Source organism: Salmo salar, chromosome ssa18 (genome assembly GCF_905237065.1).
Source record: "Salmo salar chromosome ssa18, Ssal_v3.1, whole genome shotgun sequence".
Classification (NCBI taxonomy): domain Eukaryota; kingdom Metazoa; phylum Chordata; class Actinopteri; order Salmoniformes; family Salmonidae; genus Salmo; species Salmo salar.
The window spans coordinates 64,681,364-64,825,542 of record NC_059459.1 but is presented as its reverse complement, the minus strand read 5'-3'; the positions used below and the strand labels follow the sequence as shown (position 1 = coordinate 64,825,542).

General features: G+C 41.9%; 3 protein-coding genes and 3 pseudogenes across 4 annotated transcripts in view; 5 read left to right on the top strand and 1 right to left on the bottom strand.

Moving 5' to 3' along the window:
* Positions 1-49,926: 49,926 nt before the first annotated feature.
* LOC106577712 (uncharacterized) lies at positions 49,927-71,510 on the bottom strand. The gene is given in 8 exon segments (XM_045700584.1): positions 49,927-50,090; positions 51,739-52,057; positions 57,563-57,570; positions 60,793-60,816; positions 70,800-70,956; positions 70,958-71,108; positions 71,110-71,152; positions 71,477-71,510. Coding segments are annotated over 8 exon segments (900 nt in total).
* An 11,609-nt stretch (positions 71,511-83,119) lies between these two features.
* On the top strand, positions 83,120-97,947 carry LOC106577711 (uncharacterized; annotated as a pseudogene).
* A 2,113-nt stretch (positions 97,948-100,060) lies between these two features.
* LOC106577673 (uncharacterized) lies at positions 100,061-102,191 on the top strand. The gene is made up of 6 exons (XM_014155992.2): positions 100,061-100,103; positions 100,253-100,618; positions 100,796-101,146; positions 101,261-101,392; positions 101,624-101,670; positions 101,809-102,191. The coding sequence occupies exons 1-6, from the start codon at positions 100,061-100,063 to the stop codon at positions 101,944-101,946; spliced, it is 1,077 nt and encodes a 358-aa protein (XP_014011467.1). The 3' UTR covers positions 101,947-102,191.
* Positions 102,192-109,144: 6,953 nt separating this feature from the next.
* On the top strand, positions 109,145-129,603 carry LOC123728663 (uncharacterized; annotated as a pseudogene).
* Positions 129,604-135,262: 5,659 nt separating this feature from the next.
* On the top strand, positions 135,263-142,632 carry LOC106577709 (uncharacterized; annotated as a pseudogene).
* Positions 142,633-143,635: 1,003 nt separating this feature from the next.
* Positions 143,636-144,179, top strand: part of LOC106577677 (uncharacterized) — a 7,929-nt gene continuing 7,385 nt past the window's right edge. For both annotated transcript variants that reach the window (XM_014155993.2, XM_014155994.2), the window contains exons 1-2: positions 143,636-143,833; positions 143,968-144,179. The exon at positions 143,968-144,179 is cut by the window's right edge and continues 154 nt beyond it. In XM_014155993.2, the coding sequence (XP_014011468.2) occupies positions 143,791-143,833; positions 143,968-144,179 (255 nt within the window). In that variant the 5' untranslated portion in view covers positions 143,636-143,790. The remainder of the gene's footprint in view (positions 143,834-143,967) is intronic.

Sequence of the window (144,179 nt, the reverse complement as noted above, 5' to 3'; positions counted from 1 at the left end):
TAACTTTATGACAAATAAATATGCACAATCGTTTGTCTCTATGTTAACCTCTCTAGGGTAGGGGGCAGTATTTTCACATCCGGATAAAAAACGTACCCGATTTCATCTGGTTATTACTACAGCCCAGAAACTAGAATATGCATATAATTGTTTGATTTGGATAGAAAACACCCTAAAGTTTCTGAAACTGTTTGAATGGTGTCTGTGAGTATAACAGAACTCATATGGCAGGCAAAAACCTGAGAAGATTCTGTACAGGAAGTGCCCTCTCTGACCATTTCTTGGCCTTCTACACTCTCTTTATTGAAAACTGAGGATCTCTGCTGTAACGTGACACTTCCTACGGCTCCCATAGGCTCTCAGAAGGCGGCAGAACGTTGAATGATGACTTTGCAGCCCATGGCTGAAAAACAGTAGCGCATTTGGTAAGTGGTCGATCTGAGAACAATGAGACGGGCGCGTGCACGTGAAGAGGCCATTTTCAACTTTGAGTCGGAATATTATCGCTTTTTTATGAGAAAAATCGCATAAAATTTTTATTTTAAACAGCGTTTGACATGCTTCGAAGTACGGTAATGGAATATTTAGAATTTGTTTGTCACGATACGCGTCCGTGCGTCACCCTTCGGATAGTGTCTTGAACGCAAGAACAAAACAGAGGATATTTGAACATAACTATGGATTATTTTGAACCAAAACAACGTTTGTGGATGAAGTAGAAGTCCTGGGAGTGCATTCTGACGAAGAACAGCAAAGGTAATCCAATTTTTCTTATAGTAAATCTGAGTTTGGTGAGTGCCAAACTTGGTGGGTGTCAAAATAGCTAGCCCGTGATGGCGAGCTATGTACTCAGAATATTGCAAAATGTGCTTTTGCTGAAAAGCTATTTTAAAATCGGACACCGCGATTGCATAAAGGAGTTCTGTATCTATAATTCTTAAAATAATTGTGATGTTTTTTGTGAATGTTTATCGTTTGCGGTGGGTATGCTAGTTCTGAACGTCACATGCTAATGTAAAAAGCTGGTTTTTGATATAAATATGAACTTGATTGAACAAAACATGCATGTATTGTATAACATAATGTCCTAGGAGTGTCATCTGATGAAGATCATCAAAGGTTAGTGCTGCATTTAGCTGTGGTTTGGGTTTTTGTGACATTATATGCTAGCTTGAAAAATGGGTGTCTGATTATTTCTGGCTGGGTACTCTGCTGACATAATCTAATGTTTTGCTTTCATTGTAAAGCCTTTTTGAAATCGGACAGTGTGGTTAGATTAACGAGAGTCTTGTCTTTAAAATGGTGTAAAATAGTCATATGTTTGAGAAATTGAAGTAATAGCATTTCTAAGGTATTTGAATATCGCGCCACGGGATTCCACTGGCTGTTGAGTAGGTGGGACGATTTCGTCCCACATACCCTAGAGAGGTTAACTAACATATTACTCTCAATTTTACATTTTTAGCTTGACTCGTTATGACGTTATATTTACTTACATTTGCTTCTCCTGTAATGTTTTGTCAGCCACCTTTGCTAAAGAAAGTCACCAGAAGCGGAGGCTCGCGTCAAATTCGTCATTGGAACCACTTGATATGATTGGTCATGCATAATGAGTGCTCTAACTCCCCCTTGTGGTGGTCTGGAGCAATGAAGCCGTGACACTGGGTACCTCTGTGTAAGCTCACAACTTTTAATGGAGGAACAACTGTATGTGCATCCATTCAAGCACACCCTTCTCCTTATCCTGTGGTGAGTTATTCACAATTTTTGATGAACAAATAAGGTTTTATATGTAAGATGGCTAAATAAAGAGACAAGATTATTATAGTATTTATTATTTGTGCCCTGATCCTATAAGAGCTCGTTGTCACTTCCCACGAGCCGGGTTGTGATAAAAACCCACACTCATTCTTCTTTTTATTAATACATGTATCGTACAGTGTCTGTGTGTCAGGCTTACAATGATGGCAAAAAACAACATTTGAGAGTGCGCTGACCCTGGTGCTAGAGGGGGTACGCAGCTAGAGGTTGAATGTTTGAAGGAGCACGGGACTATTATAAGTTTGGGAACCACTGCCCTAGAGGATGACAGTGTTATAACATGTGGCCAACCAGGTCTACTTAATGATTCCCATGGACCACAATGGAAGAAAAACATAAAGTAAAGGGATCCACTGACTCTTGCTGTTGTGTCTCTTACTTTGGATGGACAAGCCCTCTGTTAGCTAGCTGCAGTACATAGTATTGTAGACAGTGTGAGCTGCAGTTAGGCCTAATAAAGGATAAGTCCACAGTAATCACATTGTTTAAACAAATCAAACTTGCTGTGTGATAAAGTTGTGCAAAGCAGAATAAAGCTGTACAAGTGTAACGGAGACGCTGGGAGTCGAGAAGCAGCTGTAGGGGGTGAGTTTAATAATACAAGAAATATGGAACGATACAAAACAAGAGTAGCATCTGGACATGAAGCACATGACTATTATTGCCTGGGGAGTGAACCTAAAGGAGTGACAGATACAGTATAGGGGAGGTAATCAGTGAAGTGATGGAGACCAGGTGAGACTCATAATGAGGCGCAGGTGTGCATAACGATGGTGTCAGGTGTTGTAATGATCAAAATAAAATCAAACTTTATTTGTCACATGTGCCAAATACAACAGGTGTAGACCTTACCGTAAAATGCTTACTTATAAGCCCCCAACAGTGCAGTATAAGAAAGAGTTAAGAAAATATTGACCAAATAAACTAAAGTGAAAAATAATAAAAAGTAACACAATAAAATAACAATAACGAGGCTATTTACAGGGGGTACCGGTAGCGAGTGAATGTGCAGGGGTACAGATTAGTTGAGGTAATTTGTACATGCAGGTAGGGGTGAAGTGACTATGCATAGATAATAAGCAGCGAGTTGCAGCAGTGTAAAAAGCAAATGGAGGGAGGGGGTGTCAATGTAAATAATCCGGTGGCCATTTGGTTAATTGTTTATCAGTCTTATGGCTTGGGGGTAGAAGCTGTTAAGGAGCCTTTTGGTCCTAGACTTTGCACTCTGGTACCGCTTGCCGTGCGGTAGCAGAAAAAACAGTGTAGGACTTGGGTGACTGGTGTCTTTTTTTGGTCTTTCATCTGACACCGTCTAGTATATAGGTCCTGGATGGCAGGAAGAGACTAAGCACACACCCTTGAAGGGCCCCAGTGTTGAGGATCAGAGTAGCAGACGTGTTGCTGCCTACCCTTACCACCTGGGGGCGGCCCGTCAGGAATTTCAGGATCCAGTTTCAGTGGGAGGTGTTTAGTCCAAGGGTCCTTAACTTAGTGATGAGCTATGTGGGCACTATGTTGTTGAACGCTGCACTGTAGTTAAAGAACAGCATTCTCACATAGGTGTTCCTTTTGTCCAGGTGAGAAAGGGCAGTGTGGAGTGCGATTGAGATTGCGTCATCTTAGGATATGTTGGGGCGTTATGAGAATTGGAGTGGGTCTAGGTTATCCGGAAGAATGCTGTTGATGTGAGCCATGACCAGCCTTTCAAAGCACTTTATAGCTATCGATGTGATTGCTACGGGGCGATAATTATTTAGGCAGGTTATCTTCGCTTCCCTGGGCACAGCGACTATGGTGTTCTGCTTGAAACATGTAGGTATTACAAACTCGGTCAGGGAGAGGTTGAAAATGTCAATGAAGACACTTGCCAGTTGGTCCGCACATGCTAGGAGTACACATCCTTGTAATCTGTCTTGCCCCACGGCTTTGTGAATGTTGACATATTTTAATGTCTTGCTCACATTGGCTACCGAGAGTGTTATCACACAGTTGTCCAGAACAGCTGGTGCTCTCCTGCATGCTTCAGTGATGCTTGCCTCGAAGCGAGCATAAAAGGCATTTAGCTCGACTGGTAGGCTCACGTCACTGGGAAGCTCGCAGCTGGGTTTCCCTTTGTAATCTGTAATAGTTTTCAAGTCCTGCCACATCTGACGAGCATCAGAGCCAGTGTAGTAGTATTCAATCTTAATCCTGTATTGACACTTTGCTTGTTTGATGGTTTGTCTGAGGGCATGTTGGGATTTCTTATAAGCGTCCAGATTAGTGTCCCGGTCCTTGAAAGCGGCAGCTTTGGCCTTTAGCTTGATGCTGGCATTGTCTGTAATCTATGGCTTCTGGTGGGGATATGTACGTATGGTCGATGTTGTTGATGCACTTATTGATGAAGCCGATGACTGAGGTGGTTTACTCCTCAGTGCCATTGGATGAATCCCGGAACATAATCCAGTCTGTGCTACCAAAACAGTCCTGTAGCATAGCATCCGCGTCATATGACCACTTCCATATTGAGTGAATCACTGGTACTTCCTGCTTTAGGTTTTGCTTGTAAGCAGGAATCAGGAGGATAGAAATGCGGTCATATTTACCAAATGGAGTTCAAGGTGGTGTAGAGTTTTTTCCCTCTGGTGGCACATGTGAAATGCTGGTAGAAATGAGGTAAAACGGATTTAGGTTTGCCTGCATTAAAGTCCCCAGCTACTAGGAGCACTGCTTCTGGATGAGCATATTCTTGTTTGCTTATGGCCTAATACAGCTTGTTGAGTGGGGTCTTAGTGCCAGCGTCGGTTTGTGGTGGTAAATAGACGGTTACGAAAAATATAGATAGTGTGGTCTACAGCTTATCAAGAGGTACTCTATCTAAGGCTAGTAATACCTCGAGACTACCTTAATATTAGACATCGCGCACCAGCTGTTATTGACAAATAGACACAACCCCCCACCCATTGTCTTTCCGGATGTAGCTGTTCTGTCCTGCCGATGCACGGAAAACCCAACCAACTGTACATTATCTGTGTCGGGTTCAGCCACGACTCAGTGAAACATAAGATATTACAGTTTTTAATGTCCCGTTGGTAGGATAGTCTAAAATCAAATCAAATTGTATTTGTCACATGCATCGAATACAACCTTACTGTGAAATGCTTACTTAAAAGCCCTTAACCAACAAAGCAGTTCAAGAAATAGAGTTAAGAAAATATTTATTACAACACTAAAGTAAAAAAATGTAATAAAAAAAAGAACACAAGAAAATTACATAACAGTAAGGAGGATATATCCATGGGGTACAGGTACTGAGTCAATGTGCGGTCTTACAGGTTAGTCGAGGTCATTTGTAAAGTCACTATGCTCATTGAGTTAATTCTCCAGTGATTGCACGTTGGCCAATAGAATGGATGGTAGAGGCGGGTTACCCACTCGCTGACGAATTCTCACAAGGCACCCTGATCTGCGCCCCCTGTATTTCCTTATTTTCTTCATGTGAATAATGGGGATTTGGGCCTTGTCCGGGAGCAACATTATATCCTACGTGTCAGACTCATTAAATAAAAAATCTTTGTCCAGTTCGAGGTGAGTAATCGCTGTTCTGATATCCAGAAGCTCTTTTCGGTCATAAGAGACGGTGGCAGCAACATTTTGTACAAAATAAGTTACAAACAATTTAAAATAGCACAATTAGTTAGGAGCCCGTAAAACAGCAGCCATCCCCTCTGGCGCCATTCACTTGATTTGATTTGAAGCAGTCACAAGGACCTTCATACACACTGCTGCTCCCTATTGAAAGATACATGAATTGCAATCCTGCAAGGTGCACTTATACGTTCACGTTTTGTCAATAGTTTGTGGAAACTGCTGTCACAATGTGTACATTGTCATATCTGAAGTCAGTCTCAACAATATAAATTCTGTTCAAAGTATATTCACCTAAGATGTTTATTTTTACTTCAAGGCTATTCTCATGAAAAGAGTGAGTTGTGCTCTTAGTGACATGGTTGATTGTGGTTTAGATGCAATGAGGTGTGTGTAGAGAGCACGTGGTGAGGACTGACAGTCATTGCTGGGGGTTAGAGATGAGTTTAGCTGAGTGTTAAATCTATTTAGGGTATTCAGAACACCACAGAGACGTTTTCAGGATACAGTTAAAAAATAGTTTGAGACAAACTAAAACACCAGTCAATAGATGCATATTCACAGTGCATTATGCAACCAAAAATTGCTTTGTTACATTGAGCATCAGCCTAATATAGTTGTTGCACACTGAATTTGTGGATGAAATTTAAGGACAGAGGAAAAATATCAAATCAAACAATATCTCTATATGAAAGCATTTGAATGCTTTATTTGAATTAAAATACACAACAGTATCAATGTTAAAAGGAGATTAACAGAAAGTAATTGTAACACACAATGAAAAAGCCATAGTTATACATATAGTGTAGAAAACAAAATCAAGGCAAGTTATTAAAGAGCAAAGGTCTACATTTCTGTCCATATTTTGTCATCTCATCCGAGTAAACAATCTCTCTCCATGGCAACCCTCTGTCTCCCGGAGTTTACTTTCTTGTGGATGTTGTTCAGAGCGGCGTCATGGAGTTTCCAGCATCTTGATCCTGAGAGGAATAGCAAAAATAAGTGTTCATTAGACTCAAATATTTATAGTGAAACAACACCTATAGGTAAATGCTTATTTTCGTATTTGAATGAAAAAAACATGTTGAATCAGCAACAGCTGGACAAGTGTTATGTCATCATCATCATCATCATAAAATGAATTAACCCATTTTCATGACTAAAACATTTAATGTATACTGCACCAACAGTTTAAGCATATCAAATATCAAATCAAATCAAATGATATCTGTCACATGCCCTGAATAATAACAAGGAATCTAACCAACAATGCAGTTTAAAAAATAACATAAAAAAATACCAATAAGAATAACAAATATCAGTAACAAATTAATAAAGAGCAGGAGTAAAATAATAATAACGAGGCTATATACTGGGGGTACTGGTACAGAGTCAATGTGCGGCGGCACCGGTTAGTCGAGGTAATGGAAGTACCGTAATTTCCGGACTATTAAGCGCACCTGAATATAAGCCGCACCCACTGAATTTAAAAAATATATATTATTTTGAACATAAATAAGCCGCACATGTCTATAAGCCGCAGGTGCCTACCGGTACATTGAAACAAATTAACTTTATACAGGCTTAAACAAAACACGGCTTGTAACAAAAATAAATAGACTTTAACGAAACACGGCTTGTAACAAAAAATAAAACATTTGCAGTAAGCTTTAGCTGTCTTTTTGCACTGAGTCAATTCCTCACGCTGCTGTTTCCAACGTCTTATCATCAACTCATTAAGACCAAGCTCCCGTGCAGCAGCTCTATTTCCTTTTCCAACAGCCAGATCAATCGCCTTCAACTTGAAAGCTGCATCATATGCATTTCTCCGTGTCTTTGCCATGATGAGGGTGACAAAATGACTACCGTAATCAGAATGATGTGACCGGCAGTGTTCGGTGGGAATGCTAGTCACATGCTAGTCACATGCTAATGTAAAAAGCTGGTTTTTGATATAAATATGAACTTGATTGAACAAAACATGCATGTATTGTATAACATAATGTCCTAGGGTTGTCATCTGATGAAGATCATCAAAGGTTAGTGCTACATTTAGCTGTGGTTTGGGTTTATGTGACATTATATGCTAGCTTGAAAAATGGGTGTCTGATTATTTCTGGCTGGGTACTCTGCTGACATAATCTAATGTTTTGCTTTCGTTGTAAAGCCTTTTTGAAATCAGACAGTGTGGTTAGATTAACGAGAGTCTTGTCTTTAAAATGGTGTAAAATAGTCATATGTTTGAAAAATTGAAGTTTTTGCATTTTTGAGGAATTTGAATAACGCGCTATGGGATTACACTGGCTGTTGAGTAGGTGGGACAAGCGTCCCACCTAGCCCATAGAGGTTAAAGTGACTATGTATTGATAATAACAGAGAGTATCATTGTCTGGGTAGTGTAACACCTGAGAGTTTAGTAGGAGTCAGGGTTTGTACCTGGGTGGGTAGGGCTCTTGGCTGTAACCTGGATACACCTTCTACTGTACACTCTGTAAACTAATGATTACAGTTCAAGAATTTATAAAATGTAAACATCCTTCTGGAACCACATAGTGAGTGAAAGGCCAACCAGGCCTGTCCAAAGCAAAGACACAGCCTTGTCTTGAGCTCAAAACAGACCATAGTGTTCAGGTACCTGCGAACAGCTCAATGAGTGCATGATGTGTGGGTGGGTTTACCATGGTAACAGTAGGTTGTCTCTGCAGAAGCCCTCTGGACAAACATTCATACAGGCACACTTTATGTACAACACCCAAGAGATGGAAAAAGTATTTTTTTTATCCATATCAGTTAAATAGATGTTTATTAATGCAAAAAGAAGATGCGTTCTGTACACAGGGATTTCAGGAGAGCAATTCAATCAATTAACACATATGGCATAAGCAAGGATGCTTGCTGTTTCCTGTGTGCATCAAGAATGGTCCACCACCCAAAGGACATTCAGCCAACTTGACACAACTGTGTGAAAAATTGGAGTCAACATGGGCCAGCATCCCTGTGGATGCTTTCGACACCTTGTAGAGTCCATGCACAGATGAATTGAGGCTGTTCTGATGGGCAAAAGATGTGGGGGGTGCAACTCAATATTAGGAAGGTGTTCCCAATATTTGGTATACTCAGTGTATACCGTATCACTCCACTATATTGCTACAGGCATTAGTTGATACCGTAAGTCAATAATTGACCAGTAGTATGTGGACACCTGCTTGTCGAACATCTCATTCCAAAATCATGAGCATTAATATGGAGTTGGTCACCCCTTTGCTGCTATAACAGCCTCCACTCTTCTGTGAAGGCTTTCCACTAGATTGGAAAGTTGGTACGGGGACTTGCTTCCATTCAGCCACAATAGTATTAGTGAGGTTGGGAACTGATGTTGGGCGATTAGGTGTTCGGTGTGGTTGAGGTCAGGGCTCTGTGCAGGCCAGTCAAGTTCTTCCACACTGATCTCGACAAACAATTTTTCTATGGACCTCGCTTTGTGCACATGGGCATTGTCATGCTGAAAAAGGATAGGGCCTTCCACAAACTGTTGCCACAAAGTTGGAAGCACATAATCCTCTAGAATGTCATTGTATTATGTAGCTTTAAGATTTCCCTTCACTGGAACTAAGGGGTCTAGCCCGAACCATGAAAAACAGCCCCAGACCATTATTCCTCCCCCACCAAACATTACAGTTGGCACTATGATTTGGGGCAGGTAGCATTTTTCTGACATTCGCCAAACCCAGATTTGTCTGATGGACTGCTAGATAGTGAAGCGTGATTAATCACTCCAGAGAACGCGTTTCCACTGCTCTAGAGTCCAATGGCATTGAGCTTTACACCACTCCAGCTGACATTTGGCATTGCACATGGTGATCTTAGGCATGTGTGCTACTGGTCGGCCATGGAAACCCATTTCATGATGGTCTTGACGAACAGTTCTTGTGCTGACGCCGGGTGCTGACATTGCTTCCAGAGCCATTTTGGAACTCGGTAGGGAGTGTTGCAACCAAGGACAAGCTATTTTTATGGGCTATGATCTTCAACACTCAGTGGTCTCGTTCTGTGAGCTTGTGGGGCCTACCACTTCCCGGCTGAGTCATTGTTGCTCCTAGATGTTCCAACCTCACAATAACATCACGTACAGTTTACCTAGGCAGCTCTGCCAATGTTTGTCTATGGAGATTGCATGGCTGTGTGCTAGATTTGATAAACCTGTCAGCAACGTGTATGGCTGAAACAGCTAAATCCACTAATTTGAAGGGGTGTTCACATACTTTTGTATATATAGTATATGTACAAGTTTGGACATGAGTGGGGTAAACACCTAAACAATGAAACAAGTACATTTTTTATCAGTCTTACATTTCTAGTATATCATTCACAGAAATATTCACTAAGTGTAACACCTGATAGTGCATGCCTGATTGGATACCCCAGACAACCAGCTAATATGACACACTTTATCTAGTCTGTTTTAGTCTGTGGTTAGTGTGGTTCTAAAAGGAAGCAATCTATCAGAAGGAGGATCCTCCTCTATTGGTCTCATTCTGACAGAGAAACCTGTAGTAGTTTTTGTGCTTCAAAAGACATGTCTGTTTGAGAATGTAATGAACATTCTCACATGCCATTAGCACCAAATGGCCCCTCCCCCTGGACCACAAGTTAGAATAGATGGTGCTGTATAACACATGAGATGCTTAACTCAGAGGGTTCACATAGGGTTCATTAGCAGTTATTTGTGGTTTGTAACTGATTTCAGATAACTACAAATATATTACAGTCAATTTGATAAATAACTGTTTTGTTGTGGTTGTAAGCTGTCAGGGGCAACATGAACAACAAGTAAAGATAGTGAGAACAACAGTGACATCACATAGACATCCTGCTGAAAACCACATAGAGACACAGAGACACAGAGAGCAGGTAGGAGGGTCCTGTGTGCACAAAACCAGCAGGCCCACCTGACCAAAGAGTAGATACAGCCTCGTCTTGGGCTTACAGCAGACTGCAGAGTACCTGTGAAACTGTTCACTGTGTGGGGGTGGGTGTGAGTGACATGCTATCAACACAACTAAAAGAGGACAACATATTGCAGAGAGTGGACTTGAATAAAAAGGTTTTCTCCCATACTTATTCAACTACTCCCTAGAATTTAATACAAAACTACACACAAACACATGAGTCATTGTCTTCATCATATAGAGATCATTCTGCGACCCATTTTATTTTGAGTGATTCTGTGGCTCCTCCTGGTATCTAAGCTACACTTTATAGTAACTTAGTTGATGTTAGTAGTAATGATCCAGTGATGATGACTACCTAGCCTGTTTGATGCATGTGACTCTATGATTCTGAAATGGATTTATAACATGATACAGATATCTAATATGTATGTAATAAATGTATATATTACCTTGTTATAGATTCTTAACAGCCACACAGTGTCTTTGTTGGGTCTTTATTGACAGGTATTATGACTACACGCATTTTCACAACTTTTAAAAGTTGCTGCGACTCTAGTGGTGAAGCAGTCACATAATCAAATCAAGTTGTATTTATCACATGCACTGAATACAACAGCTGTAGACCTTACTGTGAAATGCTTACGTACAAGCCCTTAACCAACAATGCAGTTTTAACATCTTTGGGGTATGTGGGATGCTAGCCTCCTGGAATCTGCACCTTTTACACAATAAAACCAAGGTTCTACTAAATGTTTGTTATATTACAATATAACCACTAGGAGATCCTGATAGTCACATGTTAATAAATATACAGTGAGTGTACAAAACATTAAGAACACCTGCTTTTTCCATGACATAGACTGACCAGGTAAATCCAGGTGAAAGCTATGATCCCTTATTGATTTCACCTGTTAAATCCACTTCAATTGAATCCTACAGACGAAGAACCATATATGTGACAATTTTTCCATTTTAAGATAATCAGTTATTTTTATATTATTAATTGTGTGTACCACATTAGGTGTTTTATGGTTGACAAATAATTCACCATACTCATATCTTCCAACAACAATTGATATTTTTTTGTTATTTCAAAAAATACTTTTTTTATTGCCGTTTTAATTTTTAGAATGTGGAAGAACAGTATATCTCCAGTGATGATTTCAGTTTGTGGAAGAACAGTATATGTGACATTTTGCATGACACTTGTAAGATGTCCTTTTTTAACACCTGATATGATGTTTTAAGTACTTTCAAGTGCAGATGCCCTTCATGTAAATAACTTAAATGCAATATGTAGTTCATTCATTTGTATGGAGGTTCATTTAAAGGTGGTCTATCAACTTTAGCACTGATGACTTTTCATAAAAGTTGAGTCATGAAATCTTAGTCTCATTTAAAATGAAGCCCTCAATGTGAACATACCATAGAATAACTACAAAAATAGAATTCAATCAAAAGAAGCACAACTTCTACATATCAAATATGGATCAATGTCATGTGCCAATATGCAGGTCCCTAAGGTCAATATTACAAAACGTTCAGAAACCCATTCTCTTTGCGTTTAACACTATGATCAGCAATTAAGTTTTGAATTGCGTTAAACCCATGCTAAAGGCAAGAAATGTCCTGTACTGAGGTGACAGCAGTAAATAAGTATTAACTGCTTAGAGTTGATGCTAAATGTGGTGACAGAGAGACGTACTGTGTATTGTAATGAATAACAAAAGGGAATCAAGATCAAATGAATACTCACATACTGTATGTGATGACTTGTTTGTTTTTAATTAATTCAGATTTAAAAAAGGTTCAAATGATCACACACAAAATCATTCTCAACAGAACACATTGTACATAACATTTTCTACACTAGGAACAACATCTTAAAATTAAATTAATTCAATATATTGTGCTGGTTGAAATCATACACAAATTGATTCACATAGAAAATTCCTACAATAGGGGTGACATGTTTTCTGAAATGTATTCAGATTCAACATACTATACAGGTTCAGGGGATCATAAACTCACAGAAAAAACGGTTAATTATGTAGCTTGGTTTAACATCAAATTATTCACTCTGCAGTGATTTATAAAAAGAGCGTGCAGCAGCTGGCAAGTAGTTGAGCATGGTCATCAGATCTTGGTACTTGTTTTTTTTGATGGGCAGAGGACTCTCATATGCTCTAGGGTAGTGGCTTGCAAAATAGGGAGGTTGAGGTGTAGCTCCTTGTTTTGGTTTGGAGATCAGCCACGATTTCCATCCCTCAAATAGACTGTGGCTCTGTCTGGCGTACAGATTCCAAGGATCCTCAACTGAAATTTAAGTTCCTGACATCAATAAACAACTTTCACAGTCAAGCACTAGGATATTTTATTGTTAGAACAACATGTTGCATGTTGATGATGAATGTTAGTAAACTATTCTCTGTGCAATACCTGTGATATACTGTCATCGGATCTTAGAATGAGCCAATGTTTGTGATCGATTCCTTTCCCAATACCTGTGACTTTTAACCACCTCACTGAGGTGATCTGTAGTCCAGCTGGTCGCTTGAGGACAGAATCTGGAAGGTGCCTGAAGTCTTCACATTGCATCCTCATCACCTTGAATGGTTTTGCTGGTTGTGCTTCAAGTATCATCTTTGAAACATCATCAGGTGTATGAAGGACTGACACCTTGCGCCTCTTCTCAATGGTGGCAAAAGATCGATCACAAGGAAGAAAAGAATGACCAGAGACCATGAACTTCTGCTCAACTTGGGTAAAGTTACCCATAGAGACGAGCATCGACATCAGATTGAGCATCCGCCAGTTGTTATTCTGCCCACAGCATCTGTCACTGAAGATGATCAACTTGCACACCTCTGGTTTGGGGAGTGGCGTGAATTTTGTCTTCACCCACTTCAATATGCAGCTTGCTACCTCAATGGAACCTCGGTGTGCAATCCCCTCATGCCAAACACACATGTATGCAGGATCTTCTTTTCCAAGTTCCTGGATGCAAAGGTTAAAATTTGACAGCTGCCGCTGGTAGTAGACATTGGAGTGGGTCAGATTAGGGGTGTACATCACCCCCTGTAGATCCACAGAAATGACATGGCAGTCAGCATTGGCTTTAGCCCACTCAGTGTCACTTTGAAGCTGTGTGTAGGCCTTTTCGGCTTTTCGATGGTGCAACTCACTTTCAACTGCAATCTTCCTCTTCTCCTCTTCAGATGTTGCTGCTGACATCTTAGTGAAGAATGCGTCACATTTGCCACAGGTGTCACTCCTGGGTTGGCCGAAATTGAGACTCTGCTGTTTGAAAATGTCCCTATAAACCCAGAATTTTGCAGATGATGTGGTATTCTTCTCTTTGTAGAGTCGGTACATTCGCAACAAATTCAGATCAGGGCTGAGGTATTCTCTGTGTACATCCCCCTTCATCCGAGAGTAGTGGTTCTGGGTTCTTGGGAAAGATAAAATGTGCTCCTTGATGCCCTCTTTCACTGTAGCATGTATCCGATGTGGCCTGTAAGGAGACAACAAGATGTTGTTGAACTTGTATTCTCTCAATGGTCTAGGGACCTGCCTTAGAGTGCAACTGTGTCGCTATAACCGGGGTACAAATCCCGGTCACGCCATTGCCGTTTGTGGCCGGGGGGGTCCTGTAGGGCGGCGAGAATTAGGCCAGTGCCGTCCGGTGGGAGGGGGAAGGTAATCGGCACTCAGTCCTCAATGCTCAGGTTGTAGTTGGACAGCTAGATTACCATCATTTTGTTTAAAAGTAATAAACATTTTTATATTTTTGTTTCAGAATTCGCTATTCATCCATTCGATACTCTATGTTAATGTTTAGAAGATTGTTTAGAGCACTGCTATAGTGAAATAATCCAGGCTGGAATCCATAGCGCATTACCTATTGCTATGCTTCCCTCTTCCATCTTCTAAAGGAGACCTAGCCTCAGTAGCCTGATCTGGAGACCCTGCAACCTCACCTGCCTCAGCTTCAACTCCTAACTTTTCCTGAACAACCTGACCAAAACAATTACATTTCAATTAGCAGGTTCTAAAAAAACTAGTACAAAGAATACAATATGTTTGTAATTGATATTCATATAGACATTAATTCATATTTTCACTTGCCTGAAGACGGCTGTTGGTTAGCTGGAACACAGACATGAAAGTGACCTTGCACACATTCAATCTCTGGCCTGCTTGCTGTACATGGTATTTGAAGGTTTGTTTCCGTCGTTTGTTCTCCTTTGTATCCTCAGGTTTACGTCTCCGTTTCACCTCATGCTGCAATAAAAATTGACAATGATAAATTCAGAATTTAATATACGGTAGCACATTCAGGGTATTGCTTGATCAGGACCTCCATCTTTCACACACTCCCAACCTATACACAGAATGAGTTTGTGTTGCACCATTGTGTAACACTGCACTTTTAGAGTTAACGTTAATGTACGTATCATTACTGTCAAAGTTAAACTATGCAAGTGTTCAATATAGCTATTATAATAATAGGAGTTTTGTCCTATTTCTAACCTGTTCTAAGCCGGAGAGAATCAACGCTTGTTGTTTCTCGTATGGGACAGTGTAGAAAGTGTTGAACAGATGCAGCTTGCGCTCATCAGTCAACTTTCCACAATCCTTTCTGCACGTAGTGGAACACGCTCTTCCCTGCAGGATACAGTGTAACGTTACATATAACTAGCTAGCTACTGTAGCCATGTCGAATCATCCGGTGGATGGAGAAAAAGTAGCTAGCTATGTTTCTTCTATAATCTAGCAATAACATTTGTAACGATAATGTATAAGTTAGTAGCCAACGAACTTTAGCTAATATGTTTTCTCTATAGTTACAAATTAGACAACCCAGAACATACATGTTAGTTACTGTACTCAATAGCTAGCTAGCTAGATTGTTTGATATACGGTTCTTCCACATACCTCTTTTGGACAGCTTTTTCCAGTTTTTTCTTGACCCTTACGATTTGTATAGGGTTTTCCCGCATCCCGTAAGATCTTCCTTTGCCTGTCTTTCCATTCTTTTAGTTTAGTTTTACGTTTCTTTCCCACATTTCGGCGATTTTCATCAGCAACAGAAAAGTTGTGCGCTTGTCCGTCCATTCTGAGTGGTGCACATAAACGGTTATTCCACGAGAGCCTATCTTTAAATTTAAAAATATTGTTAATTAGCGCGTGGAAAGCTTGTGAAACCGGTTCACTATAGAAAAAGGGTGTCCAATAACGATTTTTCATGTATATCTCTTTTTTTTGAAAAATGTCACATATATGGTTCTTCGTCTGTAGGATTCAGTTGGTGTAGATGAAGGGGAGGAGACAGGTTAAAGAATGATTTTTAAGCCTTGAGACATGGATTGTGTATGTGTGCCATTCAGAGGGTGAATGGACAAGACAAAAGATGCAAGTGCCTTTGAATGGGGAATTCTAGTAGGTGCCAGGAACATCTGTTTGAGTGTGTCAAGAATGACAATGTTGCATGGGTTTTTCATGCTCATCAGTTTCCCGTGTGTATCAAGAACGGTCCGACACCCAAAGAACATCCAGCCAACTTGACACAACTGTGGGAAGCATTGGAGTCAACATGGGCCAGCATCCCTGTGGAATGCTTTCGACACATTGTAGTCCATGCCCTACGAATTATAACACATGTTTTATTTTTATTTAACCTTTATTTAACCTCTTGGGGCTATGTGGGACGCTAGCGTGCCACCCGTGGTGCACCCTATCAACAGCAGGTGCATTTCAAGAGCGGCAAATTTGAAACCAAATAAATGTCAAAATTCAAATTTTTCAAACATACAACTATCTTACACCCTTTGAAAGATAAACATCTCCTTAATCTAACCACGTTGTCCGATTTCAAAAAGGTTTTACGGCGAAAGCATAAAGTTAGATTATGTTAGGAGAGTACATTGACAATAGCTGTGTGTAATGTTTTGTCAATTCAAAGACAGGCGTCACCAAAACCATAAAACCAGCGAAAATGATGCACAAACCTTTGACAATCTCCATCAGATGACACTCCTAGGACATTATGTTAGACAATGCATGCATTTTTAGTTCTATCAAGTTCATATTTATATCCAAAAACAGCGTTTTACTATGGTGTTGATGTTCAGGAAATCGTTTCCCTTCAATAACTGGCAGTCAAGTCAGCACCACAAATTAAATAATTAAAATTAGAAAACATTGGTAAAATATTATATTGTCATTTAAAGAATTATAGATTTACATCTCTTGAACGCAATCGACTTGCCAGATTTAAAAATAACCTTACTGGGAAATCACACTTTGCAATAATCTGAGCACTGCGCCCAGAAAAATACGCTTTGCGATACAGACAAACGGCCATGTTGGAGAGATCTAAAATCGAAAATACTATGTAAATAATCCATTACCTATGATTCTCTTCATCAGATGTCACTTCCAGGAATCCCAGGTCCATAACGAATGTAGTTTTGTTCAAAAAAGCTCATCATTTATGTCCAAAAAGCTCCGTGTTGTTAGCACATGATCTAAGCCCGCCGGACTTCACTTCATGAACGAGGGGAAAACATATATTTACGTTCGTTCAAACATGTCAAACGTTGTATAGCATAAATCATTAGTGCCTTTTTTAACCAGAACATGAATAATATTCAAGGTGGACGAATGCATTCTCTTTTAAAACGTATTGGAACGAGGGTACCCAACATGACCTCGCGCGCCAGAGTCTAATCGGCCATCACCGTTCCAAGGCTCTTGTTCAGTCAGATCTCACAGTAGAAGACTCAAAACACTTTGTAAAGGCTGGTGACATCTAGTGGAAGCAATAGGAAGTGCCAAAAGATTAATAAGCCCCTGTGTGTTTCAATGGCATAGGCTTAAAGGTAATTCAACACATCAGGTATCCACTTCCTGTCAGAATCTGTCTCAGGGTTTTGCCTGCCAAATGAGTTCTGTTATACACAGACACCATTCAAACAGTTTTAGAAACTTTAGGGTGTTTTCTATCCATATATAATAAGTATATGCATATTCTAGTTACTGGGTAGGATTAGTAACCAGATTAAATCGGGTACGTTTTTTTATCCAGCCGTGAAAATACTGCCCCCTAGCCCCAACAGGTTAACTAGGCAAATCAGTTAAGAACAAATTCTTATTTACAATGACGGCCTACACCGTCTATCCCGACGTCCTACACCGTCTATCCCGCTGGGCCAATTGTGCACCGCCCTATGGGACACCCAATCACAGCCAGTTGTGATACAGCCTGAAATCGAACCAGGGTGTTTGTAGTGACACCTCAAGCACTGAGATGCAGTGCCTTAGACCGCTGCACCACTCTTCTGAAGGCAATATCAGGAAGATGTCATCACTTATTAGGAAGATGTTCCTAATGTTTTGTACACTCAGTGTATATATTTTACTTACCCTCATGCATCAGAAACACACCCTTCTCGAAGATCATGGCATCATAATCGCATGCAGCACAGTTATACATCCCCATATCTGATGGTCTAGCATCTGAATATGCCAGCACAAAACTGGTTCCACTCTTCGTTGTTGTAAACTGGGTGTTGTTAACCTCTCTAGGGTCGGTGGGACGAAATCGTCCCACCTACGTAACAGCCAGTGGAATCCTGTGGCGCGTTATTCAAATACCTTAGAAATGCTATTACTTCAATTTCTCAAACATATGACTATTTTACACCATTTTAAAGACAAGACTCTCGTTAACCTGTTAGGGCTAGGGGGCAGTATTGACACGGCCGGATAAAAAACGTACCCGATTGAATCTGGTTACTACTCCTGCCCAGTAACTAGAATATGCATATAATTATTGGCTTTGGATAGAAAACACCCTAAAGTTTCTAAAACTGTTTGAATGGTGTCTGTGAGTATAACAGAACTCATATGGCAGGCCAAAACCTGAGAAGATTCCATGCAGGAAGTGGCCTGTCTGACAAGTTGTTGTTCATCTTGGCTCTTTTTATTGAAGACTGAGGATCTTTGCTATAACGTGACACTTCCTACGGCTCCAATAGGCTCTCAGAGCCCGGGAAAAAGCTGAATCATATCGAGGCAGCCTCTGGCTGAAACACATTATCGCGTTTGGCAAGTGGCCGATCAGAGTACTATGGGCTTAGGCGCGAGTCGACCCCGTGCTTTATTTTCTTTCCTCTTTTTACCTAAACGCAGATTCCCGGTCGGAATATTATCGCTTTTTTACGAGAAAAATGGCATAAAAATGGATTTTAAACAGCGGTTGACATGCTTCGAAGTACGGTAATGGAATATTTAGAAATTTCTTGTCACGAAATGCGCCATGCTCGTCACCCTTATTTACCCTTTCGGATAGTGTCTGAATTGTTGTCCTCGTGTTTCCACCTGCCATATCAGTTCTGTTATACTCACAGACATTATTTTAACAGTTTTAGAAACGTTAGAGTGTTTTCTATCCAAATATACCAATTATATACATATCCTAGCTTCTGGGCCTGAGTAACAGGCAGTTTACTTTGGGCACGCTTGTCATCCAAATGTCAAAATACTGCCCCCTAGCCCAAAGAGGTTAAATATGCATGATTTAGTCCAAATAGTATGACACCTTACCTGCTCAAATTAATAGAGTTTCATCATTGTCCTCTTCCTTATGTGTTTACTAATTGTCTTTTCTGTCAGATGAGAGTGAGTGGGTTGGCTGTCTTACATGGCTGGAGTGATGGTCCACAGGTCTGATTGGCTGTACCAACTGTTCTGCTTATATGAAAGTTATAAGTAATCACATTTTTCTCTGTTTCATATTTTTACACTGTACCCGTACATGAATGAAAGGGGGATACCTAGTCAGTTGTACAACTGAATGCCTTCAACTGAAATGGGTCTTCCGCATTAAACCCAACCCCTATGAATCAGAGAGGTGCAGGGGGCTGCCTTAATCGACGTCCACGGCGGCCGAGGAAAAGTGGGTTAAAAGTGCCTTGTTCAGGGTCAGAACAACAGATTTTTACCTTGTCAGCTCGGGGATTTGAGCCAGCAACCTTTTGGTTACTGGTCCAACGGCTCTAACCACTAGGCTACCTACCATTTATTCAAGTTATTAAATGAAATAGAATTTTAATATTTACTTTTCCATTTCTCCATGACGTCCATGAAGTTCATTATGAATAGACCTATGTGTGATCTTCAACTGTAATATGTTGTCGTATTAGAGTTTGACTGAAACTCATGTGAATAAAAGGTCCTATGGTTTGTTCTTCATGGTCTAACTGACATTAGAAAGATGACAAGAGCATCAACCACAGTGTGAGGTGACAGGAACAAAAAGTCTGGAGCCAGAGATGACCTGATATTATTGGTTAGTAGCTCTGACACCCAGACAGAACTGCAGGCTTTGATGATGAGCTATAAGACCTGTCTCTGAAAATACCTGTCTACCTTTGTAGCTGTAGCTACAGCCGGGATATGGTTAGCTTTAGGGTTAGGACTAGGGCTATAGGGTTAGCTTTAGGGTTAGGACTAGGGCTATAGGGTTAGCTTTAGGGTTAGGACTAGGGCAATAGGGTTAGGTTTAGGGTTAGGACTAGGGCTATAGGGTTAGCTTTAGGGTTAGGACTAGGGCTATAGGACTAGGGTTAAGGCTAGAGCTAGACTTAGGCTAGGGGTATGGCTAGGGTTATGGATAGTGCTGGGGTTAGCGCATAATTAGTTGAACATCTATAAACCATCTCTCCAAATAAAGCATTACCAGCAGCAGTAACCCCGAGAATGGCCTTGTGGTCACCTATGAACTCAACCGAACACAAACACTTCCCCAAACATGTCAAACGCTATGGGCTGTTTTACTGTAACTCACCAATATCCATTTTGATATACACATTCCACATAAAACCTCTGTAAGAGTGTATATTCTGCTTTCTGTAAATTGACATTGTGGTCCAAAACCAACAACAGCTCCCTCTGCCAATGAAATGCCCTTTGACCCAGTCTGATCTCAGAGTGAATTAAGAGATATTCTCTGATTCATAGCCAGATGAGGCAGGACAGATCTAAACACATAATGTTGAGAACCTATATTCCAGCTCTACTGGTCTATGTATTGAGTAAGTAGGCTACTGTTAAACCTAACATAGAAAATAAGATTGACTGCATCATCCATCCTAGAATCTAATATGAGGACAGAGTATATGCCAACAGAATGGTAAGCACAGTATCTTAGCTCATTTGCTAAATATACATTTCATTTATTCCGGAACTCCAATTTGAGCAGCAGCAGCTGAAAAATGAGCTCCTACAAATATTGAAATTTACATGGTTTTTAGAGTGAAGTACATCGGAAAAAAGCTAAAGAAAACTGCAAGACTGAATAGGAGAAAAAACAAGCAACAAACAAAGAAGATAGGCTTTTGAAAAATAACTATTTTTCATAAAATTGTAGTTATCTTAGCTAGCTGAATTGTTTACCAGTTGCTAAGCAGTTGCTAGGGACTCTTTTGGAAGAAGCTAGCTAGCTAATGAAGAACAACAAAGAATATCTAGTTAACAGAAGAAAAGAAAGAGAAAATCAGGACAGAAGAAAAAGGATATCAAAGTGAAACAGTTCTCTAAAGACATAAGATACAATAATACAAGAAACAACACTTCTGTAGCTTGTCAACTATGTGTCTGTCTATCCCTGTTCTCTCCCCTCTGCACAGGCCATACAAACGCTTCACACCGCGTGGCCGCTGCCACTCTAACCTGGTGGTCCCAGCGCGCACGACCCACGTGGAGTTCCAGGTCTCCGGCAGCCTCTGGAACTGCCGGTCTGCGGCCAACAAGGCTGAGTTCATCTCAGCCTATGCTACCCTCCATTCCCTAGACTTCCTGGCGCTGACGGAAACATGGATTACCACAGATAACACTGCTACTCCTACTGCTCTCTCCTCGTCTGCCCACGTGTTCTCGCATACCCCTAGAGCATCGAGCCAGCGGGGTGGTGGCACTGGAATCCTCATCTCTCCTAAGTGGACATTCTTTCTCCCCTGACCCATCTGTCTATCTCCTCCTTTGAATTCCATGCTGTCACAGTTACCAGCCCTTTCAAGCTTAACATCCTTATCATTTATCGCCCTCCAGGTTCCCTTGGAGAGTTCATCAATGAGCTTGACGCCTTGATAAGTTCCTTTCCTGAGGATGGCTCACCTCTCACAGTTCTGGGTGACTTTAACCTCCCCACGTCTACCTTTGACTCATTCCTCTCTGCCTCCTTCTTTCCACTCCTCTCCTCTTTTGACCTCACCCTCTCACCTTCCCCCCCTACTCACAAGGCAGGCAATACGCTTGACCTCATCTTTACTAGATGCTGTTCTTCCACTAATCTCATTGCAACTCCCCTCCAAATCTCCGACCACTACCTTGTATCCTTTTCCCTCTCGGATGGTATTGCGCCGTCCCAACCTTCGCTCTCTCTCTCCCGCTACTTTCTCCTCTTCCATCCTATCATCTCTTCTGCTCAAACCTTCTCCAACCTATCTCCTGATTTTGCCTCCTCAACCCTCCTCTCCTCCCTTTCTGCATCCTTTGATTTTCTCTGTCCCCTATCCTCCAGGCCGGCTCGGTCCTCCCCTCCTGCTCCGTGGCTCGACGACTCACTACGAGCTCACAGAACAGTGCTCCGGGCAGCCGAGCGGAAATGGAGGAAAACTCGCCTCCCTGTGGACCTGGCATCCTTTCACTCCCTCCTCTCTACATTCTCCTCTTCTGTCTCTGCTGCTAAAGCCACTTTCTACCACTCTAAATTCCAAGCATCTGCCTCTAACCCTAGGAAGCTCTTTGATACCTTCTCCTCCCTCCTGAATCCTCCTCCCCCTCCCCCCCCCCCTCCTCCCTCTCTGCGGATGACTTCGTCAACCATTTTGAAAAGAAGGTTGACGATATCCGATCCTCGTTTGCTAAGTCAAACGACACCGCTGGTCCTGCTCACACTGCCCTACCCTGTGCTTTGACCTCTTTCTCCCCTCTCTCTCCAGATGAAATCTCGCGTCTTGTGACGGCCGGCCGCCCAACAACCTCCCCACTTGACCCTATCCCCTCCTCTCTTCTCCAGACCATTTCCGGAGACCTTCTCCCCTACCTCACCTCGCTCATCAACTCATCCTTGACCGCTGGCTACGTCCCTTCCGTCTTCAAGAGAGCGAGAGTTGCACCCCTTCTGAAAAACCTACACTCGATCCCTCCGATGTCAACAACTACAGACCAGTATCCCTTCTTTCTTTTCTCTCCTTGGCCAGCTCTCCTGCTATCTCTCTCAGAATGACCTTCTTGATCCTAATCAGTCAGGTTTCAAGACTGGGCATTCAACTGAGACTGCTCTTCTCTGTGTCACGGAGGCTCTCCGCACTGCTAAAGCTAACTCTCTCTCCTCTGCTCTCATCCTTCTAGACCTATCTGCTGCCTTTGATACTGTGAACCATCAGATCCTCCTCTCCACCCTCTCCGAGTTGGGCATCTCCGGCGCGGCCCACGCTTGGATTGCGTCCTACCTGACAGGTCGCTCCTACCAGGTGGCGTGGCGAGAATCTGTCTCCGCACCACGCGCTCTCACCACTGGTGTCCCCCAGGGCTCTGTTCTAGGCCCTCTCCTATTCTCGCTATACACCAAGTCACTTGGCTCTGTCATACCCTCACATGGTCTCTCCTATCATTGCTATGCAGACGACACACAATTAATCTTCTCCTTTCCCCCTTCTGATAACCAGGCGGCGAATCGCATCTCTGCATGTCTGTCAGACATATCAGTGTGGATGACGGATCACCACCTCAAGCTGAACCTCGGCAAGACGGAGCTGCTCTTCCTCCCGGGGAAGGACTGCCCGTTCCATGATCTCGCCATCACGGTTGACAACTCCCTTGTGTCCTCCTCCCAGAGTGCTAAGAACCTTGGCGTGATCCTGGACAACACCCTGTCGTTCTCCACTAACATCAAGGCGGTGACCCGATCCTGTAGGTTCATGCTCTACAACATTCGCAGAGTACGACCCTGCCTCACACAGGAAGCGGCGCAGGTCCTAATCCAGGCACTTGTCATCTCCCGTCTGGATTACTGCAACTCGCTGTTGGCTGGGCTCCCTGCCTGTGCCATTAAACCCCTACAACTCATCCAGAACGCCGCAGCCCATCTGGTGTTCAACCTTCCCAAGTTCTCTCACGTCACCCCGCTCCTCCGCTCTCTCCACTGGCTTCCAGTTGAAGCTCGCATCCGCTACAAGACCATGGTGCTTGCCTACGGAGCTGTGAAGGGAACGGCACCTCCATACCTTCAGGCTCTGATCAGGCCCTACACACAAACAAGGGCACTGCGTTCATCCACCTCTGGCCTGCTGGCCCCCCTACCTCTGAGGAAGCACAGTTCCCGCTCAGCCCAGTCAAAACTGTTCACTGCTCTGGCACCCCAATGGTGGAACAAGCTCCCTCACGACGCCAGGACAGCGGAGTCAATCACCACCTTCCGGAGACACCTGAAACCCCACCTCTTTAAGGAATACCTGGGATAGGATAAAGTAATCCTTCTAACCCCCCCCTTAAAAGATTTAGATGCACTATTGTAAAGTGGTTGTTCCACTGGATATCATAAGGTGAATGCACCAATTTGTAAGTCGCTCTGGATAAGAGCGTCTGCTAAATGACTTAAATGTAAATGTAAATTTAGCAAATTTATTAGCAGTAGAAACAAGAACAACAGAAAAAGCTGAGGGATAGGGCTGGATAATTGTAACCACTCTCAAATTCATAGACATAACTATGGCTGCAAAGACTGACGATCCATGATATCAAACTTATAGTTTTAACCATGTTTTGAGCCTGTAAAGTGTTTGTTTACACTTTCTTTGTTTCCAAATGTTCGAGTAAAACAAGCTTATATTTTGGGTGGAGTACGACAGTTGAACTAAACTCATGAGGCAGTTATAAGTTATATTCTTGAAGATCAATGGGTACATATCATGAATTTATAAGTCCGAAAATGGATGTAGCAACTGCTGATTCCCCCTTTAATGTATATTATCTGTGTTTCAGGTTTGGTCTCTCTCTCTCTCTCTCTCTCTTCACACCTCTCTCTCTCTCTCTCGCTCTCTCTTTCTCTCTCTCATCTCTTCACACCACTCTCTCTCCGTCTCAATTCAATTAAATTAAATTCAAGGGCTTTACTGGCATGGGAAACATATGTTAACATTGCCAAAGCAAGTGAAGTAGATAATAATCAAAAGTGAAATAAACAATAAAAATGAACAGTAAATATTACACTCACAGAAGTTCTCTCTCTCTCTCTCTCTCTCTCTCTCTCTCTCTCTCTCAGTAGATAAGACAAACACTTATCTACTGTTGTTATCATAATACAATTGAATTTAATTGAATGCATCACGTACAATGATACTGTATGTTGGACACCTGAGGTTTGGGACACCTGCACACCGCCATCTGCTTTTTAGTACAATAACCATACTTTAGTGTCCTATGTTCAAAAAGACCATAAATGTGTTGTATGCAACATCTTGAACACTTTGAGCACTTGTAGGCCTACTTCAGTCATAGTGCATCCATGATGTATTTGCATGCACAGTGAATTCATCCATAAACAAAAAAACTACTGCTCTATTGTTGAGCGTACAGAGGCAGGTGTCAATGCTCTCTGCAGACTCTCATCTGATGCATTCACTGCAGACGCAACATCCTCGATCTGTAGTCAGTGTCACCTCGCTGGCGTGAACACGGATGGAAAAAACACACCTCATACAAAGATCTCTGTGGTCCAACGTTTCCACTCAACAACTAAACAAACTGACATCATGTCTTCATGTCTGTTACTGTGACATGAAGGGTTTGTTATGGTTTGCTACCAATGCAGTTTGATTTGCATGCATATACTTTGTCTCACTGTGTTTCTAAGGCCTGTGATAAGCCTTATCACTATTTATGCTGGACAGAGGGATTCTGAGGAGGTTGATAACCAACCCTCAGGTCCAACACTTTCAGACCATAGTTTTCACACTTTTCAGGTAGGTAGGGCCATGCACTCTGTTTACTTATAGATAACAAAACCGTTACCAACCAAATGACAAGTGTGCTTCTGAAATGGCACCCTATGGTCCCTGGTCAAAAGAAGTGCCTCTGGTCAAAGGTAGTGCACTATATTGGGAACAAGGTGCCATTTTGGATGCAACCAAGGTCTCCGTCCTCACCCTCTGCACCAAACCCTGTCTGAATCATACACACATTACATTTATATGCAGACCACAACCTGTTGTTGTCATGATATTCATCTGACAATGTTAACAAAATACTTTAACCTCCTCAATGTAATTTAAAATATAATTTAAAATGTAATCTATGTAATCCCCAAAAGTAATAATTTATCATGAGACGGCCATAAAGAATAAGTAGTAATGCTGCATTCTCCAAGTTTCAAATCTCACCTTTCTGGTAAAAATAGTTATAAATTGCTTAGGACTGAGGACAAAAGAACAAGTACACAGTACAATGTTTTTTTTTAAATATGTAATATTGCATGACATATTTTCTATTCAACAAAACTGTATGAATAAGGCTTGAAAACACTTTCTAAATATAGTATAATTAAATTATAAAACACCTAACTATAGATTTAAACTTCCTTATAACTGTAAAATGCATATCTGTATGTTTAGTGAACTCTTTAGGAACTCGTCTTTCATCTCATACTAATCTTGTCCATCTATGACAAACAGAAAGTGTTTTTTGTTTAAAATCTATTAATTATTTTAGATGAATGGCTATAAATCGATCTCTTAATGTGCTATAGCGATGAAACCACTCTCTCCTGCTGCGCTGTTATGTAGGGTTCAGCCACGAATTGATTGACAGTCGGAAGAGCGAATTAAATGGTGGGAGGGACATCCCAGCTTTAAGTGGTTTCAGTTTTCACATCCTACATCACACAAAAATATACTACTGTGTCCGTGGGAACCAGGGCTATTGCTCAATGGAAGAAATGTTGATCTACGGTGTCCACCGATAGATTTTTAAGCAAAAATGTTGGTCGGAACCAGGAACAGACCAAGCAGGGCCCCTAAACAGGGACTTTAATCACGTGATGTCTGACAAATATCAGAATGCTTTCAATAACTTGAGAAAGTATTGACAGGATACAAAAATGAAGGAGATGTCTATATACAGTGCCTTCGGAAAGTATTCAGACCCCTTGAATGTTTCCACATTTCGTTGCTTTACAGCTTTATTCTAAAATGGATATACATATTTTCCCTTATCAATCTACACACAATACCCCATAATGACAAAGCAAAAGCAGGTAATTTGTTGTTGTTGTTGTGAAATATCACAATTACATAAGTATTCGGACCCTTTACTCAGTACTTTGTTGAAGCACCTTTGGCAGCGATTACAGCAACGAGTCTTCTTGGGTGTGACACTACAAGCTTGACACACCAGTATTTTTGGAGTTTCTCCCATTCTTCTTTGCAGATCCTCTCAAGCTCTATCAGGTTGGATGGGGAGTGTTGCTGCAAGGCTATTTTCAGGTCTCTCGAGAGATGTTAGATCGGGTTCAAATCCGGGCTCAGGCTGGGCCACTCAAGGAGATTCAGAGACTTGTCCCGAAGCCACTCCTGCATTTTCTTGGCCGTGTACTTAGGGTCGTTTGTCCTGTTAGAAGGTGAACCTTCACCCAAGTTTGACGTCCTGAGCACTCTGGAGCAGGTTTTCATCAAGGATCTCTGCTTTCATCAGACCACAGAATCTTGTTTCTTATGGTCTGAGAGTCTTTAAGTGCCTTTTGGCAAACTCCAAGCGGGCTGTCATGTGCCTTTTACTGAGGAGTGGCTTCCGTCAGGCCACTCTACCATAAAGGCCTGATTGGTGGAGTGCTGCAGAGATGGTTGTACTTCTGGAAGGTTCTCCAAAAGGTCAACCAGGTTCTCCAGAAGGTCAACTCTAGCACTATGTCAGAGTGACCATCGGGTTCTTGGTGAACTCCCTGACCAAGGCCCTTCTCCCCCCGATTGCTCAGTTTGGCCGGGCGGCTAGCTCTAGGAAGTGTCTTGATGGTTCCAAACTTCTTCCATTTAAGAATGATGGTGACCACTGTACTTGGGGAACTTCAATGCTGCAGAAATAGTTTGGTACCCTTCCCCAGATCTGTGCCTCAACACAATCCTGTCTCGAAGCTCTACGGACAATTCCTTTGACCTCATGGCTTAGTTTTTGCTCTGATATTCACTGCCAACTGTTGAATCTGATATAGACAGGTGTGTGACTTTCCAAATCATGTTCAATCAATTGAATTTACCACAGGTGGACTCCAATCAAGTTGTAGAAACCTCTCAATGATGATCAATGAAACAGGATGCACCTGAGCTCAATTTCGAGTCTCATAGCAAAGGGTCTGAATACTTATGTAAATAAGATATTTCTGTTTTTTATTTTGAATACATTTGCAAAAATAAAAATAAAATATTTTTTGCTTTGTCCTTATTGGGTATTGTGTGTAAAATGCTAGTTTAAAAAAAATCAATTTTAGAATAAAGATAACACAATGTGGAAAAAGTCAAGGGGTCTGAACACTTTCCGAAGGCACTGTAGATGCAAGCTCTTTCTGAGACCCTTCCAGATAGTTAGTGAAAGTAGGTTTGAGAACGTATAGAGCAAGCCTCCCCCTGTTGAAGAGGGCCTTCAATGGTCATCTTGAATTCATCAGAACAAGATGACAATATGTATGTTCTATATGAGAACAAGGTGACGATATGTATATGTGCTATATGTGCGCCGACAGAAAAGGCCCCCTCGCTTCGCGTTCTAAGGAAACTATGCAATATTTTATGTATTATTTCTTACACCGTTACCCCTGGAAATCTTAAGTCTTATTACATACAGCCGGGAGGAACTATTGGATAAAAGAGCAACGCCAACTTACCAACATTATGACCAGGAATACCACTTTCTCGAAGCGTATCCGCTGTTTGGTCCACCACCCAGGACAATGGCTCGGATCCCAGCAGGCAACCCAAAACAACGGCGCCGCAGAAGGGGCAGACAGAGCGCTCTTCTGGTCAGGCTCCGTAGACAGGCAAATCGCCCACCACTCCCGAGTATACTACTCGCCAATGTCCAGTCTCTTGACAACAAGGTAGACAAAATCGAGCAAGGGTTGCCTTCCAGAGAGACATCAGAGATTGTAACATTCTCTGTTTCACAGAAACATGGCTCACTCGGGATACGTTATTAGAGTCGGTACAGCCACCTGGTTTCTTCACGCATCGCAACGACAGAAACAAACATCTCTCTGGTAAGAAGAAGGACGGGGGTGTATGCCTTATGATTAATGAGTCGTGGTGTGATCATTACAACATACAGGAACTCAAGTCCTTTTGTTCACCTGACCTAGAATTCCTTACAAACAAATGCCGACCGTGTTATCTACCAAGAGAATTCTCTTCGATTATAATCACAGTCATGTATATCCCCACCAAGCAGACACCTCGATGGCCCTGAAAGAACTTCATTGGACTCTATGTAAACTGGAAACCACTTATCCTAAGGCTGCATTTATTGTAGCTGGCGATTTTAACAAGGCTAATCTGAAAACAAGACTCCCTAAATTTTATCTGCATATCGAATGCGCGGCCCGGGCTGGCAAAATTCTGGATGATTATGCCTCTAACTTTCATGACGGCCGTGCAAATACTGCCCCCTATCCATAACAAGTTAACCTGTTGGGGTGTAGGGGGCAGTATTTGCACGGCCGGATGAAAAACGTACCCAATTTAAACAGGTTCCTACTCTGGCCCAGAGTGGCCTTATTACATCTCAGGAGGGATTTTGTCCCACTCCTCTTTGCAGATCTTCTCGAAGTCATTAAGGTTTCGAGGCTGACGTTTGGCAACTCGAACCTTCAGCTCCCTCCACAGATTTTCTATGGGATTAAGGTCTGAAGACTGGCTAGGCCACTCCAGGACCTTAAAAGCACTTACATCTAGCAGCTAGCAGCACCCCGATCTGCCAGCGGGACCCCTAGCCAACAGCCAATGGGATCGCATGGCGCGAAATACAAAAGCAACTAAAATACCACAATTCAATTTTCTCAAACAATCAACTATTTTACACCATTTTAAAGATATCCATCAAGTTCATATTTATATATAAAAAAAAAATTTACATTGGCGTGTGACGTTCAGAAAATGTATACACCCCAAAATGTCCGGTGAATTTACAAAAATACTCATCATAAACGTTGACAAAACACACAACAATTATTTTAAGAATTATAGATACAGTACTCTTTTATGCACCCGCTGTGTCAGATTTCAAATAACTTTACGTAGAATGCACATTGTTCAATATTCTGAGTACTGAGCACCATGCTATTCAGTTAGCCGTCCAGCCACGGCATCCACAAAACGCTGAAATATGTTAAAAATATTATCTTACCTTTGCTGATCTTCAGCTGAATGCACTCGGAAGGTCTCCCACTTCCACAAGAAATGTTCATTTGTTCGATAAAGTCCATAATTTATGTCGAAATAAATCAGTTTTGATGGCGCGTCCAGATCCCCATTCCAAAATGTATCTATCCACCGTCGACGAAAAGTTATAAAGTTCCCTCAGCGTTTGTAGAAACATGTCAAACCATGTTCACAATCAATCTTTAGGGTGTTATAATCCAACCGGACAATAGCAGATTCATTACAGAATAAAAATAAAAATGGCTAATCCTTTGTGAGTGCGCGCGAGGTAAGCCAGTGACCCCAGTGAGAACACTTACTGTTCCGGGTGTTATTCTATCAAATTGCATTCTAGAAGCCTCAAACAAGGTTCTAATGACTGTTGACATCTAGTGGAAGCCTTAGGAAGTGCAATATGACATCACAGACACTGTATTTTAGATAGAACTTCATTTGAAATGACCACAACCCTCTGAGGTCCAACTTCCTGGTTGGATTTTTCTCAGGTTTTTGCCTGCCATATGAGTTCAGAATGTTTTCTATCCAAATCTACTAATAATATGCATATCCTACCTTCTGAGTCTGAGTAGGAAGCAGTTTAATTTGAGTATGTTTTTCATCCGGCCATGAAAATACTGCCCCCTATAGTGAAGAGGTTGTGCTTCTTCTTGAGCCACTCCTTTGTTGCCTTGGCCGTATGTTTTGGGTCATTGTCATGCTGGAATATCCATCCACAACCCATTTTCAATGCCCTGGCTGAGGGAAGGAGGTTCTCACCCAAGATTTGACGGTACATGGCCCCGTCCATCGTCCCTTTGATGCGGTGAAGTTGTCCTGTCCCCTTAGCAGAAAAACACCCCCAAAGCATAATGTTTCCACCTCCATGTTTGACGGTGGGGATGGTGTTCTTGGGGTCATAGGCAGCATTCCTCCTCCTCAAAACACGGCGAGTTGAGTTGATGCCAAAGAGCTCCATTTTGGTCTCATCTGACCACAACACTTTCACCCAGTTGTCCTCTGAATAATTCAGATGTTCATTGGCAAACTTCAGACTGGCATGTATATGTGCTTTCTTGAGTAGGGGGACCTTGCGGGTGCTGCAGGATTTCAGTCCTTCATGGCGTAGTGTGTTACCAATTGTTTTCTTGGTTACTATGGTCCCAGCTGCCTTGAGATCATTGACAAGATCCTCCCGTGTAGTTCTGGGAGGATTCCTCAACGTTCTCATGATCATTGCAACACCACGAGGTGAGATCTTGCATGGAGCCCCAGGCCGAGGGAGATAGACAGTTCTTTTGTGTTTCTTCCATTTGCGAATAATCGCACCAACTGTTGTCACCTTCTCACCAAGCTGCTTGGCGATGGTCTTGTAGCCCATTCCAGCCTTGTGTAGGTCTACAACCTTGTCCATGACATCCTTGGAGAGCTCTTTGGTCTTGGCCATGGTGGAGAGTTTGGAATCTGATTGACTTATTGCTTCTGTGGACAGCTGTCTTTTATACAGGTAACAAACTGAGATTAGGAGCACTCCCTTTAAGAGTGTGCTCCTAATCTCAGCTTGTTACCTGTATAAAAGACACCTGGGAGCCAGAAATCTTTCTGGTTGAGAAACGCAAATCAATTTCTAACATTTTTGACATGCGTTTTTCTGGATTTTTGTTGTTGTTATTCTGTCTCTCACAGTTCAAATAAACTTACCATTAACGTTATAGACTGATAATTTCTTTGTCAGTGGGCAAACGTACAAAATCTGCAGTGGATCAAATACTTTTTTCGATCACTGTAGCAGGTAAAGTCCTTCATAGAAGTTGCTCTTCTTTCACATCACCAGATGTATCTGTAATGGAAGAAAGAGTTGTATCTTTAGATTTTCTGTCTTTCTTTTCAGGACCCGTCTCTCAGAAAAGAGGTCGAGCAATCTCTTATTCAGATACAGGGGTAAGTAAAAATCATTCTATTTTCTCTTACTAATCAAATCAAATCAAATGTATTTATATAGCCCTTCTTACATCAGCTGATATCTCAAAGTGCTGTACAGAAACCCAGCCTAAAACCCCAAACAGCAAGCAATGCAGGTGTAGAAGCACGGTGGCTAGGAAAAACTCCCTAGAAAGGCCAAAACCTAGGAAGAAACCTAGAGAGGAACCAGGCTATGAGGGGTGGCCAGTCCTCTTCTGGCTGTGCCGGGTGTAGGTTATAACAGAACATGGCCAAGATGTTCAAATGTTCATAAATGACCAGCATGGTCAAATAATAATAATGATAGTAGTTGTCGAGGGTGCAACAAGTCAGCAACTCAAGAGTAAGTGTCAGTTGGCTTTTTCATAGCCGATCATTGAGAGTATCTCCACCGCTCCTGCTGTCTCTAGAGAGTTGACAACAGCAGGTCTGGGACAGGTAACACGTCCGGTGAACAGGTCAGGGTTCTATAGCAGCAGGCAGAACAGTTGAAACTGGAGCAGCAGCACGGCCAGGTGACCTGGGGACAGCAAGGGGTCATCATGCCAGGTAGTCCTGAGGCATGGTCCTGACCCTAGCCAGTCTGACCCTAGCCCCCGACACATAAACTACTGCAGCATAAATACTGGAGACTGAGACAGGAGGGGTCAGGAGACACTGTGGCCCCATCCGATGATACCCCCGGACAGGGCCAAACAGGCAGGATATAACCCCACCCACTTTGCCAAACCACAGCCCCCACACCACTACTATGTAAAAATATATATATTTAAAAATAACGTGTAGTCATATTCTCCCTCCATTTTATTATTGTTCTTCACAGGCCCAAGATGCAGACAGCCTCCATTATGTAGCTCTGAATCTGAGCAACAAGAAGAACAGGTCTAGAAGACAGAGAAGCAACATGGAGGAAGAGACGGTGTACTCTGGGATCAGACAGTAGAATTTGATGAATGAAACAGTTGTCCTTTCATATCAGATAGCTCTTTAACTAGCTCTAACTTTATTAGCTTTATATGAATGCTTCAGTAAAATGTGATGACATTTGTGGTCATAGTATTTTCAAGTGTATAACAAAGTACAAATAGAAAAATAAAGCATTTCCAACTGTTAAACCAAATTAATTTGAATAAGTTGAATAAGTTGCATTCTGTTCACACACCTCTGTGGTCATAGTGGAGGGTGTTACAGTGACTTTCCACCATTGGAAACTAACCTTTCATAGTCATTTAACACAGGAAGACAGACCTGCTGCAACACACTGTACTTTACTTTTCCTCTCAGGGCCAGGCCAGTTCATACCCCTTAGTGCAACAATGTTCTCTAAACACAGTGCTTACAATGTAAAGGTCAACGTCTTCTCATTTATGTGAAGTCAGGTATTCCCTTGCATCATGTTACAGTATATAACGTAGGCCTCTTTCAACATAATTACTCACAGTGAAAGTGGCACAACAGCCACCACCACAGGAGGACAGGCCAGTTGTAGTTGTTTTCTATTTAAGACATATGCCTACTGATTGCATGCCACACACCCCCTCACATACACAGCAACATATTTACATGTACTCTGTGGTCTGCTATGAACAAAACACGAGGCTGTACCTATCTACACTTTGGTAAGGCCTGTTGGCCTTCTGCACATGACACTCTCTGTCTCTGTCTCTTTCTGTCTCTTTCTGTCTCTCTTCATGTGGTTTCAGCAGGATCTCAGTGGTGTCAGTCAGTTGTATGACATACTCTTTCACTCTTCATGTTGCCCTTTTTATCAACAATAGAACACTATTTTTATGAGGCATCGAGTTAACTATACATAGTCGACTGAAATCTGTGTAAAAACACAATTAACTATTTATTAGGTAATTTGACCTAGACATCAGAAGTCCGTAGCTAAACACAAAGCATGGTTTGAAGTGTGATGTAAAGTATCATCATCATCTGGGCCAAGAAGAAGAAGAGCCTCCTTCTAACTATATAATGGGAGGGCTTTTATCCATCAATACATTAAATAATTGTCACACCCTGATCTGTTTCACCTGTCCTTGTGATTGTCTCCAACCCCTCCAGGTGTAGCTTATTTTCCCTGGTGTATTTATCCCTGTGTTTCCTGTCTCTCAGTGCCAGTTTGTCTTGTATGTTCAAGTCAACCAGCATGTTTTTCCCCGTGATCCTACTTTTCTATGCTCTTCTACTAGTCCTCCCGGTTTCGACCTTTGCCTGTTTTCTACACTCCATTCACGCCTGCCTGACCATTCTGCCTGCCCTGACCTCGAGCCCTCCTGCCATTCTTTACCTCTGGATCTCTGAACTGGTTTTGACCTTTTGCCTGTCCATGACCATTCTCTTGCCTACCCCTTTTGGATTGTTAATAAACATCTTGGACTCTAACCATCTGCCTCCTGTGTCTGCATATGGGTCTCGCCTTGTGCCCTTATAAGAATAAATAGTATATGAGATACTGCTGGTTAAGTAAAGACTATTATGTTTTCTGTGTCTCTATTATAAAGTGACTGTATGGAACTCATAGAGGCCCTAGAGGATGTCAGTGTTATAACATGTGGACAACCAGGTCTACTGTATGACTCCCATGGACCACAATGGAAGAAAAACATTAAGTAAAGGATCAATTGCCTCTTGCTGTTGTGTCTCTTACTTTGGGTGGACAAGCCCTCTGTTGGCTAGCTGCAGTACATAGTATTGTAGACAGTATGATAATAACTAATAACTAATAACTAATACATTATAAATCCACAGTAGTCACATTTTAAAAAATTAACAAAACTGAACATCGACATATTCAAACTTGCCATGTTATAAAGTTGTACAACACAGACGCAAGTTTCCATTCTTTTCTGAAGAGAGACTGCATTTTACACAGGTCAGTCTTGTCCAGTGAAGGAGCCACCAAGATGAATATACTACTCACATTTCTTTTGATTTGGAAAGCATGACAGTAACATCTAGCTCAATTGACTAATTTTATACATGTTCTCTATACATTTAAAGTGCTTACTATAGGCGTTTGTTAAATGTAATAAATGCAATAAATGCAGTAAATATAGTGTTTTTTACAGGTGCATCTCAAACACCAGTTCTTGTTCAGCCCACTTCTTCCCAGAAAGCAAAGCTGGGAGGTAATGTGACTATTGAACGCCACATGACAAGTGAGAACATAAACTACATGGTATGGTACAACATCAGTGCTTCAGTACATCACTAAATCTTTGAAGTACCTGAGTGATGTCCTATTCAACAATTAATTTGATGGCTGATTGACTGTGATTGCAAGAAAAAACACATTTCACCCTACCATTTCTGCCACAAAGGGACCTTGGGACCTACCATTGTGGGAAGATTTTCTTGAATCACATGCTCTTTGATGATGGAACCATGTTAATGCTGACAAGTGAAAATATTACAAATATTCTACTTTTTAATATTATTTATATTTTATTAGTCATGTTCTGTAACCATGCTTTTTTGTGCTCTACCATCCTTAGGCACAACATCAAAACGGAATACACTATGAGACCTGTGCAGGAGAGCACAGTGTCTGTTGGTTCAGACATGGCTCAGAAGAATCCCATCCCATCTAGGAATCATTTACACCCATGGAGACAGGAGTGATAAATGTGAGAAGAGCCCTGAGGCTGGGTCTCCAACACAGAGCTGTGTCTACAACCTCCCCAAGAGGAACCTCAGCCTCTCTGATGCTGGGACTTACTACTGTGCTGTGGCCTCGTGGGGAGATACAGTTCTGGAACGCGACTAGGCTGGACATTAAGGGTACGTGATACATTTTACAGTTTTGTTCATAACTATTGCGTAATCCAACTGTATACAGTACTAGTTATTTAGATCACATAAGAAAACGTGCAATCCTCTATATAGTTAGTATACTTCAATCATCATTTATTTTCACAGACAATAGCGCAGACTCTTCTCTTGGTGTACTGCCTGAGCTCAGCATTGGTTCTCTCGTTTATCCTGATAATTTTCCTTGGCTACATCATGTACAAGATGAAAGTGTCTGCAGTGTTGAGGTAAGTGAAGTCCATAACAAATAAATTAATATTGTATCTAGCAAGTAAATTCCTTTTTAGAACTTGCTCTTCTTTCATATCACCAGATGTATCTGTAATGGAAGAAACAGTTGTATCTTCATATTTTCTGTCTTTTTTTTCAGGACCCGTCTCTCAGACAAGAGGTCCAGCAGTCTCTTCTTCAGATGCAGTGGTAAGCAGAATTCCTGAGATGCAGTTTTCATTATGTAGCTCTGAATCTGAGAAACCAGAAGAACAGGTCTAGAAGACAGAGAAGCAACATGGATGAAGAGACGGTGTACTCTGGGAACAGACAGTAGAAATGGATGAATGATACAGGCTTAATTGTTAACTTTATTGGCTTTAACTGTAATGAATTAAGTGCATTGCTTCTCTGCCAAACTCATTTGACAATGACTTTCTTGTAAGAAGATAAATGAAGCATTTAACAATAATCAAGACAAAGGTCTATGTACATGCTGGGAGTCTGAAAGCTAGTGCAGTTTGTGAGTTTAATAAGAAACGGAACATTGAACAATATAACAAACACAGGTAGCAAACAGACATGAAACACACAGTCAATATTGCCTGGGGAATGGAACTAAGGAGGTGACAGATATAAGGGATGTAACCAGTGAAATGATGGACTCCAGGTTAGCCTAACGATGAATTGCAGGTGCACATGATGATGAATGCCAGGTGAGAGCAATGATGAATGCCATGACCGGTGGTTGGTAAACCGGCAATGTCGAACGCTGGAGGGGAGGTGCGGGAGTACCCCTCCCCCCCCCCGAAGCATGGCTCCAACCGCAGGACGATGCCAGCCAGAGAGACGGCCCTGAGGACGAGGAGGGGGCCAGTCGGCAAAGTTGGAAGTCACGGACGATGTTGGGGTCCAGAATGTCCTCCAACAGAACCCAACACCACTGCTCTGTGCCATACCGCTCCCAGTCCACCAGATACTTGAGCCAATCCCCACGACGTCGGGATTCCAGTAGGGACCTGACGGTATAGATGGGACCTCCCTGGACGGCCTGAGAAGGAAGACATGAAACGAAGGTTAGATACGGTAGTCACTGGGAAGCTATAACCTATACATCACCTCATTGACCTTCCGGGGAACCTTGAACGGCCCCACAAACCAGGGGCTCAACTTCTAGCAGGGCATACGGAGTGGGATTGTCCTGGTGGAGAGCCAGACGCGATCAACAGGATGGAACATGGGCACCTCACTGTGGTGGCGATCCGCCTGCTCCTACTGGCAATGGACGGCATGCTTGAGCCTCACATGAGCATCACTCCACACATCCTCTGCTCGTCGGAACCATTCATCCACCGCAGGGGCCTCGGTCTGGCTCAGAGTCCACGCAGCCAGGGCCGGCTGATAACCCAGGACACACGGGAAGGGACAAAGCTGGTGGAGGAGTGACGTAATGAATTCTTGTCGTATTCTGCCCAGGGAAGGAATCGGGCCCACTCCCCCTGTCAGTCCTGGCAGTGACTCCTCAGGAACCTCCCCAGCTCCTGGTTCATCCTCTCCACCTGCCCGTTGGACTGAGGCCGGGTACCCGGAAGTGAGGCTGACCGTGACTCCTAGCTTCTTAATTTGAGCAGAATAACACGATAAACGTTCACAAAAAGCATAACAATTATTTGAAGAATTATAGATACAGAACTCCTCTATGCACTCGATATGTCCAATTTTAGAATAGCTTTTCGGTGAAAGCACATTTTGCAATATTCTCAGTAGATAGCCCGGCATCCCAGGGCTAGCTATTTAGACACCCAGCAAGTTTAGCACTCACCAAAGTCAGATTTACTATAAGAAAAATGTTATTACCTTTGCTGTCTTCGTCAGAATGCACTCCCAGGGCTTCTACTTCAATAACAAATGTTGGTTTGGTCCCAAATAATCCATTGTTATATCCAAATAGTGGTGTTTTGTTAGTGCGTTCAAGACACTACCCGAAAGGGTAAATAAGGGTGACGAGCATGGCGCAATTCGTGACAAAAAAATTATAAATATTCCATTACCGTACTTCGAAGCATGTCAACCGCTGTTTAAAATCAATTTTTATGCCATAAAAAAGCGATAATATTCCGACCGGGAATCTGCGTTTAGGTAAACAGACGAAAGAAAATAAAGCATGGGGTCGACTCGGGCACGCGCCTAAGCTCATAGTACTCTGATCGGCCACTTGCCAAAAGCGATAATGTGTTTCAGCCAGAGGCTGCCTCGATATCGTTCAGCTTTTTCCCAGGCTCTGAGAGCCTATGGGATCCGTAGAAAGTGTCACGTTATAGCAAAGTTCCTCAGTCTTCAATAAAAAGAGCCAAGATGAAACACAACTTGTCAGACAGGCCACTTCCTGCATGGAATCTTCTCAGGTTTTGGCCTGCCATATGAGTTCTGTTATACTCACAGACACCATTCAAACAGTTTTAGAAACTTTAGGGTGTTTTCTATCCAAAGCCAATAATTATATGCATATTCTAGTTACTGGGCAGGAGTAGTAACCAGATTCAATCGGGTACGTTTTTATCCGGCCGTGTCAATAATGCCCCCTAGCCCTAACAGGTTAACCGTAAGATGGTGGGGGTGTGGTGTTGGAGCCATGGGAGGCTGAGGATGATCTTGTGATCTGGTGCACTCGTGATGAGGAAGGGAATATTCTCCTGATGAATGGTCTCTACAGTGAGGGTGAGTGGTGTGGTGATGTGTTCCGGATCCAAGTGGTCAATTACCAAGGGCTTGGACCGGAAACGGAGAGGAGAATGGGTATGAGGTGATATTAAGAGAGGAGGCAAGGGTCTGGTCAATAAAGTTCCACCAGAATCCACTAGCGCTGTAGAAACAGCACCTGAGGGACAGGCAGCTAGTGTGATAGACACTAAAAAGTGTCTGGCAGAAAATGATGAGGATGAGGTACTCACACCTGCCCCAGGGGGTGGAAGGTCACATGACTGTCCCTCTGCTCTAGTGGATCCCGAGTGAGGACGTACCAGACACTGCTGAAGCTGGAGCCCTCCTTGACCACAATAGGGACAGAGCCCCAGCTGTTTCCGTCTACATTGTTCAGCTACGGGGAGGCATGTGACCCCTACCTCCATGGGCTCAGGCTCTGATACAGAGTGGTCACAGAGGGAGGGAGAGAAGCGATGAGCATACCGACGCTCCCGAAGTAGGTTATCCAGAAGAATGGCCATCGCGATGAGTGTGTCCGAGGAGAGGTTGTCATCTCGACATGCCAGTTCCGTCTGGACCTCCTCGCGCATTCCTCTTCTGAATAGCGTACGAACTGCCGGCTCATTCCATCAGCTGGATGTTGCTAATGTCCGGAAGGTGAGCGTGTACTCAGCAGCAGTCTGGTCATCCTGCCCCAGATGGAATAGGCGCTCACCCCACTCTCTGCACTCCCTCCTGTGGATGATCGAAGAATGGGTAGTCTGATTATTTCTGGCTGGGTACTCTGCTGACATAATCTAATGTTTTTCTTTCGCTGTAAAGCCTTTTTGAAATCGGACAGTGTGGTTAGATTAACGAGAGTCTTGTCTTTAAAATGCTGTAAAATAGTCATATGTTTGAAAAATGGAAGTTTTCGGATTTTAGAGGAATTTGTATTTCGCGCCACGCCCATGATTGGATATTGGAGCAGGTGTTCCGCTAGCGGAACATCTAGATGTAAGAGGTTAACTTGGGTTTACTGCTGATTGGACTGGTGTGCTGGCTCGCTGGTTGCTGGCTCACTCTCTTCAACCTTCTGGGAGATGTGTTGATTACCTGCTGCTTCCATTTCTTTAGGCAGTATTCTGTAATGTAGACGCTGGGAGTCGGAAAAGAAGTGCAGCTGGTGAGTTTAATAATAAGTGGAACATAGAACAATATAACAAACACAAGTAGCGTATAGACATGAAACACATAGTCAACACTTATTTTATTTAACCTTTACTTAATGAAATCATCCCACCTAGTCAACAGCCAGTGGAATCGAGTGGCGCGAAATACAAATACCTTAAAAATGCTATAACTTCAATTTCTCAAACATATGACTATTTTACACCATTTTAAAGACAAGACTCTCCTTTATCTAACCACATTGTCCAATTTCAAAAAGGCTTTACAGCGAAATCAAAACATTAGATTATGTTAGGAGAGTACCCAGCCAGAAATAATCACACAGCCATTTTTCAAGCTAGCATATAATGTCACAAAAACCAAAACCACAGCTAAATGCAGCACTAACTTTTGATGATCTTCATCAGATGACACTCCTAGGACATTATGTTATACAATACATGCATGTTTTGTTCAATCAAGTTCATATTTATATCAAAAAACAGCTTTTTACATTAGCATGTTTTGTTCAGAACTAGCATACACACCGAAAACTTCCGGTGAATTTACTAAATTACTCTTGATAAACGTTCACAAAATACATAACAATTATTTAAAGAATTATAGATACAGAACTCCTTTATGTAATCGCGGTGTCAGATTTTAAAATAGCTTTTCGGCAAAAGCACATTTTGCAATATTCTGAGTAGATAGCTCGGCCATCAAGGCTAGCTAAACAGACACTCGCCAACATCGAGGCTCAGTAAACTCAGAATAACTAGTAGAAAAATTGGATTACCTTTGCTGTTCTTCGTCAGAATGCACTCCCAGGACTTCTAATTCAACCACAAATGTTGTTTTGGTTCAAAATAATCCATAGTTATGTTCAAATATCCTCCGTTTTGTTCGTGCGTTCAGGTCCCTATCCGAAGGGTGACGCGTGGACGCATGTCGTGACAAAACATTTCAAAATATTCAATTACCGTACTTAGAAGCATGTCAAACGCTGTTTAAAATAAATGTTTATGCTATTTTTCTCGTAAAATAGCGATAATATTCCAACCGGGCGACGTTGTTTTCGTTCAAAGGCTGAAAGAAAAACATGGCCACTTCTCGGGGCCGCGCATCTCCTGTCTCTGAGCCACCAGCCTGACCACTCACAAACAGCGCTCCTGTACCTAGCCCAGAGACTGCAGAGATCTCATTCCACTTTCTGGCGCCTTCAGAGAGCCTATGGGAGCCTTAGAAATTGTCACGTTACATTTTCGACAGAGATGCCACAGAAGCACAAGAAATGGTCATAGAGGGCACTTCCTGTATGGAATCTTCTCAGGTTTTGGCCTGCCATATGAGTTCTGTTATACTCACAGACACCATTCAAACAGTTTTATAAACTTTAGAGTGTTTTCTATCCAAATCTATCAATTATATGCATATTCTCGTTTCTGGAAAAGAGTTGTAACCAGTTTAAATCGGGTACGTTTTTTATCCGGCCGTGAAAATACTGCCCCCTACCCTAGAGAGGTTAACTAGGCAAGTCAGTAAAGAACTGCCTGTGGAATGGAACTAAAGGAGTGTCAGACATAGAGGAGGTAATCAGTGAAGTGGAGTCCAGGTGTGCCTAATGATAAATTCCAGGTGCGCGTAATGATGAAGGCCAGGACCAATGGTTCCTAAACCGGCGAGAGTAGACATGACAAAAGGAAGGTATTTATTTAGGCCATACTCAGGCATCTTTATGTTGCAGTGATGAACCGTTTTTTTCTCTTCTCATGCCACTAACATCTGCTCACACACACAGCAACCTGTTTACATGTACTCTGGTGTCATTTCTTAATTAAGAAGAACATTAGACATGGTAGTATGCCTTTAATTAGTAAACAAGAAGAGGTTTCAAATGTTTTGACATTTCTCTTTTAGCAGGGACCCCTTCTCAGCAAAGCCAGAATATGATGCCTCTCGCCAACACGTCACACCAACAGGTTAGAAGGATGAGACAGGGAAAGAGTATTAAAACAAAAGTTTACAGCATTAGATTTGTCCCATACTCTGAATTTACTGAGTCCTTGCTTTATCCCTACAGATAAATGATTATGATGCCCTGAACTATACTGCCCTGAAGTTCACCGACAAGAAGGGTACCAAGCCCAGGAGACAGAGGAGAGAACAGAGAGAAGAAGAAACTATCTACTCTGGTATGAGTCATCAAGACAAGATGTGACATATGAGGGTCCTTCAATTAGCATCATTCTAAATTAAGCCCCACCCCTCCTCTGAACTCCACTTTGATCCTGACAGAGGCAGTGTGAACTGACTATTATATACATTTCTCATTTATTGTAGGATGCTATTGCAGGGGCTTAGTTTCGCCTAATATAAATGTAAAAACATTCGGGTGCACAGCATAATTGTCCAGCAAGTGTGAAAGCTGATACTAGGATGGTTTCAGATTTCTCCAATCCTTAGCAATATCGGCTGAGGTTGACTGACTGGATACATTTGTTTTTGTAGAAGTGTACAACAAAATATATATAATTATTTTGCAAATGTCTGAATTCTTCCATTTGATGATAATAGTTGATGGAACTCTGTAACCTGTCTTCATGTCTGTGTGAAGTTTTGATAAACATGTTTTTATTTCCTAATTGAATGACTTTCCCAATTCTTACCACTTATTTGCACCAGGTATCAAAGGATCACATCTTTATTTTCTCAAAAAAGTGCCAACCTCACCAGAGTTCACTTCCTCCTGAAAGCTTAAACTGCCATCTACAGACATGTAGTGAGAAAAACAATGTAAACCCACTGTGTATGTCAAAGAGGACATATGTACCAGTAGTCTCAGCCACTAACCGAAATGATGAAAAATACAGACCAGTAACTCTGACCTTACATCATTTGAACGGCTGTTCTAACTATGGTATGCTACAGGACACATGTTAGATTGTAGTTTTAATCAGATGTTTTATGCCTGTTCAGACAGCCAATTAAATCACTTAGTTCAGTGTTTCCGCCTACTTCATAATGATTACCAAATGAGTGTCATCATATAAAAAGTGCCCTGTTGTCAGACCCACACACTGTACAGTTCAGAAAGGAAATTATGATTATATATTGGACAATCGTTTTGTTTTACGCCAATTTGGGTAAGTAAGACTTATTAATACGGTTCCTTTTGCTTTTTTATGTCAGTCTTTTTTCATCCATTTGAATGACTATGTAGTCTGAATAATTTATAATTCTGTACTATACCTTTGTCTGATTTATTTATTTAGTTTGTTTGCTTCACAGGTTGTGCACTTAACAAGGATGTAATCCAACCAGACCCTGTGATAGTTACACAACTGGGAAGAAGTGTATCAGTAAATTGCTTTTGTCGATCTCATTTGATCAGTGTCTCTTGGTACAAGCAAACTGTTGGACAGAAGCCTCTTCTCATGGCATCATCATATTATGGGACTGAAAATAGTTTTTATTTCAACAACTTTACCGAGGACTTTACTGAGACTAAACGTTTGAATGTGAAGAGAGGATTTGACAGCTTTAACCTGACCATCTCCAAGACAGAGTCAGGGGACTCAGCTACATACTACTGTGTTAGTATGTTAGCGAGGCAAGCCACATTTGGAGAAGGAACTGTTTTAATTGTCAAAGGTATCTTACGTTTTTAGAAATGTTGGTACTGAAGTGCGTTCAAATAATGTTAAATGTATTAATATATCAGGAAAGAATGTACACACCATGATCTTATTCACTCTCTTCAGATTCAGGGAACAACTGCATGTCTGTGCACCAGCAACCTGTGTCCGAATCAGCCAAGGCAGGAGACTCTGTAACTCTGAACTGTACAATACACACTGAGACCCGTGCAGGAGAACACAGTGTCTATTGGTTCAGACATGGCTCAGGAGAATCCCATCCAGGAATCATTTACACCCATGGAGACAGGAGTGATCAGTGTGAGAAGAGCCCTAAGGCTGAGTCTCCTACACAGAGTTGTGTCTACAACCTCCCCAAGAGGAACCTCAGCCTCTCTGATGCTGGGACTTACTACTGTGCTGTGGCCTCATGTGGGGAAATACTATTTGGGAACGGGACCAAGCTGGATGTTGAAGGTAAGTTGTGCATAACCAAAATACAGCACTACTTTTCTCTCAAATGGTTTGAAATATAGTATATTTCAAATGATATAACTTTAATAGCTAACTTTTTTGTAAAATGCATTGAGGAATAAATAATAATAGAAAATAATTAAGCCTTGTTTTTTTAGTTTCAGACCTGTTGGGTGATCAGTGTAATATAATTTTCCTTGCCATTATATCTTGCCTGACAACTACTGTGATTCTGAGTGTGATTGTCAACATTATCCTCTGTGTGAGAATGAAGAGGTCACGATGTGAACACTGTGCAGGTACAGTAAAAGTCTTCATACTAATAGTAATAGTAATAATCGTTATAGATCATAATGTAGGGTGAAGGCTCGCCCTCCTTTTACCACTTCCCTCTCTGGCCTACTACATTTTGAAGCAGAAAATATGACATTAACAGTAGTATGTCTTTTAATTAGTAAACAAGAAAAGGTTTAGAATATATTGAATGTTTTGACATTTGTCTTTTAGCAGGGACCCCTTTTCAGCAAAGCCACTATGGGAATCCTCATGCCAACACCTCAGACCAACAGGTTAGCTGGATCAGTTCCACTGTATCAAGAGTGGGTCTGGATAAGCAAAAGAGTACAGCATTAGATATGACCAAGAGTCTGAACTGAGTGAGTTTGTGTTTCATCCCCACAGCTCCACGGTGATTATGATGCTCTGAACTATACTGCCCTGAAGTTCAGTGACAAGAAGAGTATCAAGCCCAGGAGACAGAGGAGAGAACAGAGAGAGGAAGAAACCATATACTCTGGTGTGAGTCATCAAGACAGGATGTGATAGTCCTCCAATCATCATCATTATTTAAGTTGAGCCCCACTGACCTCCTTTTTGAGCTTTATTGTGTCCGTGTGACTTGGCTGTTTTGTACATGTAACAGTCGAGTGTAGCTGTAGAGACAGTCACTGCATTGGCATACTCTCCTAATAATGACATAGAATCACTCAGATGCAGAACATAAGTGTCCAGCAAGTGTGAAAGCTGATACTAGGATGGTTTCAGAAGTCTCAAATACTCAGCAATAGTGGCTGAGGTTGACTGACTGGATACATTTGTTTTTGTAGAAGTGTACAACAAAATATATATAATGATTTTGCAAATGTCAGAACTCTTCCCTTTGATGATAATAGTTGTAACATGGAACTCTGTAACCTGCCTATATGCGTGTAATAATTCAATAAACATGATTTTATTTCATATGTTTAATGACTTGCCCAATTCTTACCATTAATCTTATGTTTGAATTTCTTCCAATTTGACATGAGTGTTTTGTGTACATCGTTGACAAAAAAATGACAATTAAATCCATTTGAATCCCACTTTGTGTCACAATAAAATGTGAAGAAATCCAATGTTGGTGTAAACTTTCTATAGGCACTGTATGTGCTACTAGTCTCAGAAACCAACTCAAATTATGAAAAAATACAAGCAGTAACTCTGACTTTATACCATTTGAAGATACACCTTCTTGATAGTGTAAGCATTTTTAGAGAGACGCATCAGTGATTCATCAATGAGTACACACTGTATCTGTCTGTAAGGTGGGACATTTTCTCAACCTCACTTCCTCTTCAAACAACCAATGGAGCCAACCTAAATGTTGTGCCTCCTGTGGTGCATGTAGATTCACATTTCTGCTGATGCTGTCACTTCACTTTGTCTCTTGACCCTCATCTCAGTTGTTCTGTTACAGACCAGAGAGAAGAAGTTGAAGGATGTTCATGTAGGGGGCAGATTCACAGAGGAAACGCTAAAGTTTCTAAAACTGTTTGAATGGTGTCTGTGAGTATAACAGAACTCATATGGCAGCCAAAAACCTGAGAAGATTACAAGCAGGAAGTGGCCTGTTTGACAATTTGTGTTCCTTCTGGGTTATCTCTATCGAAATTACAGTATCTTTGCTGTTACGTGACATGTTCTAAGGCTTCCATTGGCTCTCAGAAGGCGCCAGAAAGTGGATTGGGGCGTCTGCTGTCTCTGGGCAAGGTTCAGGAGCTCTGTTTGTGAGTGGTCAGCCTGGTGGCTCAGAGCCTGGAGATGCGAGGTCACGAGAGACCACCATGTTTTTCTTTCTCTATTTGAATGAATACAAAGTTGTCCGGTTGGAATATTATCGCTATTTTACGAGAAAAATTGCATACAAATTGATTTTAAACAGCGTTTGACATGCTTCTAAGTACGGTAAAGGAATATTTTGACATTTTTTGTCACAAAATGCGCCCGCGTGTCGCCCTTTGGATAGTGACCTGAACGCACGAACAAAACGGAGCTATTTGAATATAACTATGGATTATTTGGAACCAAAATACATTTTTTGTTGAAGTAGAAGTCCTGGGAGTGCATTCTGATGAAGAACAGCAAAGGTAATCCAATTTTCTAATAGTAATTCTGAGTTTACTGAGCCTCGACGTTGCCGAGTGTCTGAATAGCTAGCTGTGATGGCCGAGCTATGTACTCAGAATATTGCAAAATGTGCTTTTGCCGAAAAGCTATTTTAAAATCTGACACCGCGATTGCATAGAGGAGTTCTGTATCTATAATTCTTAAAATAATTGTTATGTATTTTGTGAACGTTTATGCTGAGTAATTTAGTAAATTCACCAGAAGTTTTCGGTGTGTATGCTAGTTCTGAACATCACATGCTAATGTAAAAGCTGGTTTTTGATATAAATATGAACTTGATTGAACAAAACATGCATGTATTGTATAACATAATGTCCTAGGAGTGTCATCTGATGAAGATCATCAAAGGTTAGTGCTGCATTTAGCTGTGGTTTTGTTTTTTGTGACATATATGCTTGCTTTGAAAATGGCTGTGTGATTATTTCTGGCTGGGTACTCTCCTAACATAATCTAATGTTTTGCTTTCGCTGTAAAGCCTTTTTGAAATCGGATAATGTGGTTGGATTAACGAGAGTCTTATCTTTCAAATGGTGTAAAATAGTCAGATGTTTGGGAAATTGAAGTTAAAGCATATTTAAGGTTTTGTATTTCGCGCCACAGTCTTCCACTGGCTGTTGCATAGAGTGGGACGCTCACGTCCCACGTTTCCCATAGAAGTTTAAAGTAATTTCCTCACCATCTTAAATAAGCATGCCCCTTTCAAAAAATGTAGAACTAAGAACAGATATAGCCCTTGGTTCACTCCAGACCTGACTGCCCTCAACCAGCACAAGCACATCCTGTGACTGACTGCACCTGCATCTGATAGTCCCCGTGTTATGAACATTTTTAGGGAAGTCAGGAACCAATACACGCAGTCAGTTAGGAAAGCAAAGGCTTGCTTTTTCAACCAGAAATTTGCATCCTGTAGCTCTAAATCCCTAAATGTTTTGGGACACTGTAAAGTCCATGGAGAAGAAGAGCACTTCCTCCCAGCTGCCCACTGCACTGAGGCTAGGAAACAAGGTCACCATGGATAAATCCACGATAATCGAGAATTTCAAGAAGCATTTCCCTACGGCTGGCCATGCTTTCCTCCTGGCTACCCCAACCCCAGCCAATAGCTCCGCACCCCTCGCAGATGCTTCCCCAAGCCTCCCCAGCTTCTCTTTCACCCAAATCCAGATAGCAGATGTTCTGAAAGAGCTGCAAAACCTGGACCCGTACAAATCAGCTGGGCTAGACGATCTGGACCCTCTCCTTCTAAAATTATCCGCCGCCATTGTTGCAACCCCATTACCAGTCTGTTCAACCTCTCTTTCGTATTGTCCGAGATCCCTAAAGATTGGAAAGCTGCCGCGGTCATCCCCCTCTTCAAAGGGGGTGACACTCTAGACCCAAACTGTTACAGACCTATATCCATCCTGCTCCTCGAAAGCCAAGTTATCAAACAGATCACCAACCATTTCGAATCTCACCTAACCTTCTCCGCTGTGCCACGCTCAAGGTACTAAACGATATCGTAACCGCCCGATATCGTAACCGCCATCGATAAAAGACAGTATTGTGCAGCCGTCATCATCGACCTGGCCAAGGCTTTCGACTCTGTCAATCACAGTATTCTTATCGGCAGACTCAACAGCCTTGGTTTCTCAAATGACTGCCTCGCCTGGTTCACCAACTACTTCTCAGATAGAGTTCAGTGTGTCAAATCGGAGGGCCTGGTACCACAGGGTTCAATTCTCGGGCCGACTCTTTTCTCTGTATATATCAACGATATCGCTCTTGTTGCGGGTGATTCCCTGATCCACCTCTGTGCAGACAACACCATTCTGTACACATCTGGCCCTTCTCTGGACACAGTGTTAACAAACGTCCAAACAAGCTTCAATGCCATACAACACTTCTTCCGTGGCCTCCAACTGCTCTTACACGCAAGTAAAACTAAATGCATGCTTTTCAACCGATCGTTGCCTGCACCCGCCCGCTCGACTAGCATCACTACTCTGGACGGTTCTGACTTAGAATATGTGGACAACTACAAATACCTAGGTGTCTGGCTAGACTGTAAACTCTCCTTCCAGACTCATATTAAACATCTCAAATTCAAATTTAAATCTAGAATCAGCTTCCTATTTCGCAACAAAGCCTCCTTCATTCATGCCGCCAAACATAGCCTCCAACACTCTACTCAGCAAACTTGTTGTAGTCTATCACAGTGCCATCCATTTTGTCACCAAAGCCCCATATACTACCAACCACTGCGACCTGTATGCTCTCGTCAGCTGGCCCTCGCTACATATTCGTCGCCAGACCCACTGGCTCCAGGTCATCTATAAGTCTTTGCTAGGTTAACCTCCCTGCGCAAGGTGGGACACTTGCATGTTTTGTTCAATCAAGTTCATATTTATATCAAAAACCAGCTTTTTACATTAGCATGTGATGTTCAGAACTACCATACCCACCGCAAACTTCCTGTGAATTTACTTAATTACTCACGATTAACGTTTACAAAATACATAACAATTCTTTTAAGAATTATAGATACAGAACTCCTTAATGCAATCGCGGTGTCAGATTTTAAAATAGCTTTTCGGTGAAAGCACATTTTGCAATATTCTGAGTAGATAGCCCGGCCATCATTGACACCCACCAAGTTTGGCCCTCACCAAACTCAGATTTTCTATAAGAAAAATTGGATTACCTTTGCTGTATTTTCGATAGAGATGCAACAGAAGGAGAACAAATTGTCAGACAGGGCACTTCCTGTATGGAATCTTCTCAGGTTTTGGCCTGCCATATGAGTTCTGTTATACTCACAGACACCATTCAAACAGTTTTAGAAGCTTTAGAGTGTTTTCTATCCAGATCTACTAATTATATGCATATTCTAGTTTCTGGGCAGGAGTAATAACCAGATTTAATCGGGTACGTTTTTTATCCGGCCGTGAAAATACTGCCCCCTATCCCAAACAGGTTATACTCACAGACATCATTTAAATAGTTTTAGGAACTTCAGAGTGTTTTCTATCCAAATCTACTAATACTATGCATATCCTACCTTCTTAGCCTGAGTAGCAGGCAGTTTACTACGGGCACGCCTTTCATCTGGGCGTCAAAATACTGCCCCCTACCCAAGAGAGGTTAAAATAAAAAGCTTCTACCAGTTCGTGGTGAGTAATCGCTGTTCTAATGTCCAGAAGTTATTTTCGGTCAGAAAAGACGGTAACAGCAACATTATGAACAAAATAAGTAAAAAAATAAGTTATAAACAATAGAAAAAGAAAAAAATAACACAGTTGGTTAGGAGTACGTAAAACGTCAGCCATCCTCTCCGGCACCATTCTACATATATTGTAGGCAATGACAACGCATACCTCTGCACAGCAGAGATGTTTTCTTGGTCATCTATTAAATAACACAACCAAGGACAATGATGAAGATGACACAAAGAGCCAACGCTACACCCAGACAGTACACCAAGAGAACCTGGTCCTCCTTACAACCATCTGTGGAAATACAGATGGTTGTAAGGAGGACCAGGTTCTCTTGGTGTACTGTCTGGGTGTAGCGTTGGCTCTTTGTGTCATCTTCATCATTAGATTAGAATCAGGAAATTTTGTTAAACCAGACATACAATTTGTTCACAGCAACGTGAAAGTATGTTAGACATTTTCAGAAATGTCAGAAATATCGCTTATGGTCAATGTCCAGCTTGGTCCCATGCCCAAATACTATATCCCCACATGAGGACACAGCACAGTAGTAAGGCCCAGCATCAGAGAGGCTGAGGTTCCTCTTGGGGAGGTTGTAGACACAGCTCTGTGTCTCCATAGGTGTAAATGATTCTTAGACAGGATTCCCAACTTACATACAGATACAGTCTGTATTCATTGATGAATCAATGGTGTGTTTCTTTTAAAATGCTTCCGCTATCAAAGAGTTCTGATATTCATCTTCAAATGGTGTAAAGTCAGAGTTACTGGTTTGTATTTTTTCATCATTTTGGTTGGTTGCTGAGACTGGTGGCACATACAGTGCCTATAGAAAGTCTACACCAACATTGGATGACATTTTTATTGCGTAACAAAGTGGTATTAAAATTGATTTAATTGTAATTTGTACACAATTGTCAACGATGTACACAAAACACTAATGTGAAAGTGGAAGAAATTCAAACATAATATTACCTCATTCAAATAAGTCAATAAACGTAGGAAATAAAAACATGTTTATTGAAATATCACACAAGCATAAAGGCAGGTTACAGAGTTCCATGTTACAACCATTATCGTGAATTCAGACATTTGCTAAATCATTAAACATACAGTATTTTGTGCTACACTTCTTTTTACAAAAGCAAATGTATCCAGTCAGTCAACCTCAACCACTATTGCTGAGGATTTGAGAGTTCTGAAACCATCTAGTATCAGCGTTCACACTTCCTGATCAATTATACTCTGCATCTGAGTGATTATACATTGATAGTGGGAGAGTATGCCAATGCAGTGACAGTCTCTTCAGCTAGACCCAAATATTACATTTTACAACAAATGAGGAAAGTACAAAATAGCCAAGTCGCACGGACACAGTCAAGCTCAAAAAGGAGGTCAGTAGGGCTCAACTTAATATGATGCTGATTGGAGGACTGTCACATCCTGACTTGATGACTCACACCAGAGTAGATGGTTTCTTCCTCTCTCTGTTCTCTCCTCTGTTTCCTGGGCTTCCTATCAGTGAACTTTAGGCCAGCGTAGTTCAGGCCATCATCGTCACCGTGGAGCTATTGGGATGAAACACAGATTTACTCATTTCAGACTCTGGGTCAAATCTAGTGCTGTAATCTCGTGCTTTAACAAACTTCTCCAGACTCACTCTTGATACAGTACAATTGATCCTGCTAACCTGTTGTTCTGAAGTGTTGGCATGAGGATTCCCATAGTGGCTTTGTTGAAAAGGGGTCCCTACTAAAAGGCAAATGTAAAAACATTCAATATATTGGAAACCTTTTCTTCTTTACAAATAAAAACACATACTGCTGTGAATGTCATATTTTCTGCTTCAAAATGAAGTAGGCCAGAGAGGGAAGTGGTAAAAGGAGGGCGAGCCTTCATTCCTCTTTTTGATCTGTAACTATTATTACTATTACTATTAGTATGAAGACTTTTACTGTACCTGCACAGTGTTCACATCGTGACCTCTTCATTCTCACACAGAGGATAACGTTGACAATCACACTCAGAATCACAGTAGTTGTCAGGCAAGATATACTGATGCGGAAAAGAAGATTACTCTGATCGCGCAACATGTCTGAAACTTAAAAAACAAGGCTTGATTATTTTCTATTATTCTTTATTCCTCAGTGATTTTGGCATAACAATTAGATATACAATTTATATTTAAAATCTAATACGAATTGAAAGTCATGGAATTAAATATTGATATTTTCCACCATTTGAGAGAAAATGTTTGGTATTTTGGTTATGCACAGCTTACCTTCGATGTCCAGCTTGGTCCCGTTCCCAAACAGTATCTCCCCACATGAGGCCACAATACAGTAGTAAGTCCCAGCATCAGAGAGGCTGAGGTTCCTCTTGGGGAGGTTGTAGACACAGCTCTGTGTATGAGACTCAGCCTCAGGGCTCTTCTCACACTGATCACTCCTGTCTCCATGGGTATAAATGATTCCTGGATGGGATTCTCCTGAGCCATGTCTGAACCAATAGACACTGTGTTCTCCTGCACAGGTCTCAGTGTTTATTGTACAATTCAGTGTCACAGAGTCTCCTGGTTGGACTGACTCAGACACAGGTTGCTGGAGCACAGACATGCAGTTGGAACCTGAATTTGAAGAAAGTGCGTAAGATCATTGTGTGTACATTCTATTTTCCTGCTGGATACGTTAATTTAGCATTATATGAAGACACATCATTACAAACTTTTTCAAAAGCAACTTATATTACCTTTGACAATTAAAACAGTTCCTTCTCCAAATTTGAATTCACTCACTACCATAGCAACACAATAGTATGTAGCTGAGTCCCCTGACTCTGTCTTGGAGATGGTCAGGTTAAAGCTGTCAACTCCTCTCTTCACACTCAAACGTTTAGTCTCAGTAAAGTCTTTGTTAAAGTTGTTGTAATAAAAAATATTTTTAGTGTGATAATATGATGATGCCATGAGAAAATGCTTCTCTCCAACAGTTTGCTTGAACCAAGCGATTCTGACCATCAAATTAGATTGACAAAAGCAAGTGAGAGATACACTTTGTCCCAGTTGTGTAACCATCACAGGGTCTGGTTGGATTACATCCTTGTTAAGTGCACAACCTGTGAAGCAAACAAACTAAATAAATCAGACAAAGTTATAGTACAGAAATATACATTATTATCATTATGTAAATGTAATGTAAAAAATTATTCAGACTACATAGTCATCAAAATTGATTCAAAAGACTATGATATACAAAATAAAAGGAACCATATTAATATTTCTTAGTTACCAAAATTGGCATAAAACAAAAAGATTGTCCAATATATAATCATGTCCTTTCTGAACAGTATAGAGTGTGGGGTCTGACAACGGGGCACCTTTTATATGATGACACTCATTGGTTAATCATTATGAAGTAGGCGGAAACTCTGAACTGAGTGATATTATTGGCTGTCTGAACAGGCATAAAACATGTGATAAAAACTACAATCTAACATGTGCCCTGTAGCATACCATAGTTACAGCAGCCCTTCAAACGGTGTACTGTCAGAGTTACTGGTTTGTATTTTTTCATCATAGGAAGTGAACTCCGATGAGTTCGGTAACTTTTAAAAATAAAATAAAGATGCGATACTTTGATACCTCGTGCAAGTAAGTGGTAAGAATTAGGCAAGTCATTAAACTTAGGAAATAAAAATATGTTCATTGAAATATCACACAGGCATAAAGGCAGGTTCCAGAGGTCCATTTTACAACTATTATCATCAAAAGTAAAAGTTCAGATAAATGCCAAATTATTATATACATTTTGTGGTACACTTCTACAAAAACAAATGTATCCAGTCAGTCAACCTCAGCCACTATTGGTGAGGATTTGAGACTCATGAAACCATCCTAGCATCAGCTTTCACACTTGCTGAAAAATTATGCTCTGCATCTGAGTGTTTTTACAATTAAATGAGGCGAAGCTTGGCCCCTGCAATGGCATCCTACAGCAAGTTAGAAATGTATATAATCGCCAGGTCACACTGGAACTGTAACAGTCGTCGTAGGAAGTGGACCAAAATGCAGCGGGTACGTGACTGCTCATATTTATTTTATTACGAACACCACACAAAAACAAAAGACAGCTAACAGTTCTGCAGGCTAAACATAGCAGTGCACGAATACAACTTCCCACAAACAGACAGGTGAAACAGGGCTACCTAAGTATGACTCTCAATCAGCAACAACGATGTACAGCTGTTCCTGATTAAGAGCCATACCAGGCCAACACAAAGAAATACACAACATAGAAAACCATAGAAATACAAAACAAGAACATACCCAAAAACCCAGGAACACATAAATCAAACACCCCTCTTACATAAATACATCTCCCATTAAACCCCGAACCACATAAAGCAAATACCCCCTGCCAAGTCCTGACCAAACTACAATAACCAATAACCCCTTACACTGGTCAGGATGTGACAGGAACAGTCAAGATCAATGTGGAGTTCAGAGGAGGGGTGGGTCTTAACTTAGAATGATGCCTATTGGATGACTCTCACATGTCACATCCTGTCTCTATGACAGACCAGAGTAGATTTCTTCCTCTCTCTGTTCTTTCCTCTGTCTCCTGGGTATGGTACTCTTCTTGTCAGTGAACTTCATGCCAATATAGTTCAGGGCACCATTGTTCCGTGGAGCTATGAGGATGAAACACACACTCAGTTCAGATTCTAGGTCAAAACTAATACTGTACTCTTTTGCTTTAATACTCTTATCCAGTCTCACTCTTGATACAGCAATTCTGCTAACCTGTTGATCTGACGTGTTGGCATGAGGATTCCCATACTGGCTTTGAGGAGAAGGGGTCCCCACTAAAAGACAAATTACATAACATGCAAAATACTTGAAACCTCTTCTCAAAAGGCGTACTACCATGTCTTATTTTCTTCTGAATTAAGAAATGACATCAGAGTACCTGTAAATAGGTTGCTGTGTGTGTGAGGTGGTGCTAGTGGCATGAGAAGAGAAACAACTGTTCATCACTGCAGCATAAAGATGCCTGAATATGGCCTACATAAATACATTCAACTTCCTTTGTCTTGATTATTGTTAAACGCTTAATTTATCTTATCACAAGTAAGTAATTGTTAAATGAGTGTGTCAAAGAAGCAATGAACCTAATTCATTACAGTTACAGCTAACAAAGTTAGCAATTAAGGCTGTATCATTCATCCAGTTCCACTGTCTGATCCCAGAGTACATCATCTCATCCTACATGTTGCTTCTCTGTCTTCTAGACCTGTTCTTCTTGTTTCTCAGATTCAGAGCTACATAATGGAGACTGTCTGCATCTTGGGCCTCTGAAGAACAATTATATAATGGAGGAGAATTTTACTATATGTTTTTATTGTAACCCCTTTCACACTTATTTATATGGTAATACAACATCAGGAATTCTATTTACCGCTGCATCTGAAGAAGAGACTGCTTGACCTCTTGTCTGAGAGACAGGTCCTGAAAAGAAAGACTGAAAATATAAAGATACAACTGCTTCTTCCATTACAGATACATCTGGTGATATCAAAGAAGAGCAACTTCTATGAAGGATTATACCTGTTACATACATCATTCATTTTTTTATATGGACTTCACTTACCTCTACACTGCAGACACTTTCTCTTGTTCATCTTGTACATGATGCTACCAAGGACAATGATCAGGATAAATGAGAGACCCAATGCTGCACTTAGGCAGTACACCAAGAGAATAGGTTCTGCGCCATTGTTTGGGAAAATGATTGCACAATTTCTTATGTGATCTAAATAACTAGTACTATGTACAGTTTTACACAGTAGATTATACAATAGATATAAACAAAAATGTAAGTTGTTTCACCTGCACTTGATCTTCAACTTGGTCCCATTTCCAACAGTATCTGCCCTCATAAGACCACAGCAAAGTAATAAGTCCCAGCATCAGAGAGGCTAAGGTTCCTCTTGGGGAGGTTGTAGACACAACTCTGTGTAGGAGACCCAGCCTCAGGGCTCTTCTCACACTGATCACTCCTGTCTCCATGGGTGTAAATGATTCCTGAGTGGGATTCTTCTGAGCCATGTCTGAACCAATAGACACTGTGTTCTCCTGCACAGGTCTCAGTGTATATTCTACAGTTCAGAGTCACAGATTCTCCTGGCTGGACTGACTCAGACATAGACTGCTATACAACAATTATGTTTCTGGATGCTGAACCTGATAAAAAGGTTTTCATGTCAGTAATGTTTGCTATTTTGTGTGCTAACTGAACATTTGTTGAAAACTTAAGCTGCAGCAATTTCTGATTTTGCAAATACCTCAAATTTTATTAAGACATTGTAAGTATATCCAAAACGTAAAGTGCAAAAATGATTATAGATTATAGTTGCAGAACATTAGTTTCAATTTGTTTGCTCTCTACATTCAGATTGTGTACCTTTAATAATGAGAATGTCTCCATCTCCAAATTCCACCTTGCTGGAATAAGAACTCCCTCATTAATATGTTGCTGAATCTGAGAGCTGCATGTCTGAGATCATTAGTTGTTTTATTCCTCTGCCAATTTGCACTGAGAAGCGAGGGTTGTCTTTAACCTCTATGGGCTAGGCGGGACGAATTCGTCCCACCTACGTAACAGCCAGTCTAATCCAGTGGCGCGATTTTTGAATCGTTTGAAATACTATTACTTCAATTTCTCAAACATATGACTATTTTACAGCTATTTAAAGACAAGACTCTCGTTTATCTAACCACACTGTCCGATTTCAAAAAGGCTTTACAACGAAAGCAAAACATTAGATTATGTCAGGAGAGTGCCCAGCCAGAAATAATCAGACACCCATTTTTCAAGCTAGCATATAATGTCACCAAAAACCCAAACCACAGCTAAATGCAGCACTAACCTTTTATGATCTTCATCAGATGACACACCTAGGACATTATGTTATACAATACATGCATGTCTGTTCAATCAAGTTCATATTTATATCAAAAAACAGCTTTTTACATTAGCATGTGACGTTCAGAAAAAGCATACCCCCCGCAAACTTCCGGGGAATTTACTAACAGTTTGCTAAATTACTCAAGATAAACGTTCACAAAAAGCATAACAATTATTTTAAGAATTATAGATACATTACTCCTCTATGCACTCGATATGTCCGATTTTAAAATAGCTTTTCGGATGAAGCACATTTTGCAATATTCTAAGTACATAGCCCAGCCATCACGGCTAGCTATTTAGACACCCGGCAAGATTAGCCTTCACCATAATAACATTTCCTATAAGAAAAATGTTCTTACCTTTCCTGTTCTTCGTCAGAATGCACTCCCAGGACTTCTACTTCAATAACAAATGTAGGTTTGGTCCCAAATAATCCATAGTTATATCCAAATAGCGTCGTTTTGTTCGTGCGTTCTAGACACTATACGAATGGTAATCCACGGTCGTGCGCATGGCGCATGGCGTGACAAAAAATGTCTAAATATTCCATTACCGTACTTCGAAGCATGTCAACCACTGTTTAAAACCAATTTTTATGCCATTTATCTCGTAGAAAAGCGATAATATTCCGACCGGGAATCTGCAATAAACTAAACAGCCGAATTAAAATACTCCACGGGGGCTAATCGCGCACGCGCCTCATTCCATTGTCACCTAATGGGACACTTGGATAAGGTGATAATCTGTTTCAGCCTGAGGCTGCCTCGTCAACCTTCATGATTTTCCCGGGTCCTGAGAGCCTATTGGAGCCCTGGGAATTGTCACGTTACAGCTAAGATCCTTACTCTTCAATAAACAGATGCAAGACGCACGACTCCTTGTCAAACAGGCCACTTCCTGCATGAAACCTTGTCAGGTTTTTGCCTGCCATAGGAGTTCTGTTATACTCACAGACACCATTCAAACAGTTTTAGAAACTTTAGGGTGTTTTCTATCAAAACCTTTTTTCCAAAATTCTCAATACTGCCCCCTAGCCCAAACAGGTTAAAATCATTGAGGACGCAAGGCGCATGACTGAGGATTGTACCGCAGCTGGAATACACACAAAGACAAGCATGAATTGTATCAATTAAGTACCTGGGTGTCTTATGTTGGGTTGTAATTTGAAATTCTTGCTACACCAGAAGGTAATGGTTATATGTAGGAGGCACCAGAAGGTAATGGTTATATGTAGGAGGCACCAGAAGGTAATGGTTATAGGTAGGAGGCACCAGAAGGTAATGGTTATATGTAGGAGGCACCAGAAGGTAATGGTTATATGTAGGAGGCACTAGAAGGTAATGGTTATATGTAGGAGGAATGTATATGGTGCGGTCAATTGAGGGTAGATAAGTGACATGGGCCTGAAAAGTTACTAAGTAAGGGAAAAGGCAATCAAATGGTTGCGGTCACTGATAAGGGTGGATAGCTGTGGATTAGTGAAGAATGTGGACCGAGGTCAGGTCAGGTCACATGAAGAGAGAAGTAACAGTTTATTACCAACATCACAACTTCCTGCCTAGCAACAAAGATGTGGTGTTTAGAGAAAAAGATGAGACTCCACCTAAAGGGGGGTATAAATACTTGTGCTGGTGGAAACATGTCTTTGTCTTTGCAGCTGTTTGACCCACTGGGTGAATAATCTTGGTCAGTGTTACTTTCACTATTATTCACAGAAACATGAAGTGTAACACCTGAGAGTTTAGTAGGAGTCAGGGTTTGTACCTGGGTGGGTAGGGCTCTTGGCTGTAGCCTGGATACACCTTCTACTCTACACTCTGTAAACTAATGATTACAGTTAAAAAAAGTATAAAACCTATGATCTTGTAAGTGATAAGATACTGTGTTAGTCTACATGGCATGCAGTATGTCAGTAGAGCTGTGTTTCTAATTGTGATGGGCGTGAACAACGACTAAAGAGAGTAACTGACTGACACCACATAGACATCCTTCTGGAACCACATAGTGAGTGAAAGGCCAACCAGGCCTATACAAAGCAAAGAGACGGCCTTGTCTTGAGCTCAGAACAGATCAAAGTGTTCAGGTACATGTGAACAGCTCAATGAGTGCATGATGTGAGGGTGTGTTTAGCATGGAAACGGTAGGTTGTCTCTGCAGAAACCCTCTTGACAAACATTCATACAGGCACACTTTATGCACAAAACCCAAGAGATGGAAGACGTTTTTTTCCATATCAGTTAACCTCTTACATCTAGACGTTCCGCTAGCGGAACACCTGCTCCAATATCCAATGATAGAGCGTGGCGCGAATTACAAATTCCTCAAAAATACAAAAACTTCAATTTTTCAAACATATGACTATTTCACAGCATTTTAAAGACAAGACTCTCCTTTATCTAACCACACTGTTCGATTTCAAAAAGGCTTTACAGCGAAAGCAAAACATTAGATTATGTCAGCAGAGTACCAAGCCAGAAATAATCAGACACCTATTTTTCAAGCTAGCATATAATGTCACAAAAAACAAAACCACAGCTAAATGCAGCACTAACCTTTGATGATCTTCATCAGATGACACACCTAGGACATTATTTTATACAATACATGCATGTTTTGTTCAATCAAGTTCATATTTATATCAAAAACCAGCTTTTTACATTAGCATGTGACGTTCAGAACTAGCATACCCCCCACAAACTTCCGGTGAATTTACTAAATTACTCACGATAAACGTTCAAAAAAACATAACAATTATTTTAAGAATTATAGATACAGAACTCCTTTGTGCAATCGAGGTGTCCGATTTTAAAATAACTTTTCGGTGAAAGCACATTTTGCAATATTCTGAGTAGATAGCCCAGCCATCACGGCTAGCTATTTAGACACCCACCAAGTTTAGCCCTGACCAAACTCCGATTTACTATTACAAAAGTTTGATTACCTTTGGTGTTCTTCGTCAGAATGCACTCCCAGGACTGCTACTTCAATAACAAATATTGGTTTGGTTCAAAATAATCCATAGTTATGTTCAAACAGCGGCGTTTTGTTCGTGCGTTCAAGACACTATCCGAAGTGTAAATAAGGGTCACGAGCATGGCGCATTTCGTGACAAAAGATTTCTAAATATTCCATTACCGTACTTCGAAGCATGTCAACCGCTGTTTAAAATCCATTTTTATGCCATTTTTCTCGTAAAAAAGCGATAATATTCCGACCGGGAATCTGCGTTTAGGTAAACAGACGAAAGAAAACAAAGCATGGGGTCGACGCTGGCACGAGCCTGAGTCTCACAGTACTGTGACCAGCCACTACCCAAACGCGCTACTTTTTTTCAGCCAGAGCCTGCAAAGCCACGATTCAGCTTTTTGCCGCCTTCTGAGAGCCCATGGGAGCCGTAGGAAGTGTCACGTAACAGCAGAGATCCTCTGTAATGGATAGAGATAATCAAGAAGGGCAAGAAATTGTCAGACAGGGCACTTCCTGCATGGAATCTTCTCAGGTTTTGGCCTGCCAAATGAGTTCTGTTATACTCACAGACACCATTCAAACAGTTGTAGAAACTTTGGAGTATTTTCTATCCAAAGCTAATAATTATATGCATATTCTAGTTTCTGGGCAGGAGTAATAATCAGATTAAATCGGGTACGTTTTTTATCCGGCTGTGAAAATACTGCCCCCTAGCCATAACAGGTTAAATAGATATTTATTAATGCAAAAAGAAGATGCGTTCTGTACACAGGAATTTCAGTTCAATCAATTAACACATACAGCGTAAGCAAGGATGCTGATGATCAATTTAATTAAAAGTCGCAGGCTAATATTTTTCAAATGCACCACGAGCAACAAAGCAATCTCAATAAATCATAATTTGTAATGCATAGCGATGATACAGTATTTCCTACTTTATTCTATTGACACTGGTCTCAGCTTTATTTATTTCCTGGTGATGTAGACGATGATTAAGATGATCAGATAGCAGAGAAGAATTCCAGTTCTTGTGATGGAGAAAAGACCAGGATTCTCATCTGAGGATCAACATCACATAGGCTGACCAGGTGAAAGCTGTGATCCCTTATTGATGTCACTTGCTAATAAATCCACTTCAATCAGGGTAGATGAAGGGGAGGAGACAGGTTAAATAAGGATTCTTAAACCTTGAGACAACTGAGACATGGATTGTGTGATTCAGAGGGTGAATGGGAAAAACAAAAGATGTATGTTCTTTGAATGGGGTATGGTAGTAGGTGTCAGGCGCATCGGTTTGTGTCAAGAACTGCAATGCTGCTGGGTTTTTCATGTCTAACAGTTTCCTGTGTGTATCAAGAATGGTCCACCACCCAAAGGACATCCAGCCAACTTGACACAACTGTGGTAAAAATTGGAGTCAACATCTGCCAGCATCCCTGTGGAGGCTTTCGACACCTTGTAGAGTCCATGCACAGATGAATTGATGCTGTTCTGAGGGCCAAAACGGTGTGGGGGGTGCAACTCAATATTAGGAAGGTGTTCCCAATATTTGGAATACTCAGTGTATATCGTATCACTCCACTATATTGCTGTGGGCATTAGTTGATACCGCAAATCAATATTTGACCAAAAGTATGTGGACACCTGCTTGTCGAACATCTCATTCCAAAATCATGGGCATTAATATGGAGTTGGTTTGCTGCTATAACAGCCTCCACTCTTCTGTGAAGGCTTTCCACTAGATGTTTGGAAATTGGTACGGGGACATGATTCCATTCAGCCACAAGAGCATTCGCGAGGTTGGGCACTGATGTTGGGCGATTAGGCCTGGCTCGCAGTCAACGTTAAAATTCATCCCAAAGGTGTTCGATGGGGTTGAGGTCAGGACTCTGGGCAGGGCAGTCAAGTTCTTCCACAATGATCTCGACAAAAATGTTCTGTATGGACCTCGCTTTGTGCACATTGGGGCGGCAGCGTAGCCTAGTGGTTAGAGCGTTGGACTAGTAACTGAAAGGTTGCAAGATTGAATCCCTGAGCTGACAAGGTACACATCTGTTGTTCTGCCCATGAACAAGGAAGTTAACCCACTGTTCCTAGGCCGTCATTGAAAATAAGAATTTGTTCATAACTGACTTGCCTAGTTAAATAAAGGTAAAATAAAATTGTCATGCTGAAAAAGAAAAGGGCCTTCCACAAACTGTTGCCACAAAGTTGGAAGCACAAAATCCTCTAGAATGTCATTGTATGATGTAGCTTTAAGATTTCCCTTCAATAGAACTAAGGGGCCTAGCCCGAACCATGAAAAACAGCCCCAGACCATTATTCCTCCCCCACAAAACATTACAGTTTGCACTATGATTTGGGGCAGGTAGCGTTTTTCTGACATTCGCCAAACACAGATTCGTCTGGTGGACTGCTGGATAGTGAAGCGTGATTAATCACTCCAGAGAACGGCATCGAGCTTTACACCACTCCAGCTGTCACTTGGCATTGGGCATGGTGATCTTAGGCTTGTGTGCTACTGGTCGGCCATGGAAACCCATTTCATGATGGTCCTGACGAACAGTTCTTGTGCTGACGTCGGGTGCTGACATTACTTCCTGAGCCATTTTGGAACTCGGTAGGGAGTGTTGCAACCGAAGACAAAATATTTGTATGCGCTATGATCTTCAGCACTCAGTGGTCCCGTTCTGTGAGCTTGTGGGGCCTATCATTTCTCGGCTGACTCATTGTTGCTCCTAGATGTTTCAACCTCACAATAACAGCACTTATAGTTGATCTGGGCAGCTCTGCCAATGTTTGTCTATGGAGATTGCATGGTGGTGTGCTAGATTTTATACACCTGTCAGCAACATGTACGGCTGAAACAGCCAAATCCACTAATTTGAAGGGGTGTTCACATACTTTTGTATATATAGAGTATGTACAAGGTTGAAAATGAGTGGGGTAAACACCTACACAATGAAACAAGTACATTTTATGTCAGTCTTACATTCCTAGTATATCATTCACAGAAACATTCACTAAGTATAACACCTGAGAGTGCGTGCCTGATTGGACACCCCAGAAAACCAACTAATGTGAAACACTTTATCTAGTCTGTTTTAGTCTCTTTTTTACCTTTATTTAACCAGGTAGGCTAGTTGAGAACAAGTTCTCATTTACAATTGCGACTTGGCCAAGATAAAGCACAGCAGTTCGACACACACAACAACACAGAGTTACACATGGAATAAACAAACATACAGTCAATAATGCAGTAGAAAAAATTAAAATCTATATACAGTGAGTGCAAATGAGGTAAGATAAGGTCGGTAAGGCAATAAATGGGCCATGGTGGAGAAGTAACAACAATATTGCAATTAGACACCAGAATGGTAGATGTGCAAAAGATGAACGTGCAAGTAAAGATACTGGGGTACAAAGGAGCAAGATAAATAAAAAAATACAGTATGGGATGAGGTAGTTGGATGGGCTGTTTACAGATGTGCTATGTACAGGTGCAGTGATCTGTGAGCTGCTATGAAAGCTGGTGCTTAAAGCTAGTGAGGGAGATATGGGTCTCCAGCTTCAGTGATTTTTGCAGTTCGTTCCAGTCATTGGCAGAAGAGAACTGGAAGGAAAGGCAGACAAAGAAGGAATTGGCTTTAGGGGTGACCAGTGAGATATACCTGCTGGAGTACGTGCTACGGGTGGGTGCTGCTATGGTGACCAGTGAGCTGAGATAAGGCGGGGCTTTACCTAGCAGAGACTTTTAGATGACCTGGAGCCAATGGGTTTGGCGACGAGTATGAAGCGATGGCCAGCTGAGCGTACAGGTCGCAGTGGTGGGTAATATATGGGGCTTTGGTGACAAAACGGATGGCACTGTGATAGACTGCATCCAATTTGTTGAGTAGTGTTGGAGGCTATTTTATAGATGACATCGCCGAAGTCGAGGATTGGTAGGATGGTCAGTTTTACGAGGGTATGTTTGGCAGCATGTGTGAAGGATTCTTTGTTGCGAAATAGGAAGATGCTTAATGTGAGTCTGGAAGGAGAGTTTACAGTCTAGCCAGACACCTAGGTATGTGTAGTTGTCCACATATTCTAAATCAGAACCATCCAGAGTAGTGATGCTGGACGGGTGGGCAGGTGTGGGCAGTGATCGGTTCAAGAAGTCTGTATTTGTCTGTGGTTAGTGTGGTTCTAAAATGAATCTATCAGAAGGAGGATCCTCCTCCTCCTCTATTGGTCTCATTCTGACAGAGGAAACTGCAGTAGTTTTTGTGCTTCACAAGACATGTCTGTTTGAGAATGTACTGAACGTTCTCACATGCCGTTAGCACCAAATGGCCCCTCCCCCCTGGACCACAAGTTAGAATAGATGGTGCTGTACCACACATGAGGTGCTTAACTCAGAGGGTTCAAATAGGGTTAATTGGCAGTTATTTGTGGTTTGTAACTGATTTCAGATAACTAAAAATATATTACAGTCAATTTGATGAAAAGCTGTTTTGTTGTGGCTGTAAGCTATCATGGGCAACATGAACAACAAGTAAAGACAGTGAGAACAACAGTGACACCACATAGACATCCTGCTGAAAACCACATAGAGACACAGAGACACATAGAGCAGGTAGGAAGGTCCTGTGTGCACAAAGCCAGCAGGCCTACCTGACCAAAGCGTAGATTCTCTTCTTCGGCTTACAGAAGAATGCAGAGTACCTGTGAATTTGTTCACTGTGTGGGGGTGGGTGTTAGTGACATGCTATCAACAGAACTAAAAGAGGACAACACATTGCAGAGAGAGGACATGAATGAATAGGTTGTCTCACATACCTATTCAACAACTCCTGGAACTCAATACAAAACTTCACACAAAGACGAGTCATTGTCTTCATCATATAGAGATCATTCTGCGACCCATTTTATTTTGATTGATTGCGTGGCTCCTCCTGGTATCTAATCTACACTTTATAGTATCTTACTTGATGTTAGTAGTAATGATCCAGTGATGATGATTACCTAGCCTGTTTGATGCATGTGACGCTATGATTCTGAAATTGATTTATAACATGATACAGATGTCTAATATGTAAGTAATAAATGTATCCCTGTATCCTTGTATCCTAAATTACCTTGTTGTAGAATCTTAACATCCACACATTGTCTTTGTTGGGCCTATATTGAGAGATATTATGACTACACACATCAACTATCACAGGAAAGTCCATTTTCTACGATTCTTTATCAAATTAGTGAACAATTTGAACATTTTCACAACTTTTAAAAGTTGCTGCGACTCTACTGGTGAAGCAGTCACATAATCAAATCAAGTTGTATTTATCACATGCACTGAATACAACAGCTGTAGACCTTACTGTGAAATGCTTACTTACAAGCCCTTAACCAACAATGCCGTATTAAAAAGAAAAATAACACACTATAAAATAACAATAATGAGTCTATATACAGGGTGTACCGGTACAGAGTCTTTGTGCGGGGTACAGGTTAGTCGAGGTAATTTGTAGATTTAGGTTTGGGTAAAGTGACCATGTATAAATAATAAACAGCGAGTATCAGCAGTGGGGGGGGGGTTGGGGGGATTTGATTAATTGTTCAGCAGTCTTATGGCTTGGGGTAGAAGAAGTTAAGAAGTATTTTGGACCTAGACTCTGTTACTTCTTGCCGTGCAGTAGCAGAGAGAACACTGACTTGGGTGACTGGAGTCTTTTTATATAGGTCGTGGATGGCAGGAAGCTTAGCCCCAGTGATGAACTGGGCCGTACGCACTACCCTCTGCAGCGCCATTATGATCGGATGTCGAGCAGTTGCCATACCAGGCGGTGATGCAACCGTTCAAGATGCTCTCGATGGTGCAACTGTAGAACGTTTTGAGGATTTGGGAACCCATGCCAAATCTTTTCAGTCTCCTGAGGGGGTGTTATCGTGCCATTATCACACATTTCTTGGTGTTCTTGGACCATGAAAGCTTCTTGGTGATGTGGACACCAAGGAACTTGAAACTCTCGACCGGCTCCACCACAGCCTTGTCGATGTGAATGGGGGCGTGTTCTGCCCTACTTTTCCTGTAGTCCATGATCATCTCCTTTGTCTTGCTGACGTTGAGGGAGAGGTTGTTGTCCTGGGACCACACTGCCAGGTTTCTGATCTCCTCCCTATAGGCTGTCTCATCGTTGTCGGTGATCAGGCCTACCACTGTTGTGTCGTCAGCAAACAATGATGGTATTGGAGTCATGGTTGGCCACGCAGTCATGGGTGAACAGGGAGTACAGGAGGGGACTAAGCACACACACCTGAGGGGCCCCTGTGTTGAGGATCTGCATAGCAGACATGTTGTTGCCTACCCTTACCACCTGGGGGCAGCACGTCAGGAAGTCCAGGATCCAGTTGCATAGGGAGGAGTTTAGTCCCAGGGTCCTTAGCTTAGTGATGAGCTTTGTGGGAACTATGGTGTTGAATGCTGAGCTGTAGTCAATGAACAGCATTCTCACATAGGTGTTCCTTTTATCCAGGTAGGGAAGCGGAGTGTGCTTGAGATTGCGTCATCTGTGGATCTGTTGGTCGGTACGCCAATTGGAGTGGATCTAGAATTTCCAAGATTATGATGTTGATGTGAGCCATGATCAGCCTTTCAAAGCACTTCATGGCTACTGATGTGAGTGCTACGGTGAGGTAGTCGTTTTGGCAGGTTACCTTAGCTTTCTTGGGCACAGGGTCTATGGTTGTCTGCTTGAAACATGTAGGTACTACAGACACGGTCAGGGAGAGGTTGAAAATGTCAGTGAAGACACTTGCCAGTTGGTCCGCACGTGCTCTGAGTACACATCTTGGTAATCCGTCTGGCACTGCAGCATATTGAATGTTGACCAATGGAGAGCGTGATCACACAGTCATCCGGAACAGCTGGTGCTCTCATACATGATTCAGTGTTGCTTGCCTCAAAGGGAGCATAAAAGGCATTTAGCCCGTTTGGTAGGTTTGCATCACTGGGCAGCTCGCTACAGAGCATCAGAGCCGGTGTAGTAGGATTTAATCTTCGTCCTTTATTGATGCTTTGCCTGTTTTATGGTTCGTCTGAGGGCATAACGGGATTTCTTATAAGCGACCGGATTAGTGTCCCGCTCCTAGAAAGTGGCAGCTCTTTAGCTTGTTGCGGATGTTTCCTGTAATCCATTGCTTCTGATTGGGATATGTACGTACGGTTACTGTGGGGACATCGTTGACGATGCACGTATTGATGAAGCCGGTAACTGAGGTGATATACTAATCACTGTCATTGGATGAATGCCTGAACATTTTTGGTCTGTGCTAGCAAAACAGTCCTGTAGCGTAGCATCCGCGTCATCTGACCAGTCACTGGCACTTCCTGCTTTAGTTTGTGCTTTTAAGCAGGAATCAGGAGGATAGAATTACGGTCAGATTTGCCAAATGGAGGGTGAGGGAGAGCTTTGTACGCTTTTCTGCGTGTGGAGTTAACCTCTATGGGCTAGGTGGGACGCTTGCGCCTACGTAACAGCCACTGGCAGCCTGTGGCGCGATTTTCAAAACGTTAAAAATCCTATTACTTCAATTTCTCAAACATATGACTATTTTACAGCTATTTAAAGACAAGACTCTCGTTAATCTAACCACACTGTCCGATTTCAAAAAGGCTTTACAACGAAAGCAAAACATTAGATTATGTCAGCAGAGTACCAAGCCAGAAATAATCAGACACCCATTTTTCAAGCCAGCATATAATGTCACCAAAACCCAGAAGACAGCTAAATGCAGCACTCACCTTTGATGATCTTCATCAGATGACAACCCTAGGACATTATGTTATACAATACATGCATGTTTTGTTCAATCAAGTTCATATTTATATCAAAAACCAGCTTTTTACATTAGCATGTGACGTTCAGAACTAGCATACCCCCGCAAACTTCCGGGAATTTGCTAACATTTTACTAAATTACTCACGATAAACGTTCACAAAAAGCATAACAATTATTTTAAGAATTATAGATACAGACCTCCTCTATGCACTCGATATGTCCGATTTTAAAATAGCTTTTTGGTGAAAGCACATTTTGCAATATTCTAAGTACATAGCCCAGGCATCACGGGCTCGCTATTTAGACACCCGGCAAGTTTAGCACTCACCATAATCATATTTACTGTTATAAAAGTTTGATTACCTTTTGTTGTCTTCGTCAGAATGCACTCCCAGGACGTCTACTTCAATAACAAATGTTGGTTTGGTCCAAAATAATCCATCGTTATATCCGAATAGCGGCGTTTTGTTCGTGCGTTCCAGACACTATCCGAAATGGTAAAGAAGTGTCGCGCGCATGGCGCAATTCGTGACAATAAAATTAGAAATATTCCATTACTGTACTTCGAAGCATGTCAACCGCTGTTTAAAATCAATTTTTACGCCATTTTTCTCGTAGAAAAGCGATAATATTCCGACAGGGAATCTCCTTTTCGGCAAACAGAGGAAAAAATCACAAAGGCAGGGGCGGTCGGGTCACGCGCATAAGCCCAGAGTCCCTTGATCGGCCACTTGAGAAAGGCGATAATGTGTTTCAGCCTGGGGCTGGAATGACGACATTCTGTTTTTTCCCGGGCTCTGAGCGCCTATGGACGACGTGGGAAGTGTCACGTTAGAGCAGAGATCCTTAGTAAAAGATAGAGATGGAAAAGAAGTTCAAGAAATGGTCAGACAGGCCACTTCCTGTAAAGGAATCTCTCAGGTTTTGACCTGTCATTTGAGTTCTGTTATACTCACAGACACCATTCAAACAGTTTTAGAAACGTTAGGGTGTTTTCTATCCATATGTAATAAGTATATGCATATTCTAGTTACTGGGTAGGAGTGGTAACCAGATTAAATCGGGTATGTTTTTTATCCAGCCGTGTCAATACTGCCCCCTAGCCCTAACAGGTTAAAGCTTTGAAGGCATGGCGACATTGGCTTGAGGGGGCTAAACACCCTTTTCTCATCTGGACTGACCACCGCAATCTGGAGTACATCCGGGCAGCGAGGAGACTGAATCCTCATCGGGCAAGGTGGGCCATGTTCTTTACCCATTTTGTGTTTACCCTGTCCTAGAGACCAGGTTCCCAGAATATGAAGGCAGACACACTGTCCCGGCTGTATGACACAGAGGAGCGGCCCATGGATCAGACTCCCGGCCTCCTGGGCCCACACGTCACCCTCCTCTGGTCATGCAGGGATCGGTCGGACGGTGCGCTGTCTGACTGGGAAGAACTGGTGGCCCACTTTGGCTAAGGACGTGAGGGTTTATGTTTCCTCCTACTCGGTGTGCGCCCAGTGTAAGGCTCCTAGGCACCTGCCCAGAGGTAAGTTACAACCCTTACTCGTTCCACAATGGCCGTTGTCGCACCTGTCGGTAGATTTCCTGACCGATCTTCCTCCCTCACGGGGTAACACCGCGATCCTGGTTGTTGTGCATCGTTTTTCTAAGTCTTGTCGTCTCCTCCCTTTGCCCGGTCTCCCTACGGCCCTACAGACTGCGGAGGCTTTGTTTACACACGTCTTCTGGCACTACAGGGTGCCTGAGGATATAGTGTCTGATCGGGGTCCCCAGTTCACATCGAGGGTCTGGAAGGCGTTCATGGAACATCTGGGGGTCTCGGTCAGCCTCACCTCAGGTTTTCACCCCGAGTGTAACAGGCAGGTGGCGAGGGGAACCAGGATGTGGGTAGGTCTCTGAGGCCCTATTGCCAGGACCGGCCGGGGGAGTGGGCAGCATTCTTTCCCTGGGCAGAGATGGCCCAGAACTCGCTCCGCCACTCCTCCACTATCCTCACCCCTTTCCAGTGTGTATTGGGGTATTAGCCGGTTCTGGCTCCTTGGCATCAGAGTCAGACCGAGGCTCCTGCGGTGGACGACTGGTTCCGGCACGCGGAGGAAACATGGGACGCCGCCCATGTCCACCTTTAGCGCGCCATGCTGCGGCAGAAAGTGGGTGCAGATCGTCACCACAGTGAGGCCCCGGTGTTCGCACCGGGGGACTGGGTCTGGCTCACGACCCGCAACCTGCCCCTCCGCCTGCCCTGCCGGAAGCTGGGCCCGCGGTTTGTGGGGCCATTCAAAGTCCTGAGGAGAGTGAACGAGGTGTGTTACAGGTTACAGCTTCCCCCCGATTACCGTATTAACCCCTAGTTCCATGTGTCTCTCCTCAGGCTGGTGGTGGTTGGTCCGCTCCAGGAATCTGAGGTACGGGAGGTTCCTCTATCCCCTCTGGACATCGAGGGGGCCCCAGCGTACTCCGTTCGTTCCATCCTGGATTCGATGCGTCGGTCGGGGGGCCTTCAGTACCTCGTGGAGTGGGAGGGGTACGGTCCAGAGGAGAGTTGCTGGGTGCCGGTGGCGGATGTGTTGGACCCTGAATTGCTGCGGGAGTTCCACTGTCGACGACCGGATTGCCCTGCGCCTCGCCCTCCGGGTCGTCCCCGAGGCCGGTGTCGGTGAGCCGCTGGAGACGCGCATCAAGGGGGGGGGGGGGTTACTGTCACGACTTCCACCAAAGTCGGCTCCTCTCCTTGTTTGGGCGGCGTGATGCGCCAGACTGGTTTTTCCCCCAGGTATCGTATTTTTTACCCATTGTATGTATTTGTCATAATTTGTATATTTGTGAGTGTTTTCGCGCTTATTGACTTTTACTTGTGGCTGGAGGATTTTGGACGCAGTTGTGTCTGTCTTTTGTGCTTTTGCCACTTCGTAACAGTAGCGCACAAACCTTGACACCCTTATTGATTTCACCTGTTAAATCCACTTCAATCGAAGTAGATGAAGCGGAGGAGACAGGTTAAAGAAGTATTTTTATGCCTTGAAACATGGATTGTGTGTGTGTGCCATTCAGAGGGTGAATGGACAAGACAAAAGATGTAAGGGCCTCTGAATGGGGTATGGTAGTAGGTGCCAGGCACATCTGTTTGAGTGTGTCAAGAACGGCAACGTTGCTGGGTTTTTCATGCTCAACAGTTTCCCGTGTGTATCAAGAACGGTCCACCACCCAAAGGACATCCAGCCAACTTGACACAACTGTGGGAATCATTGGAGTCAACATGGGCCAGCATCCCTGTGGAAAGCTTTCCACACATTTTTTTTTTTTATATAACCTTTATTTAGCTAGGCAAGTCAGGTACGAACAAATTCTTATTTACAATACGGCCTACACCTTCCATCCCGGACGACGCTTGGCCAATTGTGCACCGCCCTATGGGACTCCCAATCATACATGCTGGAATCAAACCAGGGTGTTTGTAGTGACACCTCAAACACTGAGATGCAGTGCGTTAGACCGCTGCGCCACTCTTCTGAAGGCAAAAGTGGGTGTAACTCAATATTAGAAAGATGTTCCTATTGTTTTGTATATATGTTACTTACCCCCATGCATCAGAAACACACCCTTCCTGAAGATCATGGCATCACAATCGCGTGCAGCACAGTAATACATCCTCATATCTGATGGTCTAGCATCTGAAATAGTCAGCACATAACTGGTTCCACTCTTCATTTTTGTTAACTGGGCGTTGTTGTTAATGAAACTCTCCAAAGAACGTTGCAGTGTTGGAGAGAGTGTAAAGAGACAGCATCAATACTGGGGCTTGTCCTATTATTATCTTGATCCAGTTGTAGTAGTTGCCATCTTGTTCTGACATGAGGCATTCCAAATTAACTCTGTGTCCAGGCAGGAGTCTTCAGGACATGAGACTGAATCACGGCACCAAGAGACAAAGCTGAAAAATATAAAAATGTATATTAAAATAATTCTCATATAATTCTTGCTCATGCATGTACTGTAAGAACTCTGTGAGGAACAAAATGTATCTCAATCTTAAATATGCACGATATAGTCCAAATAGTATAACACCTTACCTGCTCAAATTAATAGAGTTGGGGAACAGTGGGTTAACTGCCTTGTTCAGGGGCAGAAGGACAGATTTTTACCTTGTCAGCTCAGAGATTCGATCTAGCAACCTTTCAGTTACTGGCCCAATGCTCTAACCACTTGGCTACCTGCCATCGATTGAAGTTAAATGAAATAGAATAGTAATATTTACTTGTCCATTTCTCCATTACGTCCTTGAAGTCCATTATGAATAGACCTATGTGTGGTCTTCAACTGTAATATGTTGTCGTATTAGAGTTTGACTGAAACTCGTGTGAATAAAATGTCCTATGGTTTGTTCTTCATGGTCTAACTGACATTAGAAAGATGACAAGAGCATCAACCACAGTGTGATACGGTGACAGGAACTACAAGTCTGGAGCCAGAGATGACCTGATATTATTGGTTAGTAGCTCTGACACCCAGACGAAGCTGCAGGATTTGATCATGAGCTATAAGGCCTGTCTCTGAAAAGATCTGTCTACCTTTGTAGCTGTAGCTACAGCTGGGCTAGGGTTAGCTTTAGGGTTAGGACTAGGGCTATAGGGTTAGCTTTAGGGTTAGGACTAGGTCTATAGGGTTAGCTTTAGGGTTAGGACTAGGGCTATAGGGTTAGCTTTAGGGTTAGGACTAGGGCTATAGGGTTAGCTTTAGGGTTAGGACTAGGGCTATAGGGTTAGCCTTAGGGTAAGGACTTGGGTTAAGGCTAGGGCTAGATTTAGGCTAGGGGTAGGGCTAGGGTTATGGATAGTGCTGGGGTTAGCGCATAATTAGTTGAACATCTATAAACCACTTCTCCAAATAAAGCATTACCAGCAGCAGTAACCCCGAGAATGGCCTTGTGGTCACCTATGAAGTCAACCGAACACAAACACTTCCCCAAACATGTCAAACGCTATGGGCTGTTTTACTGTAAGTCACCAATATCAATTTTGACATACACATTCCACATAAAACCTCTGTAAGAGTGTATATTCTGCATTCTGCAAAATTGACATTGTGGTCCAAAACCAACAACTCCCCCTGCCAAAGAAATGCCCTTTGACCCAGTCTGATCTCAGAGTCAATTAAGAGATATTCTCTGATTCACAGCCAGACGAAGCAGAACCGATCTCGCTCTCACTCAGTCTCTCACTCAGTCTCACTCTCTCTCTCTCTGCATCTAACCACACAATCTCTTCTCACCAATCAGGCCCCACATCTCTTTCCATCCATACCGCCAGACTATAAATACCTGACCAAAACCAAAACCAAACTAGCCCAGGCTCTAGACTAGATTTGTGCACAACGTGGGAGGAGTACAAACAAAGACAAACACTTATCTACTGTTGTTATCATAATACAGTTGAATTTAATTGAATGCATGAAGTACAATGATACTGTATGTTGGACACCTGGGGTTTGGGACACCTCCACACCACCATCTGCTTTTTAGAACAATAACAAAAAGACCATAAATGTGTTCTATTGAACAGCTTTAACACTTTGAGCACTTGTTGGCCTACTTCAGTCATAGCGCATTCGTGATGTATTTGCATGCAAAGTGAATTCATCCATAACAAAAACCTACTGCTCTATTGTTGAGTGTACAGGCAGGTGTCAATGCTCTCTGCAGACTCTCATCTGATACATTCACTGCAGAAGCAACATCCTCGGCCTGTGGTCAGTGTCACCTCGCTGGCGTGAACACGGATGGAAAAAACACACCTCATACAAAGATCTCTGTGGTCCAACATTTCCACTCAACAACTAAAGAAACTGACATCATGCTTTCGACATTTGGCATTAACTTTTTTTTTCTTAGGTACTTTTGAGTTCTCGCCTCTGTTAATGTGACATTAAGGGTTTGTTATGGTTTGCTACCAGCGTAGTTTGATTTGCATGCAGATACTTTGACTCACTGTGTTTCTAAGGCCTGTCATAAAACTTTTTCAATTTCACTATTTCTGCTGGACAGAGGGATTCTGAGGAGGTTGATAACCAACCCTCAGGTCCAACACTTTCAGACCATAGTTTTCACACTTTTCAGGTAGGTAGGGCCATGCACTCTGTTTACTTATAGATAACAAAACCGTTGTCAACCAAATTACAAGTTTGCTTCTGAAATGGCACCCTATGGGCCCTGGTCAAAAGAAGTGCATCTGGTCAAAGGTAGTGCACTATATTGGGAACAAGGTGCCATTTTGGAAGCAACCAAGGTCTCCACCCTCACCCTCTGCACCAAAACCTCTATCTGAATCATACACACATTACATTTATATGCAGACCACAACCTGTTGTTGTCATGATATTCATCTGGCAATGTAACCGATGTGAAATAGCTAGCTAGCTTGCGCGCTAATAGCTTTTCAATAGGTGACGTCACTCGCTCTGAGCCCTTGAAGTAGTTGTTCCCCTTGCTCTGCAAGGGCCGTGGCTTTTGTGGCGCGATGGGTAACGATGCTTGGAGGGTGGCTGTTCACTCTGTGTGCAGAGGGTCCCTGGTCCGAGCCCAGGTAGGGGTGAGGAGAGAGACAGAAGCAATACTGTTTCACATATATGACTTATGCTGAATGTAGCACAGCTCTTTTTGGTTGCATAATGCACTGTAAATATGCATTTATTGACTGGTGTTTAAGTTTGTCTCAAACTCTTATTTAACTGTATCCTGTATCACATCTCTCTGTGGTGTTCTGAATACTCTAAATAGATTTAACACTCAGCTAAACTCATCTCTAACCCCCAGCAATGACTGTCAGTCCTCACCACGTACTCTCTACACACACATCAGTACAACTAAACCATAAACAACCATGTCACTCTCTTCATGAACTAAAAATACAAATCTTATCTGAATATAATTTGAAAGGTGTATTGTTGAGAGACTGATTTCAAATATGACAATGTACACATTGTGATTTAGAAGTTTTCAGAAACTATTGACAAAATGTAAACTTATAATTCCACCTTGCAGGACTACAATTCATTTATCTTTCAATAGGGAGCAGCAGTGTATATGGAAGTCCCTGCATCACCAATAGAGTCGCATCAACTTTTAGAAGTTGTGAAAATGTTCAAATTGTTCACTTTCCTGTGATAGTTGATGTGTGTACTCCTAATATGTCAGCAAAGGCCCCACAAGACACTGTGTGGCTGTTAAGAATCTATAACAAGGTAATATATACATTTATTACATACATATTATACATCTGTATCATGTTATAAATCCATTTCAGAATCATAGTCACTTGTATCAAACAGTCTAGGTAGTCATCATCACTGAATCATTACTACTAAGCTATTATAATGGGTAGCTTAGTTACCAGGAGGAGCCATATAATCACTCAAATTAAAACTGGTACTAGAGTGATCTCTATATAATGAAGACAATGACTTTATGTGTAGTTTTTTCAAATTGATTTCCAGGGAGCAGTTGAAAAAGTATGGGAGACAACCTATGTATTCAAGTCATCTCTCTGTAATGTGTTGTCCTCTTCTGGTTGTGTTGATAGCATGTCACTCACACCCAACCCCACCCAGTGAACAGTTTCAGAGGTGCTCTGCAGTCTGCTGTAAACACAAGACGAGGCCGAGTCTACATTTTGGTCAAGTAGGCCTGCTGGCTTTGTGCACACAGGACCCTCCTACCTGCTCTCTGTGTCTCTGTGTCTCTATGTGGTTTTCAGCAGGATGTCTATGTGATGTCACTGTTGTTCTCACTATCTTTACTTGTTGTTCATGTTGCTCCTGACAGTTTACAGCCACAGCAAAACAGTTATTTATTAAACTGACTGTAATATATATTTAGTTATCTGAAATCAGTTACAAATCACAAAGAACTGCGGATGAACCCTATTTGAACCCTCTGAGTTAAGCACCCCATGTGTGATACAGCACCATCTATTCTAACTTGTGGTCCATGGGGAGGGGCCATTTTGTGATGACATCATGGGAGAACTTTCAGTAAATTCTCAAACAGACATGTCTTATGAAGCACAAAGTCTACTGCAGGTTCCTCTATGAGAAGGAGACCAATAGAGGAGGATCCTCCTTCTGATAGATTGCTTCCTTTTAGAACCACATAGTAAATCAGACTAGATAAAGTGTGTCACTAGCTGGTTGGCTGGTGTGTCCAATCAGGTATGGCACTCACAGGTGTTACACTTAGTGAATGTTTCTGTGAATGATATACAAGGGATGGAAGATTGACATGAAATGTACTTGTTTCATTGTGTAGGTGTTGACCCCACATGTTCAACCTTGTACGTACAATATATATACAAAAGTATGTGGACACCCCTTCAAATTAGTGGATTTGGCTTTTCAGCTCACCTGTTGCTGACATGTGTATAAAATCGAGCACACAGCCATGCAATCTCCATAAACAAACATTGGCAGCGGAATGGCTTTACTGAAGAGCTCAGTGACTTTCAATGTGGCACTGTCAAAGGATGCCACCTTTCCAACAAGTCAGTTCATCAAATCTGTACTCCTAGAGCTGCCCTAGTCAACTGTAAGTGCTGTTATTGTGAAGTGGAAACGTCTAGAAGCAACAACGGCTCAGCCACGAATAGGTAGACCACACAAGCTCACAAAATGCGACCGCCGAGTGTTGAACTGCATAGCGCGTTAAAATTGTCTGTCCTTGGTTGCAACATTCACTACCGAGCCTACAAACGGCCTCTGGAAGCAACGTCAGCACAAGAAATGTTCGTTGGGATCTTCATGAAATGGCTTTCAATGGCCGAGCAGCCGCACACAAGCCTAAGATCACCATGCTCAATGCCATGCGTTGGTAATGGTGGTGTAAAGCTCGCCGCCATTGGAATCTGGAGCAATTGAAACGAGTTCTCTTTAGTTATTAATCACTCTTCCCTATCTGGCAGTCCGACGGACAAATCTGCGTTTGGCGGATGCCAGGAGAACGATACATGCCGTAATGCATAGTGCCAACTGTAATGTTTGATGGAGGAGGAATAATGGTCTGGGGCTGTTTTTCATGGTTCAGGCTAGGCCCCTTAGCATCAGTGAAGGAAAATCTTAACGCTACAACATACAATGACATTCTAGACGATTCTGTGCTTCCAATTTTTTGGAAACAGTTTGGGGAAAGCCCTTTCCTGTTTTAGCTTGACAATGCCCCTGTGCACAAAGCGAGGTCCATACAGAAATGGTTTGTCGAGATCGGTGTGGAAGAACTTTACTGGCCTGCACAGACCCCTGACCTCAACCCCATCGAACACCTTTGGGATTAATTGGAACGCAGACTGTGAGCCAGGCCTAATCACAAAACATCAGTGCACGACCTCACTAATATTCTGGAAGCAATTTTCCAGCATCTAGTGGAAAGCCTTCCCAGAAGAGTGGAAGCTGTTATTGCATCAAAGGGCGGACCAACTCCATATTAATGCCCCTGATTTTGGAATGAGATGTTCGACGAGCAGGTACACACAAACTTTTGGTCATGTAATGTAATTATTAATAGCAATATAGCAATATAGTGGAGTGATACTGTATACGATGAATATACCAAATATTAGGAACACCTTCCTGATATTGGCTGGATGTCCTTTGTGTGGTGGACCATTCTTTATACACACAGAAAACTGTTGAGCATGAAAAACCCAGCAGCATTGCAACTGTTGACTGAAACCGGTGTGCCTGGCACCTACTACCCCTTTCAAAGCTCCTTAACCTGTTATGGCTAGGGGGCAGTATTTTCACGGCTGGATAAAAAACGTACCCGATTTAATCTGGTTACTACTCCTGCCCAGTAACTAGAATATGCATATAATTATTGGCTTTGGATAGAAAACACTCCAAAGTTTCTAAAACTGTTTGAATGGTGTCTGTGAGTATAACAGAACTCAAATGGCAGGTCAAAACCTGAGAGATTCCTTTACAGGAAGTGACATGTCTGACCATTTCTTGAACTTCTTTGCCATCTCTATCTTTTACAAAGGATCTCTGCTCTAACGTGACACTTCCTACGTCTTCCATGGGCGCTCAGAGCCCGGGAAAAACCTGAATGTCGTCATCCCAGCCCCAGGCTGAAACACATTATCGCCTTTCTCAAGTGGCCGATCAAGGGACTGTGGGCTTAGGCGCGTGCCCTGGCCGCCATTCGGATATAACGATGGATTATTTTGGACCAAACCAACATTTGTTATTGAAGTAGCAGTCCTGGGAGTGCATTCTGACGAAGACAACAAAAGGTAATCAAACTTTTATAATAGTAAATCTGATTTTGGTGAAGGCTAAACTTGCCGGGTGTCTAAATAGCTAGCCCGTGATGGCTGGGCTATGTACTTAGAATATTGCAAAATGTGCTTTCACCAAAAAGCTAATTTAAAATCGGACATATCGAGTGCATAGAGGAGTTCTGTATCTATAATTCTTAAAATAATTGTTATGCTTTTTGTGAACGTTTATCATGAGTAATTTAGTAAATTGTTAGCAAATTCCCCGGAAGTTGCTAGTTCTGAACGTCACATGCTAATGTAAAAAGCTGTTTTTTTTATATAAATATGAACTTGATTGAACAAAACATGCATGTATTGTATAACATAATGTCCTAGGTGTGTCATCTGATGAAGATCATCAAAGGTTAGTGCTGCATTTAGCTGTCTTCTGGGTTTTTGTGACATTATATGCTAGCTTGAAAAATAGGTGTCTGATTATTTCTGGCTTGGTACTCTGCTGACATAATCTAATGTTTTGCTTTCGCTGTAAAGCCTTTTTGAAATCGGACAGTGTGGTTAGATAAAGGAGAGTCTTGTCTTTAAAATGCTGTGAAATAGTCATATGTTTGAAAAATTGAAGTTTTTGTATTTTTGAGGAATTTGTAATTCGCGCCACGCCTATCATTGGATATTGGAGCAGGTGTTCCGCTAGCGGAACGTCTAGATGTAAGAGGTTAAGTCTTTTGTCTTGCTCATTCACCCTCTGAATCATACAATCCATGTCTCAATTGTCTCAATGCTTAAAACCTGATTAGGAAAGGCGTGCTGCTAGCGGGACACCTCGACAACATCCGGTGAAATTGCAGAGCGCCATATTCAAATTATATTATTAGAAATATTTAACTTTCACAAGTGTAATACATCAAAATAAAGCTTAACTTCTTGTTAATCCAGCTGCTGTGTCAGATTTCAAAAAGGCTTTACGGCGAAAGCAAACCATGCAATTATCTGAGGACAGCGCCCAGAACACAAAACCATACAAACATTTTCCAGCCAAGTAGATTACGAAAGTCAGAAATAGCAATAAAATTAATCACTTACCTTTGATGATCTTCATATGGTTGCACTCACAAGACTCCATGTTACACAATAAATGTTCATTTTGTTCTATAAAGTCCCTCTTTATGTCCAAAAACCTTTTGTTTTGTTGGTGCGTTTTGTTCAGTAATCCATTTTCTCAAAGGCGGTCACAACAGGCAGACAAAAAAATCTAAATAGTACCAGTAAAATTCGTAGAAACATGTCAAACGATGTTTATAATCAATCCTCAGGTTGTTTTTTGCCTAAATAATCGATAATATTTCAACCGGACAATAGCGTCGTCAATAAAAAAGAAAAACAAGAAAGGCGTGCTCTCAGTCGCGCGCAGAAAACAGCTCTGGGGACTTTCCTATCCACTCATTGAAAGTGGTCATTCTCCCTAATTTTTCAGAATAAAAGCCAGAAACAATGTCTAAAAACTGTTCACAGCTAGTGGAAGCCATTAAGAACGCATTTTATAGCCTTTATATGGTGGATAGGCTTTCAATGGGGAAAAAACCATTTCAAAATAATAACACTACCTGGATGGATTTCAATTTTAACAGTTTTGGGAACTTTAGAGTGTTTTCTATCCAAATCTATCAATTATATGCATATCCTAGCTTCTGGGCCTGAGTAACAGGCGGTTTACTTTGGGCATCTAATTCATCCAAACTACTCAATTCTGCCCCCGGTCCCAGAAAGGGTAAGAATCCTTCTTTAACCTGTCTCCTTCCCTTCATCTACTCTGATTGAAGTGGATTTAACAAGTGACATCAATAAGAGATCATAGCTTTCACCTGGTCAGTCAATGTCATGGAAAGAGTTAATTTATTTATCAGATTGTGACGTTGATCCACAGATGAGAGTCCTGGTCCTTCTCTCCATCATAAGAACTAGGATTCTCCAATGCTGTCTGATCATCTAAATCATTGTCTATACCACCAGTAAATAGATAAAGCTAAGTCCAGTGTCAATAGACTGTAGATGGGTTTTGGAGTAAAGTAGGAGATACTGTATCATCGCTATTCATTGCAAATTCTTATTTATTGAGATGTCTCAGTTGCTCGTATTGCATTTGAAAAGTATTAGCCTGTGACTTCTAATTCAACTGATCATCATCATCCTTGCTTATGCTGTATGTGTAAATTGATTGAACTGCTCTTCTGAAATCCCTGTGTACAGAAAGTGCCTTATTTTTGCAGTAATAAATATATATTTAAACAACTTATAAGGACTAAAATAGACTTCTTCCATCTCTTACTTTCTGTACATAAAGTATGTATGTACAGTATGTTTCTTTGTGCAGATGGCTGCTGCAGACACAACCTGCTATTACCATGCTAAACACACCCACACATCATGCACTCAGTGAGCTGTTCACAGGTACCTGAACACTTTGGTCTGCTGTGAGCTCAAAACAAATCTGTCTCTTTGCTTTGGACAGGCCTGGTTGGCCTTTCACTCACTATGTAGTTTCAGCAGGATGTCTATGTGGTGTCAGTGTGTTTTCTCTCATGTTTACATTGTTGATCACCACCATGACAATTTGAAACACAGTCCACTGACATATTGCATGCTATATAGCCTCTATCTATCACATGGGCCAGTTTCCCAGACACAGATTATGCCTAATCCTGGACTAAAAAGCATGTTCATGTTCATTCTGTAACTACGATAATTGATTTAAAGTAGAAGTTGTATAAATGTATACTAGGCTACAGATAAGAGCCCTATCCACCCAGGTACACACCTGACCCCTGGCCCCTATTAAACTGTCAGGTGTTACACTTCAGATAGAGCATGATTCTGTGAATGATAGGTAATGAGACTGACATACAGTGAAACCTCAGGATTGGACATCTTTGTCTAGACAGTGCCTGCAAACTACACAATGTTTATTAAGAAAATTACATCATCATCAAGACACCAATAAGTGTGCTTCACCAAACCTGCACAAAATATTATATAAAGTAAGCATTGCCTCACTTTAAACATTGATCATATGATTCATTTTCAGTTATGCAGACCATGCTGGGCTGAATAAGGCATTTACAAAAATGACGCACACGTCCAGTCCGACCAATCACCAATAAGCCCATTGTAAAAGTGTTCTGTACATACTGCATGTCTGTATGAATCTTTGTCCAGAGGGCTTCTGCAGAGACAACCTAGTGTTACCACGCTGAATCCACCCACGCATCATGCACTCATTGAGCTGTACACAGGTACCTGAACACTATGGTCTGCTGAGAGCTCAAGATGAGGCTATATCAACGCTTTGGACAGGCCTGCTGAACTTCTACACACTCTATGGTTTTCAGCAGGATGTCTATGTGGTGTCAGTCAGTTACTCTCTTTAGTTGTTGTTCACGCCTATCACAACTAGAAGAACAGACCCACTGACATACTGCATGCCATGTAGACTAACACAGTATCTTATCACTTACAAGATCATAGGTTTTATTCATTTTTGAAGTGTAATCATTAGTTTACAGAGTGTAGAGTAGAAGGTGTATCCAGTCTACAGCCAAGAGCCCTACCCACCCAGGTACACGTCTAGACCCTATTGAACTCTAACGTGTTATACTTCATGTTTCTGTGAAATAGTGAACGTAAGACTGACATAAAATAGACTTGCTTCATCCTGTAAGTGTTTCCCCCTTATACACTCATGATGCTCCACCCCTATTCATCCTGTACATACAGTATCAAGTCACATTCTATGAATAACAGTCCTCCTATAGGTCATCAGGAGAACTGTAACTGCTGCATGTGGTGGAACCAAAGATATCTAAGGCACACAATTGACATGGATGCCAAGAGCATACAGGTACACATAATGTATGCTTAAAAAATACAAAAGTACAAACTACTATTTAAAAAACAACAACAACCTGTGATGGTAAATCAGGTGGTAAATAAATTTATGAAATGTATTTATAAAGCCCTTTTTACATCAACCGATGTCACAAAGTGCTGTACAGAAAATGATGATTGCCAAAACAGAAAAATGGTTGTTGGATGATATTTGAATTGTTCTTACACAGCCTATCTATCCAGATAAGAGTTTTAACAGAGTATTAAACAGCATTCATCCAGCCAGTTGTTGCAAATGACTAGAATTGGAACTCTTTTAGCATTGATTATACACAGTAAGTGATTCTCGGTTTACCTGTGAAGACCATGGTGGGTGGGCTTGATAAGGCATCAACAAAAATGATGCGTCCAGTTCAACCAATCACCAAATAGACCACTGTTGAAGTATTGTCTACATGGGTAGACTTCTTCCACTCAAGACACAGTTAGTAAAGAGGATGACAATTCAATGTCAATTAAATTTTCAATTCAAATTCAATTCAATTCAATTGAAAATGCTTTATTGGCAAAGCAAGTGCCAAAGCAAGTGCCAAAGCAAGTGCCAAAGCAAGTGAAATAGTTAACAAACAAAAGTGAAATAAACATAAAAAAGTCCCTTTTTTTGTGGCAACAGGTCACAAATATTGCTGCAGTGATGGCACACTGTGGTATTTCGCCCAAAATGTATGGGAGTTTATCAAAATTAGATTTTTTTCAAAATCTTTGTGGGTCTGTGTAATCTGATGGAAATATGTGTCTCTAATATGGTCATACATTTGGCAGGAGGTTAGGAAGTGCAGCTCAGTTTCCACCTCATTTTGTGGGCAGTGTGCACATAGTCTGTCTTCTCTTGAGGGCCAGGTCTGCCTTACTTTCTCAATAGCAAGGCTATGCTCACTGATTCTGTACATAGTCAAAGATTTACTTCATTTTGGGTCAGTCACGGTGTTCAGGTATTCTGCCACTGTGTACACTCTGTTTGGGCCCAAATAGCATTCTAGTTTGCTCTGTTTTATTGTAAATTCGTTCCCATGTGTCAAGTAATTATCTTTTTGTTTTCTCATGATTTGGTTGGGTCTAATTGTGTTGCTGTCCTTGGGCTCTGTGGGGTCTGTTTGTGTTTGTGAACAGAGCGCCAGGACCAGCTTGCTTAGAGTTCTCTTCTCTCTAGGTGATGGCTTTGTTATGGAAGGTTTGGGAATTGCTTCCTTTTTGGTGGTTGTAGAATTGAATGGCTCTTTTCTGGATTTTGATAATGCTCTGCATGCATTATTTGGTGTTTTACGTTGTACACAGAGGATATTTTAGAAGAATTCTGCATGCAGAGTCTCAATTTAGTATTGTCTCATTTTGTGTATTCTTGGTTCGTGAGCAGACCCCAGACCTCACAACCATAAAGGGAAATGGGTTCTATAAATGATTCATGTATTTTTAGCCAGATCCTAAATGGTATGTCAAATTTATGCTCCTTTTGATGGCATAGAAGGCCCTTCTTGCCTTGTGTCTCAATGTTCAAAGCTTTGTGGAAGTTACCTGTGGCGCTGATGTTTAGGACGAGGTATGTATCGTTTTTTGTGTGTTCTAGGGCAAAGGTGTCTAGATGGATCATCACACTCAGGCTGATATTTCCACTTCTCACTTCCACTTCCAATTTTTATACTACTGTGCTTATAGGGGGTACACCCTAAAATTGAAGACAACCAGGAACTTTATTGATGCAATTCATATTTGTCTTTGTGTGTATTCTATCTGCGGTGCAATCCTCAACCATGCGCCTTGTTTCAGCCAACATAGGAGACACAGTGACTTTGCACTGCTCACATGAAGGCAAGTTAGCACTGCACTTCTTGTGGGTCAAGAAAACCTTGGGTGATGGTCCTCAGCTTACAAGTATGACAATAATGCTCCATTCCACAATGAATTTAAAGGCAACCTTCACTTCTCAGTGCAATGTGGCAAAGGAATAAAACACCAAAGGATCTCAGACATGCAGCTCTCAGATTCAGCAACATATTAATGAGGGAGTTCTTATTCCAACCAGGTAGAATTTGGAGAAGGATCCATTCTTGATGTTAAAGGTACAAAATCTGAATTTAGAGAGTTAATAACTAGAAACTAATGTTTTGAAACTAATCTTCAGCATTTTTGCACTTTACGTTTTGGATATTCAATGTCTTAATTAAATGTGAGGTATTCGCACAATCAGACATTACTGTCGCTTAAGTTTTCAATAAATGTTGGATAATAAAATAGGAAACACATTTGCTGACGTAAAAACATTTTTGTTAGGTTCAGCATCCAGAATCACAACCGTTGTACAGCAGCCTGTGTCGGAGTTAGTCCAGCCAGGAGACTCTGTGACTCTGAATTGTACAATACACACTGAGACCTGTGAAGGAGAACACAGTGTCTACTGGTTCAGACATGGCTCAGGAGAATCCCATCCAGGAATCATTTACACCCATGGAGACAGGAGTGATTGGTGTGAGAAGAGTCCAGAGGCTTGTCCTCCTACAGAGAGTTGTGTCTACAACCTCCCCAAGAGGAACCCCAGCATCTCTGATGCTGGGACTTACTACTGTGCTGTGGCCTCATGTGGGGAGATACTGTTTGGGAACGGGACCAAGCTGGACATCAAGGGTAAGTTAAATATCTTACATTTCTGTTTATATCTATTGTTTAATCTACTCTGTCAAACTGTAAACAGTTGTAGTTATTTACACCACATTAGAAAACGTCCAACAACTTTCCGGGACAATGTCACAGACTCTCTTCTCTTAGTGTACTGCCTGAGCGCAGCATTGGGTCTCTCGTTTATCCTGATCACTGTCCTTGGTAGCATCATGTACAAGATGAACAAGAGAAAGTGTCTGCACTGTAGAGGTAAGTGAAGTCCATAACAAATAAATGAATGATGTATGTAACAGGTAAAGTCCTTCATAGAAGTTGCTTTTCTTTCATATCACCAGATGTATCTGTAATGGAAGAAGGAGTTGTATCATTATGTCTTCTATGTTTCTTTTCGGGACCCGTCTCTCAGACAAGAGGTCCAGCAGTCTCTTCTTCAGATGCAGCGTTAAATAGAATTCCTTATGTTGTATTACCCTATAAAGAAGTGTGAAAGGGGTTACAATAAAATTATATTTTTCTCCTTCATTTTATTATTGTTCTTCACAGGCCCAAGATGCAGACAGTCTCCATTATGTAGCTCTGAATCTGAGCAACAAGAAGAACAGGTCTAGAAGACAGAGAAGCAACATGGATGAAGAGACGGTGTACTCTGGGATCAGACAGTAGAAATGGATGAATGACACAGCCTTAATTGTTAACTTTGTTAGCTGTAACTGTAATGAATTAGGTGCATTGTTTCTCTGCCAAACTCATTTGACAATGACTACCTTGTGATAAGATAAATAAAGCGTTTAACAATAATCAAGACTAAGGAAGTTGAAGGTATTTATTTGGGCCATACTAAATAGAAATGTATGTTGCGGTATTGAAGAGCATTTTTTCTTCTCATGCCACTAGCACCCCTCACGCACACAGCATCCTATTTACAGATACTCTGATGTCATTTCTTAATTAAGAAGAAAATAAGACACGGTAGTACGCTTTTTAAATAGTAAATAAGAAGAAGTTTCCAGTGTTTCAAACGTTCTGTATTTTGACTTTTAGATTGGAATGCTTCTCAGCAAAGAAAGCCAGTATGGGAATCCTCATGCAAACACATCAGACCAACAAGTTAGCAGAAATGTTGTATCAAGAGTGAGCCTGGACAAGAGTATTAAAGCTAAATATGACAGCATTAAATTTGATCCAGAGTCTGAATTCATTGAGTCTGTGTTTCATCCCCATAGCTCCATGGTGACAATGATGCCCTGAACTATACTGCACTGATGTTCACTGACAAGAAGAATTCCAAGCCCAGGAGACAGAGGAGAGAACAGAGAGAACAGAGAGAGTAAGAAACCATCTACTCTGGTTGACTCATCAAGGCAGAATGTGACATATGAGGGTCATCCAATCAGCATCATTCTAAGTCAAGCCCCACCCTTCCTCTGAACTCAACCTTGATCTTGACTGTTCCAGTTTGAACTGGCTGTTATATACATTTCTCATTTGCTGTAGGATGCCATTGCAAGGGCCTAGCTATGCCTAATATAAATGTAAAATCATTCAGGTGCACAGCATACTTGTCCAGCAATTGTGAAAGCTGATACTAGGATGGTTTCAGAAGTCTCAAATCCTTAGCAATAGTGGCTGAGGTTGACTTAGTAGATACATTTGTTTTTGTGGAAGCGTACAACAAAATATATATAATGATTTAGCAAATGTCTGAAGTCTTCCTTATGATGATAATAGTTGTAACATGGAACTCTAACCTGCCCTTATGCTTGTGTGATATTTCAATTAACATGTTTTCTTTTCAAGTTTAATGACATATATGCACCAGGTATCAAAGGATCACATCTTTATTTTGTCAAAAATGTGCCAACCTCACCAGAGTTCACTTCCTCCTGAAAGCTTGAACTGCCTTCTACAGACATGAAGTGAGAAATACAATGTAAACCCACTGTGTATGTCAAAGAGGACATATGTACCAGTAGTCTCAGCCACCGACCCAAATGATGAAAAAATATAAACCAGTAACTCTGACTTTACATCATTTGAAGGGCTGCTCTAACTATGGTATGCCACAGGACACGTTAGATTGTAGTTTTTATCAGATGTTTTATACCTGTTCAGACAGCCAATAAAGTCACTTAGTTCAGAGTTTCCTCCTACTTCATAATGATTACCCGATGAGTGTGCAAAATCATACATTTTATGTCCTTTCTGAACTCTATAGTGTGTGGGTCTGACAACAGGGCAGCTTTTACATGATGACAGTATATTTTTGTTTCATGCCAATTTTGGTAAGTCATAAGTACTAATGTGGATCCTTTTACTTTTTTATATCATAGTTTTTTTTTATACATTTTAATGGCTATGTAGTCTGAATAATGATAATAATGTATAATTCTGTACTATACCTTTGTTTTTGTTTTATTTAGTATGTTTTCTTCACAGGTTGTTCACTTAACAAGGATGTAATCCAACAAGACGGCTGTGATGGTTACACACCTGCGACAAAGTATAGCTCTCACTTGATCACTGTCACTTGGTTCAAGCAAACTGTTGGACAGAAGACTCCTCTCATGGCATCATCATTTTATCACACTCAAAATATTTTTTATTCCAACAACCTTAACCTTAAGTAAGGACTTTACTGAGACTAAACGTTAGAGTGTGAAGAGTGGAGTTGACCATCTCCAAGACAGAGTAAGGAGACAGCTACATACAACTGTGGTGCTTTGGTGCTTTGTTTGAGAACAAACTTGACAGAAGGAACCATTTTCATTGAATTTAATTATTATTATTTAATTTTTATTTTTTGTAAGGATATGCGTTTGATAAATGCTAAATGAATGAATCTAGCAGGAAAATACAATGTACATGACCTGATCATTTGATAGAAGGATTTGTTTAAAGTTAATCAAAGTCATACTCAGAATAGTTCACTATAAGGTCTGAATACCTGGTTATGAGAACTGGGGACTGCCGGACCATTTGGCTGAGGATGCTTTCCTTTTAGACAAACATGAAGGAATCATCATCATCATCATCATGATCATCATCAGTATACAATGAATTAACCCCGTTTTTTTTACTAAAACATGTAATAATACTGCACCAACAGTTTAAGCATATATTGTGGACAATGATACCGCTTACCTCTGGACAGCAGAGAGGTTTTCTTGGTAATCTTATACATAACACAAGCAAGGACAATGATGATGATGACACGAAGAGCCAACGCTACACCGCAGCACACCAAGAGAACATGTTCCTTCTTACAACCATCTGTGGAAATACAGACAGTGAAGAGGATATTCAGGACATTTTGCTTCACCGGACATACAATATTAGAAACATTTTGAAATATCACTTACGGTCAATGTAAAGCTTGATCCCGTTCCCAAACAGTATCTCCCCACATGAGGCCACAGCACAGTAGTAAATTTGTTTTGGGGAGGCAGGTAGCCTAGTGGTTAGAGTGTTGGGCCTGTAACCGAAAGGTTGCTAGGTTGAATCCCCGAGCTGACAAGGTAAAAATTGATTGTTCTCCCCTGAACAAGGCAGTTAACCCCCTGTTCCTAGACTGTCATTGTAAACAAGAATTTGTTCTTAACGGATTTGCCTAGTTAAAAAAAAATCTATGCATATTCACTTTAATAACTCTACCTACGTGTACATATTACCTCGACTAAGCGGTGCCCCCTCACATTGACTCTGTACCAGTACCCCCTGTATACAGCCTCGCTACAGTTATTTTACTGCTGCTCTTTAATTATTTGTTACTTTTATTTCTTTTTTTTTAGATCATTTTCTTTAAACTGAGGGCTTGTAAGTAAGCACTTCACTGTAAGGTGAAGGTGTATTCGGTGCATGTGATCTTGAAGTTTGCAGGGACATTGCATCCTGATTACATGATGTACATAGTATCATGCATAGAGTACATTCTATTGACTATCACTTTAGTTGTCTTAAACTCTTTTTTAAACTGTTTCCTGCATCACATCTCTCCGGCCCTAATTAGATTTTCCACTCAGTTTAACTCCGTAACCCCCAGCAATGACCATCAGTCCTCACCACACACTGTCTTCACACACCTCAGTGAATCAAAACCACAAACATCCATGTCATTAAGATCACAACACACTCTCTTTATGAGAAAAGCCTGAACTAAAAATAGACTTCTTTCCTGAGTATATTTTGAAGAGAGCTGATATTGTTGAAAAGATAATCCAAATATCAAATCATATCAAATCAAATTGTATTGATCACATACACATATTTAGCATATGTTATTGCGGGTGTAGCGAAATGCTTGTGTTCCTAGCTCCAACAGTGCAGTCGTATCTAACAATTCACAACAATAAACAAATCTAAAAGTAAAAGAATGGAATTAAGACATATATTAATATTAGGATGAGCAATGTCAGAGTGGCATTGACTAAAATACAGAAGAATAGAATACAGTAAATACATATGAGATGAGTAAAGCAGTATGTAAACATTATTTAAGTGACTAGTGATTCCATGTCTATGTATATAGGGAAGCAGCCTCTAAGGTGCAGCGTTGAGTAACCGGGTGGTAGCTGGCTAGTGATGGCTATTTAAAAGTCTGATGGCCTTGGGGCGGTAAGCAAATTGCAGTGGGTCTAGGGTGTCAGGTAAGGTAGGGGTGATCTGATCCTTAACTAGCCTCTCAAAGCACTTAATGATGACAGAAGTGGGTGCTATTTTTTTGCTTTGCTTTGCAATGTACACATTGTAACTGAGACGTTTTCACAAACAATACAAAATGTGAATATGCATATGTGCAGCTTGAAGTACTGCACTTAATTTATCTTTCAATAGGATGCAGCAGTGTACAAGGAAGTCCCCATAACTGCCTGAACAGTAGAGTTGGCAGCAACTTATATAATTGTCAAAATGTTCAAATTGTTCACGAAGAACCATTGAAAATGTACTTTCCTGTGGTAGATCATGTGTGTAGTCATAATATCTGTCATCAAAGGCCCAAAAAAGACATTGTGTTGCTGTTAAAAATCTATAAAAAGGTAATATACACCTTTAGTACATGGGTATACACATATATAACATGTTATAAATCCATTTCAGCATCATAGAGTTACTTGCATCAGGTTAGGTAGTCATCATCACTGGATCATTACTACTAACATCAACTAAGTTATTATAAAGTGTAGCTTAGTTACCAGGAGGAGCCACACAATCATTCAAAATAAAAATGGGTAGCAGAGTGATCTCTATATGACAAAGACAATGACTCATGTGTTTGTGTGTAGTTTTGTATTGAGTTCCAGGGAGTAGTTGAATAAGTATGGGAGAAAACCTATTTATTCAAGTCATCCCTCCTCTGTAATGTGTTGTCCTCTTTTAGTTGTGTTGATAGCATGTCACTTACACCCACCCCCACACAGTGAACAAGCTCACAGGTACTCTGCAGTCTGCTGTAAGCCCAAGACAAGGTCGTATCTATGCTTTGGTCAGGTAGGCCTGCTGGCTTTGTGCAGACAGGACCCTCCTACCTGCTCTCTGTGTCTCTGTGTCTCTATGTGGTTTTCAGCAGGATGTCTATGTGATGTCACTGTTGTTCTCACTATCTTTACTTGTTGTTCATGTTGCCCCTGACAGTTTACAGCCACAGCAAAACAGTAATTTATTAAACTGACTCTAAAATATATTTAGTTACCTGAAATCAGTTACAAACCACAAATAACTGCTGATGAACCCTATTTGAACTCTCTGAGTAAACTGTCTCATGTGTGATACATTTATTCTAGATTCATCGGCTCAGGGGGAGGGGCCAGTTTATGATGATGTCATGGGTGAACTTTCAGTACATTCTCAATCAGACAAGTATTATAAGACTGTAATGCTCTGTCAGAAGGAGACCAATAGAGGAGGTTCCTCCTTCTGATAGATTGCTTCCTATGAGAACAGCACTAACCAGAGAGTGAAACAGACTACATAAAATGTGTCACATGCATTAGTTAAGTTGGGGTGTCATGTCAGCCATGTACTCTCGGGTGTTACACATCAGTTAGTGAAAGTTTCTGTAAATTATATACAGGGAATGTATGACTGACTAAAATATACGTGTTTCATTCTTTAGGTGTTTCCCCCACATATTTTTTTATTTTTTTATTTTCACCTTTATTTAACCAGGTAGGCTAGTTGAGAATAGGTTCTCATTTACAACTGCGACCTGGCCAAGATAAAGCAAAGCAGTTCGACACATACAACAACACAGAGTTACACATGGAATAAACAAACATACCGTCAATAATACAGTAGAAAAAGTCTATATACAGTGTGTGCAACTGAGGTAGGAGAAGGGAGGTAAGGCAATAAATAGGCCATGGTGGCGAAGTAATTACAATATAGCAATTAAACACTGGAATGGTAGATGTGCAGAAGATGAATGTGCAAGTAGAGATACTGAGGTGCAAAGGAGCAAGATAAATAAATAAATACAGTATGGGGATGAGGTCGTTGGATGGGCTGTCCCCTCTTTCCATTGGGATTCTCTGCCTCTACCCCTATTACAGGGGCTGAGTCACTGGCTTACTGGTGTTCTTCCATGCCGTCCCTGGGAGGGGTGCGTCACTTGAGTGGGTTGAGTCACTGACGTGGTCTTCCTGTCTGGGTTGGCGCCCCCCCTTGGGTTGTGCCGTGGCGGAGATCTTTGTGGGCTATACTCGGCCTTGTCCCGGGATGGTATGTTGGTGGTTGGGGATATCCCTCCAGTGTTGTGGGGGCTGTGCTTTGGAAAGGTGGGTGGGGTTATATCCTACCTGTTTGGCCCTGTCCGGGGGTTTCATCGGATGAGGCCACAGTGTCTCCTAACCCATCCTGTCTCAGCCTCCAGTATTTATGCTGCAGTAGTTTATGGGTCGGGGGCTAGGGTCAGTCTCTCACATCTGGAGTATTTCTCTTGTCTTTTCTGGTGCCCTGTGTGAATTTAAATATGCTCTCTCTAATTCTCTCTTTCTTTCTTTCTTTCTTTCTTTCTTTCTTTCTTTCTTTCTTTCTTTCTTTCTTTCTTTCTTTCTTTCTTTCTTTCTTTCTCTCTCTCTCGGAGGACCTGAGCCCTAGGACCATGCCTCAGGACTACCTGGCTTGATGACTCCTTGCTGTCCCCAGTTCACCTGGCCGTGCTGCTGCTCCAGTTCCAACTGTTCTGCCTGCGGCTATGGAACCCTGACCTGTTCACCGGACATGCTACCTGTCCCAGACCTGCTGTCCCAGACCTGCTGGAACCCTAACCTGTTCACCGGACGTGCTACCTGTCTTAGACCTGCTGTTTTCAACTCTCTAGAGACAGCAGGAGCGGTAGAGATACTGGGTGGATACTTTGAAGAATCTCAAATATAAAATATATTTTGATTTGTTAAACATTTTTTGGGTTACAATACTCTCAAAGATCGGCTATGAAAAAGCCAAATGACACTTACTTTTGTGTTACTGACTTGTTGCACCCTCGACAACTACTATAATTATTATTATTTGACCATGCTGGTCATTTATGAACATTTGAACATCTTGGCCATGTGCTGTTATACTCTCCACCCGGCACAGCCAGAAGAGGACTGGCCACCCCTCATAGCCTGGTTCCTCTCTAGGTTTCTTCCTAGGTTTTGGCCTTTCTAGGGAGTTTTTCCTAGCCACCGTGCATTGCTTGCTGTGTGGGGTTTTAGGCTGGGTTTCTGTACAGCACTTTAATATATCAGCTGATGTAAGAAGGGCTATATAAATACATTTGATTTTGATTTGATTTGTTTACAGATGGGCTATGCACAGGTGTAGTGATCTGTGAGCTGCTCTGACAGCTGGTGCTTAAAGCTAGTGAGGGAGATATGAGTCTCCAGCTTCAGTGATTTTTGCAGTTCATTCCAGTCATTGGCAGCAGAGAACTGGAAGGAAAGGTGACCAATAGAAGAATTGGCTTTGGGGGTGACCAGTGAGATATACCTGCTGGAGCACGTGCTACGGGTGGGTGCTGCTATGGTGACCAGTGAGCTGAGATAAGGCGGGGCTTTACCTAGCAGAGACTTGTAGATGAGTTGGAGCCAGTGGGTTTGGTGATGAGTATGAAGGGAGGGCCAGCCAACGAGAGCATACAGGTCGCAGTGGTGGGTAGTATATGGGGCTTTGGTGACAAAATGGATGACACTGTGATAGACTGCATCCAATTTGTTGAGTAGAGTGTTGGAGGCTATTTTGTAAATTACATCGCCGAAGTCCAGGATTGGTAGGATGGTCAGTTTTACGAGGGTATGTTTGGCAGCATTAGTAAAGGATGCTTTGTTGCGAAATAGGAAGCCGAGTCCAGATTTCATTTTGGATTGGCTATGCTTAATGCGAGTCTGGATAGAGAGTTTACAGTCTAACCAGACACCTAGGTATTTGTAGTTGTCCATATATTCTAAGTCAGAACCGTCCAGAGTAGTGATGCTGGACGGGCGGGCAGGTGCGGGCAGCGATCGGTTGAATAGCATGCATTTAGTTTTACTTGTATTTAAGAGCAGTTGGAGGCCACGGAAGGAGAGTTGTATGGCATTGAAGCTCGTCTGGAGGTTAGTTAACACAGTGTCCAAAGAAGGGCAAGAGGTATAAAGAATGGTGTCGTCTGCATAGAGGTGGATCAGAGAATCACCAGCAGCAAGAGCGACATCATTGATGTATACAGAGAAGAGAGTCGACCGACAGAGAATTGAACCCTGTGGCACCCCCAAAGAGACTGCCAGAGGTCCGGACAACAGGCCCTCCGATTTGACACACTGAACTCTATCACAGAAGTAGTTGGTGAACCAGGCGAGGCAATCATTTGAGAAGCCAAGGCTGTTGAGTCTGCCGATAAGAATGTGGTGATTGACAGAGTTGAAAGCCTTGGCCAGGTCAATGAATACGGCTGCACAGTAATGTCTCTTATCGATGGCGGTTATGATATCATTTAGGACCTTGAGCATGGCTGAGGTGCACCCATGACCAGCTCTGAAACTAGATTGCATAGCGGAGAAGGGACGGTGGGATTCGAAATGGTCGGTAATCTGTTTGTTAACTTGGCTTTCGAATACCTAAGAAAGGCAAGGTAGTATAGATATTGGTCTATAGCAGTTTGGGTCTAGAGTGTCTCCCCCTTTGAAGAGGGGGATGACCGCAGCCGCTTTCCAATCTTTGGGAATCTCAGACGATACGAAAGAGAGGTTGAACAGGCTAGTAATAGGGGTTGTAACAATTTCGGCAGATCATTTTAGAAAGAGAGGGTCCAGATTGTCTAGCCTGGCTGATTTGTTGGGGTCCAGATTTTACAGCTCTTTCAGAACATCAGCTATCAGCTATCAGCTATATTTGGGTGAAGGAGAAATGGGGGAGGCTTGGGCGAGTTGCTGTGGGGGGTGCAGGCCTGTTAATCGGGGTAGGGTTAGCCAGGTGGAAAGCATGGCCAGCCGTAGAAAAATGCTTATTGAAATTCTCAATTATAGTGGATTTATCGGTGGTGACAGTGTTTCCTAACCTCAGTGCAGTGGTCAGCTGGGAGGAGGTGCTCTTTTTCTCCATGGACTTTACAGTGTCACAGACCTTTTTGAGTTTGTGCTGCAGGATGAAAATTTCTGCTTGAAAAAGCTAGCCTTAGTTTTCCTAACTGCCTGTGTATAGTGGTTCCTAACTTCCGTGAAAAGTTGCATATCACGGGGGCTAATCGATGCTAATGCAGAACGCCACAGGATGTTTTTGTGCTCGTCAAGGGCAGTCAGGTCTGGAGAGAACCAAGGGCTATATCTGTTCCTGGTTCAACATTTTTTGAATGGGGCATGATTTTTTAAGATGGTGAGGAAGGCACTTTTAAAGAATAACCAGGCATCCTCTACTGACGGGATGAGGTCAATATCCTTCCAGGATACCCGGGCCAGGTCGATTAGAAAGGCCTGCTCGCTGAAGTGTTTTAGGGAGCGTTTGACAGTGATGAGGGGTGGTCATTTGACTCATTACGGACGCAAGCAATGAGGTAGTGATTACTGAGATCCTGGTTGAAGACAGCAGAGGTGTATTTGGAGGGCAGGTTGGTTAGGATGATATCTATGAGGGTCCCCGTGTTTACGGATTTGGGGTTGTACCTGTGGGTTCATTGATCATTTGTGTAAGATTGAGGGCATCAAGCTTAGATTGTAGGATGTGGGATGTGGCAATGGATGTGTAGGATGTGGCAATGGTGAGAGACTTGTTTCTGGAAAGGTGGATTTTTATAAGAGGAAGCTTGAATTGTTTGGGTACAGACCTGGATAGTAAGACAGAACTCTGCAGGCTATCTCTGCAGTAGATTGCAACACTGACTCCTTTGGCAGTTCTATCTTGTCGGAAGATGTTGTAGTTAGGGATGGAAATTTCAGGGTTTTTGGTGGTCTTCCTAAGCCAGGATTCAGACACAGCTAGGACATCCGCATTGGCAGAGTGTGCTAAAGCAGTGAATAAAACAAACTTAGGGAGGAGGCTTCTAATGTTAACCTGTTGGGGCTAGGGGGCAGTATTTTCACGGCCAGATAAAAAACGTACCCGATTTAAACTGGTTACTACTCTTGCCCAGAAATGAGAATATGCATATTATTAGTAGATGTGGATAGAAAACACTCTAAAGTTTCTAAAACTGTTTGAATGGTGTCTGTGAGTATAACAAAACTCATATGGCAGGCAAAAACCTGAGAAGATTACAAGCAGGAAGTGCCCTGTCAGACAATTTGTTCTCCTTCTGTGGCATCTCTATCAAAAATACAGCATCTCTGCTGTAACATGACATTTTCTAAGGCTTCCATTGGCTCTCAGAAGGCGCCAGAAAGTGTAATGGGGTGTCTGCAGTCTCTGGGCTAAGTACAGCAGCTCTGTTTGTGAGTGGTCAGGCTGGGAACAGTGACACTGGAGATGCACGTTCATGAGAATTCTACAAAAATATATTTCAGCCTTTGAATGAATACAACGTCGCCCGGTTGGAATATTATCGCTATTTTACGAGAAAAATAGCATAAAAATTGATTTTAAACAGCGTTTGACATGCTTCGAAGTACGGTAATGGAATATTTTGACATTTCTTTGTCACTTGCATAGCTAAACAATGAACCATAATCCCAACTCATGATGTTATTACCCTGCATGAATCTGAAGGGAACTAACCAACCAGGTTCCATGTTAGCTAGCTAACATTAGACTATGACATAAGCAAATTACTCTGAGATATGAATAATATTACTACACAGATCATACATATTACTTTCTGACAATATTAGAAACGTGTAATATATGAAATTGTAGCTAGCTAGACTATCTTACCCGTATACATGGAAGGACACTCTCTGTCACGGCTGCCATGGTTGCCCTTAGTTTGAAGAAGTAATATGGAGACAGCTGTTTCCTCCATCTCCTTAGCTTTCATACTCTAATTCCATTGATTTTAGAACTCAGTCCTCCAGAAAGTGGAAAGCAACACTTATGCAGTTCTAATACACAATATATTTCAAATTAAGCCGCATTAGACAGGATTACCTACACATACTGACCAGCTGAAATAGACAGAAGCGTGCAACATGGCAGACCAATCCGAACTAATCTCTCGGCATGTCCAGCCCACTCATTATCTCAACCAATCATGGCTAGCTAGAAGGTTACTGTCTTTTTCTGTGGCTAAACCAACTAGGCTCCTAATTTAACAATTTGAAATACAAGTTTGTTAATAAGGCACATGAAGTTCACATGTTCCAGGAGGAATTTCTGCCAAAAAACACATTTTGATTATAAAAAAAAGTTTACGTTCAAATGGCTCTCCTGTGAAGTAGTGACGTGCAACCTACCCCTAGTTTCCTGAAACGAGTCACATATACTCATGATGCTCCACCCCTGTTCACCCTTATACTGTGGCATTCTACAATAGCATCGAATATCCCCCACGATATGCAACTTATTTCTGGCCACGCTTTCCACCTGGCTACCCCTACCCTGGCCAACATCTCAGCACCCCCTGCAGCAACTTGCCCAACCTCCCCCCTCTTCAAAGGGGGAGACACTCTAGACCCAAACTGTTATAGACCTAAATCCATCCTGCCCTGAAATTTCTAGAATCTTCAAAGCCAAGTTAACAAACAGATCACCAACCATTTCGAATCCCACCGTACCTTCTCCACTACGCAATCTGGTTTCAGAGCTGGTCATGGGTGCACCTCAGCCACGTTCAAGGTCCTAAACGATATCATAACCACCATCGATAAAGGACAGTACTGTGCAGCCGTCTTCATCGACCTGGCCAAGGCTTTCGACTCTGTCAATCACCGCATTCTTATCGGCAGATTCAATGGCCTTGGTTTCTCTAATGACTGCCTCGCCTGGTTCACCAACTACTTCTCTGAGGGAGTTCAGTGTGTCAAATCGTAGGGCCTGTTGTCCCCCCCTCTATGGGGGTGCCATAGGGTTCAAATCTTGGGCTGACTCTTTTCTCTGAATATATCAACAATGTTGCTCTTGCTGCTGGTGATTCTCTGATCTACCTCTACACAGACAACACCATTCTGTATACATCTGGCCCTTCTATAGACACTGTGCTAACAAACCTCCAAACGAGCTTCAACGCCATACAACACTCCTTCCGTGGCCTCCAACTGCTTTTAAATGCTAGTAAAACTAAGTGCATGGTATTCAACCGATTGCTGCCCGAACCCTCCCGCTCGACTATCATCACTACTCTGGACAGTTCTGACTTATAATATGTGGACAACTACAAATACCTAGGTGTCTGGTTAGACTGTAAACTCTCCTTCCAGACTCAAATTAAGCATCTCCAATCCACAATTAAATCTAGAATCGGCTTCCTATTTCGCAACAAAGCCTCCTTCACTCATGCCGCCAAACATACCCTCGTAAAACTGACTGTCCTACCGATCCTTGACTTCGGTGATGTCATTTACAAAATAGCCCCCAACACTCTACTCAGCAAACTGGATGTAGTCTATCACAGTGCCATCCGTTTTATCACCAAAGCCCAAATAGTCTACCCCTCTCGTTGGCTGGCCCTCACTACATACTCACCGCCAAACCCACTGGCTCCAGGTCATCTATAAGTCTTTGCTAGGTAAAGCCCTGCCTTATCTCAACTCACTGGTCACCAAAGCAACACCCACCCGTAGCATGAGCTCTAGCAGGTATATTGCATTGGTTATCCCCAAAGCCAACACTACCTTTGGCTGCCTTTCCTTCCAGTTCTCTGCTGCCAATGACTGAAACGAATTGCAAAAATCTATGAAGCTGGAGTCTTGTATCTCCATCTCTAACTTTAAGCATCAGCTGTCTGAGCAGCTTACTGATCACTGTACCTGTAAACAGCCAATCTGTAAATAATACACCAGACTACATCATCCCCATATTACTACTTACCCTCTTGCTCTTTTGCACCCCAGTATCTCTACTTGCAGGCCCCTACGGTAGACCCAGGGTCAGGGCCGGATCAGGAGGCAGTAATGGTGAGTCCAGGGTAGATGGTGGAACAGCTCGGACCACAGGAGCAAGAATAGGTAGTGTGTCCCCCACAGTCAGGCCAGGAGGTTGAGCTCAGTGGTAGCAGGAACAGGACTGGAGCTAGGTCAGGTGGTGCACGCTGGGCAGGGGCATTCTGGACCCCCCGAATGGGACCAGGGCTGTGGCTGGGTCAGTTGAGGCTGTACTGTCTGCAGCTGGTGACAGTGGTGTGGCTGGGGCCCCCAATGGGCCCAGGTTAGGGCTGGACCAGTCATCGGAGTTAGCAGCAGCTGGGTTCGGTGCTGCTGAAGGGTCTCCTAATACAGGGACAGGCAGAGAGTCAGAGGACGGCAGGGCCTCTGCCGCTGCCAGTGTGACCTGTATAGTCAAGAGGGTGGGCAAGTGTCCGGCCCCCTAGTAACCTCCCTAGCAACCTATCAGGGCGAGTTTGAGAGGCAGGTTTACTCTTAGGTTCCAGTCGTGGGGGAACAGGAGTGGAGTGTGCAGCTCAGGGTTGTGAGGTGCTGATAACAGTCACCGGCATTGAATTTGTAATAGGTGATTTTGGGGAAACTGATGGGAGGGGGTGTGTGTCTCTTTGTTAACATCAGCTGGTGCACAATATCTAATATTAAGGATTTATCAAGGCTCTGCTCGCCTAAGTTAGAATACCCCATGATAAGGTGTAGACCATACTATTTACCAATACATTTTTTATCTATATTTTTCATAGATGTCAATTTACCACCACAAACCGATGCTGGCACTAAGACCGCACTCAATGAGCTGTATAAGGCATTGAGTTAAGAAGAAAATGCTCACCCAGAGGTGGAGCTCCTAGTGGCCAGAGACTTTAATGCAGGAAAACTGAAATCTGTTTTACCTCACATCTGTCAGCATGTAACCTGTGCAACTAGATGCTAAAACACCCTAGATCACCATTACTCCACACACAGAGACGCATACATAGCTCTCCCTGTGACCCCATTTAAATATGATTATAACTGTATCAATCAAATGTATTTATAAAGCCCTTTTTACATCAGCTGATGTCACAAAGTGCCGTACAGAAACCCAGCCTAAAACCCCAAACAGCAAGCAATGCAGATGTAGAAGCACGGTGGCTAGGAAAAACTTCCTAGAAAGGCCAGAACCTAGGAAGAAACCTAGAGAGGAATCAGGCTCTGAGGGGTGGCCAGTCCTCTTCTCGCTGTGCCGGGTGGAGATTATAACAGAACATGGCCAAGAAGTTCAAACATTCCTAGATGACCAGCAGGGTCAGATAATAATAATCACAGTGGTTGTAGAGGGTGCAACAGGGCAGCACCTCAGGAGTAAATGTCAGTTGGCTTGTCATAGCTGAAGAGGGAGAGTTCAAAAGAGCAGGTCCAGTGAACATAGCCGCAGGCAGAACAGTTGAAACTGGAGCAGCAGCATGACCAGGTGGACTGGGGACAGCAAGGAGTCATCAGACCAGGTAGTCCTGAGGCATGGTCCTAGGGCTCATGTCCTCCGAGAGAAGAAAGAGAGAAAGAGAGAGAGAAAGAGAGAGAGAGAGAGAGAAACAGAGAAAGAGAAAAAGGGAGAGAGAGAAAATTAGAGGGAGCATACCTAAATTCACACAGGACACTGGATGAGACAGGAGAAATACTCCAGATATAGCAGACTGAACCTAGCCCCCGACACATAAACTATTGCAGCATAAATACTGGAGGCTGAGACAGGAGCGATATCATCCTGATTCCTCCTTACAAGCAAAAAATCAAACAGGAGTACCAGCTGCACCCTCAAGGTGGAAGTGGCCCAATAAAGCGGATGTTAAGCTACACGACTGTTTCGCTAGCACCGACTGGACCAAGATAGAATCCTACTACACCGGTTCTGATGCTCGTCGAATGTGGCAGGACTTGCAAACTATCACGGATTACAAAGGGAAACTCAGCTGTTAGCTGTCCAGTGACTCAAGCCTACCAGACGATCGAAATACCTTCTATGCTCGAGTGTAATGTTATACCACTGGAACAATGGACCTACTCAATAACAATATCACGGGAGGGCATTCTATCCGTCTTTTCATTTGAGTGTAAATGATGAATGAGAGATCACTAAAAAAAGACTACGTTGCTGTGTTTGTTATGTGTTTTTCATACATGGTTTTAGTGAGGTGAAGATACTGTGTGGTGATAGAAGCCCGAGTGGATGACAGTGTCATAGCATGCACATTCCAAAATGGTTACAAATGTGAGTCTCTTAGACAATAGTAGCTGCAATGATAAACAATAAGTGAAACTGTGCTTCAAAAATGTGTGCTTAATTTGTACAAATCGAAACGATGAGATTCTACCTGTAGGACAATTCTGAAACTGTACAAGATACACGTGAAGACCACAGTCATGCCTGAGTGAGGCGTAAACAAATATTATGCAGTCCAATTCGACCAATCACCTGTAACTTCATTGTTGAAGTGTTGTCTACATGGGTGGACTCTTTCCACTCAAGACCCAAGTTGTGAAGAGCTGACAACTTTAAAGATGATGGCACTGTGTCTGATATTTCCACTTATCGTAGAGAGGGGTAAGACAATATTTTTGATTTCTCTGCTTATGTGATGTCCAAACTTTATTTGGAGACGCAAGGTATCCAATTATTGCTCTACAGACATTTTGAAAATCCAAAGTTGTAATTGAGATATGTAACAGGTAATATATAATAATGTTCTCTAGTTCATGGAGTAACTCGGACTGAGTCCTCATCCATCAGTCAGAAGAATGGTCTCATGTCAGCCAACGTTGGAGACACAGTAGTTTTGCTCTGCTTCAACAAAGGCGACGTGGGAATAATGTTCTCCTGGTACAAGCAAAGTTTTGGAAATATTCCTCAGCTCATCTCGACCATGTATAAGTATGACAGGAATGCAACATTTTACCATGAGTTTAAGGACAACCCTCGCTTCTCAGTGGAAAGTGGCCAAGGGAAAAATCACCTAATGATCACAGACGTGGAACTCTCTGATTCAGGCACATACTACTGTGGAAGTGCTTTTGGAAACAATGTGGAGTTTGGACAAGGAGTTATTCTCATCATCAAAGGTAAAGCGAAAGTTATTATGATGAATTTTTTTGTAAATCTGAATTTACTGGTATACAGTGTAAATATGATGTATTCTCTGAATAAGATGCGATCTTTATTGAATCAATTTTGATTCATAACACTTGCCATAGGGATACTCTAGAGAGATTAAATGTGTTTATTGGCCTTCTTGTCAGGTTCCTGGTCCAGAAATATGTCTGTTATACAGCAGCCTGTGTCTGAGTCTGTCCAGCCAGGAAATTCTGTGACTCTGAACTGTACAATACACACGGAGACCTGTGCAGGAGAACACGGTGTCTATTGGTTCAGACATGGCTCAGGAGAATCCCATCCAGGAATCATTTACACCAATGGAGACAGGAATGATCAGTGTGAGAAGATTCCTGAGGCTGGGTCTCCTACACAGAGCTGTGTCTACAACCTCCCCAAGAGGAACCTCAGCCTCTCTGATGCTGGGACTTACTACTGTGCTGTGGCCTCATGTGGGGAGATACTGTTTGGAAATGGGACCAAGCTGGATGTTGTCTGTAAGTGATAATTCTGATATGTTGTGATATTCTTTCATGTTGCTGTGAATAAACTCAATGCCTGGTGGAGCAAAATGTCCTGAATCTCCTCTATCACTGTCTGTATTTCCACAGATGGTTGTAAGGAGGACCATGTTCTCTTGGTGTACAGTCTGGGTGTAGCGTTGGGTCTGTGTGTCAACCTCATCATTGTCCTTGGTTGCATTATGTATAAGATCAGCAGGAGAGAATGTGAACAGTGCAGAGGTTAGTTTTATCAAAGTGCACAATATACTGACACTTCTTGATCATAAAACTTGACAAATAAATTGTTTGATTATAATGATGATGATGTTGATGATAATGTTATTGATGATGATGATGATGATGATGATGATGTTGTTGTTGTTATTGATGATGATGATGATGATGTTGTTGATGATGGTGTTGTTGCTATTGTTGTTGTTGATGATGATGATGATAATGTTTGATTAAAAGGGACGCCCCCTCAGCCAAGTACTCCGGCAGTCCACAGTCATAACCAGGTACACAGACCTGGCATTTGTCTAGCTGTTGCTGAATCAATCTTTTTTTTATTCAATCAAAATTTGAAAATATACACTTTAATTTTTCAATTCACCAGCAATGTTTTAGTCTAATTTTATTTTTGTTATTCCTCTCAGGATCAAGATGTTGACACACTCCATTACACTGCTCTGAACGTTGTCCACAAGAAAGTGAAGGCCAGGAGACAGAGGAGCCATGGAGCCATGGAGAGAGACACTGTGTACTCTGGGGTGAGAGTCCAAAACATGGACTGAAATGTAGACTTTTGCTCTTTAATAACTTGCATTGATTTTATGTGTTTCCCACTGCATATAGCTTAATATATCAGTGAAGTTTCCATTGTAAGTGTCTTACAAGAAAACATGGACTGAAACGTCAGCGTTGCCTCTTTATTAACTTGAATTGCTTGTATGTGTTTCTGACTGTATTTAGCTTTATATATTAGTGAAGTGTGTTACAATGCCTTGTATTCTGTCAAATTCCTTTTTACATTGATAATGTTGTGCAGATTAAATAAAATAGTTAACTGCTGTCATACAGAGGTATTGTGTGATTTTCTCTCAGATTTTTCCCTTGCTTTTAAATTTCTACAGCAGTTTCACTGGTAGGTTTGCAGGGAAGAACAATAACCCCACCATTGATTTTGGGCAACAACATCAGAGCAGATTGAGGTTTATGCTCAATGTAACATTAGCTCATCCTTATGACAATATGTGCATATATGCATGCAGAGAGTCCATTCTATTGACTAACTCTTTCAGTCATCTCTCCTTTTTAAGCTGTATCCTGTATCACATCTCTCTGTGGTGTTCTGAATGCCCTAAATAAATGTTCCACTCATGTAAACTCATCTTAACCCCCAGCAATGACTGTCAGTCATCATCACACGCTCTCTACACACACATCAGTGCGTCGTAACCACAACACACCCGTGTCACTGAGGGTCCATTTCAGACTTAGGCAATACACGCCTTTCCTACGCACTCCTTTCCTACGCACTTCTCAGTAGTTGCTATTCAGACTTACCGTGTGTAATGGGCTTTGCAGGCGTGGTTCCCTTGCATGTGCTGAATAAATTCAATTCAACAGCTGAAAACCCTCCCACTTACTGGCCAGCTGAATTTCTTATGGACTTTTCATTCAATCAGGTATTAAGTACATTTGTTTACAGCTATCCCTAAATGTGGTGTACCTTTATTTGAATTTCTCACCAGTCTCACTATGTAATGCCTGTCGTTAGAATTAGACCAAGGTGCAAACACGAAACAGAAACAATCCCCCACCAAACCCAAAGGAAAAACAGGCTCCTTATGTGTGACTCCCTATCAGCAACAACAAACGACAGCTGTGCCTGATTGGGAGCCACACACACACACACACACACACACACACACGGCCCAAAACAAAGAAATACAAAACCATAGAAAAATGAACATAGAACGCCCACCCAATGTAACACCCTGGCCTAACCAAAAATAAAGAACAAAAACCCCTCTCTATGGCCAGGGCGTTACACACTAGAATATATAGAGGGAACTGTTCATAATATTAGGGATCAAAGAAAGCAATGAAAGTTCACACATATTCATCTTCTTTTCAGCACCAATTGGTAGATTAGAAAAATGATATTGTATATTATTTAGGGTGAGGAAAGTATTTATAAATAAAATAAAACCAGTTTGGATAGCCTTTACACACAAAATATATTGGTGAATCAAAGTACAGTAGTTTGGTTCATCCTGAAAGTTGCCATGTTCAATTGTTTAATCCATGAAATATTGGAAGGTGAGAGAAGTGTACAATAGGAGTTGACCAGTAGTCCTATAAATCTACCCTAATAATCCTCACTTATCATGGAACTGGGATGACAGCGGTCAGGTCGTCGCCAGGCTCCAGGTCTAAACCGTTACGTGTAGTCTGTGTTCCATAATGATTCAAATAGGTTAAATGTTCCAGACTATTTCAAAACTTGTCATACTTCAGCCTAATATGATCCACTATTCATTGTGATCCCCATGAACAACCACACAAACGTGACAGAGGAAAGAAAGGTAAGCTAACGATGTAATGGAATGATGAAAAATGTAAGGAAACTGACATTAAAGTGACAGTTATGTTGGTGTAACACGATACAAATTGTAAAAAATACAGTGAAAAATGTGGGCATCGAATTAAAACATTCTAGAAATCATAAATCAACTCGGTAAGTTTGGCACTATTCTGCCATTTGCACATAGCTACAGAAGCCTGCAACTTGACATTTCATATTTGCAAGTTATAAGGCCAGAATTTCACTGTGGAAAAGGTGATATGTAGATATGCTTCAGTTTGCTGCTATGTGACTGGTTTCATATTTGTCTCAAGCGATCATAATTTAAAATAGATTTAAAACAATTGTAATGTATATTTACAATCCCTTTATCCCAAAATATTACTAAAATATTACTAATAGCCCTTATCAATTTATAAATTACAGTGCATGGAAAATTGTATTTCTATCAAAAAAAAGAAAGTAGGTGTTGTTCCACTTGGAACTGCTAGGTTGCTGGACCTTATTAAACTTTTCATTGTGCATAAAGTTGGTGAAATTATGAGGTCAGAATATGGCGTGTCTGTAGACACACCTTCATTTCTTTGATCTCCACCCAAAACGAATAGCGGATTAATAGCATGCTATTCTCAAGCTTAAGTTTAAAGTCAGAAGACGCTTAGAGAGAAAGGTGCATAAAAATAAAATTATTTTCCATTTACGCGAGCTTAAGTTGGGTCGGAATCGGCCCCTAAGACCACGACTCTCTTTTACTGAGAAAAGACTGAAATAAAAATAAACCTCTTATCTGAGTACATTTTCAACATATTTTATATTGTTGAGAGACTGGTTTAAAATATGACAATGTGCACATTGTGACTGAGCAGTTTTAACAAAACTGCACGTAACCTTGCGGTTAAGTGTGTTAAGCTTTGGGCCAGTTACTGAGCCAGATATGTGACAACATCTGTTGATGAGCCCTAATTGCTCCTGTATGTCGCTCTGGACAAGAGCATGTGCTAAATTACTCAAATTTAAAATGTTAACTATTGACAAAATGTGAATATATAAATCCACCTTGCAGGACTGCAATTCAATTATCTTTCAATAGGGAGCAGCAGTGTATATGGAAGTCCCTGTGACTGCATCACCAGTAGAGTCGCAGCAACTTTTAGAAGTTGTCAAAAGGTTCAACTTGTTCACTAATTTGATGAAGAATCTTTGAAAACGTGCTTTCCTGTGATGGTTCATGTGCATAGTCGAAATAGCTGTCAAGCAAATGCAAATGCCCAACAAAGATGTATTTTAGACTCTATAACATGGGTGATATAGTTATTACATTCTTATTACACATCTATATCATGTTATAAACCCATTTCAGCGTCATAAAGTCACATGCATCAAACAGCATACGGTGTCATCATCACTAGATTATTACTATTAACATCAGCTAATTCATTAAAAGTTTAGTAACAAGCAGTCACAAATACTCAAAATAAAATTGGTAGCAGAGTGATCTGTATATGACAAAGACAATGACTTGTGTTGACGTGTAGTTTTGTATTGAGTTCCAAGGAGTAGTTGCATAAGTATAGGAGACAACCTATTTATTCAAGTCCTCTCTCCTCTGTAATGTATTGTCATCTTTTAGTTGTGTTGATAGCATGTCACTTACACCCACCCCCACACAGTGAACAAGTTCAGAGGCACTCTGCGGTTTTCTGTAAGCACAAAACAAGGTCGTATCTACGCTTTGGTCAGGTGGGCCTGCTGGCTTTGTGCACACAGGACCCTCCTACCTGCTCTCTGTGTCTCTGTGTCTCTATGTGGTTTTCAGCAGGATGTCTATGTGGTGTCACTGTTACTCTCATAATCTCACAAGCTTTACTTCTCATCATTTTTACACAATCTTTGCCAAAGACCGCTTGTAGCCATAGCAAATTAACTCTTTATAAACTGACCCTGATATATATACAGTATTTAGTTATCTGATATCAGTTACAAACCACAAAGAACTGCTGATTAAGCCTATTTGAACTCTCTGAGTTAACTGTCTCATGTGTGATACCATCTATTCTAGATCTATGGACAACGGGGGAGGGGACAGTTTATGATGATGTCATCTGAGAACTTTCAGTATATTCACAATCAGACAATCCTGATAAGACTATTTCAGGATGCTCTGTCAGAAGGTGACCCATAGAGAAGGATCCTCATTCTGATAGATTGCTATCTACGAGAATCAAATCAACATTTAAAACACTAAACAGAGAGTGAAACAGACTAGATGAAGTGTGTCATGTATTGGTTGGCTGGTTGACTGGTGTCCAATCAGACATGCACTCTCGGGTGTTACACATCAGTCAGTGCATTTTTCTGTGAAGGATGTAGAGGGAATGAGACTGACATACAATAGACTTCTTTCATTCTGTTGGTGTTTTCCCATACGCACTCTGCTCTTCCCCCCTTCACCTTTATACTGTACATGATATGACATGTTCTAGACACAATAGATTGTCTATGGGTCAACTGGAGTATTGTAACTGTTGAATTACCAGCTGGAAAAAATTATATTTATTTTCTTTAAAAAACTTTAGTTACATTTGTGTCAATGAAGACATATTACAAAGACAAAGTACTACAGAGACCAAGTATTACAGAGACATACACTTATAAGGGACACAGTTGAGTGGCACTACTGAGGTTAATTAAAGGATATGGGCTAACACATTAAAAAGGGCAAAAAAAATGTAGCCATTCCATATTTAAAAGGGCATTGACAACCAACAAAGGTCTGAAATTAATAGGCCATGCTATAATTCCACATCTAGTAATATTATGTCATGTTGAAGGCTTAATTGGAGGTTGTATATGCTGTGGGGGAGAAACTTAACTTAACCTCTGGGCTAGGCTGGGTTGGGATAGGCTCAGTAATAGAGACACTAGAGAGGGGAATAGGATCCTTCACAGTTGGTGCAAACATCAAAAGAGAACTGGTCTTAATAAGTTTTATTTCCCAAATAAATAAGCAGTTTATCAAGCCACTATTTAGTCGGCTTGATCTAATAACTCTGACTTGATTGTCTTCTTTAAAAGTCTGTCCGGGCTGCTCAAACTATGGTAAACACACTTGCTAAACAGTAGCTTTTATTCTTGTTCAGATAGCCAATAAAGTCTCTCAGTTCAGTGTTCCCTCATACTATATGACGGCTATACATGTAAAGTATCATCATAAAAGAGGTTTCCTGTTGTCAGACCTTCACACTATATAATGCAGAAAGGATTGACATTACAATGAAGATCAGACATTGGTCAATGTTTTTGTTTTACACCAACTTCAGTAAGTACACATTTTAAATGTGGATGCTTTTTCTAATAATTTCATGCCATAGTCTTTTGAATTCATTTAAATGACTAGTTGTATGCATATGAAAAGTATAATGAGTTGTATTGTTTCCATAATGGGTAGAAATTATTTTTGATCAGATCTTTTACAGTTTGTGCATTGTCTATGGACATTATTCAACCCTGGGATTTGTTCTGGGATGGGAGGTAGTGTGTCTATCCCTTGCTTTTGTTCATCTCATATGGTGACCTGCACTACATGGCCAAAAGTATCTGGTCACGGGCTCGTCGAATATCTCATTCCTAAATCATGGCATTAATGTGGAGTTGGTCCCCCTTTTCCTGCTATAACAGCCTCCAATCTTCTAGGAAGGCTTTCCACTAGATGTTGGAACATTGCTGTGGGGACTTGCTTCCAATCAGCCACAAGAAAATTATTGAGGTCGGGCACTGATGTTGGACGATTCGGCCTGGCTCGCAGTCCGAGTTCCAATTCAACCCAAGGGTGTTCGATGGGGTTGAGGTCAGGGCTCTGTGCAAGTCAGTCAAGTTCTTCGACAAACCATTTCTTTATGGACATCGTTTTGTGCACAGGGGCATTGTTATGCTGAAACAGGAAAGGGCCTTCCCCAACTCTTTCCACAAAGCCCAGAATCAGATTTGTCCGCCAGACTGCCAGTTGGTGAAGCGAGAGTCCAATGGCATGGAGCTTTACACCACTCCAGATAACGCTTGGCATTGTACATGGTGATCTTAGGCTTGTGAAGCTCCAGACGAACAGTTCTTGTGCTGACGTTGCTTCCAGAGGCAGTTTGGAACTCTGTACTTGCAACCGAGGACTTCCTATTTTTACGTGCTACTCATTTCAGCACTCTGCGGTCCTGTTCTTTGAGCTTGTATGGCCTACCACTTGCGGCTGAGCCATTGTTGCTGCTAGACTTTCCACTTCACAATAACAGCACTTACAGTTGACCAGGGCAGCTCTAGCAGGGCAAACATTTGACTTTAAGAATAAAATTACATACGTAGTATGTTTTAAGTGTTCTCAATGTTTTATAATTCATCTTTTAGCAGGGACCCCTTCTCAGCAGAGCCATTATGGGAATCCTCATGCCAACATGTCAGACCAACAGGTCAGCAGGATTGCTGTATCAAGAATGAGACTGTTTAAAAGTATTAAAGCAAAATATTAGTCTTAATTGAGTGAGTCTGTGTTTCATCCTCATACTGTAGCTACAGGATGGGAATGATGACATGAACTATGCTTCCCTGACGTTCACTGACAAGAATAGTACGAGGTCAGGAGACAGAGGAGAGAACAGAGAGAACAGAGAGAGGAAGAAACCATCTACTCAGGTGTGAGTCATCAAGACAGGGTGTAACAGAGTAGGGTCATCCAATCAGCATCATTCTAAGTTAAGCCCCACCCCTCCTCTGAACTCCAATTTGATCTTGACATTGTCCTTATGACCTGGCTATTTTGTACACTTCTGATTTACTGTAGGATGTCATTGCAGGGGCCTAGCTTTGCTGAATATATACGGTACCAGTCAAACGTTTGGACACACCTACTCAATCAAAGGTATTTCTTTATTTTTACTATTTTCTATATTGTAGAATAATAGTGAAGACATTAAAACCAGTTGTAACGATAAAATGTTTAACAAATCAAAATATATTTTATATTTGAGATTCTTCAAAGTTTCCACCCAGTATCTCTACCACTCCTGCTGTCTCTAGAGAGTTGAAAACAGCAGGTCTGGGACAGGTAGCATGTCCGGTGAACAGGTCAGGGTTCCATAGCCGCAGGCAGAGCAGTTGAAATTGGAGCAGCATCACGACCAGGTGGACTGGGGACAGCAAGGAGTCATCAGGCCAGGTAGTCCTGAGGCATGGTCCTAGGGCTCCAGAGAGAAAATAAACTTGTAAAGACCACAATCTTGGCTGAATGAGGTGTCAACAAAAATGATGTTGTCCAGTTCGACCAATCACCTGTCACTCCATTGTTGAAGGGTTGTCTACATGGGTGGACTCTTTCCACTCAAGACCCAAGTTGTGAAGAGCTGTCAACTTTAAAGATGACCGCACTGTGTCTGATATTTCCACTTCTCGTAGAGATGGATTAGTCTTTAATATTTCTCTGCTTATGTGATGTCCACACCTGATTTGGAGACCAAAGGAAACCCATTATTGCTCTACAGACACTTTGACAATACAAAGTTGTAATTGAGGTATGTAACAGCCAATATATTTTCATGCTCTCTAGTTTATGATCTAGCAGGGGGTGAGTCGTCTTCCATACATCAAGAGAATGGTCTCATGTCAGCCATCGTTGGAGACACAGTGATTTTGCCATGCTTCTATGCAGGTGACATGGCCATGCATGTCTCCTGGTACAAGCAAACATTGGAATGTAAACTTCAGCTCTTCTCAACCATCTATAAGTTTGACAGGGACGCAACATTCTACCACGAGTTTAAGGATAACCCTAGCTTCTCAGTGGAAAATGGCCAAACAAGAGTCACCTAAGGATCTCAACATGCAACTCTCTGATTCAGGCAATTACCACTGTGGGAGCTCTTATAGCAATAAGACGGGGTTTGGAGGAGCCATTCTCATTGTAGAAGGTAAAGAGACAGTTTTTGTTTTGTTTGTGTTAATCTGAATTTCCAGACATACTGTGTAAATATGAAGTATTATCTTAATCAGATGATTGAAATCTTAATTTAACAAATGCTAATATTCCAGAGATTCTATTTGTTTATTGGCCATCTTGTCAGGTTCAGGGTCCAGAAGCATCTGTGCTTCAACAGCCTCAGCCCAACCAGGAGACTCTGTGACTCTGAACTGTACAATTAACACTGAGACCTGTGCAGGAGAACACAGTGTATATTGGTTCAGACATGGCTCAGGAGAATCCCATCCAGTAATAATTTACAACAATGGAGACAGGAGTGATCAGTGTGAGAAGAGCCCTGAGGCTGGGTCTCCTACACAGAACTATGTCTACAACCTCCCCAAGAGGCACTTCAGATTCTCTGCTGCTGGGACTTACTACTGTGCTGTGGCCTCATGTTATTCAGTGATACTGTTTGAAAACTTTTCTCAAGGCACACCTGTTAAACCTCTTCAGCGTCTGATCCCGTTAGCGGGATCAAAATCCAGCGAAAAATCATATCGCCAATTAGCATTAAAAAAAAATCATAATTTAAAAAAAAATATATATATATATATATATTTTTTTTATAGATACACCTCTCCTGAATCGACCCACGTCGTCCGATTTCAAAAAGGTTTTACAGGAAAAGCAAATCATTAGATTATATTAGATGAGTCCATCGTAAAAAGCAGCTTCATAGCCATTTTCCGACCAACCACTTGCATCACATATAATCAAAAAACAGCTAAATGCAGCACTAACCTTTTACAAACTTCATCAGATGGCACCCCTAGGACATCATGTTATACAATGCATGCATTCTTTTGTTCAATAAAGGTCATATTTATATATAAAAACAGCATTTTACATCTCTGTCTGAGGTTGACTACATAATTTCCCCTCAAAAGCGTCCCGGTAAACAATGCTACATTTCCCTAAATTACTATCCTATAACGATTTTTTAAATGTATATTGTCAATCTAACATTTATAGATGAATATCTCTTGAGAACACCCGTCATACCAGATTTTAAATTAACTTTACTGGGTAATCACACTTTGCGATAAAAGGAGATGCGATACTCAGAAAATTAGCTAATATACAGAGCTCGGCGCCATCTTGGAAAGAATCGCATGTCACATCTCATCTTGTATAATATTGTCAATAATCGCCTACCTTTAGTTGTCTTCATCAGAAAGCATCCCAGGTCCACAACAGATGTATTTTCGGTCAAAAAGTCCATACTTCACGTTCCATTAGCCTGATGTTGGTAGCGCGTCCTATGGCTCTCTCCAAGCGCAGCTCTGAAGTTCAGAATAAATGCAATGCTCGCGCATGTAGGTTCGTTCAAACATGTCAAACGTTGTATAAAATAAATCTTCAGGGCCTCTAACACCAAGAGAGCCAATAAGATTCGAGGGGGATGATGTCATGGCCTTTAAAACCGTATCCAAAGGTGGGGGCAGACATGGCCGCCGGCGTCATAATGGTGATGGCCCATCCCCTGTGACCAATTTCAAACTCGTGTCATTCACTGAGTTTTGACTCTATAAGGCTCAAACCACTGTGAAAGGACTGGCGACATCTAGTGGAAGCAATAGGAAGTGCTCACTGAACCATGGTTAACGGTGTGATTAATAAGGAAAGATGAGAAGTCGAGTCCACAATTCAGAATTCCACTTCCTGTTTCAATCGGTCTCGGGGTTTTGACTGCCATTTGAGTTCTGTTATACTCACAGACACCATTCAAACAGTTTTAGAAACTTTAGAGTGTTTTCTATCCATATATAATAAGTATATGCATGCCCTATCTTCTGAGTTTGATTAGTAGGCCGTTGAAAATGGGAAAGATTTTTTTTCAAAATGCGCTGTGGCGCCCCCTATCCTACGGTATCCTCAAGAGGTTTTAATTGAAATGCATTCCAGGTGACTACCTCATGAAGCTGGCTGAGAGAATGCCAAGAGTGTGCAAAGCTGTCATCAATCAAAGGGTGGCTCCTTTGAAGAATCTAAAATAAAAGATATATTTAGATATATTTAACACTGTTTTGGTTACTATATGAATACATATGTGTTATTTCATGGTTTGATGTAGAAAATGTAGAAAATAATAAAAATTAAGAAAAACCCTTGAATGAGTAGGTGTGTCAAAACCTTTGACTGGTACCGTATATGTAAGGGATAATGAACGAGAGGCTATGCGTTCAGTGGGAAATAATGAACGGCGTGGAAGGTGTGGTCCAGAATGTGTTAGCTCATAGATAAAATATATATGAATAAATCATATATTATATTATTTACAATGAATGCTCTCTTTGTGAGAAGTACAGTGTCTGTTCGCCCACCAACAAGGAAGAGTGTTATTGCGGCCACCAATCAGAGAAAAGAGGTGACATTCTGCCTTTCTTACAAGAAGCCTACTGATCTGACTTCAGTGCATCATATACCACATCATTCAAGCTGGACTAGGGTCAGGGCAGGGGAGAGTAAACATTCAAGATGGACTGCAAGATGATTCTACTATCCATCTGTATGGTGATTCTGCATATCACTTGTAAGTACTGTATGTAACCTGCATGAACTGCCAAGTCCATTTCTCCTCTTTGTTTCAGTAGCTATTTACTGTAAGCAGGGTTGGGGTCAATGTGATATCAATTCCAGTCGATTCAGAATGTAAACAACATGGAATTTCAGTGTACTTCCTGAATTGACTGGAATTTAAATGGATTTGACCCCAACCTTGACTGTAAGGTAACTGAAATTGTCTTCTACCTTGGCACAACTCCCATACTGTAACACCTATGCAAATAAGAATGCAAATTGATTATTTTATGTCTAAATCTCAGCAAAAAGTGAGCCCTTTACCTCTGTGGACAGATAAAAAAAGTGAACGGTTTACACTGTGGGCAGATATTTCCCTCTCCAACTATGTACTCCGTCCTGTTAGTTCCAGACGTGCCCATGCATCCGAATGTATCTCAGCCTGTGAGGACAGAACCAGTGCTCCTATACTCTGCCCAGTGACAGGAGAAGGCTCAAACCACTTTCTGAAGGCTTTAGACAGCCAATGGAAGCCTTAGGAAGTGCAATGTCTCCCCACAGACACTGTAGCTTCGATAGAGAATCAAAAGAAGAACTGCAATTCTCAGACTTTCCACTTCCTGCTTGAATTTCTCTCAGGTTTTTGCCTGCCATATGAGTTCTGTTATACTCACAGACACCATTCAAACAGTTTTAGAAACTTCAGAGTGTTTTCTATCCAAATCTACTAATAATATGCATATTCTAGTTTCTGGGCCAGAGTAGTAACCTGTTTAAATTGGGTACGTTTTTCAACCGGCCGTGAAAATACTGCCCCCTAGCCGAGACAAGTTAAAGTGCGCCTATTTACTACATTCTCATTTCCTGCACCTGACTTCGCCTCCGTACACACCCTTGACAGAATTACACACCCGAACCATGGAGGAGCAGGGACCCCGGTTAGAGGAGTCGAGGAGCGCGTCCAGGAACATTCTGCTATGTTACATCATCTTGCTGCCATGATGGATCGCGTTGTCCAGACTATGGACCACTGGGAGAGACAGGAAGTCTCCCCAGTGCCTCGACCAGCGCAACCGGGGTTACCTCTACCCGTCCTGTCCGGAGCCAGTCCCAGTGGGATGCGTCTCTCCCTTCCCAGGGAGTATGAAGTGACGGCAGCACAGTGCCAGGGATATCTGTTACAACTGGACCTCTACCTGGCCACTGTGCACCCAGCTCCCTCGGAAAGGGAGAAAGTGTCTGCCCTCGTCTCATGCCTCTCGGGGGAGAGCTTTGGAGTGGGCAAACGCCATATGGGGAGAAGGAGACGCGGCGTTGGACCACTTCGGGGAGTTCACCCTTCGCTTCCGGGCCATCTTTGACCATCCACCCGAAGGTAGAGCGGCGGGGGAACAGCTCTTTCGTTTGAGGCAGGGGACGAGGAGCGCCCAGGAATTCACCCTGGAATCGTCGATTCAGGCGCAGGTGGGAACTTTATCGACAGAGCGTTAGCCCTTAGTTTAGGGATCCCCATTATTCCTGTAGTTAGACCTTTCCCGGTTCACGCTCTGGATAGTCGACCATTAGGGTCCGGGCTAATCAGGGAAGCCACCATCTCGCTGGTCATGGTGACGGAGGGGGGTCACGAGGAGAGAATCAGTCTCTTCCTCATTGACTCTCCTGCGTTTCCCGTTGTACTAGGCCTTCCCTGGTTAGCTCATCATAACCCCACTATCGCCTGGCAACAGAGGGCTCTCACGGGGTGGTCACGAGAGTGCTCGGGGAGGTGTGTAGGGGTTTCCGTTGGTGCTACCACGGTGGAAAGTCCAGACCAGGACTCCACCGTGCGCATCCCCCCAGAATATGCCGATTTGGCTCTCGCCTTCTGTAAAAATAAGGCGACTCAATTACCACCTCATCGACGGGGGGATTGTGTGATAAATCTCCTGGCAGACGCTGCACTTCCCAGGAGTCATGTGTATCCCCTGTCGCAAGCGGAGACGGTGGCTATGGAGACATATGTCTCTGAATCCCTCCGGCAGGGGTACATTCGGTCCTCCACTTCACCCGCCTCCTCGAGTTTATTTTTTGTGAAGAAGAAGGACGGAGGTCTACGCCCGTGCATTGACTATAGAGGTCTCAATCAAATCCCGGTGAGGTACAGTTACCCGCTACCTCTTATTGCCACAGCAGTTGAGTCAATGCATGGGGTGCGCTTCTTCATGAAACTGGATCTCAGGAGTGTGTATAACCTGGTGCATATCCGGGAGGGAGACGAGTGGAAGACAGTGTTAAGTACCACCTCAGGGCATTATGAGTACTTAGTCATGCTGAACGGGTTGATGAATGCTCCATCAGTTTTCCAATCCTTTGTAGACGAGATTTTCAGGGACCTGCATGGGCAGGGTGTAGTGGTGTATATCGATGACATTTTGATATACTCCACTACACGCGCCGAGCATGTGTCCTTGGTACGCAATGTACTTGGACAACTGTTGGAGCATGACCTGTACGTCAAGGCCGAGAAATGCCTGTTCTTTCAGCAGGTCGTCTCCTTCCTAGGGTATCGCATTTCCACATCAGGGGTGGAGATGGAGAGTGACCGCATTGCAGCCGTGCGTAATTGGCCGATTCCCACCACGGTAAAGGAGGTGCAGCGATTTTTAGGGTTTGCTAATTACTACCGGAGATTTATCTGGGGTTTTGGCCAGGTGGCTGCTCCCATTACCTCACTGCTGAAGCGGGGTCCCGTACGGTTGCAGTGGTCGGCTGAGGCGGACAGGGCTTTTGGGCAGCTAAGAGCTCTGTTTACTTCGGCTCCCGTGCTGGCCCATCCGGATGCCTCTTTGGCGTTCATAGTGGAGGTGGACGCGTCCGAGGCTGGGATCGGAGCCGTGCTCTCACAGCGCTCGGGTACGCCACCGAAACTCCACCTCTGTGCTTTCTTCTTGAAGAAGCTCAGCCCAACGGAGCGTAACTATGATGTGGGGGACTGGGAGCTGTTGGCTGTGGTTAAAGCATTGAAGTCGTGGAGACATTGGCTTGAGAAGGCTAAACACCCTTTTCTCATCTGGACTGACCACCGCAATCTGGAGTACATCCGGGCAGCGAGGAGACTGAATCCTCATCAGGCAAGGTGGGCCATGTTCTTTACCCGTTTTGTGTTTACCTTGTCCTACAGACCAGGTTCCCAGAATACGAAGGCAGATGCACTGTCCCAGCTGTATGACACAGAGCAGCGGCCCATGGATCAGACTCCCAGACTCCCGGCCTCTTGCCTGGTAGCGCCGGTCGTGTGGGAGCTGGAGGCGGACATTGAGCAAGCGTTGCATACAGAGCCTGCTCCCCTCCAGTGTCCTGTCGGGCGTATGTACGTTCCGTCTGCTGTCCGTGACCAGTTGATCTATTGGGCCCACACATCACCCTCCTCTGGTCATCTGGGGATTGGTCGGACGTTGCACTGTCTGACTGGGAAGTACTGGTGGCCCACCTTGGCTAAGGACGTGAGGGTTTATATTTCCTCCTGCTTTGTGTGTGCCCAGTGTAAGGCTCCGAGACACATGCCCATAGGTAAGCTACACCCCTTACCCGTTCCACGACGACCTTGGTCACACCTGTCTGTGGATTTTCTAACCGATCTACCTCTTTCACAGGGGAACACTACGATCCTGGTCATTGTGGATTGTTTCTGTAAGTCCTGTCGTCTCCTCCCTCTGCCCGGTCTTCCTACGGCCCTACAGACTGCGGAGGCCCTGTTTACTCACATCTTCCGGCACTACAGGGTGCCTGAGGTTACAGTGTCTGATCGGGGTCCCCAGTTCACGTCGAGAGTCTGGAAGGCGTTCATGGAACATATTGGGGTCTCGATCAGGCAGGTAGAGAGAGTCAACCAGGATGTGGGCAGGTTTCTGCAGTCCTATTGACAGGACCAGCCGGGGGAGTGGGCGGCGTTCGTGCCCTGGGCCGAGATGGCACAGAACTCGCTTCTCCACACCTCCACTAACCTCTCCCCCTTTCAGTGCGTATTGGGGTACCAGCCGGTTCTGATGCCATGGCATCAGGGTCAGACCGAGGCTCCTGCGGTGGACGACTGGTTCAGGCGCGCGGAGGAGACATGGGAGGCCGCCCATGTTCACCTCCAGCGAGCTGCGTTTCGCCAAAAGAACAGCGCGGACCGTGTTCGCACCGGGGGACCGGGTCTGGCTCTCGACCCGAAACCTGCCCCTCCGCCTCCCCTGCCGGAAGCTGGGTCCGTGGTTTGTGGGGCCATTCAAAGTCCTGAGGAGGGTGAACGAGGTGTGTTGCAGATTACAGCTTCCCTCTGATTACTGTATTAACCCCTCATTCCATGTGTCTCTCCTCAGGCCGGTGGTGTCTGGTCCGCTCCAGGAATCTGAGGTGCGGGAGGTCCCTCCGCCCACTCTGGACATCGAGGGGACCCTGGCGTACTCCGTTCGTTCCATCCTGGATTCGAGACATCAGGTGAGGGGCCTTCAGTACCTCGTGGAGTAGGAGGGGTACGGTCCGGAGGAGAGGTGCTGGGTTCCGGTTGCAGATGTTTTGGACCCCAAACTGCTGCGGGAGTTTCACCGTCGCCGGCTGGATTGCCCTGCACCTCGCCCTCCGGGTCATCCCCGAGGCCGGTGTCGGCGCACCGCTGGAGCCGCGCGTCAAAGGGGGATCACTGTCACGACTTCAGCCCAAGTCGGCTCCTCTCCTTGCTTTCTAGCTATCGCCACTCCATTTCTTACATGTCCATTTGTTTTGTCTTGTTCCATACACACCTGGTTTTTGTTCCATAATCACACTGCATTTATTTAGTCCTCTGTTCCCCTCCATGTCTTTGTGTGTAATTCTTTATTGTTATTTGGGTATTGTCAGGCACTATACTTTTGTTAACCTCTTACATCTAGACGTTCCGCTAGCGGACCACCTGCTCCAATATCCAATGATGGGCGTGGCGCGAAATACAAACTCCTCTAAAATACAAAAACTTCAATTTTTCAAACATATGACTATTTCACAGCATTTTAAAGACAAGACTCTCCTTTATCTAACCACACTGTCCGATTTCAAAAAGGCTTTACAACGAAAACAAAACATTAGATTATGTCAGCAGAGTACCAAGCCAGAAATTATCAGACACCCATTTTTCAAGCTAGCATATAATGTCACAAAAACCCAGAAGACAGCTAAATGCAGCACTAACCTTTTATGATCTTCATCAGATGACAACCCTAGGACATTATGTTATACAATACATGCATGTTTTGTTCAATCAAGTTCATATTTATATCAAAAACCAGCTTTTTACATTAGCATGTGACGTTCAGAACTAGCATACCCCCCGCAAACTTCCGGGGAATTCGCTAACATTTTACTAAATTACTCACGATAAACGTTCACAAAAAGCATAACAATTATTTTAAGAATTATAGATACAGACCTCCTCTATGCACTCGATATGTCCGATTTTAAAATAGCTTTTTGGTGAAAGCACATTTTGCAATATTCTAAGTACATAGCCCAGGCATCACGGGCTAACTATTTAGACACCCGGCAAGTTTAGCACTCACCAATATCAGCTTTACTATTATAAAAGTTTCATTACCTTTTGTTGTCTTCGTTAGAATGCACTCCCAGGACTGCTACTTCAATAACAAATGTTGGTTTGGTCCAAAATAATCCATCGTTATATCCGAATAGCGGCGTTTTGTTCGTGCGTTCCAGACACTATCCGAAATGGTAAAGAAGGGTCGTGCGCATGGCGCAATTCGTGACAAAAAAATTCTAAATATTCCATTACCGTACTTCGAAGCATGTCAACCGCTGTTTAAAATCAATTTTTACGGAATTTTTCTCGTAGAAAAGCGATAATATTCCGACAGGGAATCTCCTTTTCGGCAAACAGAGGAAAAAATCACAAAGGCGGGGGCGGTCGGGTCACGCGCCTAAGCCCAGAGTCCCTTGATCGGCCACTTGAGAAAGGCGATAATGTGTTTCAGCCTGGGGCTGGGATGACGACATTCTGTTTTTTCCCGGGCTCTGAGCGCCTATGGACGACGTAGGAAGTGTCACGTTAGAGCAGAGATCCTTAGTAAAAGATAGAGATGGAAAAGAAGTTCAAGAAAAGGTCAGACAGGCCACTTCCTGTAAAGGAATCTCTCAGGTTTTGACCTGCCATTTGAGTTCTGTTATACTCACAGACACCATTCAAACAGTTTTAGAAACTTTAGGGTGTTTTCTATCCATATGTAATAAGTATATGCATATTCTAGTTACTGGGTAGGAGTGGTAACCAGATTAAATCGGGTATGTTTTTTATCCAGCCGTGAAAATACTGCCCCCTAGCCATAACAGGTTAACCTCTCTAGGGTCGGCGGGACGAAATCGTCCCACCTACGTAACAGCCAGTGGAATCCTGTGGCGCGTTATTCAAATACCTTAGAAATGCTGTTACTTCAATTTCTCAAACATATGACTATTTTACACCATTTTAAAGACAAGACTCTCGTTAAAAACCTCTTACATCTAGACGTTCCGCTAGCGGAACACCTGCTCCAATATCCAATGATAGGCGTGGCGCGAATTACAAATTCCTCAAAAATACAAAAACCTCAATTTTTCAAACATATGACTATTTCACAGCATTTTAAAGACAAGAATCTCCTTTATCTAACCACACTGTCCGATTTCAAAAAGGCTTTACAGCGAAAGCAAAACATTAGATTATGTCAGCAGAGTACCAAGCCAGAAATAATCAGACACCCATTTTTCAAGCTAGCATATAATGTCACAAAAACCCAGAAGACAGCTAAATGCAGCACTAACCTTTGATGATCTTCATCAGATGACACACCTAGGACATTATGTTATACAATACATGCATGTTTTGTTCAATCAAGTTCATATTTATATCAAAAAACAGCTTTTTACATTAGCATGTGACGTTCAGAACTAGCATACCCCCGCAAACTTCCGGGGAATTTGCTAACAATTTACTAAATTACTCACGATAAACGTTCACAAAAAGCATAACAATTATTTTAAGAATTATAGATACAGAACTCCTCTATGCACTCGATATGTCCGATTTTAAAATAGCTTTTTGGTGAAAGCACATTTTGCAATATTCTAAGTACATAGCCCAGGCATCACGGGCTAGCTATTTAGACACCCGGCAAGTTTAGCACTCACCAATATCAGATTTACTATTATAAAAGCTTGATTACCTTTTGTTGTCTTCGTCAGAATGCACTCCCAGGACTGCTACTTCAATAACAAATGTTGGTTTGGTCCAAAATAATCCATCGTTATATCCGAATAGCGGCGTTTTGTTCGTGCGTCCCAGACACTATCCGAATGGTAAAGAAGGGTCGTGCGCTTGGCGCAATTCGTGACAAGAAAAATCGAAATATTCCATTACCGTACTTCGAAGCATGTCAACCGCTGTTTAAAATCCATTTTTATGCCATTTTTCTCGTAAAAAAGCGATAATATTCTGACCGGGAATGTCCATTTAGCTAAACAGAGGAAAGAAACAAAGCTTTTGGTCGACGCGGGCACGAGCCTGAGTCTCACAGTACTGTAACCAGCCGCTACCCAAACGCGCTACTTTTTTTCAGCCAGGTCCTGCAAAGCCACGATTCAACTTTTTGCCGCCTTCTGAGAACCTATGGCAGCCGTAGGAAGTGTCACGGGACAGCTAAGATCCTCATTCTCAAAAAACAGAGACAAGAAGTACGACACCTTGTCAGACAGGCCACTTCCTGCATGAAATCTTCTCAGGTCTTTGCCTGCCATATGAGTTCTGTTATACTCACAGACACCATTCAAACAGTTTTAGAAACTTTAGGGTGTTTTCTATCCAAAGCCAATAATTATATGCACATTCTAGTTACTGGGCAGGAGTAGTAACCAGATTAAATCGGGTACGTTTTTTATCCAGCCGTGAAAATACTGCCCCCTAGCCATAACAGGTTAATCTAACCATACTGTCCGATTTCAAAAAGGCTTTACAATGAAAGCAAAACATTAGATTATGTCAGCAGAGTACCCAGCCAGAAATAATCAGACACCCATTTTTCAAGCTAGCATATAATGTCACAAAAACCCAGAAGACAGCTAAATGCAGCACTAACCTTTGATGATCTTCATCAGATGACAACCCTAGGACATTATGTTATACAATACATGCATGTTTTGTTCAATCAAGTTCATATTTATATCAAAAACCAGCTTTTTACATTAGCATGTGACGTTCAGAACTAGCAAACTTCCGGGGAATTTACTCAAAATTTACTTTGATAAACTTTACTCACGATAAACGTTCACAAAAAGCATAACAATTATTTTAAGAATTATAGATACAGAACTCCTCTATGCACTCGATATGTCCGATTTTAAAATAGCTTTTCGGCGAAAGCACATTTTGCAATATTCTCAGTAGATAGCCCGGCATCACAGGGCTAGCTATTTAGACACCCAGCAAGTTTAGCACTCACCAAAGTCCGATTTACTATAAGAAAAATTGTATTACCTTTGGTGTTCTTCGTCAGAATGCACTCCCAGGACTTCTACTTCAATAACAAATGTTGGTTTGGTTCAAAATAATCCATAGTTATATCCAAATAGCGGCGTTTTGTTCGTGCGTTCAAGACACTATCCGAATGGTAAAGAAGGGTCACGAGCACGACGCATTTCGTGACAAAAAAATTATAAATATTCCATTATCGTACTTCGAAGCATGTCAACTGCTGTTTAAAATCAATTTTTATGCCATTTTTCTCGTAAAAAAGCGATAATATTCCGACCGGGAATCTGCGTTTAGGTAAAAAGACGAAAGAAAATGAAGCATGGGGTCGACTCGTGCACGCGCCTAAACCCATTGTCCTCTGATCGGCCACTTGCCAAAAGCGCAAATGTGTTTCAGCCTGGGGCTGCCTCGATATCATTCAGCTTTTTCCCGGGCTCTGAGAGCCTATGGGAGCCGTAGGAAGTGTCACGTTACAGCAAAGATCCTCAGTCTTCAATAAACAGAGACAAGATTCTCAAGGAATAGTCAGAGAGGGCACTTCCTGTAAGGAATCTTCTCAGGTTTTTGCCTGCCATATGAGTTCTGTTATACTCACAGACACCATTCAAACAGTTTTAGAAACTTTAGAGTGTTTTCTATCCAAAGCCAATAATTATATGCATATTCTAGTTTCTGGGCAGTAGTGATAACCAGATTAAGTTTGCGGGGGGTATGCTAGTTCTGAACGTCACATGCTAATGTAAAAAGCTGTTTTTTGATATAAATATGAACTTGATTGAACAAAACATGCATGTATTGTATAACATAATGTCCTAGGTGTGTCATCTGATGAAGATCATCAAAGGTTAGTGCTGCATTTAGCTGTCTTCTGGGTTTTTGTGACATTATATGCTAGCTTGAAAAATGGTTGTCTGATTATTTCTGGCTTGGTACTCTGCTGACATAATCTAATGTTTTGCTTTCGCTGTAAAGCCTTTTTGAAATCAGACAGTGTGGTTAGATAAAGGAGAGTCTTGTCTTTAAAATGCTGTGAAATAGTCATATGTTTGAAAAATTGAAGTTTTTGTATTTTTGAGGAATTTGTAATTCGCGCCACGCCTATCATTGGATATTGGAGCAGGTGTTCCGCTAGCGGAACGTCTAGATGTAAGAGGTTAAAGTGCGCCTATTTACTACATTCTGATCTCCTGCACCTGACTTCGCCTCTGTACACACCCTTGACAGGAATTACCAACTTTCTTATCACAAAGCACTGTGTTATAGTTTTCTTTACATAACACATAGTCACCTCCCTCTATATAGATAATAAATCCCCTTGGCCTTTCTCCACCATTATCTTCCACTCTCAGTTCTTGCTTGTTAACGCCCACATCTGCTTCGGTCTAGATTATAATGGTGGCGGGCCCTGGTTATAATACAAAAAAATTATACATTTATTGCATACATATGTTTCCAGTATTAGTTCTGTTTTCTGCTGACATTATGCTTTACTGTAGACAAATGCTGAACTCTTTGTTTGTCTATGTCACGATTCCCACCGACGGTGGCGCCCCCTCCTGCTCGGGTGGCGCTCGGCGGTCGTCGTCACCGGCCTATTAGCTGCCACTGATTCCCTTTTTGTTTTCCCCTGTTTGTGATTGTGCGCACCTGTTCTGAGTGGGGGTGATTAGCGGGGCTATTTAATTTAGCTGGTCCGCCTTTTCTTTGTGCGGGATTATTCTTTACTGTAGAGGTTTGTGTTGACGCGTTTGTGCCAGTGTTGCGCCACATTGTTTTTCCCGTGTGTTTGGGGCACTTATATTGTGTGCGCTTATTTCTCTGTTTGGGGTGGCTTGTTTATTCTCGCCTGTAGAACTTCATTAAAGCCACTATATTGTGCTCGCTGCTTCCTGCGTCTGATTCCACCTACGACGCCCGAGCCTGACAATCTAGCTCTGTCCCTTTACCTAAGTTCAGCTCACATATGTTTTATCCCTTATACAAGTTATTCTGTCTCAGAACTTCAAAGTGGACCGTCCGGATACTGCGGATACTGGAAATGTAACCATTGTCATGAGTTTTGCTCCTACACCAACCATCACCAATTCCAGCCAATAGTTACCCACTCCAGGAGGTCCTAAAGCCCACTAAAATAAATAAACACAACAGTGAGGGGAATCTAACAGTGAGAACAGATTTAGATTTGGAATATTTACTGTCAACCAGACCCTTTTCAAAGGCTATTACTTTAAAATGGACTAAATATGTTTGACCAACTGTTCTGTTGAAACATATTTAAATAATTCTGAGTATTTACAATTCTGCGAACATCTATGATGATAAACTACAGTCTGTAATTAAAATATCTTATATTTCTCACTATCAAACCAAATACAAGGGTGGAACATCAGTGGTTGGTGATAAGATAATTTTTATCTGTGGTCATTGTATACAGCTATGGTTGTCATACTATGTCCCGCCCATAATCACAAATGACTTTCATCTCTCTTATTTGAAGATTCAGTCTTTCATTCATGGTCTGGCAGTGTAGATCTAAACACAGAATGAAACACATATATGTACCAGCTCTCGTCCTCTACGGCTTCTGTAAGTTACTGTATCCTTAGTTCAGATTTTGTGATTAATCAATACATTTGGTCTCTCACATAGTTGTGACTGTGTTAAAGGTGTGTATATCATGTGCATGAAGAATACGTTTTACTCACAACTCTTTCTTAACTTTTGTTCTCTCTCTTTCAGATCTGACCCATGTTGTGTGTGTCTCTCCAACACCCTTAATGGTGGTCCGTTCAGGGGAAAATGTCACCCTGCAGTGCATCAATGTCCTTAAAACACCAGGACATGTTGGCTGGTTCAAGCAAGTCAACGGCTCAGAGCCCATGGGCATCACGTCTATGTGGAGCTCTCTGCCAACTGTTTATCATCAAAATGGATTTCAGGTCAAACATATGAAAATGTCCATGACCAAAATAACTATCTTTCTCAGAATCACAGAGGTAGATGTAGCTGATTCTGGTCTGTACTTCTGTGGAATGTTTGATAACTATTTCATCTTTACCAACGCGACTGTCCTGAAGGTCCAAGGTAATCTTTTCAATAAATTGTCAGCTATGACACCTAATGCACAAACATTTATCCTAGGTGTCAGATATAATTGTGACTTAATGTTGGAGATACGATACTATCGTATTACAGTTTGAATAACAGTAGAATATTTAACTCACCTAATTGTTCAAAAGGTCACAAAGATTATGACAAGAACCCTACAGAGCACTATGAAGAAGGTATATATTCATTCTGTAATTTTAAGTGAGAATCTTTCAGAAATGAATTAATATGATGTACCATGAAAGTACCACAGAATAGAAATAAAGTACAATAGCAGCTTATACCAACCTAGCCTGAGAATTTGTATCATTTCAGTTGCTGATCCACAGATGAGAATCCTGGTACTTCTCTCCAGCTTAAGAACTGGAGTTCTCCTCTGCTGTCTGACCATCTTCATCATCATCTACCTCATCAGGAAATAGATAACGTTAAGACCATTATCAATAGAGTATATGTAGTATGAAACTTGCTTTTGCAAACCCCTGTATATGCACCTTTTGTATGTAAGAATTAGTAAATAGCGCTGTGAAAATCAATACTGACTGAAGTCGATATGTTTTGAGCGCATGGGTCAGAGGTTTTCATGAAGGAAAAGAGTTGACAAATGTATTCATAAAGTTCACATTTTTTAAGGTTACAAAGTATCTGCATATTTTCCACTTGTTGAACGCTTTCGGGAATTTAAATGTTTTTAGCTCATTGTTTGTATTCTTCACATACATGGTTTGAACATCTTGTTGAGCAGCAAAGGTCTTGTCTGGTGTTTATCATCCAGATAAACAGGTGAAGACAGGTGTGGATAGAATGTGTGTTGTTTTGATGCACTGAGGGTTGTACAGTTCTTTCAGAAAGTATTCACACCCCTAGACTTTTTCCAAATGTTGTTGTGTTACAAAGTGGGATAGAATGGATTTAATTGTCTTTTTTTATTAACGGTCTACACAAAATACTCTGCAATGTTAAAGTGGAAGAAAAATTAAAGCATTTGTAAAAAGTTAATGAATAATTAAACCCTACTGTATCTTGATTCACTAAGTATCCAACCCCCAATACATGTTGGAATCACCTTTGGCAGCGATTGCAGCTGTGACTATTTCTGGGTAAGTTGCTAAGACCTTTCCACACCTGGTTTGTGCAACATTTGCCAATTATTATTTTTCAAATTCATCAAGCTCTGTTAAATTGGTTGTTGATCATTTCAACTCAATATCAGGAAGTTGTTGTTAATGATTTGACTACTCAGTGGATATTGAATGGTTGTTTTATAATTGACTGTTGTTGTTGTTGTTGCTGTGCTCTGTCCCCCTATTCCAAGCAGTAGTCAAAAAAAACCTTCTGACAGCCTTCATGGTCAGGATCTGAGGTAGAGTAGGGGGGACCAGTGAGCAACGCATCACTACCTTCTCAAATCCCATTGGAGGAAAAATTCAGAGGAGAGGGACCTCTGGCTTTCTCATCTAATGAGTTTAGAGAAGGAGGCGATAAGGGAGGAGAGAGGACGTGAGGAGTTTGCAATTGAGATTCACCACTGCTGAGGTGAACAAGACTGGATGTCTCATGACATAACATTTGTCGGGGAGACAGTGGAATATTTTTAAAAGAACAATTACTTAGAATTGATTACCAGTTTGTTACCATCTTTTGAAATGAAAGAGGACATAGCCCTTGGATAATATATCTAATTCTGTGTAAATAAAATGTAATTCAATAAGATTTAGGACACAAACTGAAACAGAACTGCCAAAAACTGGGGAACTTTTAACCAAACTCATAATACTTGTGGTGGTATACTGTATATTTAAGGGGAAATAACCAATACATAAATACATTTACTGCAAAATAATTTTTGGGTAGTTTGTGTGTATAAGTGTCACTGATATGCCTAGTTATATTCCACTGTGGTAAACTCATCTCATTCTCTCTCTGCTGAAGACAAGCAACCTGAACCACAGGAAGACTGACCTGGAGCTCTCAGCTCTCACCACACTGATCTGTTGTTCTGTTCAACACCCCCCCCCCCCCCCCCCCCACCACTGTTCTCTTCACCTCTCTCTCTCTCTCTCTCTCTCTCTCTCTCTCTGTGTGTTCTCTTCACACCTCTCTCTCTCTATCTCTGTGTGTTCTCTTCACACCTCTCTCTCTCTCTATGTGTTCTCTTCACACCTCTCTCTCTGTGTGTGTTCTCTTCACACCTCTCTCTATCTCTCTCTGTCTCTCTCTCTCTCTCTCATTTCAATTTAATTTAATTTAATTTAAGGGGCTTTATTGGTATGGGAAACACATGTTTACATTGCCAAAGCAAGTGAAATATATAACAAACAAAAGTGAAATAATCAAGTAAACAGTAAACAATACACTTAAAAGACTTCCAAAAGAAAATACATTTCAAATGTCATATTATGTCTATATACAGGGTTGTAATGATGTGCAAATAGTTAAAGTACAAAAGGGAAATTTTTAAAAATATACACTGCTCAAAAAAATAAAGGGAACACTAAAATAACACATCCAAGATCTCAATGAATGAATGAAATAATCTTATTAAATACTTTTATCTTTACATAGTTGAATGTGCTGACAACAAAATCACACAAAAATAATCAATGGAAATACAATTTATCAACCCATGGAGGTCTGGATTTGGAGTCACACTCAAAATTAAAGTGGAAAACCACACTACAGGCGGATCCAACTTTGATGTAATGTCCTTAAAACAAGTCAAAATGAGGCTCAGTAGTGTGTGTGGCCTCCACGTGCCTGTATGACCTCCCTACAACGCCTGGGCATGCTCCTGATGAGGTGGCGGATGGTCTCCTGAGGGATCTCCTCCCAGACCTGGACTAAAGCATCTGCCAACTCCTGGACAGTCTGTGGTGCAACGTGGCGTTGGTGGATGGAGCGAGATATGATGTCCCAGATGTGCTCAATTGGATTCAGGTCTGGGGAACGGGCGGTCCATAGCATCAATGCCTTCCTCTTGCAGGAACTGCTGACACACTCCAGCCACATGAGGTCTAGCATTGTCTTGCATTAGGAGGAACCCAGGGCCAACCGCACCAGCATATGGTCTCACAAGGGGTCTGAGGATCTCATCTCGGTACCTAATGGCAGTCAGGCTACCTCTGGCGAACACATGGAGGGCTGTGCGGCCCCCCCAAAGAAATGCCACCCCACACCATGACTGACCCACCGCCAAACCGGTCATGCTGGAGGATGTTGCAGGCAGCAGAACGTTCTCCACGGCATCTCCAGACTCTGTCACGTCTGTCACATGTGCTCAGTGTGAACCTGCTTTCATCTGTGAAGAGCACAGGGCGCCAGTGACGAATTTGCCAATCTTGGTGTTCTCTGGCAAATGCCAAACGTCCTGCATGATGTTGGGCTGTAAGCACAACCCCCACCTGTGGACGTCGGGCCCTCATACCACCCTCATGGAGTCTGTTTCTGACCGTTTTAGCAGACACATGCACATTTGTGGGCTGCTGGAGGTCATTTTGCAGGGCTCTGGCAGTGCTCCTCCTGCTCCTCCTTGCACAAATGCGGAGGTAGCGGTCCTGCTGCTGGGTTGTTGCTCTCCACGTCTCCTGATGTACTGGCCTGTCTCCTGGTAGCGCCTCCATGCTCTGGACACTACGCTGACAGACACAGCAAACCTTCTTGCCACAGCTCGCATTGATGTGCCATCCTGGATGAGCTGCACTACCTGACCCACTTGTGTGGGTTGTAGACTCCGTCTCATGCTACCACTAGAGTGAAAGCACCGCCAGCATTCAAAAGTGACCAAAACATCAGCCAGGAAGCATAGGAACTGATAAGTGGTCTGTGGTCCCCACCTACAGAACCACTCCTTTATTGGGGGTGTCTTGCTAATTGCCTATAATTTCCACCTGTTGTCTATTCCATTTGCACAACAGCATGTGAAATGTATTGTCAAGCAGTGTTGCTTCCTAAGTGGACAGTTTGATTTCACAGAAGTGTGATTGACTTGGAGTTACATTGTGTTGTTTAAGTGTTCCCTTTATTTTTTTGAGCAGTGTATATAGGTTGTATCTCTCTCTCTCTGTTCTCGTCACACCTCTTTCTTTCTCTCTGTCTCTCGCTCTCTCTGTCGCATCTAAACCATAATACAGTTGAATTTAATTGAATGCATGATATACAATGATACTGTATTTTGGACACCTGAGGTTTGGGACACCTGCACACCGCCATCTGCTTTTTGGTACCATAACCATACTTTAGTGGGCTATGTTCAAAAAGACCATAAATGTGTTGTATGCAACATCTCCAACACTTTGGAGCTCTTGTAGGCCTACTTCAGTCAGTGCATCCATGATGTATTTGAATGCAGAGTGAATTCATCCATAAACAATAGACCTACTGCTCTAATGTTGAGTGTACAGAGGCAGGTGTCAATCCTCTCTGCAGACTCTCATCTGATGCATTCACTGCAGATGTTACATACTCGGCCTGTGGTCAGTGTCACCTCGCTGGTGTGAACAGGGATGGAAAACAACACCTCATACAAAGATCTCTGTGTTCAGAAGTTTCCACTCAACAACTAAGCAAACATACATATTTGGTATAACCTTTTCTTTCTTAGGTACTTTTGAGTTCACCCCTCATCTATTAGTGTGACATTAATGGTTTGTTATGGTTTGATACCAACGCAGATCATTTGTCTCATTGCGTTTCTAAGGCCTGTGATAAGTGTTGTGATATCTTTGGTCATCATGCACATTTTCAATTTCTGTATTTGTTCTGAACAGAGGGATTCAGAAGTTGATAACCAAATGTCACAGCTGTAATTTGACCGCTTACACTTATAGCACACGGTTTTCATGTCCTTATTGTTTAGGAGGACAGGAATGTGCATTAAGGCCATGCACTTATCATGGCTTAGTTAACTTTCTCTAAAACCGTTATCTACCTACAACATCAACCAAATGACAAGTATGCTTCCAAATATTGAGCTCTACATTTGACCAGGACCCATTGTTGAACAGAGCCCGATGGGCCCTGGTATAAAGTAGTGCACTGTACACTCTGAGAAAAAAAGATGCTGTCTAGAACCTTAAAGGGTTCTACAGCTGTCCCCATATTATAACCCTTTTAAGAACAATGTTTGGTTCCAGGTAGAACCCTTTCCACAGAGGGTAATATATATATATACACACACATTTAACTATCAGGCTCTCCAAGTGGTTATATTGTAATATAACAATCACTTATTAGACCTTTGGTTTATTGTGTAAAAGGCACAGATTCCAGAAACCAGCATTTTACTCAGCAGCCTGTGTCTGAGTCAGTCCAGCCAGGAGACTCTGTGATTCTGAACTGTACAATACACACTAAGACCTGTTCAGGAGAACACAGTGTCTATTCGTTGTGACATGGCTCAGGAGAATTCCATCCAGATTTACACCCATGGAGACTGAAGTGATCAGTGTGAGAAAAGTCCCGAGGCTGGGTCTCCTACACAAAGCTGTGTCTACAACCTCCCCAAGAAGAACCTCAGCCTCTCTGATGCTGGGACTTACTACTGTGCTGTGGCCTCATGTGGGGAGATACTGTTTGGGAACGGGACCAAGCTGCATGTTCAGTGTGGTCACTCTGATCCACAGATGAAGATCCTGGTCCTTCTCTCCATCATAAGATCTGGAGTTCTCCTCTGCTGTCTGACCATCTTCATCATCATGTACCTCATCAGGAAATAGATCAAGCTAAGGCCAATGTCTGCAGATGGGTTTTGCAGTAACTGTTGGATATATCATCACTGTGTATTGCAAATGATAATTTATTGAGATTGCTGAGTTGTTTCAAATTGTATTTTTGAAATGAATGGCTGTGACTTATTTTAGCTGATACTGACTAAAATATACATTTTCCTTCTCTTGTATACATACTGTATGTGCGTATGAATGAATGTGTGTTGAGAGAGCTTGCAAAGGGAAGATTTAAACTGACACAAAATGTGGGTGTTACCATGCTAAACACAACCACCCATGCATGCACACAGTTAGCTGTTCACAGGTACCTGAACCCATTGGTCTCCTGTAAGCACAAAATGAGGCCACTACTATGCTTTGGACAGGCGTGAAAGCCTTCTACACACCCTCTCTCTATGTGGTTTTCAGCAGGATGTCTGTGTGGTGTCACTGTTTTCTCTCATTGTTGTTCACGACAATGACAGTTAGCAACACAGTCCACTGACATGTAAGACCCACACAGTATACTTTCACCAAAACTGAACAGAAGGCCAGGTTTAATTAATTATTAGACTACAATCATTAGCTTATAGTGTCTAAATAGAATGTATCTATTTATCCCAGGCTGCAGCCAGAAGGTCTTCCCAGTTAACTGTTACACCCATACTAAGCTAACAGGTGTTATACTTCAGATAGAGCATGATTCTGTGAATGATAGTTAATGGGACTGACATAAAATAGACTTGTTTCATCCAGTAGGGTATGTACTATATACACTCATGATACTCCACCACTGTTTCCCCTGGTACATATCAAGACCTGTTGTAAACCAAACAGTCCTCCTATAGGTCATCAGGATTACTGTAACTGTAACATGGGGTTGAGCCAAAATAGGTCCATGTACTATACTTGTAGCTCTTTACTGTATGTGCATTGTTTGAAAATGCATTGTATGCTTGACAGATAACTTTTTATTTATTTAATATCTTGTTTACTGAAGAAAATGCATCTGTTTTGACACTGCAACCTCAGTATTGTACGTTCTTTATCCAACCGGTGATAGAAAATTACCCAATGGTTCCACAAAATTAATTGATCATCTAGACACCAAAAAGTGTTTATGCTTCACACACCCTGCACAACATATAGTATATAGTAAGCATTGGTCCACTTTAAAGGAATAGTTCACCCAAATTACAAAATCACATTTTGGTTTCCTTTCCCTATAAGCAGTCTATTGACAAGGTATGACAGCAATCCATGCTTTGGTTTAGTTTCCCTGGAACTGTTTCCAAATGCTAATATTTTAGCATTTGTGGCATTCAAGTTATGGGACCGATATTAGCATTTTTCGCATTATGTCCAAATCATTTGAAAATATCTAAAATTGATTGTGAAGCTCAGCAAAGTCACTTATAGATAATTGAACATGGTGTATGAAAAATGTTAGTATGATACTATGTCTTGAACAAGAGGTAACTGCACATAATCAGATATCACCGTATAGGAAACTGACAAGTAGACTTTCTTGTCAGGTTAGAAACGGGACCAAGCTGGACATTAATGGTAAGTGATACATCATTAAAACTCATTTTTCAACCACTCCACAAATTTCTTGTTAAACTATAGTTTTGGCAAGTCAGTTAGGACATCTACTTTGTGCATGACACAAGTAATTTTACATACAATTGTTTACATACAGATTATTTCACCTACAATTACCTGTTTCACAATTCCAGTGGGTCAGAAGAAGTTTACATACACTAAGTTGACTGTGCCTTTAAACAGCTTGGAAAATTCCAGAAATGATGTCATGGCTTTAGAAGATTCTGATAGGCTAATTGACAGCATTTGAGTCAATTGGAGGTGTACCTGTGGATGTATTTCAAGGCCTACCTTCAAACTCAGTGTCTCTTTGCTTGACATCATGGGAAAATCAAAAGAAATCAGCCAAGACCTCAGAAAATAAATATGGTCTGGTTCATCCTTGGGAGCAATTTCCAAACACCTGAGGATACCACGTTCATCTGTACAAACAATAGTACGCAAGTATAAACACCATGGGACCACGCAGCCATCATACCGCTCAGGAAGGAGACATGTTCTGTCCCCTAGAACTGAACGTACTTTGGTGCAAAAAGTGCAAATCAATCCCAGAACAACAGCAAAGGACCTTGTGAAGATGCTGGAGGAAACAGGTACAAAAGTATTGTATATCCACAGTTAAACGAGTCCTATATCGACATAACCAGAAAGTCCCTCAGCAAGGAAGAAGCCACTGCTCCAAAACCGCCATAAAAAATCCAGACTACGCTTTGCAACTGCACATGGGGACAAAGATCGTACTTTTTGGAGAAATGTCCTCTGGTCTGATGAAACAAAAATAGAACTGTTTGGCCATAATGAACATTGTTATATTTGGAGGAAAAAGTGGGATGCTTGCAAGCCGAAGAACACCATCCCAACCGTGAAGCACGGGGGTGGCAGCATCATGTTGTGGGGGTGCTTTGCTGCAGGAGGGACTGGTGCAATTCACAAAATGGATAGCATCATGAGGTAGAACATTTATGTGGATATATTGAAGCAACATCTCAAGACATCAGTCAGGAAGTTAAAGCTTGGTCGCAAATGGGTCTTCCAAACGCACAATGACCCCAAGCATACTTCCAAAGTTGTGGCGAAATGGCTTAACTTTTTATGGATAGGGGGCAGTATTTTCACGGCCGGATAAAAAACGTACCCGATTTAATCTGATTATTACTCCTGCCCAGAAACTAGAACACTCCAACGTTTCTAAAACTGTTTGAATGGTGTCTGTGAGTATAACAGAACTCATTTGGCAGGCCAAAACCTGAGAAGATTCCAAACAGGAAGCGCCCTCTCTGACCATTTCTTAGCCTTCTTGATCATCTCTATCCAAAACAGGGGATCTCTGGCATAACGTGACATTTTCTAACGCTCCCATAGGCTCTCAGAAGGCGCCAGAACGTTGAATGGTGACTTTGCAGGCCATGGCTGAAAAACAGTAGCGCATTTGGTAAGTGGTTGATCTGAGAACAATGAGACTGGGGCGCACGTGCTGAGACGACACTGTGTTTACATTTTCAGTCTTTGAACGAAAACAACGACTCCCGGTCGGAATATTATTGCTTTTTTACGAGAAAAATTGCATAAAAATTGATTTTAAACAGCGTTTGACATGCTTCGAAGTACGGTAATGGAATATTTTGAAAATGTTTTGTCACGAAACGCGCCGGGCGCGTCACCCTTCATTACCCATCGGATAGCGTCTTGAACGCACGAACAAAACGCCGCTATTTGGATATAACTATGGATTATTTGGAACCAAACCAACATGTGAACGTTTATCGTGAGTAATTTAGTAAATTCACCGCAGGTTTGCGGGAGGTATGCTAGTTCTGAACGTCACATGCTAATGGAAAAAGCTGGTTTTTGATATAAATATGAACTTGATTGAACAAAACATGCATGTATTGTATAACATAATGTCCTAGGAGTGTCATCTGATGAAGATCATCAAAGGTTAGCGCTGCATTTCGCTGTGGTTTTGGTTTTTGTGACATATATGCTAGCTTGAAAAATGGGTGTCTGATTATTTCTGACTGGGTACTCTCCTGACATAATCTAATGTTTTGCTTTCGTTGTAAAGCCTTTTTGAAATCAGACAATTTGGTTATATAAAGGAGAGTCTTGTCTTTAAAATGGTGTAAAATAGTCATATGTTTGAAAAATTGAAGTTTTTGGATTTTTGAGGTATTTGTAATTCGCGCCACTCTATACCATTGGATATTGGTGAGGCGTTCCACTAGCGGAACGTCTGTCCCTAACAGGTAAGCAATGACAACAACAATTAAACAATAAACTAAGAACGAACCGTGACTACAGAGAATGCTACATGCACTAACTCAAAATATACAAACAATATCCCATAACCCACAGGTGGAAAAAATGCTACTTAAGTATGATCCCCAATTAGAGACAACGATAACCAGTTGCCTCTAATTGGGAATCATACAAATACCCAAACATAGAAAAACTGAACTAGAACCCCACATAGAAAATAATAACTAGAAAAAACCCCAGTCATGCCCTGACCTACTCTATCATAGAAAATAAGAGCTTTCTATGGTCAGGACATGACATGGGCAGAACTGAAAAATCTTGTGATAGCAAGGAGGCCCACAAACCTGACTCAGTTACACCAGCTCTGTCAGGAGGAATGGGCCAAAATTCACCCAACTTATTGTGGGAAGCTTGTGGAAGGCTACCTGAAGAGTTTGACCCAAGTTAATCTCTCTTGGGTAGGGGGCAGTATTGTCACGGCCGGATGAGAAACGTACCCAAATTAAACGGCCTACTACTCGGGCCCAGGACCTAGAATATGCATGTCTGTGAGTATAACAGAACTCATATGGCAGGCAAAAACCAGAGAAAAATCCTACCAAGAAGTGGGAAATCTGATGCTGGTAGTCTATTCAAGTCTTTGCCAATCTAACACACAGTGACTTCGGGTTCATTTTGCACTTCCTAAGGCTTCCACTAGATGTCAACAGTCTTTAGAACCTTGTTTCAGGCTTTGCAGTGAACAGAGAGCGAACAAGAAGGCCGGGGAGTTAGTGACTCAGGGAAGGACATGAGTTTTGTGGCGGGCGTTCACGTGAGGAGGTAGCTGTGTTCCAAAACGTTTTTCAAGACATTGGAATCGTCCGGTTGGAATATTATTGAAGTGTTATGTTAAAAAGGCCCTAAAGATTGATGCTATACAACGTTTGACATGTTTCAACAAACGTAAATAGAACTTTCTTCCTACATTTGGAGTAGTTACTGAACGCGCAAACAACAAGGAGATATTTGGACATAAATTATGGACTTTATCGAACAAAACAACATTTATTGTGGACCTGGGATTCCTGGAAGTGCCTTCTGATGAAGATCATCAAAGGTAAGTGAATATTTCTAATGCTATTTATGATTTTAAAATGGCGGGTATCTGTATTGCTTGATGTCTTTTTCTGAGCGCAGTACTCAGATTATTGCAAAGTGTGCTTTCCCCGTGAAGCTTTTTTGAAATCTGTCACAGCGGTTGCATAAAGGAGATGTTCATCTATATTTCTTTGTTATAACAGTTTAATATTTTATCAACGTTTATGATGAGTATTTTTGTAAATTGTTGTGCTGATTCACCGACAGTATTGGAGGCAAAATATTTTCTGAACATCAAGCGGCAATGTAAAATGCTGTTTTTGGATATAAATCTGAACTTCATCGCACAAAAATGCATGTATTGTGTAACATGATGTCCTAGGAGTGTCATCTGATGAAGATCGTCAAAGGTTAGTGCATAATTTTAGCTGGTTTTCTGGTTTTTGTGACGCCTGTCCTTGCTAGGAAAATGGCTGTGTGATTTTTCTTGTGTTGGAACTGTCCTAACATAATCTAACTTTATGCTTTCGCCATAAAGCCTTTTTGAAATCGGACAATGTGGTTACATTAAGGAGACGTGTATCTTTAAAATGGTGTAAAATAGTCGTATGTTTGAGAACTTTGAATTATGACATTTTGTGGTTTTGACTTTGGCGCTCTGATTTTTCACTGGCTGTTGAATAGTGTGAACAGTTGCACATCAAATCTGATTTGATTTGATGTGCAAGCTGGAACTGAGTCTTTATCCATACGTTGAAAGAGTGGTATCGTGTCAGCCAATGTCGGAGACAAAGTGACTGCTTTCATAAAATGTAACCTTTTTTACGCAAGTCAGTAAAGAACAAATTCTTATTTACGATGACGGCCTACACTGGGCCAATTGTCTGCTGCCCTTTAGGACTTCCAATCACAGCCAGTTGTGATACAGCCTGGATTCGAACAAGGGTGTCTGTAGTGACCCCTCTAGTACTGAGATGCAGTGCCTTAGACCGCTGCCACTCGGGAGCCCAGCGACATGGCCGTATTGTTCTCTTGGTACATGAAAACCTTGGTAGATAAACTTCAGCTCGTCTCAACTGTCAAAACGTTTGAAAGGAACGCAACATTCTACAGTGAGTTTCAGGATAACCCTCGCTTCTCAGTGGAAAATGGCCAATGAAATAATGACCTAAGGATCTCAGACATGCAGCTGTCAGATTCAGGCACACACCACTGTGGGAGCTCTAATAGCAATAACATGAAGTTTGGAAAAGGAGCCATTCACATAGTGAAAGGTAAAGAAAAAGTTAAATCTTCAAGTGGCATGGGGGTCTAAGGCACTACATCGCAGTGCTAGCTGTGCCACTAGAGATTCTGGGTTTGAGTCCAAGCTCCGTCGCAGCCGGCCACGATCTTGGAGACCCATGGGGCAGCACACAAGTGGCCCAGAGTTGTCTGGGTTAGTGGAGTGTTTGTCCGGCAGGGATGTCCTTGTCCCATCGCACACTAGCGACTACTGTGGTGGGCTGGGCGCAGTGCATGCTGACACAGTCGCCAGGTGTACGGTGTTTCCTCCGACACATTGGTGCAGCTGGATTCCGGGTTAAGTGGGCATTGTGTCGAGAAGCGGTGCGGCTTGGTTGGGTTGTGTTTTTGGAGGATGCATGGTTCTCGACCTTTGCCTCTTCCGAGTCCGAATGGGAGTTGCAGCGATGAGACAAGACTGTAACTACTAATTGGATACCATGAAATTGAAGCAAAGAAAATAAGAAAAATTAGAAAGTTAAATCTGAATTTAGAGATATACGGTGTAAATATGAGATTATCTTCATCAAAACTGGTTTTAATTTAGCAATTCATCTGTTAGAACACTTGCAACAGTAATATTCTAGAAAATCTGTGGGATAATTTACATTTCTGTCAGTTTCAGGGTCCAAAAACATGACTTTGCTTCAGCAATCTGTTTCTGAGTCAGTCCAGCCAGGAGACTCTGTGACTCTGAACTGTACAATACACACTGAGACCTGTGCAGGAGAACACAGTATCTATTGGTTCAGACATGGAGAATCCCGTCCAGGAATCCTTTACACCCATGTAGACCAAAGGGATCAGTGTGAGAAGAGCCCTGAGACTGGGTCTCCTACAAAGAGATTTGTCGACAACCCCCCCAAGAGGAACCTCAGCCTCTCTGATGCTGAGAGTTACTACTGTGCTGTGGCCTCATGTGGGGAGACACTGTTTGGAAAGGGGACCAAGCTTGACATCAAGGGTAGGTGAAATATCTTTCTTTTTATTTAGATCTATTGTATTGTACTGTGTAAAACTGTATACCGTTGTTGTTATTTGGATCATATAAGAAAACGTACAATAATTTTCACAGAGAATGGAGCACACCCTCTTCTCTTGTTGTATTGACTGAGCCCAACATTGGGTCTCTCGTTTGTCCTGATCACTCTCCTTGGTTGCATCATGTACAAGATGAACCAGAGAAAGTGTCTGCAGTGTAGAGGTAAGAGATATCCAAATGAATTGGCTGGGCTCCCTGCCTGTGCCATTAAACCCCTACAACTCATCCAGAACGCCGCAGCCCGTCTGGTGTTCAACCTTCCCAAGTTCTCTCACGTCACCCCGCTCCTCCGCTCTCTCCACTGGCTTCCTGTTGAAGCTCGCATCCGCTACAAGACCATGGTGCTTGCCTACGGAGCTGTGAGGGGAACGGCACCTCCGTACCTTCAGGCTCTGATCAGGCCCTACACCCAAACAAGGGCACTGCGTTCATCCACCTCTGGCCTGCTGGCCTCCCTACCTCTGAGGAAGCACAGTTCCCGCTCAGCCCAGTCAAAACTGTTCGCTGCTCTGGCACCCCAATGGTGGAACAAGCTCCCTCACGACGCCAGGACAGCGGAGTCAATCACCACCTTCCGGAGACACCTGAAACCCCACATCTTTAAGGAATACCTAGGATAGGATAAAGTAATCCTTCTAACCCCCCCCCTTAAAAGATTTAGATGCACTATTGTAAAGTGGTTGTTCCACTGGATATCATAAGGTGAATCCACCAATTTGTAAGTCGCTCTGGATAAGAGCGTCTGCTAAATGACTTAAATGTAAATGTTAAATGTATGTAGCAGCTAAAGTCCTTCATAGAAGTTGCTTTTCTTTCATATCACCAGATGTATCTGTAGTGGAAGAAGGAGTTGTATCTTTATATTTTCTGTCTTTCTTTTCAGGACCTGTCTCTCAGACAAAAGGTCCAGCAGTCCCTTCTTCAGATACAGGGGTAAGCAGAATTCCTGATGTTGTATTATCATAAAAACACGAGTGAAAATAATGACAAAAATGAACATACAGTATAGTCATTTTCTCCCTCCATTTTATAAGTGTTCTTCACATGCCCAAGATGCAGACAATCTCTATTACGTAGCTCCCAGTTTCGGTCGGTGCCATTTAAGATGAGGGAGGACGATTTCATATTCCATTCATCCAGTTCAATGTAACAACAATATGTTAAAACCTCTTACATCTAGACGTTCCGCTAGCGGAACACCGCTCCAATATCCAATGATAGGGCGCTGTCGCGAAATAGAAACTCCTCGAAAATCGCAAAACTTCCAATTTTTCAAACATACAACTATTTTACACCATTTTAAAGACAAGACTCTCCTTTATCTAACCACACTGTCCGATTTCAAAAAGGCTTTACAACGAAAGCAAAACATTAGATTATGCCAGGAGAGTACTCAGCCAGAAATAATCAGACACCCATTTTTCAAGCTAGCATATAATGTCACAAAAACCAAAACCACAGCTAAATGCAGCACTAACCTTTGATGATCTTCATCAGAAGACACTCCTAGGACATTATGTTATACAATACATGCATGTTTTGTTCAATCAAGTTCATATTTATATCAAAAACCAGCTTTTGACATTAGCATGTGACGTTCAGAACTAGCATTCCCACCGAACACTTCCGGTGAATTTACTAAATTACTCACGATAAACGTTCACAAAAAACATAACAATTATTTTAAGAATTATAGATACAGAACTCCTTTATGCAATGTCCGATTTTAAAATAGCTTTTCGGTGAAAGCACATTTTGCAATATTCTGAGTAGATAGCCCTGCCATCACAGGCTAGCTATTTTGACACCCAAGTTTGGTATTCACCAAACTCAGATTTACTATAAGAAAAATTGGATTACCTTTGCTGTTCTTCATCAGAATGCACTCCCTGGACTTCTACTTCAACAACAAATGTTGGTTTGGTTCCAAATAATCCATAGTTATGTCCAAATAGCGGCGTTTTGTTCGTGCGTTCAAGACACTATCCGAAGGGTAACGAAGGGTGACGCGCCGGTGAATTTCGTGCCAAAAAAATTCTAAATATTCCATTACCGCACTTCGAAGCATGTCAAACGCTGTTTAAAATCTATTTTTACGTGATTTTTCTCGTGAAATAGCGATAATATTCCGACCGGGAGTCGTTGTTTTCGTTCAAAAACTGAAATCTAAAATGGACTCTTCACGTGCAAGCGCGCACCCGTCTCATTGTTCTCAGATCGACCACTTTCCAAATACGCTACTGTTTTTCAGCCAGAGACAGCAGAGTCATCATTCAACGTTCTGGCGCCTTCTGAGAGCCTATGGGAGCCTTAGAAAGTGTCACGTTACAGCAGAGATCCTCTATTTTGGATAGAGATGACAAAGAAGGTCAAGAAATGGTCAGACAGGGTACTTCCTGTACAGAATCTTCTCAGGTTTTGGCCTGCCATTTGAGTTCTGTTATATTCACAGACAACATTCAAACAGTTTTAGAAACTTTGGAGTGTTTTCTATCCAGAGCTACTAATTATATCCATATTCTAGTTTCTGGGCAGGAGTAATAGCCAGATTAAATCGGGTACGTTTTTTATCCGGCCGTGAAAATACTGCCCCCTATCCATAACAAGTTAATGCAACTACATGTTACTTGATTTTTCCCTTTAGCTGCCTCCTGAGTGGCGCAGTGGTCTAAGACACTGCATCACAGTGCTAGAGGCATCACTACAGACCCTGGTTTGGTCCCGGGCTTTATCACGATCGGGAGTCTCATAGGGCGGCACACAGTGGTTCGTGTCAGGGGAGGGTTTGGCTGGGTAGGCTATCATTGTAAATAAGAATTTGTTCTTATCTGACTTGCCTAGTTAAATAAAGGTAAAAAAATGAGGTTGCTACACAAGGCTATGATGTAAAGTTTACAGCGTAGGTGCACACGGATTGAGAGAAACATTTGAGGTGACAGACAGTGACACACATTGACACATTCATTCCTCCTACCACACATATTACCTGCATCAGCTGATATATAGTGTAATCATTAGCACAACAGTTGCAAACAAGAGTTTCTATTGGACAAATGCACGTATGTTTAACCTCTCTAGGGTATGTGGGACGAAATCGTCCCACCTACTCAACAGCCAGTGGAATCCCGTGGCGCGTTATTCAAATACCTTAGAAATGCTATTACTTCAATTTCTCAAACATATGACTATTTTACACCATTTTAAAGACAAGACTCTCGTTAATCTAACCACACTGTCCGATTTCAAAAAGGCTTTACAACGAAAGCAAAACATTAGATTATGTCAGCAGAGTACCCAGCCAGAAATAATCAGACACCCATTTTTCAAGCTAGCATATAATGTCACATAAACCCAAACCACAGCTAAATGCAGCACTAACCTTTGATGATCTTCATCAGATGACAATCCTGGGACATTATGTTATACAATACATGCATGTTTTGTTCAATCAAGTTCATATTTATATCAAAAACCAGCTTTTTACATTAGCATGTGACGTTCAGAACTAGCATACCCACCGCAAACTTCCGGTGAATTTACTAAATTACTCACGATAAACGTTCACAAAAAACATAACAATTATTTTAAGAATTATAGATACAGAACTCCTTTATGCAATCGCTATATCCGATTTTAAAATAGCTTTTCGGTGAAAGCACATTTTGCAATATTCTGAGTAGATAGCCCAGCCATCACAGGCTAGCAATTTAGACACCCACCAAGTTTGGCCCTCACCAAACTCCGATTTACTATTAGAAAAATTTGATTACCTTTGCTGTTCTTCATCAGAATGCACTCCCAGGACTTCTACTTCAATAACAAATGTTGGTTTGGTTCAAAATAATCCATAGTTATGTTCAAATATCCTCTGTTTTGTTCGTGCGTTCAAGACACTATCCGAAGGGTGACGCGCCCGACGCGTTTCGTGACAAAAAAATTCAAAATATTCCATTACCATACTTCGAAGCATGTCAACCGCTGTTTAAAATCAATTTTTATGCTATTTTTCTCGTAAAAAAGCAATAATATTCCGACTGGGAAACCCTGTTTTAGTTCAAAGACGAAAAAATAAAAACATGGTGTCGCCTCGTGCATGCGCCTCAGTCTCATTGTTCTCTGATGGACCATTATCCAAATGAGCTACTGTTTTTCAGCCAGGGCCTGGAAAGACATCATTCACCGGTTTGCCGCCTTCTGAGAGCCTATGGGAGCCGTAGGAAGTGTCACGTTACAGCAGAGATCCTCAGTTTTCAATAAACAGAGTGTAGAAGCCCAAGAAATGGTCAGACAGGCCACTTCCTGGAAAGAATCTTCTCAGGTTTTTGCCTGCCATATGAGTTCTGTTATACTCACAGACACCATTCAAACAGTTTTAGAAACGTTAGGGTGTTTTCTATCCAAAGCCAATAATTATATGCATATTCTAGTTTATGGGCAGTAGTAATAACCAGATTAAATGGGTACGTTTTTTTATCCGGCCGTGCAAATACTGCCCCCTACCCAAGAGAGGTTAACACCTTTTGATGCTTCCGTTTAAGAAATGTTATTCAACAGAATGTAGTGAATACACCCCTGATCACTCGTAAACACAGTTCACTTTCATAACAGCCACGTTGTATTCCTTATTGCATCTATGATCTCCCCATCCTCTCACTTCATCCCATTGCTTGTGGACTTCAATACACAACATATCATCGGTATGTGACCAGGTGAAAAAACCTTTCCAAGCCAAACCATATCATATCCGCCACACACAGCCTGCATCGTTTTCAGCATATTAGCTAAAGTAACATCATAGTCAACATAGCTAATAGAACTAAAGTGTTAGTAAACCTGCTACAATCATGCAGTAACATTACAGTGTGCAGTCAGTTAGCAGTTTAGCACTTACACCGGCGGGCCTCCGTGGCAATGAATTGGGAAAACCAAATACTTACCTTGACTTGGAAGAGTTCCAGTGTTGTGTTGGATAGTCATAGCCAGCTAGCTAACATAGCATCCCTCTGTTTAAGCAGGGTGTTTAGGTGGGCTAAACTAGCTAGTTGCATTTGCTAGATAAGTAAGTGAAAGTGAAAAAAAGGACAAAATCTTTTTCCATCTCTCTTGCTTCTCCTTCATTTTGCAAGAAATGTATTTGTTCAAAACTGTTAAACTATTGTATTTCTCTCTCTTTGAGTCAACTATTCATCACACTTTATGCAATGCAGTGCTAGCTAGCTGTAGCTTACGCTTTCAGTACCAGAATCGATCTCTGATCCTTTCATTGGGTGGACAACATGTCAGTTTATGCTGCAAGAGCTCTGATAGGTTGGAGGACGTCCGATGGAAGTTGTCATAATTACTGTTTAAGTCTATGGAAGAGGGTGAGAACCATAAGCCTCCTAGGTTTTGAATTGAAGTCAATGTACGCAGAGAAGGACGGAAGCTAGCTGTCCTGCGACTACACCATGTTGCTACCCTACAGAGTGCTGTTGAGGCTACGGTAGACCTTCATTGCAAAATAGTATGTTTTAATCATTTATTTGGTGACATGATTATATTTAGTATTGTTGTATCAAAAAAGTATAACTTTTTAAATGATTTAACATTTTTATATTCATGAAATTTACTGAGGAGGATGGTCCTCCCCTTCCTCCTCTGAGAAGCCTCCACTGGTAGCTCTGAATCTGAGTAACAAGGAAAATAGGTCTAGAAGACAGAGAAGCAACATGGAAGAGAAGGTGTACTCTGGGATCAGACAGCAGAACAATAAAACAGATGTCCATTAAAATTAATGAGCTATTCAATAATTGTATTTGCTTTGTTATTGTAACTGTAGCTACTAATAATTACATGCATTGCTTCTCTGCCATTTGACATTGACTTGCTTGTGATAAGATTAATAAAGTGTTCAAAAATAATGAAGACAAAGAAATTGTTATGTATTTATTTGGGCCCTCTTGAAGTTGTAGTGTGGAAAAGTGTTTTCTGTTCTCATGCCACTAACACCCCATCACACACACAGCAACTTATTTCCAGGTACTTTGTGGTCTGTGATGAACACAAGATGAGGATCTATCTACGCTTTGTTAGGGCCTGCTGGCCTATTGCACGCAATATCCTTATCTCGTTCTTTCTCTGCTCTTTACTGTCACTCTCGCTCTCTCTCTCTCTCTCTCTCTCTTTTTCTCTTTCTGTGGTTTTCAGCCAGATGTCTCAGAACTCCCAGTTCTCTCATGCTGTAGGCTATACTACTTACTCTTCAAGCTGACCATTTTAGCAACAGTAAACCACCTATTTTAAGGAGGCAGCTTAGCAATACCAAGTCAACGGAAATGTGTGAAAAAACACAATGAGCTATGTACTAGGTAATTTGACGTAGAGATCAGTACAGTATTCTCAATCAGTGTGATGTTAGGCCACGAGAACCATGGACCTACTCAATAACAATATCATAGGAGGGCATTCTATCTATCTTTTCATTTGAGTGTAAATCCTGAATGAGAGATCACTAAAATAAAAATACTGTATTGTATAAGCTGTGTTTGTCATATTTTCTTCATAGATGTCTTTAGTGAGGTGAAGTAACTGATAGAAGCACTAGTGGATGACCTGTGTCATAGCATGCAGATTCAAAACAGGTCACACATTTGAGTCTCTTAGACAACAGTAGCTGCAGTGATAAAGATTGAGGGAAATCGTGCTTCAAATATTAGTGCTCAATTTGTACAAATCTAAACTATGAGATTCTACATCTAGGACAATTCTGGGACTCTGAACTGTAAAAGATACACGTAAAGACCACAGTCATGCCTGAATGAGGCGTTAACAAAAGTTATGCGGCCCAGTTCGACCAATCACCTTTAACTCCATTGCTGAAGAGTTGTCTACATGGGTGGACTCTTTCCACTCAAGACCCAAGTTGTGAAGAGCTGACAACTTTAAAGATGATGGCACTGAGTCTGATATTTCCACTTCTCGTAGAGATGGGTAAGTCAATCTTATACATTTTACATTTCTTAATTTGGAGACACAAAATATCCCATTATTGTTCTACAGACACTTTGAGAATCCAAAGTTGTATTTGAGTAATGTAACGGCTAATATATTTTCATGTTCTCTAGTTCATGGAGTAACTCGGACTGAATCCTCATCCATCAGTCAGAAGAATGGTCTCATGTCAGCCAACGTTGGAGACACAGTGGTTTTGGTCTGCTTCAACGAAGGCGATGTGGGAGTAATGTTCTCCTGGTACAAGCAAACTTTTGAAAATATTCCTCAGCTCATCTCAACCCTCTATAAGTTGGACAATAATGCAGAATTTTACCAGGAGTTT

Bases quoted from the DNA above. Each gene is read 5' to 3' on its own strand.
- LOC106577673 (XM_014155992.2), top strand. From the start codon at position 100,061: ATGATGGCACTGTGTCTGATATTTCCACTTATCGTAGAGAGGG. The intron at 100,104-100,252 runs GTAAGACAATAT...AATGTTCTCTAG, and splicing joins TCCACTTATCGTAGAGAGGG to TTCATGGAGTAACTCGGACT. The intron at 100,619-100,795 runs GTAAAGCGAAAG...CCTTCTTGTCAG, and splicing joins AGTTATTCTCATCATCAAAG to GTTCCTGGTCCAGAAATATG.